Consider the following 123,465-nt stretch of genomic DNA (forward strand, 5'->3'; position numbering starts at 1 on the left):
AAGAGGCAGAGACACAGGCAGAAGAAGAGGCAGGCTCCCCGCAGAGCAGGGAGCATGACGTGGGGCTTGATTCTGGGACCCTGGGACCACGACCTGAGCTGAAGGCAGAGGCTTACGCCCCCCAGCCACCCAGGCACCCAGGACCTGACTTTCTGCAGCCCAGAGGCCGGGAAGGAAGGCATGGAAGGGGCTCTCCCCAGTGACTGCCCTCTCCCTGTGCGCATCCCCACCATCCCCTGCATGCAGAGGCAGCTTGGAGGAGAGACCACTCAGCAGCTGTGTTTGTAACCTGAGCAGGTTGCCTCAGTTTCCCTATCTGTAAAATGGACGGCCTTGCTTCAAAGACTGGCCCTGAGAATCAAATTACATGCTGCAGGGAAAGTCCCCCATAGCTGGCACCCAGCAGGGGGTGTTTTACTGGGGGAGTCTTTTCGGGGCTGTGGACAGAGATGCAGAGGAATGAGCTCAGAGTCAGGGAGGTGGATGCGGCGGCCTCCCTACCTCCCCCTCCTGCCAGGAGCAGTGAGGATGCTGCAGGTCCTGAGTGAGAGCAGAGACACCCCCCCACACACTGTGTGTGGAGATAAGACAGGGCACCCCAGGAAAGCCCCGTGTCCCAGTCCAGGTCTATTTAGGGCGACCGCCTCGCCCAGGATGTTCCTGTTGTTAAGTGCTGAAAACCTCTCGGTCCCATACATGGGCGCCAGGCAAGCCAGGCCGGCCGGTCACCCCAGCCTGGTGGCTGTCATCTCATGGGCTTCAGGGGAGAAGGACCACAGACCCCACGGCCACGAGCCAGGCTGCGCAGGTGGCAGGGAGAGGGGCGGAGGGCGAGCGCTGTGTCCCGCAGGTGGCCGGGAGCCTCAGTATCTGCTGAGACAAGTGTGTGACCCAGTGAGGGCGGCGAGGCGGACCCTTCCCCGTCGCCATGGGCACCGTGCGGGGCAGGACAGCGAGGCCCAGAAAGGTGAAGCCGCCTCCTCTTATGCCTTTCTGCGCCCAGAGCAGGAACAGTCACTCCCCACAGGAGAGGGGCGCTGGGAGAGGGGCAGAGAGCTGCTACATCCCATCTGTCTTCCTGCTTGCCTAACACGGTAGGTCGGATGCGGCCCATTTCCTGTCCCTTAGCCTAAAACCAGGTTGCTCTGCCCTTGCGCCACCCAGGCTGCTGTACCCTGCTCCAGACAGGGAGCCCGCGGCCGCCCCGGACCGCCCAGGAAAGACACCAGGGCGCTCCAAGAAGCTTGGGACTTCCCATTCAGAATCTTGGACCCGGGAATCCCGGCGCTCAAGGGTTTGGAAGCAGAGGATCAGAAGGACTGAGCATCAGGGCACCTGGGTGGCTCGGTCAGCTAAGCATCTGCCTTCAGCTCACGTCGTGATGGTGATCGGATCCGGAGTCCTGGGATCCAGTCCATGGTGGGCTTTCTGCTCAGCGGGGAGTCTGCTCCTCCCTCTGCCTCTGCCCCTCCCCTCCCCTCTGCTTGGCACTCTCTCTCCCTCTCACATAAATGAATAAAATCTTAAAAAAAAAAAAAAAAGAAAGAAGAAAGAAAGAAGAAAGAAAGAAAGAAAGAAAGAAAGAAAGAAAGAAAGAAAGAAAGAAAGAAAGAAAGAAAGACTGAGCATCTCAGGGCATGGGGTTGAGCTGTCAGCCAAGAGAAGAGGAAGCTCCAAATCAATAAGTAGGTCAAACCGAGGCCCAGGTGTACCCCAGGGCCCCAGGGCAGTTCTCGGCCCGACTGATCCAGTATCAAACCAGATCCAGGCCCAGGTCTGGCACGCACAAGCTGTGTGACCTGGGGCAGCTGAACTCCCCTCTCTGGGCCACAGATTCCTCATCTGGGATCAAAGGACAGTCATAGCCCATACACTTCGTGGGGTGGCTGTGGGTTGAAGTGAGCTGGTTCAGGTTGAGTGTTTAGCACGGTAAGTGCTCAATAATGGCCAAGTGTTATCTTTGTCATTCTGCATTCAGGGCCATATCCCTGAAAAATCCCCCACCCGGGAATAGCTTTGACACACCTCTAATCTTGACAGAGAAGGCCGGGATGGAGAGTCCTAAAAAACCATCTCCACAGCAAGCCCCGGGCCATCCCTGGTTTGCAAACCACAGGTATCAAGTGTAGACCATGTTCCAGAGACTGATGTAAGAGCTATGCATGAATCATTAGTTCAGTCAGGCCCTACCACCTCCTCTGTGACCCGCATGTGAAAGATGGGGAAACCGAGACCCTCTTGGCATCTAGAGTCACATACCCAGTAAGCGAGGGCTCAGGAACTTGAATCTGGGTGCTCTTGCTCCAGATGCACCTCACAGTCACAGCCTTCTATTTCATCCATTCTCCAGAGCTGAGAAAATAGGCACCTTCTCCAAGAAGCCGTCCTGGGTTGCTCAGGCACTACGAGTCATTCCCATTGTTTAAACCGCTTAAAGTATTGTTTACTGTCTAAAACTTCATTCCCATTGGACCCTCAGCTTCAAAAGGACGGGAACCACAGATGTCTTGCTGCTCACACCCCATGTCCAGGGCTTAGCAGACAGGCACTTAGCAGGCATTGTGACATTTGCCCAGTGGAGCGCAGGCTCTGTGGCTGCCCACTGCAAGCTTTTGCAGGGCACAGTCTCAACTGGGTCCCCAGCACCCTTGGGGGCTCATGAAAGGCCCGTTGCAGGAGGGGACCTGTGAATGGGAGACAAGCAACCAGCCCGCAAGTGCACAGGACATGCGCCTTAGAGCTTCTTGCACTGGGCCTGCCATCCTGCACATCCCGAGCTTTTCTCATCATTTCCCTGACCCCCATCAAGGAGCCCTTTCAGATTGTTTTTTGTTTTTGTTTTTGTTCTTTACCTAGTGACCACCCGTCCCCACACATTTTAATACCGCAGATACACCTGTTTACTGTTCCATAGCTCTTTGCAGGAGCACAAGCCACAGTGATGGCTAAGATTTTTTTCTGCTCCTTCCTCACCAAAATAACCCCTACCAACTTTCACCTTCTCAACCCCAAATTTCCCAGCCTGGTACAGAGGAGGCAAGATAATTTACACAAATGAATTTAAAGAGAACTACACCTGGTTTTAGTTTAACACCTGATGCTTGTCTGAAGAATTGTCTGTGTAGACAGGCAGACGGACAAGCACACAGACACACAGACGCACTGCAGCCATCCTATGTCCTTCCAGCCTGAGCCCCATGCCCCACCACCAACTTCTTGCTCAGGTTCAGCAAAGGGGACCAAGGGACCTGGGCCGGGGTCAGGCCGGGGTCACGCTGGGCCCCACGAGGGTCCTGCAGCCAGATGGGGCCGCCGTAAGTCCAAGCTCAGCCACCTCCCAGCCAGGCCACGATGGGCAGCTGCTTCTCCCCTCTGAGCCTCGATTTTCTCATCTGCGAAAAGGGGGCACAGCATTCTTGGAAGATTCCCCAGCCCCTCTGAAGGCCCTGCTCCTGCCTGGCCAGGCTTCCCAGGGGGTGCTCAGCCTGGCAGCCCGGCCCCTTCTGCCCTCTGGGTTTCAGTCTGCCCTGGCTGCTGGCCAAGTCTGATGAGGGAGGCATCTACCATCTCGGGTGTGGCCAGGCAAGCCCCGGACGAAGCCATGGAGGGGTCTGGGGCCAGGAGAATCACCTCCTGAGTTCCCTGCCCGCCGAGAGACCCAGTCTTGGGGCTGGGACTGGAAGTCAGAGATGGGAAAGGAAGAGAGTCCAGGAAGGAGGAAGAGAATTCGAGGGAACTGGAGCCCTGATCATTGTCTATGGGTGTTGATGGGTGTAGCACAAGCAGGGGGAGCGGCACGGGGAGATGGAGAAGCAGGCTCTCCACTGAGCAGGGACTCTGACTTGAGGCTCAATCCCAGGACCCCAGGATCATGACCCCAGCCAAAGGCAGCCGCTTAACCGACTGAGCCACCCAGGCACCCCTCAACTTTTTAAAAAGTGTGAAGAACGTAACTTTGGAGACAATATTGTTGTGGATCTGTAGCTACGAGGCTTCGACACATCCTGCACCTGCTCACCCTTTCCAGAATCGCCTGGACCCAACCCCAGCACCGCTCTGAGCAAATCTCTTCACCTCCCTGTGCCCCACATGAGAGGAGGGGGTAGCATGATTTCTAGAGAAATGTTCCTGATTTCTCTGATTTTTCAAATTGAGAACTCCCCCCTCCTCAGGCAGGGGCTGCAGGCAAACCTGATGGGGATGGTGGGGAGGCTGGAAGTCGAGGTAGCAGAATCCAGAAGAGATGGCAGCAGAATAAGACCACCATGTTGATCTGGAGCCCTGGGGCCCTAGTTCAGAGTTCGGGTCCTGCCCCGGCCTGCCCCATGCTGTCACGCAGGCCTGCTGGTCCCAGGACCACCACCCAGCCCCTCAGTGTGGTTTTGCAAGCCGGTACTTACCGTGCTCCATGCTCCGCAGAGCATGGGACAGCTGCCTCTGGGCCCCGGAAAAGCAGCTTCTCTGCCTTGGCGACAGGGACCAAGCCCAGATTGTCCGAGCACTGCTGTGGCACCCCGGCCGTAGTCCCCGCCAACCCTCAACGGCCTGCACCAAAGGAGGAAGCGAGAATGTGGTTACTCAGACACGACCACGTGACGGCCCACACCCCCTTGTTTGTGACAACTCAGTGACAGTGTGGATTGAAATGGAGCGGGTAGTGGGAGACAGGGACCTGCTGGGCCCAACATCACTCTTGGGTTTCGGTAATCAGGTGCACGCTGAAAACCACACGGCAGCTTTCTGCTGGGAGAGGGGTTGGGGGGCTGGGTGAAGAGGCATGACACCACAGCCATAGAGTTGAGGTGAGGGGACCCCACCCTGGAAGGAAGGGAGTGACTGCATGCAGATAAGGATGGTTCTAGGTTCTTGTCCAAGAAGGGAATCAGGGGGTGGGTGGGGGGAGAAGCCACAGAACACAGATATTCCTGAGGTCTGCAAATATGACGTGGCCATTCCTTCAAGATCCATCTCTAGGTGCACAGGTGGTCCTTTTCACCACAATCAATGACTGGAGCTACATTGCAAATTCCACTGGGGCAAGACCTGCTTTTTTTTATATATATATATATATAGATAGATAGATTATTTATTTATTCATGAGAGACACAGAGAAAGGCAGAGACATAGAGGAAGAAGAAGGCTGTCTGTAGGGAGCCCGATGCAGAACTCAATCCCAAGACCCCGGGATCACGACCTGAGCCACAGGCAGATGCTCAACCACTGAGCCACCCAGGTGCCCCAAGACCTGCTTATTTTATTTCTCTATCCTGACTCTCTGGTTGTGCCAACTCTGGTATCCCAGGCTGGATGCTCTGAGGTCCAAAAGGCAAGCAGTTCCAGGCTCTGGCCCTCCCTTCCTCTGGCGGGGAAGCCAGCAGGTGAACAAGTAAACAGATCATGATGCATCGTAATGTCACCCTGCGGTGAGCCAAGGAGGGGCCCCTGACCCACCCTGGTAGGGGAGGGGGTCGGCAAGAGAACCTTCCAAGAAGTGGGTACATGAGATGACAAGTAGGGGTGCGCTACCCAGGAGGGTGGGCAGTCCAGGAGGAAGCTAAAGCCATCCCAGGCAGATAGCACAGACCAAAGGCCAAGAGATGTGAGAAAGCACAGGGCTCTCAGGGGAGTGAAGGAAGGCGTCATCTCCCAGGGTCTGGCCTGTGGCTTCATACAAGGTGGGATGCAGGACATATGCAGAAAGGGGTTCACGCCCTGCCTTACACACAGGTTGTTCTAAAATGATAATGGGGGGACACCTGAGTGGCTCAGTGGTTGAGCGTCTGTCTGCCTCTGGCCCAGGGAGTGATCCCGGAGTCCCAGGATCAAGTTCCGCATCAGGCTCCCCGCAGGGAGCCTGCTTCTCCCTCTGTCTCATTCTCTGTGTCTCTCATGAATAAAAAAATAAAATCTTTTAAAAATATATAAGTAAAATGATAATGGGGATGGGGCGCCTGGGTGGCTCAGTCAGTTGGGCGTCTGCCTTCAGCTCAGGGTGTGATCCTGGGGTCCTGAGATCGAGTCCCACATGGGGCTCCCTGCATGGAGCCTGCTTCTCCCTCTGCCTCTGCCTGCCACTCTGCCTGCTTGTGTTCTCTCTCTCTCTCTCTCTCTGTCAAATAAATAAATACAAACTTTAAGAAAAAAATAAAGTGATAATGGGGAGACCGTGTGGGTGTACACCATGACAGAACTTCTGTTCCAGGGGTGCCTGGGGTGGGCGGGTTGGCCATGCGGGGGTGGTGGGTTCCAGAGCGAGCAGATGCAGAGCCCCACATCCTCCAGATGCATCCCTTTCTCCCTGCGTCAGATGCAGCCACAAGCTGCGTCTCAGGAGGGCCGGGCACAGCCTGCGGAAAAGGAAACTACCACAGACCCACCCCTGGTCCTGTACGCCATCTGTGAGCTCTGAAAACCATCCAGGAGCAGGGCCCTACGGGAGACAACCTGCAAGGCCAGAGGCCTGATAACTGACCTCCCACCAGCTGTGAGACTGTGGGCAGGTCGCTTCTCTGGAGCCTCGGCTTCCTCGCCTGCAAAGCTTCATAATACAGACGCGTAGCATTGCCTTGGCTCCCGCACACGCCAGGTGCTGTGCATCAGATCAGCTCATGTACCGCTCAGAGCGGTCTTTGGGGGAAGCTGAGACCCAAGGCGAGGCTGTGCCTTGCTCAAGGTCACACGGGGTAGGTGGCAGAGGCAGGTCCAGGTGGCCGGAAGATAAGCCCCCTATCTCAAGGCCTGGCCTGTGTTGGTGCCGGCTGAGCGCCCGCATGCAGGGAGTCTTCCCTGCATTCTAGCAAGTGCTCTGTGTAAGGGGAAGGGGTGACTCCGTGGCGGGGAAGCAGCTTCAAGGTAAGGCTTGCGCGGTTGGATGTGCCTCGCAGAAGAGCAAATATCGCTAAGAGGATCCGGACTCGTGTCGTCCACGAGAAGACCGTAAAACCACATCTCGTGACACCTAACACCTGTGAGACTCAAGCGTTCAAAGCGAGGGGTTTCTACTTCTACAGGCGGGAACCGCCCCCCCCGCCCCCCCCCCAATGCTCCAAAGATGCCTTCAGAGATCAAAGCGATGATACTCAATGTGAGGGAAACACTGGAAAAAACATCCAAGGGCCATCCTAATGGAAACCTGCTGCTCGGAGTGTGATACAGACGTGAAAGCCGCACGTATGTTGAATGCCCACACAGCACTCATGCCTCGTTAGCGGAAAAGCAGGTGTAAAGATGTATAAACAGGTACTTCCAGCTGTGTGTGGGTTCCCGGAGGACGCACGGACAGAAATGCTCACAGGGCTTGTCTCTGCGCGGCCCAGTTATGGGCGGCCCTTCCCTTTCTCATGCATCCTCCTCGGTATCTTTAAATAGAAAAATGCGTGTGATATGTCAGCTTTATTATCAGGAAATAGATATTTTAAGCAGCGCAAGGACTTTGTAGATACCCTAGATTTCAGGATGACTAGACTTACCTCCTCTGTCGGTCTCCACCCTTCTGGGGTGTTTGGGGGACTGCCCCTCCCAAGCCCCAACCCTGTGTTTCTCAGTGCTTCTAAGTACGGTTTCCCAAGGCCCAATGGCCACAGTGGTGGGGCCAGTCACATCACTTCCTCAAGTGCTCCTCAGCCTGGTTCTGGAGGATTCTCTGGAGGCGTTTAGGAACCTACTCAGGCATCATAGACTAACGGCCTGAGGGCACACTCCTTCCCTAGAATAGGACCAAGGAGCTTTTTCTGTAAAGGGCCAGAGATTGAATCCTTTCAGCTTTGTGGATCTGTCCCAAATACCCAACTGCGCGGTGATAACATGGGAACAGCCATAGTCTATATGCAATAAATGGGTGTGGCTGTGAGCCGATAACATTTTCATTGCAAAAAATAGGCAGTGGGTCAGATTTGACTTACCGGCTAAAGTTTACTGGCCCCTGACCTAGAAAAACGAGACACTGGCAGTAGGGAGAACCAAATTGCAATAAGAAGCGACCCACCAGGTCCCCACGAATGGGCAGAATGAAACATGGGTCCCCTTAAGACTATGCCACTGGCTTTCTCAGGGAATGACACGTGTACTGAGCCCTGAGCGCCAGGCACTGGGATGAGCCGCACACAAGACACACTCTGTCCTTGCGTCTGGGCGCCTATAGATTAGTGGCCAGGGCAAATGCCACCATCCAAGGCCACTGAACGTAGCCAGGTAGAAAAATACAGGTCTGAGAATGAGGAGAATTGGATCCTTGCCTCAGGCCTGCTGTGTTTAGGGAATTCACTTGACCTCTCTGAGATTGTCTCATCTGGAAAATGGAGGCATGAAGGCTTAGTGCAAAACAATGCAAGGAATCAGTAAAAGTCTAAGAGTAGATAGGGCTGCAGATGTAGCAGAGCCCAGTCGCAAAAACCCACTGTGGGTCTCCGGCCCAGCCCTCCATGTTTATGATCCTTGCTCCATGTGCAGGAACACTCTCCCTATGCAGGATTCAATGGCTCCCCATTGCTTTTAGAAGACTCAAATCCCTGACATGGTGGTCAATGCCTTAACCTCCCTTCCCCTCCAGCCTCATCTCACTCCCAGGCCTCCTTGTTCTCTGCTCCAGTGCCTTCTTTTAGCTCCTCTCATGTTTCCTCCTAACACAGGACCTTTGCACGTACAACTCCGGCTGCCTGGAGCATTCCTTACTGCTCATCACCTGAGTAACTCCTATTCACAATTCAGACCCAGTTCACATGCCATCTTGTCAGGAAAAGTCTTTCCTGACCCCTGACCCCATCCATGATCTTAGAACACTGTGACCCTCTCCAATGTGCGTGTGATTCCTTGATACCTACCTCTCTCCTTGGAAGTTCCAGAAGACACCCGTGTCTGTTTTGCCCACCATTGCATCTCCTGGGCCAAGCATAGTGCCTGGCATACAAGAATCAACAATGGCCAACATTTATCAGGTGCATCTTCATGGCAGGCACTGTCCTAGGCTCTTGACACATTTGTTTGTCACAATTAAACACCCTGGTAATTTGCCACAAATAATTGCCTCATGAGGAATTATTAGTATTCCTATTTTGGGATGGAAAAAGGCCAAGGCCCAGAGAGGTTAAGTAACTCACCTGAGGTCACACAGCTAATAAGTGAGAGAGCCAGGGTTTAAATCCAAGCTCTCTGTTTACTGAGCCTAAATTCAATCACAATAGATGTTTGTTGAATAAATATGCACATTATCACTGCTTCTCCAGGCAGACCCTGCCCGTTATGATTGGTCTAAGGGGATGCAATGCTCCCCACCACTCTCCAGCAGGATGAGCCACTGAGTGTGAGGTTTCTCTCTATATATGGACCCCCAGTGGTGGGGCTCTCCTTGGAACCAAGGGTCACTTGTGGGCCTTTTGGCCAACATGTGCTCCAGGGAGTTCACTAACCAATTACTGCTGGAGCAGCCCCATTTTAAAGCTCATTGGGCCCCCACTTGGACAACAGAAGACTTGCTCTCCAAGCAGTCTACTATCTCCTTATACCTGGACACTCCTAAATGGTTGTCCGTGCACTAAATGCAGTTTTGCTTATGTTAGCCTATGGGTGAAAACCCTGGTAGCTGCCACGTGATGATGTTTACACCAGCTTAGCGGGGATGAGAGGATGGGGGGCACCTGTCAGTTGCATTTCACTCCTCTGTTGTTTCTGGTGGGGAGTGGAGTGGGGAGCTGTTCACACCAGTGACCAGTACAGCTGCAATGAAAAACTGCAGAGACGCAGAAGCCAGCGAAGCTTAGCTTCGACCTGGTGTTCACCAGGTGTAAGCTGGTCGAACCATGCATTCAACAATTGAGGAACATGAGAAAAAACATTAAACACCAGTGGAATCCTGAGATTTCGTGGATGGGTAAGGACTGTGTCTGACAGGCTATGTATGGCTGAGATCTGAACATCACTTTGTGATTTGCTCGAACTCACCTTGGCCCCTCCTTGCCCCTCCCCCCCCAGATGCCCATTTACCTGAAAATGGTGAACTGTGGGGGAAATGGCGTTACATCTAGAATCATGCCTGCCTTTTTTTTTTTTTTTAAGATTTTTAGAATTTATTCATCCATGAGAGACATGCAGAGAGAAGCAGAGGCATAGGCAGAGGGAGAAGCAGGCTCCCTGCAGGGAGCCCGATATAGGACTCAATCCCAGGACCCCAGGATCACAACCTGAGCCAAAGGCAGACACTCAACCACTGAGCCAGCCGGGTGCCCCAGAATCATGTCTGCCTTCCAAGGTGGCCACTCTGCCTCCTAAGGAAGTGAGGCTCAGGGAAGGGCCCAGGTGGATTTGAGTACAGGTTGACTAGACCAGACCACAAAGCCTATAGCTTCCCTACCAAACAAGTGTCCAAATGGCTGTGCCCCGTTTCTCTGGGGCAGCACTGGAAAAGTAGCCATCACGGGTATCCTTTGTTCAAAGGAAAGCAAAGATCCTTTTATAGAGAACAGAGCTGCTTTAATGAAAGGGAGGTGGTGGGGGCGGGGTCACACCCAAGGGCCTGCCCTCCCCCCTTCCCCAACACACACATCCTCTTAGATTGAAGGGAGGGCTCACAGGCTGTGATCTGCTAGTCTGAGCCATTGAAAGGGGAAATGGCCACTTTGGGGCCCACCACAGCTGGGATGCAATTCCCCTTCTCAAATGGGAACAGAACCTTGGGGAGTCCTGGATTCTGGTTGTCACTCTGGGCAGCCCCAGAAGCAGCTTCTGGGATGAAGGCCCTCAGAGTGAAGCTGCTCCTTCAGAGTAAACAGAACAGAGGTCAAAGGCAAGGGCTGGTCCCAGACCTGGAAGGTCAGAGGGTAATCAAATATAGAAGTGTGCTCCGGGGGGGGGGGGGGGGGGCATCCGGGTGGCTCAGTGGTTGATTATCTGCCTTTGGTTCAGGGCATGGTCCTGGGATTAAGTCCTGCATTGGGCTCTCCCGGCAGGGAGCCTGCTTCTCCCTCTGCCTGTGTCTCTGCCTCTCTCTCTCTCATGAATAAATAAATAAAATCTTAAAAAAAAAAAAAGTGCTCCATTCTCAGTGATTTTTCCAACACTAACAGTTGAAGGAATCAATGCCTCTGATGGCTACCCCAAGCACTGGGCCTGGTGATACAGTGATGGAGAACTCTGGAACTCAGACCTCAAGGGGCTCTGATAAAGGAGGAATACTGGCATGAGGAAGGAGTCTTAGTTGCACACTCATCTCAAACTGGCTTAAGTGGCAATAGGATTCCTGGGGTATCTCATGGAATTTGAGGTTAGAACTGTGGCTGGATCCTATGCATGGATTCAGTGAACTAAAGGGACCCAGAAGCCTTTTCTCCACCACTGCACACCTGCTCTGCCCGCTTGCTCCCTAGAATCCCCAAGTCTCTGGCCTCTGCAAAGGGAAACTCAGATTTGGCACCATGAGAAGTGGAGCATTGGCCCAGCCAGGGGAAGGTCATATTCTGGAAGCAAAGTACTGCCATGCAGACGATCCCATCAGTGTCCCCATTCTCCGAAATGTCTCTATTTTCATTCATTTCTTTAGCAGATATTTTAAAATGTAATCTGCCAGATTCTAGGGATAATAGTGAATAAATGAGTTCTGTCTGTGGAGTTTACATTCAATTCAGGGGAAATAGTCAAAATCTCAAATGAAGTTGATAGATCTGGTGGAAACAAGGTGCTATGGGAAAGATGGCAGGAGAGGAGGAGCAAAGTGGTGAGCCTCACAGACGATGGGTGTTCTGGAGAGAGCAGTGCATGGAAAGATTAAAGGTAGGAGGCCTCCCTGAAAACAAGGGGACATGAGGAGAGGAGGTCAGGGAGACAGCAGACCCAGCCAAACATGCGGAAGTCAGCTTTAATTCTGAGTGGGAAGAAAATCCTATAGAGGGTTTTGACTCTAAATACGGGGTTTGCAAGCTTTTTCTTAATGGGCCAGATTGTACATATTTTGGAATTTGTGGTCACAGAGTCAACTCGGAATGTGTAAAAAGCAGCCATCGATGTTGCTTAAACAGGAATGGCTATGTTCCAAGAATTTTATGCTAAAACTTGAATTTTATATACTTTTTACTTGTCATTCTTTTTTAGCCCCCCCCCAACCACTTAAAAATGTAAAAAATCTATTCTTGCGCACTCTACAGAAACTTCCAGTGGGGTGGATTTGGCCTGTGGGCCTCAATTTACTCACTTGTCTTACTACCTTAAATGGTTACTCTGGCCACTGTGTTGAGAACAGACAAAAGCAGGGAGCAGGAAAGTTGGTTTGGAAGCTGTGATAGTCCATTTCACGTCAATTTTACTGGACCATGGGGTACTTAGATTATTTGGGCAAATATTCTGAGTGTGTCCATGAGGGTGTTTCCCAGATACTAACATTCTAATCCTTAGAGCGAGGAAAGCAGATCGCCCTCCACAGTGTGGGTGGGCCTCACCCCAATCAGGTGAAGGCCAGAAAAAGAACAAAAAGGGGGAGTTTAAGAGGGAACTCCTTGACTATCCTTGAGCCTTTTTTTTTTTCCCATTGTCTTTGGACTCAAATGGAAACATCAGGTCTCCTGGGTCTCCAGCTTGTTGAAAGGAGACCTTGGGACTTGTCAGCAACCGTAACTATGAGCAAGTTCCTTATAATGACTTTATATATGTACACATCCGATTGGTCCTGTCTCTCTGGAGAACCCCCCTGCAGAAGCTCAGTTCACATCAGAGATGGCAGTAGTGGTTAACAGTGGCAGTGTGAGAGGCAGCCACAGCCAACAGGAGTAGCTGAGTCTGTGGTGGGATATGAGAAAGGAGATGGGAATCAGGTGGCGTGGGAGGCAGGCGGCAAGTCCAGGGGGCAAGTCAAGGGGGCTACCCCAGAGGAGGCTGAAAACCCTGGACTTCATTCTGGGGACAAGGGGAACCTTGTGCCCCCCTCAGGGGTCTTGACAGATTCTGTTCTAGAACACATCACTCATGAAGCAAAAAAGGGAACAGGTGGTAGAGGAACCAGCTACAAGGCTGTTCAATGCTCTGTTCTCTCTACAAGGGGAAGTTTCTGGCAGGTGCCCAGAAGCCTATATGGGATTCTCCACCCTGTCATCTTTTGTGGCATTTTAATCCACAGCCCCTAGTAGAAACTGGCCAGGGTGGTAATTCATTTTACTGTTTCGGGGGCTGTAGTTGATGGAGGGTGGCTGTAAGTGGTCCTGCAGGCTTGTTAACCATGAGGTGCCTCTTCTATCTTCTACAACTCAAGTATCATCTTGGCACGGAAATGAACCTGCAACAACTTCCTGTTATTTGTGGGGCAACTTCCCAGTTCTCATACCTCTCAGTGCAGCCCAAAAGCTTGGATTTTGTTGCTAAAATACTGGTGGTTGATTTCTTGACCCTCAGGGCACACAGCTCCTGTCTGAACCCCAAACACAGCTGGACCACTTAAGTCATTTGCTCAACTACATTTTTTTCCAGGACTTTCAAACCTTCACAGGAAAAATAAGTATTTACCCAGTGAATGCCACAACAGAATCATGTCTAGTGTGTGTGTGTGGTGGTGAAAGGGGTAATGGGGGGCGGGGAGTGGAGATTAGTCATGAGAAGACAGCAGGGCTATGATAAAGGCCAAGGCCTGCTGTTGGGGACCAGAGGCACCACTCATCTGGCAACCCACCCCCTCAAGGCCCCCAGGCACCCTGTGCTTCACCCCTTTACACTGCAATCTACTTGCATCACCTGGACCAGTTGGCGGTGAAGGTACTTTATTTGTAGCTGAAGCCCAAGCACAGCACCTGGCACCTGATGAGCTCCTTGCTCCTTCCCTTTGCAATGCTGATGACTGCACATTAAAAAAAAAAAATTATTTATTCATGAGAGACAGAGGCAGAGAGAGAAGCAGGCTTTCCACAGGGAGTTTGATGTGGAACTCGATCCCAGGACCCTGGGATCATGACCTGAGCCAAAAGCAGATGCTCAACCACTGAACCACCCAGGTGCCCCTGCTTGCCTCTTTCAATCTGAAGCTTTCCAAACAACCCACCAACTGGCTGCTAGGTCTTTGTCTGATTCCTCTCTCTCCAGCACTGCCGCAAACCCAGCACTGTCATCCTGTCCAAAAATATCCGTTCAGTCTTTGAGCCAGTGTGAGAAAGCCTCTCCACTTAAAAAACGAAAAACTAAGCACCCCGTGGTTTCAGTAACAGATCTACTTGCTTTCCGGCCTCCTGAGCATCCTGGAGTGACTCACTTGTCTCCCATCCCAGACTTTCCCTGTCACCTGAGCAGCTGTGCTTCTCCCTCAAACACTACCCCCACCCCCCATTTACGAACTTGGGCCCTTAAAATCTGTTTTCCTACCTGGTTGCATTTCTGTACAATAACAGTAAAGCTATGCTGAAGTGCAGATTCTAGCAGCTTCTCTAAACTCACTCTCCTCCACTTTCCAGCCAACCTAAAAACTCAGAAGCTACTAGACCCTTGGGTACCTTTGAATCTGGAGCAGTTTCTCTCTCCCCACTTCTCCATTTCACCTTTTCCAGAAACTTGCCATTGAGAAACAAAGCTCATTCTGCCTAGTGTTGCCCAGCAATCTCCTTCCACCTCTGTGATGAACAGCTTGCCAACAGCCTGAACTCCTGGGGGCAGAAGGAATGCCGCTGGTGGCACACCCCACCAGGGAGGTGAGATCACCTCCATTTCAAACCGTGCAGGCAGCTGGAACGCAGAAGAAGCATACTAAAATGTATTACTTTGGGGGGCACCTGGGTAGCTCAGTAGTTGAGAGCCTGCCTTCCACTCAGGGCATGATCCCAGGGTCCTGGGATCGAGTCCCACATCGGGCTCCCCACAGGGAGCCTGCTTCTCTGCCTGTGTCCCTCATGAGTAAATAAAATCATATCTATATATGATATATATATCACAGATATATATAAACATCTTACTTCATATCATATTGGTTGGAAGTCTATTTCCCAGCTCCCATGACCTTTCACTTTTGACATATTAAAGTCTTATGTAATTGGGTTTTTATGGAGCCAATCTAGCTTTTCCTCTGAGATTTAAAAGGCTTTCCCCAGACTTAAGTCTAGATAGAAAAGGATTTTTTTCTTCTAAACTTGAAAATCAAGTTTACATTTAACTACTGACTCCATCTGAACACACACTGGTGTCGCTGGGCAGTTGGCTATAGAGTCCCTGCCCCCAGGGATACTTAATGTTGCTGCACCACTTTTCTCCCAGCCACTGACTTAGGATGCTTGTTTCAATGTATTACTATTTCATCATTCATACGTTGACTTTAATAACTTTTCTGGGAATAAAGACATTTATGGGAAATACACAATTGAGTAAAATCTAATTAAATACAAATTTCCCACACAGCTGGTACCTCCACAGAGCAGTAACAAAACTTGTGTTTATTCTACACGTAAATATACACTGCATATGCATATATCCTGAAAGAGGGCTTGCCAAAAGCAATCCATCCTGGGCTGGTTAATTAACCAACCCCCACCACACTGATCTTTCCTCTAATTCCTGAATGAATCTCCCACTAGTTTGCCTGGGCCAAAATTCCCAGAGGTGAAAACTCTGGGCCAGAAGGCAGAAACATTTAGGACTTCAGATATAACTTGTTGCACTGCCCCTGGGAAAGGCTGTGCCAGTGTGTGCACACTCCCTTCCAGTCTTGCAAGAAAGGACTTTAAACAAAGGGCACAGTCCCATATTGCCTGTCTACTGGAGGAAAGTGTGTCCTTGGCCATGATGCATGTTCGAGTCCACTGATGGCTTCAGGACATGCTAATATGCTAGCAGAAACAGAAGGGTCACTGAGAGTTGACAGATTTTTAAGAGCCAACAATAAGTTTTTCTGGACACCAAGAGCACCAAAGGAAGTAGCCTTTAAAAAAAACCAGAAGTCCTCCCTCCACTGGGCCTGGCTGGCCGTCTGGGGCTGACACGGTGACCTGTGGGTTTTCTGGCATGGACACAAGGCAGCGGAAGAGAGTCGGTTGTCAACACTTCACACATGCGTCTGCCCCCTGACTGTGGGCACAGAGGGGCACAGACAGTATCTGCTGCTCGACTTCCTGCAGCCACACACGGGCTGACCACAAACCCGGTTGCCTTTCTCCTCACTGACTACAGCAACTTTAGGAGACTGCATTTGAGGAGGGGGAGCTTTGTGCCAATTATTCATCATGTCTACAAACCTTTAGAAAAACCAAATGGTGGGGAATTCTTTGCTACAAATCACTGAAATGTCATGAGATGGTATTTTGGTATAAAAGGGGAAGCTAAAAGGGCCATGAAGTTCAAATGACCCTGAAAACCCTCTGTTGGAATAAAAATCACAGCTAAGCCGAGAAGGCTGTACTTGTACTGAAGAAAACAGTGCTTTCGAAGGCACAGTCAGGGACTCAGCAGTCACAATAACAATGCCAGCCATGCGGTAGTGGCAAGGGCTCTCAGTACGACCGGGCGCAGGGCCTCTCTTCCAAATGACATGGGATTCGCATCCCTCCTTCAGAGCAGGGAGAGATGCCCCAAGATTAGATCTGCCCCAGATCCCACCCCTGGTAAAGGCTAGAGGCCTAATTGGAGTCTGGCCTGTAGCCCTCACCCTGCTACACCCCACCCTACCTCCCCCTGTGCTGGAGGGCAGCGGCCTACCCACACTCACCCTGTACTCACCCTGAGAGAGGAACAGTCGCGCAGCTGGTTCCACTGAGTCAGAGAGGCTGTGGGCTGCCTCAAAGACAGCTGAGGTGTGAAATAAACACGGACACCATTTTGTAATCAATGATTTTTTTATCTTTGAAAATGGAAGCAAGTGTTTTGACAGAATACTATGGCCGCTCTATAAGAGCCGATCTAGGAGTAATTCACTGGTTTTCCTCTGGGATAGCACGGCTTTAAAAAGAAAGAAAAGAAAGAAAGACAAAACAGGAAGGATAATCCACAAACTTCAGGCTGACTTTGAGCCTGGCTGGGCACCCGTTCATTAAATAAGTCATAAGCTACGCACTAAGATCAGGATAATTTCTCCTTGCCCTCTGTCTTCTCTTTGAACCACATTCCCTATGGTGTTCCACCACCAACAATTTTGTTTACTTAATTTGATATCAGAATCTTAAAACATTTCTGAATCCTTAAAATGAAGGTTCTCAGCAGATTACGTTGATAAAGAAACATGTACAGATTTGAATATGAGTCATTGCGATTATTGTTTTCCTTATCCACTCCAATATCTCACACACACACACACACACACACACACACACACACACACACACACACCAAATACTCAGATGCCCGGAAGTTGTGGAGGCAGAGATCCCAATACTGGGAAAAAACATGGTACCTTTCCTACAAAGACATCAGCCCCAGCTTGGCCGTAGATTCCAACCCGCTGTCACCACACTCCATCTCCATCCTGATTCCCGGTTATAGACATTCCCTGCCAGTTCCCTTCCACATCAGCAGGAATAGGCGCCAAGAGCCCCCAGGGGGGCCCACTGGCACCATCTGTTCCATGTTCAACCACACTCACTCAGCTCTTCCCCGAGATTCCTTAAATCTTGCTCCTCAAGCGTGCAAAATGAAAACATGGAAATGGGAGAGAAGCTAACTTGGTAATGGAATAGGTATTGAGAGCTCAGTCCCTGGCCCCTGAGTCTGGGGAGCCTCTGTGGGAGCTGGAGGGGCAAAGCATGTTGGTTTAGTGGAGGGGGCAAAGGGACAGGTTTGTACACATTAAAGCTACAGCAGAGGCCTGTGCTCCTGGTTTTGCATCATTCTAGACCGTTCTCCTCAGTCTCAATATTCAATAGCACCCTCTGGCCTCCTCTTAGCTGAACGTGGAGAGGGCTGAGAGGCAGGAAGGACAGAAGGACTGGCTGGGGGGGCCCTGAGAGAGATGGCTGCATCTGGGAGACTGAGGGGAGGGCAGGGGCTCTGGTGGCGCAGGGAGAGCCATGCTGCAGGAAGCATGGCACAGAGATAGCATGGGATGTTCGGAAGAGCAGAGGATCACGTGGGGGCACACACTCCCCTCCAGCTTCCCTAGGTCTTAGTCTCCTACTGTACTGAAGAGCTAGGCAAGCTGCTGAAATGGGCAAGAAGGAACACTCCACAGTGGCTTCTGTGGCTTCTTGTCCTGGGCCCTTATCAAGTATTGACCGAAACCTGAAACATGATGTTTAAAGTGATCAATGCAATAGATTCTATGTGTATAACAAAACTGCAGAAACACATGCTAGTTTAGGTTAGATTATAATCATCTGAAACACAGGATAACCAAGAAGTGAAATTCCATCTGGTACAACCACCCAGTTTCTAGAAAAGAGAAAGAAAGGAAACAATACAATAGGAGCTTTTTTGATCAGAAGACTCCATGAAAGGAGAGGGTGGTGATCGAACCCACGTGATTTTTCAAGTCTTCCTTCTGTACAGTCATGAGGATGACCAGGTTTGTGCTGCAAACGAGCCAGCACCATGTGGCTACTGCTCTGATTGTTCTCAGATGAACGTGTATACAAAATAATATCTTATCTTCATTTAGTTTATAAACATACACAGTGCTGTCCCTTTCAAATTAAGAAAAAAAAAAACCACACACAAATACTGCAAAGTAGCAAAATACAAGGGGGAAAAAAAAGCTACTTTTGGTTTTGGCAACATTAAAAAAAAGAAATATAAAAAGCAATGTGGCATTGGTCCCTGTTTATAAAAAAAAAAAAAGGTACTTGGGCACGACACTGAATCAGAATTGGTTGGTTTTCTAAAATTCAGAATATCTGGGATTTTAAAAGTAGCACTTTTGTCTTTTAAAAGTTCGACAAGTCACATAACACTTAAAACATCAAAAAAGCTTTCTGATAAAAAGCTCGGCTTTTAAATCACATTATGTTTCTGCAAATTTGGGAGACGAATTCAGTTCTTACTGGAATGTGGCCTATCGCTGGTTGACAAATGTGACCCGGAATGTCTCCGAATGGCAGTGCCTCCCTTTCGCCCTCCCTGGGACCACGCCAACAACCAGCTACCAAGCACAAGTTCCTGCTCCCATTTTGGGGGTGGGGGATGGACCTTCAGGCTGCAATCTTCGCCATCTGCTGTTCTAACTTGGAAATGCGTTCGTCTTGATTGCAGATTGTGTCTTTTATAGATTTGATCTCTTTTAAAATCTCATCCAACTTGGCTTCATTTTGCTAAGGAAACCAAAAAGGAGGAGGGAGAGGAAAGAGGTTGACTAAAATGCAGTAAACGAAGCTTACCAAAGTTGAGAATTTATAAGGCATACAATCTAATTTTCTACTTTGGAAATGCAAGCCATAGCCACCAAGTTGGGCCTTCTGAGAAAGTAACTGCATGCTGCTCAGTCCACCTGCCACCCCACAGTAGAACCAGGTCCCAGTACTCCTCACTCCATGTGCCTCTGCACTTACCTGGACTGAGACTCAGAACAAGTCAAACTGTGGGATAGGACCGATCCCTTCAGGGCTGCCCCACAGCCCAGCCACCCCATGCAATACCATCAGGAGTAACTTTTATGTGACCCAGGTCAGGAGTAAACTTCCAGAGGCTACAGAGCTCCTATTATCTCGCATGGAGGGTCCTTCTTAGGCGCTAACCCCCTTGCCATGCTTGCTCACTCTTCTGAAGAGGGCTCAGCCTCTGCCACACGTGGAGCTGATTCTTTTGGAAACCTTGCAATCCACCACACCTCATGTGGCTACCTCAGTCATGGCCAAAAACACCAGCTCTTTCAGGCACCTTGCCTCTTCATTCCACCACTCACCCTCTCACTGACAACTCACTGCCTTCCCTCTCCCTGGGATCCTGTTCTACTACTGCCAACTCCCCATGCCCTCTCCTCCCTGGCTGGACTCTGCTCTCCCAGCAGCAGCACCCTCAGCGGCCATGTGGGTCTCCAACATCAGGTTTTGGTTCCCACCACTCCACTGACATGGTTCTTGCCAAAAGGCCCAAGATCATCTTTGCTGCTAAGTCCCACTCACCGCCAGATATTTGTGTCTCTGGAACATTCAGCGACACCTGAACCCTGTCACTGCTTTTTCCCTTTCCTTGGGCCCTTTCTTTCCGGGTTCATTTCTACGCCAATCAGAGATGAATGTAAACACTCCGGGTGGGGAGAGACCGCTAAGAAAACACCCAACCAGCCCTGTATACTCTCTCAAAGATGGTAGCAGACAGACTTCTATCCTGGCCATTATAAAAAATGCAGCTAAAGGAGCCAAAGTGGGAGACGAGCTCATAAATGTCATGTAACCAAGAAGGTTCCTACAAATAGTACATGTCCTCGTTTACTAAAAGCCCTGAGCCACAACCAAGCACACCCCTCCACCTCTTGCAGTCCTCACCACACTGGCCGTGTCTGGAGTTTTCTTAGGGACACTGATCAGGTCACACTTCTTATTTGCAGTGGGCTTGCTATCCAGAATGTTCTTCTTGACCACCTTGAGATCCCTGTTTTTGCCAGGGATGTATCCATGCTTTAAGGAGATGAGGACCGGGTCTGCATTTTTCCCCTCAAACCACTCCTCTGCCTCCAGCGCTGCTTCAGGCCCCGCTGTGTCAGGATACAGGTCATCTTGGAAAAGGTCGGACTATAAGAGACATTTGGGAAAACGCTTAGTTAAAGATGACAAGCCTGAAATTTTAAGAATCTTTTTAATCGTGGATTGCCCAGGAAACTGGGCACTTACCTTCCTGGGAACAGTCATGATAATAGGCTCACACTTTCTCTCATGAAGTTTGAAAAATCTTCAAGGGAGAAATAGAAATAAAAACAAAGTTGTATTAAGTGAAACAGGAGGCCAGGTTAACAGGCTTCATGACTGACGGCTAGTCTTCTACACTGCTGTCTGGGGCATGAAACGCTCTGCCTATCACCTGAGCTGATCTACTCTGGGGAGCAGGTGCAGTGTGTGCTCCCATTTTCCAGAGGAGAAATGCGAGGCAATGGGGGACTGGAAACAAGAACCAGGAGCAGAAGTCTTTGCTTCTGGGGACGGCCCAACTCTGGTCATCTGGGGGCTGACCAACCATAGGAGAAGAAACACCACTACTGACGATGATTCACTTCTGCAAAAGTGACCAAGTCAGCAGGCAGGTGAAAACAAACACCTAATATTAGACAGAATCTAGGACCTGGATGCCAGGTCTTCTGCCAACTAGAGGTGGCTGAACATTTGTCAGCATCAATGGGATTTTTAAAAGGGAAAAGAAAAGAATCCTGAGATTAAAATTTTGGCATCCAAGCAAACCACATCACATCTAACATTCAAGAAAAATTTGGATAAGACTGGGCACCTCTGCAGTCAGCAGAGCAATAATGAAGACTGGCCTGGGTTGACACCCAGCTCAAGTGCTACAGTGCCCAAGTGTGTGGCAGCACATTTAGCACAGCATCCAGCATATAACGAGTGCTCAATAAACAGTAAGTAGGAGGTATCCTGAATGGTTATGCTTGTACTCTTTTAAACTTTTAGATGACAGTAAAATTAATGCTTTTCCAAATACTGGAGGCAACCTTAAGTTAGGATTTGATCAGTTTTGAACCATGTTTTGATGAGACTACTTTAAACCATAATTTTGACTTATCTCTGACAGCTTTCCTTCACCACTCCAGGTGTAGAGAAATGTATTTTTTTTTTTACTTTTTTATTTTTATTTTTTGATAGTCACACACAGAGAGAGAGAGGCGCAGAGACACAGGGAGAGGGAGAAGCAGGCTCCATGCACCGGGAGCCCAACGTGGGATTCAATCCCGGGTCTCCAGAATCACGCCCTGGGCCAAAGGCAGGCGCCAAACCGCTGCGCCACCCAGGGATCCCTGAGAAATGTATTTTTAAGAGAAAGTTCTAATAATATAAAAAGGGGCTTCTAAAAAATTATTTTTAAAGATGTGTTCATTATTGTGTGACCAGGACAGCATAGTTAGGCAGATACGTATGTAGTGTTGTGGGGTGCCTGCGAGGCTCAGTCAGTTACTAGTGTCCGACTCTTGATTTTGGCTCAGGTCATACGTGAAGGTCAGGGTTGTGAGATCGAGCCCTGTGTCTGGTTCTGTGCTCAGCGGGGAGTCTACTTGAGATCTCTCTCTTTCCCCTCTCTCTCTGCCCCTCCCCCCGTGCATGCACAATCTAAAATAAATAAATTAAAATTTAAAAAAGAAACGTAGTACTGTACAAATGTGTGGTAGGATCACAGGCCTGATGGTGCAGTGCTAGTCATTCTGTTGTTTAAAATGGCCAGTTATCCGTGCATCTCATGGACTATCTTTTGTCGACCAGGAGGAGAAAACAGCCTACTGTTTAGGAAGACCACTAGGCATTATGCAATACAAAATTTTTTTTTTAAACCACAGTAGTATATTTTATGTATTATATAACACAGCTGAACTTCCTACATCAAGCTAACCCAACAACCCAGCTATTGGTCTTTGGCTTCTCTAGTTTAGGATCCATGAGGTCTACAATCCAGTTTGGAACCTGTTCGTCTCCCTCAGGGCAGGAAAACCATCTCTTCTGTCCATCTCAGCAGCAGGCTCTCCCTGCTTGCCTCCCAGAGGACAATGGCCACAGACTCAGCCTGAAGACAAGAGATGAAGGCTTCACTACTTAAGTGTACAAAATCCACCTTGGCTAAGCCACTGCACCACCGGTTATGTAGTCCAAAGAATGAGGAGGGGCACAATTCAATTACAGGATTTTGAAAGGCTCTTCACTACTCTAAAACTCCACGTTCCTAAGTGTGAGAAGGAAACGAGATACCAGTTCTACAGGATAACAAAGGGTAGATAGACTGGCACTATGGCATGACTGGTAGTTGTATTGCTCTTGTGTAACACATTGGCACAAACAATCTGAATACTTTATGATACCAATTCTTTACCTGGCAATCTCGCATTTGTTAACATCAAGTCCCCTCTTGGGCATGTAGCCCATCCCTCTCTGAGGCTCCTTGCTGCTGAATGTGTTGAGGTAGTGGACATACGGGGATTCATCTGTGATCTCAAAATAGCGGATACTGCTGTCACCCTACAAGAAATCAGAGACAAATTTGCATTGAATGTTACCTGAAGTATCTGGTTAAAGTGGTATCTCTCTCCCCTATAAGCCCAGAATTAACTGGGACTCTGCTTCAGTGGCCAACCTCAGCTTTCCCTTCAGAGGAAGAGGATACAATGGTTTCTCTTCTTGGCAGAGCAGGCCCTCACTTATCAAATGCTAGCATAGCCTTTAAACAGTCTCTCCTCTGCCTCCTACTGAAGGCTCAAATTTTACACTGCTGAGCTTAGACATCAAGTTGGAGTCAGAGCAAAAGCATTAACACCTCTGGCCAAGCAACTGCAATTGCAATTCAACTTCAAAAACCAAACACAAGTTTAGGAGGATCTCAGAGAAGGCAATGACTGATTTGAGTACTCTCACTGGCATGGAATAGTGTCATTCCCAAACCCAAGGGCACTAACATGGGACAATCAGATGATGATAAAAAGTAAGATTTTTATAATTAAGAAATATTAAGAATAAATAGTTCTTAATCATTCTTATTTCAAAATTAATTCGTAACTCATAATTCTTAATTAAAAAACTCACTAAAACATGAGCATCCTTTAACCTAAGAATATAGTACTATCTCATTGCAGTGTATCAAATTCTATGATAATTTTGCCTAGAATGTTCAGATGTTTTTGGAGGTCTGAAGCACATGCTAGCTTGTCCAAGTATAACTGTCACACAGTTCTACCAACCTGAAAAATGAAGGCAGGGCTGCCTGCTAGAGGGGGAAGTATGTATATAGATAACCAGGCAGTATTATGCCCTTCAAGACTCTTATTTTGCATGGTTTGCATTTGTTTCAATGATGTAAATTTCTAAAGCAATGGTAAAGAAGCTAAACACAGACTATTTGCTCCCTGCATATTCAAGAGTAATGTTCTGTGCTAATAATATATCTGGGTAACCGCTCCTGTTATTTGTTTTGATGTACTCTATGGCAATTATGAACATCTGAAGTAAAATGACTTTCAAAGAAACAAACAAGATCTCAGTTTCTAAGCAACTGACCTATGACAATATAAAGCATTCTCAGCCAAATATGAGAACTGAAACATCTCTGGCTTTACCTAGCAAGGGGCTATCTAACAGGTTTAGGGGAAATACATCAATAGCTCCAGCTGCCTTATTTCATTTATTCCAACTACAAAAATTCTAAGGAAAATTGAACCTACAAAAGAATAAGGAATATTAAGGTTACCAGTCCACTAAAATAAGTCATCATCATCATCAAGCTAGAGACATCACAGTTAGGGAGAGAGGCTCATAAAGCAGGCAAGTAGGCTCTCTGATTTTAGTGTGGGGTCTTCCTGTAACAACTGTCACCTCCTGAAACTAGTCAGACGGCCTACTTTCAAGCAGAGGGACCTAATGCTGAGCTCCTCCAAGAACACCCCGGGGAATATCTGAGGCCTTCAAAAGCTCCTATCCACAAAGCACCATTCTCTCCACAAGTCCATGGCATGTGGTGATAAGTAACGACATGTCAATAAAGGGCTACCCAGGGGATTTCAGCGTTAAATGTGGCAACCTGGTTACTCATTTGTCATACCATTACAGAGCAATCTAAAATCCTGGATGGCACTAGAGGTGAAAGGACAACAATGTGTCCTTTTTTCTCACTAAAATGCCCGAGTGAAGATATCCCTGTCAGTGTTTGCCCCAACGCCAGAGCCCCATACCTAATGCAGTCAGAAGTCCTGAACACAGTGTGTTGTTACCACACAAATGACAAGTTCAAAGGGTCCAGTCTCAAGACTTAAAACACACCAAAATCACCGGCCCTTACTTTAGCTCAAGGCATATACACAGAGATCAGATAAATTAAAATATTAAAATGATGTAATGCACGGCCCACCTACTAAATTTTTTTTCCTCTTTCAAGACTACATCTCATATGAAACATTAAAATGACCGTTTACCTTTCCACATAAGTAGATGATACTGGTGTCAGGGTCATAGAAGGGCAGCAACACCCCATTGCTAGTGTCCATTTCGTGAAGAGCGATTGGTTCCTGCATATTTTTCTGGGGAAAAAAATACAAAAATATATATATCTACATATACACACACACATTTACAAGATGAATCATTCTTTCATACATAATTATGGGAGCAATTTCCTAGAATAATGAAAGGTTGAACAATGCATATATAATACTTATACAAGTAAATACCAATTCATACATGTAAATATCAATTTTCCAACCCATTGAAAACTGTCAATTTGACAACCTCATCAATGTATACATCAGTGTGATTCCACGACAAAAATGAGACAGCTCTTCTCCTTTATGATTTTGTTTCCTTTTATTTTTTATTTAAACTTATGTATTTAAAATAGGCTCCACACCCAATGCAGGGGTTGAATTTATGAGCCTGAGATCAAGAGCCATGTACTCTACCAACTGAGCCAGGGAGAAACCTTATTTTCTTTTTTAAAAGAAATCTTTCTTATTATAAATATACACTCTTTAGTTAAAGTTACAGAAAGACTATAAAAACCATCCCATATTCCATAATCCCACAGTCCAGTGGATGGCAAAAACAATGACCGTTTTGGTCTACTTACTTCCAACACACACACGCACACACACACACACACACACATCATACCATATATTCAGTTTTATTTTTTCACTTATGCTATTCTCAACATATTCCTAAGCGTGACTATTGTGACTTTAACATTTGATCATATTCTTTATAATACAAAGTTCAGAACTTGTTTCCCAAGTACCAAACACTGGCTTCTTCGTGCAGTCTTTTAAAAATATATAGTCAACACAGAGTATTTGAGAGTATCAAGAATGCATTTTTCTAATACATTTAAAGCAGTAAGTCTCCAGTGACGACGAGAGTGTCACATCCAATTCAAGTCAAGCTGGAGTTCAGAAAACTACACTAAGAATCCTATAATCCACCTACCCACCCAAAGACCTGCTCAGAAAAGAGAGAAAGCTCAAGTGTAAGCCAGTGGAAAGGCTGGGAAGGGGCATACCGGATTCCAGAGAGCCAGCTGCCGCTCACTCATGCGGCTGAAACCAGTGGTAAAGACATTCCCATCAGCCAGAAAGATGGCTCTCATGGGTCTTGCTCCTTCGTGTGCTTTCTCCTTCTCCTGGGAGATCAAGAATAACAGGAATATTATATTCAAACTGCAAGAAAGATGGAGGGCTCATACACTGAATCTAACCCATGCCCACCCCCATGCCTTTCAGATTACCAGGTGTGCGTGTGTGTGTGTGTGTGTGTGTGTGTGTGTGTCTCCTCTGAAGATGAGAAACCAGAGACACTATGTAATTTGGCCAAGGTCCCTCAGCTAGTTAGCAAGCAGAAATGCCAGGAGTTGACTCAAAAGCCTCACTCCTTCCACTATGCCCTGCTGCCAATCCATGCCCATGCTCTGCAAAAAGAAAACATGAAAGGACTCTGCCAGATGTCTGCTTCTCAGGAAGATAACCTGAAAGTTGGATATACCCTTCAGTTTCTACCAATTTCATTGTACAGAAGGCTGTATGGTTCAGTTAACCCTTTCCTTAATCTCACTTGTCTACCGAAAGTGCACAAGCAGTGAGCCCTAGAAGGTTCTAGTGGAGAAAGCACTTTGTGAAGGGCTGGGCGAGTCCTCAGTGCTTGAGAAGCACTAGCCACAACCACTATCCAACTCTTAAGAAGTAATACTGTCCAAGAATCAGCACATCCCAGAGAAAGGTAAATGCAGGAACCACAGAGCAGGGCTGATGCAAGACATTCTGGGATCCAGCATCTGCCGTTTCAACCCCAGCTCAAGTCCCAAATGCCTGTCTTCTGTCATGCTGGGTGACCTGGCGAGGCTGAGTTTGGGTGGCAGGAACTAAGACACTGAGCTGAAGAGATAGCCGGTGGCATCTCTGTGAGGTGCTCTGATGATGGTTACAGGAAGGGACAGGGATCAATTAACCAATACTCAGCACTAAGCCAGGAATGCAATTAACTGTTTAGGTTAGCTGATCTAGGTTTGTAAATTCATGAAGACTCCAGTGAACTGATACAAACTTTGTTTCTTTATGAAAAATGGTCACCAAGTGAGAGAGAAGGCTCATGTCAATGCTGGAATGCACAACTCTGAAGGGTGGCTGGGAGGCAGAAACTTGTACAAGGCTCTGTGGATTCGTGGTCTGCTGTCTGCACACAATGAGGATTCACTGACCAGGGAGCCTGAACAAGCAAAGTTCACACTCACTGAAGTGCTACAGAGATGGAGGCACTTGTCCTAAGCATACTTACAGCAACGATCTCTTGTTTTCTAGGATCGATTACTCTCACTTTCTTGTCTTTGGAAGCTGTGCAGATCAGACTGCCATTCCGGTTCCAGCTTACATTGTAAATCATGTCTGAATGCATATCATCCAAGTTTATAAGGGCTTCCCCTGTCCCCACATTCCAGATGATGATGGCATTATCACAGCCTGTAAGCAAGCAAAGCCACACCCCTCAGAGATTAGAATCACCTGTAGAGTAACACTTGAAAGCTACAAATGCAGTGAGGAGACAAATGCACAGAAAGAATGACGCTGATTATAAGTGGCCTTACTTACTTGCTAGAAGTTAAAAACTCAAGTGACAAAGAAAAAAGAGATCTGTATAAAAGAAATGTGGTAAAGGTAAAATATGGCTTGCTAAGTTCGGGTTCATATGAAACAAACAAAAAGCAATGACCAAAGAACTCTAAGAAAATACAATTCTATGTTTTTTGAGTTAACTGGGGCTGGTGGACCCCAAGTGATCTTAAGCTTCCTTTTCCAGTAAACCAACATCAGAATGGATACAGTTTATTTCTTCTCCACAGCAGAACTAAAAATGAAGAGTTTAAATAACTGTTTAGAATACTCCACAAAAATGTGGGACAGCACGTTATTCAAATCAATAATGCTGTAAAACATGGTCTTCCATTAAAGCATGGTAAACCAAGTAACCAGAAGGTAAATGCATGTGCTCACAACAGATCTTTATCTTTTAAAGGGAGAAAAATAGGTCAAGACTGGGCTGATCTAAGAAGCCCAAACTGTAATCAAGTAGACATGTGGATTCAGAAGCTGATCCCCAGAGAGGCCACAATGCTGACATAGCCACACCCCTCTGATCATAGACTCCACTTTCCTTTAAGCATCAGCCCCAAGTTCCCTTTATTTTATTAAAGAGTTATTTATTTGAGAGAGAAAGAGGACGTGCATGGGGGGAAGAACATAGAGAATCCCAAGCAGAACCCCTGTTGAGCATGGAGCCTGATGCAGGACTCGATCCCAGGACCCTGAGATCACGACTTGATCCGAAACCAAGAGTTGGATGCTTACCTGGCTGAGCCACCCAGGCGCCCCACCCTAGATTCCTTTAAAAGGCAGGTGCCAGGGACACCTGGGTGGCTCAGAGGTAAAGCGTCTGCCTTTCTTTGGCTCAGGTCGTGATCCAGGTCCCCAGGAGTCTGCTTCTCCCTCTGCCTGTGTCTCTGCCTCTCTGTGTCTCATGAATAAATAAACAGTATCTTAAAAAAAAGAAAAAAAAGAAAGGCAGGTGCCATTTGTTGCCTTCCAGGACATTAGTTCAAGGATGAAGCCAAATAAAGGATGGATATCCTGAAGATAAATTCTTGTCAATAAGCCAATTTTGCAAGCATTTCAAAAAACTTAGCCACTGATACCCAGACACCTAAGCTGTCTAAGGGCTAGAAGCAGGAGACTGGAGAAAAAGCATGCACAACAGCAAAGCTGCAGCTGAACCCTTGGATGAGACCCGACCCTTCTGCCTTGTGCACCACAGGCAAACAGGTAACTTCAGCCACCATGGATGGATCATGTAGTCTTAAAATATGCACAACACTGCCATCAACCATTCTCCTTTGCTTGTAGAAGGCAGAGTGGGCAACAGTTGGCTGATGATGCCCTATGTTCGACCTCGATGACAAGGGGCAGCAGGAAAATTTCCATGACAGAATTCCACCTTTGGAACTGTTTTCTCTCCTTATCAGACTGAGGAGAACATCAGGAGGGTTCCCAGGTATAGTTACTTGTGATTTTAAATAAAAGAGAGAATTCTATATAGCGTCATTTTTTAAAAGCAGCCCTTGACTTCAATAGGTACCTGGTAAATTCACCATAAATGCCCTCTATTCCTACTTAAAAGCTCAACTGCTTCCTCCCTTCCTTTTTTTTACTGGTGAGAGGAAATATCTTTAAAATTCTACCACTAGCAGTTTTCATAAATCACTTTTATTAAGGTATAATTTACATACAATGCAATGTTCCTATTTTGAGCATACATTTGCTAAATGTTGACAAATGTATATATTCATGTAGCCACCAACACAATCAAGATATAGAACATTTCCACCATCCCAAAAGGCTCCCTTGTGACCTTTGTATTGTTCCTATAAAAGATAAAACCTCAACTTGTAGACCGAGGGCAAGATTTCTGTAGGATAACACTTGGAAACTACTCTAGTGGCAAAGCAAGAACACTAGGTCTTGGTTTGATACACTGTAGTGCTGTTCAACAGTGTAAAAAAATGCAGAAAACCTCAGTGTACTGAAATAGGGGTCTAATTAAATAAATGAAGGTATCCAAGTATTGGTAGCATTGTTAAAAATATCACAGGAATAACATTTAATGGCACACGGAGAGGACCACAGCGCACCACTAAATACAAAAAGCAGGTCACATGTAAAATGTCTGAACCCATTTTTGTGGGTAAAATCATTTATGTATGTTAGCATAAGTATCTTCTGGAAAGAAATATCAATGGTGATGGACTGGTAGGATTACAAATGATTTTATTTTCCCCTTTTATTTATATATTTTTTCCTATAACATACATGTATTATATGTATAAGGAGAAAAAATCAAAGTATCTTCCTTAAAGGAAGGAGGAGATTTGCCTATCAGGACCACCCCAAGACTGGCAACAACATCAGAGCCTGGCACCCAGGGCTCCCACCAGGGATCCTCCTCCTGTATCAGGAATAACTAAAACTGTGGTCCATGAAGGGCCCCAGCAGGAGCCATGAGTCTGCTGGAATTCTAGGTAAGCGTGTTCATTTCTCTAGGCAAGAAGTCTTGAGTCATTGGCCTTTTCACACAGACATGTGCGTGTCTGCAGGTGGGCTGGGGAGCCGCTGCATCTTAGCCCCTCACCATGGATTCCCAGTGAGCTGCTTCAGAACTGCACAATGCACAAACATATAGGCCACTGCACAACGCATGGTCAAACACATTGGCCCTTACCCACCACTTTGCTCCTACCTGCACTAAGAAGTACATTGCGGGCAGTTGGATGCCAGGCCACAATGCCAACTCTCTTCGAGTGGCCTTCTAAAATCACCACAGGTTCGGTCAGGGAAAGAGTGAGTCCGTTTTCTGGGATCTGCCACACCTGTCAGGAAAGGAAGCAAGAGGGTCCATATGAGGGATGACCTTTTACTGTGACCATCCAATTTGCAGACTTGCTCTGCAGAAATAGAACACACACTGGACAAAAGGCAGAATATTGTACAACGACTACATCTATGGAGGTACTTTTAAAATGGAGGATATTAAAGATCAGAACATTCATCAGGCCTATGAAATATTGCCTCTCCACTTTTATTTAATAATAGTTCAGATTTTATTTAAAATTCCCTGTTAAGTTCAAAACTCTCCAGCTAGAAGCGTGAGGAAAAAAAAAAAAAAAAGGAAAGAAGAATAGAAAACAAGTGAAGCACCTGTGAGAAGCAGCACAGTGGGACAGCACCCAGCTAGGCCCACAGTTCTGGAGGGGGGAGCAAACTCTGCCCTCTAGGGCTCCTGAGGGATGGTGCAGTTTTTAAAACAACATGTTTTCTGTGTTTTACATTTGGAAAACAAAAATATACATAATAAATTCTGTAACATTTATCATAGAAAAATCTTGTGAAGAAAAAAAGATAAACTGGGCCTTATCAAAATTAAAAACTTTGCCTTTCAAAGGACACGATCAAGACAATGAAAAAGAATATATAAAGGACTCTGAACAAATCAGTAATAAAAGGAAAATAACCCAATTTCTAAAATAGGCAAGGAATCTAAACAGAACATTTCTGCAAGAAAGATAGTTTTAAGGCACATGAAAATATGCACAATATTATTAGTCATTAGGGAAATGCAAATCTAAACCACAATAAAATATTGGCTTATACCCCCTAGGAGGCTATAATCAAAAGACCATGAGTGATCCATGAGGACGGGAGGCAATCAGAGCCCCCCCACACACACCGCTGGTGGGAATGTAAAATGGTGCAGCCACTTTGGAAAAATCTGACAAGTTTTCAAATGATTAAACATAGAATTACTATATGCCCCAGCAATATCACTCTTAGGCAACCCAAGAGAAATGAAAATCTACGTCCACACAAAAACTTGTACGTGAATGTTCATTGCAGCATTATTCATAAAGGCCAAAATGCGGTAACAACCTAAATGTCCAGCAACTGAGAGAGATAAACAAAATGTGCTATCTCTATATATTGGAATGTTATTTGCCCACACAAAGCAACTGAGTACTGATTCATGCTACAACATGGATGAAGCTTGAAAATATTACACTAAGTGATAAAAGTGAGTTCCAAAAGACCACACATATTGCAGGATTTTGTATACATGAAAGGTCCAGAATAGAAAGATATGTAGAGACAGAAAGTAGATTAGTGGTTGCTTAGTACCGGGCACTTGGGGGCAGTGATAGTTAATGGGTACAGGGTTTCTTTTTTGAGGTAATGAAATGTGCTAAAATCATCTCTGGTAATGGCTGTATATATCTGTGAAATTAGGACCACTGAATTGTACACTTTAAATGGGCGAACTGTATGTGTATTATAGCTCAATGAAGTGGTTTAAAAAATCCTGACTGGCAAAGACACACAGAAGATTCGCCATATCTTCCTGCAGACATGCCAGGGTGGCAGAGGGGACAGGGTTGCAAAAAGCATCAGACAGAAGGGACAAGAGACTATGACAGTGAAAGGAAGACCTTTTAATAGGCTAAGAAACACCCTCTGAGAAGAAAGAACGGAGTCACCACTAAGCTGAGTCGTAGAATCCTGTAGAAAACCAGATATTAAGTAACATTAAATTTGTGGAAAAGCTAAAGTTTAAAATAATGATCTTCTTATATACAGAGATTAAAACACATTAAATACTTCAATATATTTTAAACATACAGATATTAAATAATATTAAATAATATCTGTATGTTTAAAATATATTAAACAACTCAAATGTATTATTAAATAAATTTACCACCAAAAAAGATTTTAAGGAACTAGTTCATGAAAAACTTAGAACTTGCCATGAAAAACTTAGATCATGCTCAACAGTGGAACAAGTGAGAAACAAAATTTTCCTTTGTTGGGGATTTTTAAGGAACAACTGTCTGTTTTCAACTGCTTAGTGGAAGGCAGAGGTCTGGATTAGATGAGTGTTTAAGGTTCAGTTCAGTTCTGGTGTCCTGCAAAAAATTAGAAGAAAAAGTTTGCCATCCTGAAGAATGAGAAAAGTCACGAATTAAGTGATCATTCTTACAACTAAATTCTGTCCAGGCTAACTACAACCCCTTACGTCAATCACGGCAAAACAAAGGTGCCTTCTGAGGGTCTGAGTTATTAGCACATCACCTGATTTCTCCTGAACCCTCAAATTTTAAACAATGCAGGTGTGAGCAAGCATAGACAGCAAAAGAAAATCTACCTTGCCTCTCTCCCCCAGGGGTGTGGCATCTGCTTGCCACCCCCCGCAGTATAGGTTTACTTTTATCCTGATATACACTATTTTTAGTCAAGGCTTTATAAGTAGTCAAACAGCTCCAAATTGAACTTAACTATCTGAATGTAGAGCAGGCCTTATTTTTTTTATTTTTTTATTTTATTATTTATTTATTTTAACAGAAGGAACAGAAAACAACTACTGATTTGATCAAAGCATGAAGTCACAGAGAAACAATTACGAAATGGGACTTCAGTGACTCAATTGGAAATGCATTTTCCAAGTTGAATTCTGACCCAGGCTTAGAGCTGTTGGAGCAGTAACACCACCTGCCATCTCCAGATGGCACCACAACCATGGGCTGCTGGTTTTCACTCATACAAAGGACTGGAAACCTCTGCACCCTGTATCCAACTCTGACCACAATTAAACAGTGTGTTTTCTAAATCCCTAATGAGGCGTGGAGTGATAGAAGGCTTTGTTCATAGTCAGCATTTCCAATCTTAAATATGAAGGTGGAAGCAGAGCCCAGAATGGGACATTACCTTTTCCTCTCTCTAGCTGCTCCCTCAGCCACATTTTTCCTTGGACTGCAAGGAAATTTTAATGATGAAGCAAAACACTTATTATGTAATTTTTAAAATGAGGAAACTGTTCCTTTTTTATCTCACCTTGGCAGATTTTGCCACCTTAGTCGCTCATTCACACAACACCTCTCTCAAGTAGCCTCTGTAAGGGTGGAAGGCGGGGGGTGGGGGGGGGTGGCAGGGAAGGGGACTACATACAGGCTCTGCTTTCAAGGGGTTCACAGTCTGATAGAAAGCAGAGACTTCTAGAAGACCAAAAATCAAAGCAAGTGGTATGATGCAGAGGCTTAGGGCATGGGTGCCAGAGCCAAACAGACCCTGGTTCAAATCCTGCCTGGGCCACTTATAATGATGGTCCTGGGCAAACAACTCAACATCCCTGTGCACAGAGGAAACATGAGTACTTATACTTTCTAGGGCTGCTGTGAGGATTAAATGAGTTTGTAAGCCCTAGAACAGTGCCCAGCAAACAATTAGAGCCCCCCCAAATGCAGAGACACAACAGTGAAGTGGCTAAGAACAGGGGCTCCAGAACTAGACTAGACTGCTCAATTCCTGATTCTGCCGCATAGCAGCTGCATAACCTTGGAGATACTGACCTAAACTTTCAGAGACTTAAGATTTCCTCATCTGCAAAATGGGAATAATAATGATTCTGCTTTCATTACAGTTTTGAGAAGCAATGTGGTAGTAAGAATCCAAAGTATTTAGAATAATGCCTGTCATAAGACAAGCTCTTCCTAAGCATTAGCCATTGCTACTGCCTGTATTATGTGCCAGGAAACCACACAGTGTATGTAACCAAAGCTACACTGGTATAAGTCAGGTGCTGCATGAAAACTCAAGTGTCATAAGGTTACCTTCTTGCTATCCAGTCTGGTGCAGCCAGGAAGGCTCTCTGAGGATGACCTCTAACAATGAATAGGAGTTAGGTGACAGGAAGAAGAGAAAAAGAAGGAAGAAGTAACATAGGCCTGAGTATTTACAGTGGGAGGTCAGTGACTGGAAAAGTCTGTGAAACTCAATGAAAAGATGATGGAACTCTTCTTGTCTTTGGTGATAAGTAAAGGTGGTGGTGTTCTGCGTTATGGACTATGGAAAAGAGCTGGAAGATCTGTAAGCTTTTCCACATAAAGCTTGCACGTCCTCTGGCTGGTGCCCACTGGCCCTACTCACGGCCTGTGGCTCTGTCCTTTGTAGTGTTTGTCTGAGGCTTCCAGGCAATGGCCTTCCTGTTTGGACCAAAGAGATCTTGCCTCCTAAAGTGCAGGGACAACAAAGCTGAACCCCGACTTGGTATGTGTTTAGTCTTCTTGTAGTCTGGGATGTAGCCTGGTGTGGCAGAAAGGATGCTAGCCTAGATGCCAGAAGACACCGGCGCCTGACAGAGCTAGGTACTAAGTGGTTGTGTTAATATTAAGAAGGGACTTCACTTCTGGGAGCTTCAATTTCCTTGTTTGATATGGGGCCAGCATCAACTCTACTTACATGCGTTACTGGATGCATGAAAAGAGCTAAAACATTCTGTATACCCGAAGCACTTCCCTGTTGTGAGATGCTGCGAACAGGGTGACCTTTGACAAACCAGTTACTGCCTGGGCTGGTGTTTCCTAGGCTGTAAAATGAGACATCCTCTTGTCTTACTGTGCTGTTATAATAATTAAATATAATCATGCACATAAGGGCTTATAAAACATGGCTTGGCCAAAAAACCACAAATGCTTACTGCGTTCACAATTATTTTTCTTGCTGTTTGCTCTGAGTCTGCATGTATTTTCAAGCGTGAACATCAAGATTTCTTTCATGAGCCTCATCTTCAAATTAATTCAGCACTGTAACCAACTACCTAATTTACATCCAAGATATTACGTGTGAAAGCTCTAGTATATATGCCTACGCCCATCAGCACAAATGAAAACAATTCTGATGTCTATACAGAGACGTGGATAAAAAACCATGTCTAAAACCACTCTAAAACCAATAGCTTTTTCAAAAACATGTCAACGAGTAAAGAGGAAAATAGGTGCCAACCATCCTCTGCTATACCCAGACTGAGCATCCCAGCACAGCAGGGATAACAAACTCTCTCTCTCCTCCACCAGATTTTTGCTTTGTTTTTTAAAATAATAATTTGTAGTCCTGAAAATTTTCTATTTGGACAGGACATTGCTATGGCAATGTTTTGTTTTGAAAAAGAAAAACAAAAACAAAAACAAAAAACACGTAATCAGCCCCAAGGGCTTCCAGATGAAAAAGCAAATCAATTAGTAAAAACCCATCATGGTTCTGGAAAAAAATAACTTTAAGCACATGTTCAGGAACTAATGTATCATTGGAATCCTTTTCAACATGTGAAATTCTGAAAATGGAAAAAGGACAGCTCAAGAGAACAGTTTCAAGAGGAAAAAAGTGATGAATGGGGCACTTGGCTGGCTCGGTTAGAGGAGCATGAGACTCTTGACCTCAGAGTTGAGTTCAAGCCCCACACTGGGTGTAGAGGTTACTTAAAAATAAAATCTTTGAAAAAATAAAGAAGAAAGTGTGATGAAAATAAAGAAACTTGGGTTTCTCTCAAGGAGTAATTTTTATCCAATTCATTAATGGTGTTGTTTCTCAAACACAGTGCAAATTTAAAGCACACACAAGCATTTCTAGACACTGCTTCCCTATTTTAATTACCTCTCTTGAACTTGCTACTGGTCTAGCACTAGAGTTACAGTCATAAAAAGGGTATTCCCCCCCAAAGGCCATATTTTTTAAGTGCTAAGGAAACGAATTCCAAAGGGAAAGTGAAGAAAGAGATGATCTTAAGAGACAGGAAGAAGCTCACAGTCTGTAGCAGTTACAGAGCAGCAGAAACTGCCCCTACAGAAACTGCCTAAATAAACCAGGCCTCTTTAAGAACATTAGTTTCGGGCAGCCTGGGTGGCTCAGCAGTTTAGAGCCGCCTTCAGCCCAGGGCCTGATGATCCTGGAGTCCTGGGATCAAGTCCCACATCAGGCTCCGTGCATGGAGCCTGTTTCTCCCTCTGCCTGTGTCTCTTCTTCTTTCTCTGTCTCTGTGTCTCTCATGAATAAATAAATACAGTCTTAAAAAAAAAATAGTTTTGGGAAAATCAAGAACTGAGAGCTGGCTTCTAATGTGCCCAGGTTATAACACCTACTGGCAAATGGCCCAGATGCAATCCGCACAAAACGGAAATGACATGAAGCCCTACAGAATGACTGAGGAATTCACTCTCACCAACTACAAAGTCACTTCCATTTTTATTTCAAGGCAAAAGCTGTATTAGGAAAATTTGTCACAGATTTTGGGACTGGTGAGAACATCTAGCCAGAGACTAGTAAGACTCTGTTTCCAAGATCTTTCCCTCTCCCAGACTCTGGGAGAAACAATGATTGCAACCCACTGTTTGAATTGGCCATTTTTTGCATTTATGTTTGATTACTCCCTGCAGGTAAGGAACGGTGAATCAATGTCATTCACTTGGCTCCTCTTTGTATTATTTAAAATAGTAATATTTTCTTGAGCTAAACTTTTCCCAAGTAAAATACTTAGTAGCCACAATCTTTAAAACTCTCTATGAGAAGATATTGTTGGAGAAAAGTACAAAAAGTCTGAAAAAACCTAGAAGCAGAGTGTAATTTCTGGGAAAAGTTTATATATAATTTATATATAATTTATATATAATTGTTTTCTGCCAGGATAAGAGACTGCTAAAAAGGACATTCAGGGACACCTAGGTGGCTCTGGGACGCCTGGGTGGCTCAGTGGCTGAGTATCTGCCTTTGGCTCAGGTCATGATCCTGGGGTCCTGGGATTAAGTCCCCCACAGGGAGCCTGCTTCTCCCTCCCCTGTGTCTCTGCCTCTCATGAATAAATAAATATAATATTTTTCTTAAGTACATTCAAGGTAAGATACACCAATATAATTTACTTTTAGGCTGCTTAAAGAAGCCATTTATAAAAGATGAAGGAATGTACCAATAGCCTGGCATTCCTTTTCCTAAATCTACAATCAAAGATCAAAAATCACTGTTACTGAATCAATGCTTGCAAAATTAACAAAGCAATGCTTAAATGTTTAGGACTTAATAGAATTAAAACTACAAATACAAAAAGCAGTTTTAAAAATTAATTTTTAGGGACGCCTGGGTGGCAAAGTCATTGAGCATCTGACTCTTGATTTCTGCTTAGGTCATATTCTCAGGGTTGTGTGATGGAGACCCTGTGACAGGCTCTGTGCTGGGCATGGAGCCTGTTTAAGATTTTATTCCTCTGCCTCTCTGTGCTACATTCCCCACCCCGACCCCGTCAGGTGCTTTCTCTCCAAAAAAAGAAAAAAAAAATCTCAATTTAATTCTTTTATAGTTGAGATGTCTGGGTAGCTCAGTGGTTTAGAGTCTGCCTTTGGCTCAGGGCGTGATCCTGGAGTCCCGGACCAAGTCTCACATCAGGCTCCCTGCATGGAGCCTGTTTCTCCTCCCTCTGCCTGTGTCTCTGCCTCTCTCTGTGTGTCTCTCATGAATAAATAAGTAAAGTATTTTAAAATAAAAAAATAATCTCGCTCTCTCTGAATGAATAAATAAATCTTTAAAAAAGGGGGGGGGGCAGCCCCAGTGGCGCAGCGGTTTAGCGCTGCCTGCAGCCTGGGGTGTGATCCTGGAGACCCGGGATCGAGTCCCACATCGGGCTTCCTGCAAGGGGCCTGCTTCTCCCTCTGCCTGTGTCTCTGCCTCTCTCTGGCTCTCTCTGAATGAATAAATAAATAAATCTTTAAAAATAAAAAAATTAAAATTAAAATTAAAAAATAAAAAATAATTCTTTTACAGTTCACTTGACAAAGTGGTTCTATTTTATTTTTTTTAACAAATATTTGCTAAAGATATTCTTACTGCTATGAATCCACTATAGGTACAATGTAAAAAATAGTAACATGTTTTATATTTATAGCTTCCTTGTTGTTTTTATTATTTTACCTGTTGTTGTTATTATTATTTTACCTATAAGGTAAATGAGGTTGAGAGCATGTAAGTGGCCTGCACATGCTCCAAAATCCCCATCTATGGACTTTTCTTAAGACTCTTCTCTTACTAGAATGAAGTCTTGTTACACTACCTACTATTTGAGCTCCTGGGTTACTACCAACAGCCTAGGCTTGGGAAACTACTGAAAGCATTTCTGTTTTTAAAAAATAGTACTTGGGTGCCTGGCTGGCTCCATTAGTAAAGCAGGCGACTCCTGATCTCTAGGTCATGAGTTTGAGCCCCACAGTGGGTGTGGAGATTAGTTTAAAAATAATAATATAGTAAAAATAAAATTTAAAAATCGTGTTATGTCTGAAATGGTTTGGTCTACCATAGTGTTCTTTTACCTTCAGGAGAGCAAAGGGAAAAATGAGGTACTGAGAAAGTGCAGTTGGAGATAATCAACTATTTCTTTAAAATTTCATTTCAATTGCTAAGCTATAGAAGCTTCTTGTAATTGCCCTAATAATAACAAATGGGGACGCCTGGGTGGCTCAGTGGTTGAGCATCTGCCTTTGGCTCAGGGCTCAGGGCATGATCCGGGATCCGGAATGAGACTCACACTGGGCTTGCTGAGGGGAGCTTGCTTCTCTCTCTGCCTGTGTCTCTGCCTCTCTCTGTGTGTCTCTCATAAATAAGTAAATAAATCTTAAAAAAAAATTATTTGGGGGATATTAAACAATTAAAATATCAGTGCCACACTTAAGGGCTTAAAAAAGCAAACTAAGAGGAGGATTAATCGCAAAGTATTACTTAATTTACAAAATGTTCACTCTGGCAATACCAATATAAGGTCAAGGTCAGAAGATTCTGGAAGGATGGTGGTATCAGTGGCAAGCACAATTTTGGGATCTCCTCAAGTCTCTCTGTAAAAACACAGAGCAAACAAAAACCCAGAACTACGTGATAACCCCCAAATCCAAGTAGGAGGAGGAAAACTACCAACAGCCATATGACCTGTGTATTAGGGGTCTCTGTGTGGAAAAATCATGGGGTAGTGATGGGGTGCTTCACAGACCTGACAGCAGCAGGCCAATGTAGAGGCAAGCAGTGGAAACTGGGAAGGGTTTGCCTTCTCCAAGAGCAAGCAACGATAGCGACCCGAAATACAAAGGTCTAAAGGGGCTTGAGCAGTCTAGACCCCATACTCTAGAAGTGAACCATAAGCAGCTCCCTTCCAAGACAGGCTCCACAATAAGGATAAATTCCAAGGAATGGAATCAAATCAGAGGACAGAAATAACAGGGAGAAAGACCAAATAAAAAGCAGGCCAGGAAATCTCAGAAAGCAAGCCACCATGTTTCTGAACACTATCTGAAAAGGACAGAAGGGGGAGCTCTGTGAAGTTAGGTTGGCTGTGTAAACTGAGCCACCTTCAGAACAATTAAATGCATATCAAAAATAAGAAAAAAAAGCCAAAGCCCCCCAAATTACTAAAAGAAACAAAGAGAACAAGGTATAGAATAGCATCCCAATAGACAACAGAAGAATGCTAAGAAGTGTTTTTTCAAAATGAGAAAAAAACCATCACTACTTCAAAATAAAATCAGAACTTGAAAACTCAAAAGGTAGCAAAATTTTTTCGAAATTAAAGAAAAATCACTTTAGAAATGAAGACAAAAAAAAGACAAAAAAAGACAAAAAAAAGACAAAAAAAAGACAAAAAAAAATAGAAATGAAGACAAACCAAGAAAGAACACATTATCAAAAACATAATAATGCCCCCAAAGAAATAAGAAGTAAAAAGCAGAAAAAAAGATTAAAGTTCTGAAGCTAACGTAACACTATGTCAACTATACTTCAATTAAAAAATAAAATAAAATAAATGAACATGAAAAAAAGTTGGAGAGAAATTGACCGAATATTGAAGACAGGTAAAGATGACAAAGCAAATGGATTAACAAGTGTCCCTGAAAAAGAAAACCAAGGCAAGAAAACAGAACAAATTCTAAGGACTATAATTGGAGAAAATATTCCTGGGAGGGGGAAGAAAAGACCTGAAATTCTACATTGAAAGAACATACCATCAACCTAGGAATGCCAACTCAGAATAACCAACAATATTCTAGCACGATTACTGTATTCTTTTTTTTTTAATTTTTTTTAATTTTTATTTATTTATGATAGCCAGAGAGAGAAAGAGAGAGAGGCAGAGACATAGGCAGAGGGAGAAGCAGGCTCCATGCACCGGGAGCCCGACGTGGGATTCGATCCCGGGTCTCCAGGATAGCGCCCCGGGCCAAAGGCAGGCGCCATACTGCTGCGCCACCCAGGGATCCCTGATTACTGTATTCTAAGAAAAAGAAAATCTTATGAACATCTAGGCAAAAAGAACGTATGGTTTATAAAGGACAGTTAGATTATCTGATTTTTTTTTTGAAAGCAAAACTTTATGCCAAAAGAAAATGGAATAATATATTTAGATACCTGAGGAAAATCTCTGAGCCAATGGTTTTTATATTCAGAAAAACCACAAAATCTGTAAAGATCACAGACAAGGTATTATCTATATTGAAGGATTTTTTGAAGTACTGTTCCCATGAGCCTTTTCTACTTGATTCCATTCTTTTTGCAATCTCTCCTCAGGGGGCCTGTCCCAGAAGGGAGCACTCTCTGGTTGAGTTCTAGTATACTAGGGTCTCAAATCTACTAGGGAAGGAGCTTAGACTAAATGACAAGAAGTAGATATAAGGACCTATGGAGAGCACTAACTACAGTGACTTACGGAACTAAGGAGAGGTTGTTAAATGTAATGGCTACGTCATCTTGGAATAGAAATTATATATCATTTTTAAAGCGGGAGAACAGAGAGAGCGTAGATTGAAAAGCTGTGGTTCTTTTTTTTTTTAATTTTTATTTCTTTATGATAGTCACACAGAGAGAGAGAGGGGGGGGGGGGGCAGAGACACAGGCAGAGGGAGAAGCAGGCTCCATGCACCGGGAGCCCGACGTGGGATTCGATCCTGGGTCTCCAGGATCGCGCCCTGGGCCAAAGGCAGGCGCCAAACCGCTGCGCCACCCAGGGATCCCATAAGCTGTGGTTCTTTAAAACTACTTTCTGTAATCATCAACTGGTAGTCATAATAGTATTTTTGCTCTGAGTTTTGCTCTTAGTTGTATCTATAATATGATAAAGCACATGAGACAGATCAAAACAGTCTAATTCACCCTCTGAGCCCTTTAGGACCTGGATTCTCAGTGTGCAAGAAGAGAGATAAAGATGCAATGTTCAAGAGGTTAGGTTAAAACTAGACAGTCCAGAATTTAAACAAGGAATATTAGGATGAAGTCACAGGGTATTTTATCCTTAAATATGTATGTATATTCTAGTCCCATTTACTGCAAAGTCTTTAAAAAAAAAAATCATCATGGTAACAATGAACATTCGTAGCATCCAGACTGATCTAGAAATTCCATTTTCCATTAAAAGAAGCCAGAGCTTCTGAGAGAAGTGGCTGATATGAAGTGTGGGTAAAGAGATGTCCAAGACAAGCGTGGAACACCTTAACATACCAAATAGCAAGGAAACTATCAAAAACAAGTAGGGTATGTCAAAAAAACCTCAGGAAATTTGAAAAAGTTCCCATTAACAAAGACTGGATGACCTAAGCTTTGAAATAAGAATTGTAACGAATCAAAACCCATGAAATACATTTAAATCCATAGCTCAAGATGAAATGAAAGTGGGGTCAGGGGTAGAGAACCTAAACTCGTCATTTTCTGAGAAAGACAGAGAACCAATTCATTATCTTGAAAACTGGGTAAGTCAAAGGAAAAAATGAGCATCTAGACTACTTTCCTATATGAACAGTACTACTAGACAACCAAATAGTAGATAAGAGGGGGTTATCACCTTTCAATTTTTACCAGCTAAGAATGGAAAACAAAATAACAGAATTGAACATTACCATATTGTAACCCTTAAGGATTTGATGGATCTAGGTACTGAGCATTGATAACTGCACAAATCAAAAAACAACAAAGACCAGATTATCTTGGTATCATGGGCCTCTAGACTGAAGGACATAATAACACTAGCTATAGTCTTGCCAAAGGGACTGAACCTGAATCCGACCACACTTCTGGATCCAGCTGCCAATTTGTAGGGAATTCAGAGGACAGGCAAGCATGTTGAAAATGCACCACGAGCGTGCCATCACTAAAAACTAGACAGCTGAAAGATGCAGGTCAAAGGTCAGGCTTCTTCATCAGATTTATTGTTAAGGACAAGGAAACAATGGAGGAGGAAGCTACAGATTACAAAAGACGTAGAAGACATCAAGTTCTTTAAACCGGCAAGACTAAGTTACAGCGTCTAGAAATACACACTTGGGTAATTAAAACCACAAAGAACAGAAATTGAGTATTCGAAGAGTAGAAGTAGTGGTTACCACAGCGAAGGAGCGCATGGAAGAGTCTGAGAAGAAAATGTTCTATTTCCTAACCTGGGTGGTGGTTAGAGGGTATTCACTTCACTGAACTTCCTTCCCTGTTTAAGTATGTTTTATAATAAAAAAGGCGTTTTCTTAAGATGAATCAAACCTGCTTCTTCAGAAGAAGTTAAGGTTTAGTTGAAGATTTGGCATCAGTGGTCTAAATATTCCTTTCCCTTAGCAAAATGTGTCTGCAGCCACGAAAATGATCAATTTAGCAATGAACACTAAGCAGAACAATTCCTTTTAACAGCAGCATATTTCTTTATAATGTGACTTGGCTGCCAAAATTATGAGATCACAGGAGGTGTTATCCTTAGCCAAAAGTCCATGAGGAAAAATGAGTAAATGTTTAAATGACACAGTTCAGGAATTAATTTGTGTTTATGTAAAATAATTTTAATTAATAAAACCTTCCAAACAATGTTTCTAAGTCTGGCTCAGTCCACAGAAAATGAAGAGGGAAATAATAGTAGTGTGGGTCTCCAAGCCCTGTACCCGACACATATGAGATTGCCTGCAACTGACATAGGGACCACTTTCACTTATTTCTACTCTTAGCACATTATTCCCCATCCGTGCTTATGGTAGCCTTTCAACATATTTTGGGCTAGGATTAAGAATTGATCCAAACCAATAATTACATTTTAAGCCTAAGAAGAACATAATCAAGAACAAGCAGCTTTGCGTTAAAAAGTATCCCAAAGCCTGGTTTCACACTAACCTACTCCTGGAATCTAAATGAGGGAATGTAAAGAACCTACTTTAAATATCTCTCATGTTGTGTATCTGCATAAAAAGGACTTTCTTAACAGGGTCCAACTAGACAGAACACACCTTCTGATATTATCTTGGAAGTAAGCACTTTATTTATTGCAAAACTTACTATTTCTCAATATCTGTTACATATCCCATTTTTTACATATAACCTTTCACTATAATGTACCATTCATGCCAGCCGTGTTTTTTCTCCTTTAGAGGAGTGGGAGGAATGTGGATCAAGGGCATTCACAGAAGTACTGGAAAGCCATTCTGCTTTCTCCAAAATCTTTCCACAGAGGAGATGTGACAACTGTCATTAAGCATGTGGACAACCCATACAAAAGAAGAAGAAAGACAATATAGTACGTCTTTGATATAAGCCCTGGGCTTATATCACAGTTATGTTTATATCTATATCTATAGTTACACTTTGTCACTAAAATATTGTATAATCCAATGGACAATCAAAATTGCTATGACCTTCTGCTTTTCAAGCCTCTGCCCACACTTTTTGGAAGGAGTAGGTGGGTCTCACTGGCCTTTGTGCATGCCACACCCTGGGAGCTTACCATAACCGTGCAGTCCTCTGAGCCACTGGCAATGACCTGATCATTATGTGGGCACCAGTCTATGTCAAGCACCGGTCCTGTGTGGCCACATACTGTAGGGTAGGATTTGTCAATCCGACCAGTCTGAAAGAAAAGAGAAACAAATCTACTATATAACACCAACACCACAGAATCTGTATGTTTTCTCAAGCCCATTTTTTCCTTTGTTACCTCCACCCCAAATCCAGAGTCTATATATGATGACATTCACATCGGTCAGTGTCAACTAGTAGGAACTGTCAATTTGCATTTCTAGAAATAACTACTCCACCAAATCAAAAGGATCCAAACTTCTAGAACCACAGAGATTTTATTTAATCAACTGCATTATTAGGCATAGCCAACGAAAATATAAAATCTTTTCACCAAAACACAATTTGTAAATTATAGGTGTTTTTACTATTAAAAAACCCTTGGTATTATTCAAAATGTTAAATATAACTTTCAATATAATTAACTAATACCCTTGAATATAACAAATTACCAGTTCTGGAAGTGAATGGCATTGTGAGCATACAAAGTTAGGATAATAAAAAGAAAAGCTTTAGCTATTGCTCAGGGGTTGAAGGATAGACTTTATTTTAATGTCTCAGTCTCTTCACTGTCTTCAATCAACAGAAGAGCCAGCCAGACCATCTAACTGACACCAGCTTGGATCCCACCCATTATCCACTCCACATCTCATTAAGAATACTATTTTCAACATTGATTAAGTAGACATCACAATATGCTCATGTTATACATTTGAATCTAACAAGTCAATCTGGCTTATCAAGCCCATTTTTGTGTTAACTAATACAAACACTACTATAACAACAGGTATATAAAAGCTCTTTCCTTTTTTAAGCAGGTTAATACCAGTCCACACTGAGGTCCTATACGCTCTAAAAGCAGGTCTACAAAGATGAATCACTGCCAAGCAACACTGAACCTATTCTTTGTAGCTGTTGTTGTTTTCCTATTATGGCAAGTCATCACATCACTGGGGCGAGGCGTCTCAGAAATTTTTCAAGATCAAGAAATTCTGCAATTTCTCTACTTTAACTCAATTGTGGAAATCTCCAGAGCAGCAGTATGCTAAACGCAAAGACCACAGTATCAGAGTCAGACACATATGGGTTCAAAACCAGGCTCTACTGCTTCAACCGCAGGTGACCTTAAACAAGTCATATAATCTCCTTGAGCTTCATCTCATCATCTGTGAAATGAGTAACAAGAATACTTACCTTCCAAGATTACTGTAAGGATTAGATAAAGTTTTTTGGCAAACCATAACTTAGTATTACAGTTGTATAAAGTATGTAAAAAATTTAATTTCAGGTGTACCTCAGAGGTATTACAGGTTCTGGTCCATATCACTGCAACTAAAGCAAGTGAAATGAATTTCTGATTTCCCAGTGCACATAAAAGTTATATTTACACTGTACTGTAATCTATTAAGTGCACAGCCTTATGTCTAAAACAAATTGTAAACCTTAATTAAAAAGTACTTTATTAAAAAAAGTACTTTATTGCTGAAGAATGCTGTCAATGAATCATAATCACTGATCACAGATAAACCTTAACAAATATACTAGTTATGAAAAAGTCTGAGATATTCCAAGAATGACCAAAATGTGACAAAGAGACATGAAGTATAAGCAAATGCTATTGGGAAAATGGCATTGACAGACTTGCTCCATGTAGGATTGCCAAAGATCTTCAGTTTGAAGAAAAAAAAAAAAAAAGACATGGTATGTGGGAAGGGTAGTAAATGAGGTAAGCCTGTATAGTGCCTGGAATATAGTAAATAATAAAAAAAACTACTATCACTTATTATTAGTTCTATATATATGTTAGCATAATATATTAATTTACTCTGCCATTAAGAACTACAAATATGTGTCCTTTATGAACTTTTAGGGGCCAGACACCATACTAAGTACTCGGGGTACAAAAGTTTACAGGGCAGTCCACATGGAGTCCATTAAATCCCCAATTCCAGTGCAGCGTGAGACATGCTCCACCAGGACAGGTACAGGGGGGCAAGGACACAGAAGGGAGACATTCAATCAGGTCTGTGGGGGTAATAGTCTTTGGGAAGGTTTTCTGCTGAGAAAGAAGAACTCTAAACTGAGGTGTGGAGATGGCCTGTCCACAGACTTAAAGCCTGGGAGTTTCACATGCTCATTTCCCCTTGCAAATCTAATTCAACGCCGTTTGGATCTTCAGAATTGCATTACCAAAAAAAGAATACTAGAAGAAAATGCCAATGAATACCATATGATATAGAATGTGGGTGTTTATTATAAGGAGGGCCATACAGACAGGTCATTTACAGGCAGCAAAGCACAAGCAGACTGCCTGGGCTGGCGTCGTGGCTCCATCCTTTTCCAGCTCTGAGGCCCTGGCCAAATGACTTCATCTCCCAACTTCATTTCCTCATCTGTAAAATGAGAATGTTACAACTCCTTCTATAAGAGCTCATGTGAGGATTAACTGAAGACAATCAAAGTAGGGGACTTGGTACTCTCCCAGCACCTGAAGGGATCAATAAATGGTACCCTAAATTAAGCAACTGCTGGGATCCACTCTATCATATCCCTGATCACAGCTTTCTTTAAAGAGGTAACTGCTACAGAGCACCTAGCCAGTTGGTTTTCCCTATCTCCCTCCCTGCAACTACACAGAAACCATGTGAGTAACCCAGCCCTGAAGCTACTGCCTGCCACCCGGTAATATTCTACTGCTGAAGCAGGTGGTAGAGGAACTCACAGGTGTCCATTTTATAATAATATGATGATATACAGAATACAAAATTATAATATGAACATTAAATCCAGCAGTGAAAGGCATGTCTCAGATTAGATTAAAATCAGCTACAAGTCATGTTTAAGAAATAATAAAGCAACTAAATTAAAAACTAAAAAGGTCACTAAAGGAGGAAACATAAAAATATGTAACAGCCAGCTGGCAAGAACAAACCAACTTTAAGATGCAATGCATTATTAAAGGTTAATGTCACTACGTAACATTTAAACAATTCATTGGGATGCTGTGGGTTCTATGAACTCTAACTCCTCTAACTACGTAGATTAAAAATAATTATAGCGAAATCTGACAGAACTAGGAAAAGGACAGAGCCATAATCTTAAGAGATGTTAACAAAGACTCTCAAGCAAACAGACAAAAATTAGCATGAATATAGAAGACTCTAGCAAGTAACAAGCTTGATCTAATGGGCCAATCCAGCCTTGGAGCCAATATTTCAAAAATTAACCTTTTTTCCAAGCACACATTAAACATTACCTTTTTAAGATGACCAATTAGGATACCACAAAGCAAATCTCACAAAATACCAAGGAATCAATATCCTGTAGCCCATGTTCAGAGTACAATGCAATTCAATTAAAAAATTAATAGAAAAATATATAAACCCCATATTCCCAAGGCACCTGAAAATTTTTTTTACTTTACCAAATAATTCACACGAAAAATTATAATGGCCAATAGAAAAGGCTAAAACTGATAAACACATGATGTTTCAGAATTTGTGGGACAGAGCTACAACAGACCTCCAATGGAAAATCAGTAGCCTTACATGATTATACAAAAAGTCCAAAAATTAAGGAGCTGAGCACGTAATGAGAAGTTAGAACATACAGAGCACACCCACAGAATGTAAAATTACAAGAAGAAACTAACAAAAAGGGGGGTGGGGGTAAATGGGTGACGGGCACTGAGGGGGGCACTTGACGGATGAGCACTGGGTGTTATTCTGTATGTTGGCAAATTGAACACCAATAAAAGATAAATTTATTATTAAAAAAAAGAAACTAACAAAAATAAATAACAAGCCAAACTGACACAATACAATAGATTTGGAAAAGAGAGAAAGCACAAATACCAGGAATTTTAAAGGGGACATAACTTATGGTATAAACTTACATGATATGACAATACTGGGAATAACATCTGATAATAAATTTGAACATCCCAGATTGAACTGGCAATCTCCCAGGAAAAAAAGATAGCATACCAAAACTTTTTCAATAAATAAAAAACCTGGGGTACGGGCAGCTCAGATGGTTAAGCATCTGCTCTCAGCTCAGGTCATGATCCCAGAATGCTGGGACTGAGCCCCGCATCAACAGGCTCCCCACTCAGCAGGGATCCTGCTTCTCCCTCTCCCCACTGCCATTCCCCCTGCTTGTGTTCTCGTGCTATCAAATAAATAAATCTTTTTTTAAAAAAAGGTAAAAGATATAAAAAATAAATAAAAAACCTGAATAGACCCATAACCATAAAAGAACCAGTAACAAAAGTCCACATATTACCCACCTCCCTATCAGTCAATCATGTAACACCAAAAGTCACTAGGCCCAGATGGTTTTACCAGAGTTTTACCAAACACTCAAGGAAGAGATCATCTCAGATAAAACTTCCCAGAGAACAGAAAGAAGAGCACCATTGAATTCATTACATACGGAATGTACCACCCTCACACAGAGGACAATATAAGAAAGGGAAACTGAAGCCTGTTTGACATAAATATTGATGCAAACCTCCCTCAAGAACAACAAACTCAGCAGTGTGGGTTGTTCTCAAAAAAAAAAAAAAAGCAGCAGAGTGGAAAGACAAGTTGCAGACAGAAAAACACATATGCAACATCCATACTAGACAAAGTCAACAAACAACCTACACAGAATAATGACAAATGGTACGAGCACGGAACTCACAGGGAAAGAAACTCAAACACCCTAGAGATGTAAGAAAAGCTACTGGTCTCAGTGGTAATCAGGGACTACAGATTAAAATAGTGAGGTAACACTTCACAACTATTAAAACTGGCAAAAGTTTGGAAGCTGAAATACAAGTGCTGCCAAGGATGTCAGGAAAGAGGAACTCAAAAACACCAGGCATAGGAGTTTCTCCTGCTACCATACTTTTTTGAGAGCGATCCAGAAAGGTCAGGTGGGGATGCCCACCCCTGAGCAATACCGCCTCTGGGTAGTCTGTGGAAGAGCAAGGCTCCCATATTTTACACAGAAAATATATTAACTGAGGCACCACAGGGAATAGTGAAAAAAGCAGAAGCAATTTAAGTGTCCTAAGTATGGAAACAAACATCACTTAAGTAGAGGTTTAACACATAATATTATAACCTATGCATAGATAGATACACATGTGATAAAAGTACACATCCCAACTTTGAGGAAATGGTTACCTCTGGTGAAAGAGAAGAGGAGGGAAGGGTATTTCAGCTACATCTGTTATGCTTTATTGTTTTTCAAAAACGGGAGGTATGAAATAAACAGGGAAAAATATTAACATCTGTTTAATCTTGTGGGTAAGTACATGAGTGTTCTATTATTTTGCTTCCTATTTTAAAAAAATAATTAAAATATTTAAAGTTGAGAAATGCATCAACGTATGGTTATTCACACATACACAAAAGACAAATGTACTGTTACTAACTCTACATTAAAAAATTTTTACTCTAAAGGAAAAAAAGTTTTTCTATCTGAAGTGCTTTATCTCGGGAGTCTTTGCATCCTTACACTCTCCCCAGCAAACCACATCTGACAGCTTTGATGGCAAAGTACAGTCACTTAACTCTGAACTTCTAAGGACACAAAATAATTTTTTCCAATCTGGGCTAAGAAGAGCTTTTGCTCAGATACACAGTAATTTTGAGGGCAATCTGGAAGTACTAATACAAGCTGTTCTTAATTCTACTGAGAAGCTTACTAAATGACTTTTTTTTTTAAGGTTTTTTTTTTTTATTTATTTAGGATAGTCACAGAGAGAGAGAGAGAGAGGCAGAGACACAGGCAGAGGGAGAAGCAGGCTCCATGCACCGGGAGCCCGATGTGGGATTCGATCCCGGGTCTCCAGGATCGCGCCCTGGGCCAAAGGCAGGCGCCAAACCGCTGTGCCACCCAGGGATCCCATGACTTTCTTTTTAAGGTGAAAATTATACAATCCTAGCTTAAAGATACTAGCCAGTAATGTTCAGTCATGTCAGACATTTGAGAGCAGGAGTTAGCCTAGCTTCCATTCTCAGCTCAATGCTGACAAGTCCATAGCATTAATATACTAAGAAGCCTAACATTTTCATAGGTATTTATCACTTAAAGAGCAACTGCACTGCCTTCCTATCAAAAATAAGTAATAATAAAAATAGCTAACACTTGGGGTATCTGAGTGGCAGTTAAGCATCTGACTCTTGGTTTCAGCTTAGGTCACAATCTCAGGATTGTGAGATCGAGTCTCGAGTCAGGCTCCATGCTCAGTGTGGAGTGTGCTTGTTCCCCCCTCTCCCTCAGCTCCAACGCATCCCATCCCATCCCACCCGCTGCCTGCAAACTCCCTCTCTCAAACAAATAAATAAAATCTTTAAAAAATAGCCAATACTTTCAGAGTGCTTATATTACATGCTAGGAACTGTATAAAGACCTTTAGATCCTCATTCTAAGCTGCTTTTTGATATATCAACTTTATTTATCCCCATTTTCTAAATAAAGAAATGGAGTGAAGAAGCAGAGCTCTAAAACATCACTGATCATCCAGCCATACTAGATTTCCATAGGGAAAGAAAATTCCCACTAGGCCACGGGTTGTGAAAAAGGCACGAAAGTAATGTTAGAATTATTGGCAGCTGGTCATCAGAAACAGAGGTAATAAAAAATGATATCCTGCCAACAGCTGTTTCCTCTGGTTGTAACATCATCACAAATCCTTACACCAAATAAAACAGGGAAAGTAGCATCAAATTTCAGCATAACAAAAAGGGAATTGACTAAATGTCTGATAGTGATAAAGGAACAAAAAAGAAGACATGGGAAAAGAACTGGCATTTTAAATGTGTGTGGACTGTTTTACATATAGGACGCTCACCACACACAATCCAGGGTCAGCTATCTTGATTTCAAGGGCTTATACCCCTGAGTATCTTCTTATCCATAACAAAATTAATCAAAAGAAAAGCACATCTTTTACCCAGTGGGTATACGTTATTAAAGAGGTAGAGCTGGGCAATTATAAACTGCTGAGAGCTCAACTACATGGAAACTGCAGGAAACCATACAATACTGGCCTTATATGGTAAAGATGTGGACACAGTGTTTCTCAGAAACACTCTGCACTAGGATCTAATGAAAATGCATTTCTTGTTCATACCCATGACACATCCTCATTCATCATGCAGTGAATAAACCAAGGAATCCATGTCTAATCGCTGGCTTGTGAAGGACCACTCAGAAGAGACATCCACTGCAAGTCATGGTGACAGCACAGCTCACCTGCACCTCTAAGCAGCAAATATAAGTGCATGCTGAGGTCAGAAAAAAAGAGTTACAAGAACTTTTTTTAACTAAATGGTGATTTATTTTAAGTTCTACCTATAAGTTTTCCAATGTTTACATATAGAGTAATTTCATTTACTAAAAAATCAAGTTGTTGTCTCATTAAGGATGTGTCACACCTCAGCTTCATCATCTAGAATATCACTTCTTTTCTAGCATGGAATTAAAAGTTTAGCTGAGAATAGTCAGTCACCATTTAGGCTCCTTGCTTTGAATAATGTTTAAAATTTTATTGATTACTTATTAGTTCCTGCCACTTGTCACAGGAGAACTCTTATTGTACCCCTCTAGCTAAAACTCCCAAGTGGTGGGAATTGCCAGCAAGTCCTCAAGTGGCAAAATGACCAAGGTTACCAACAGAGCTGGCTCCGTACCTAGTAAACTTGTGAAATATTAGTGAAACAGGTCAGGGCACTGGCTTATGGACTGTGATTATCTAAAAGATCCAGTGGCCTGCCTGGGGCCCAGCAACATGAGCCCCAGGGAAAATTCAGCCTCCAAAGTGTATGTACAGCTGGCACAGGGGAGAGGTGTGACAGCACAATTTCCATGTGGCTGGCCCGAGCTGAGGCTGATGGCTTTGACATGTTCCAGCCAGCAACCCTTATGGTGGCAGAAAACCACCTAGACACTAGCACTATCATTTACTTTGGGTTTGAGGAAAGTTCTCAAAAATTTCAAAGCAGCCACAAAACTCAACAGAGCTCCTGGAAACTGATGCCTCAATTAAACCCAGAGTTAGGCAACACTTTCCTCCAATAGGCATTTTGGGGGAGGGGAAAGTAAAAATCAAAATTTAAACACCAGTAAATACATTATCTAGCTGTTCTCTAAGAAAGAATGTTTGTAATTTTAAATAAACCTGCAAACACATTCCTCCTGAGGCATAAAGAATTCAATGTAACTCTTATGACATATTTCTAATTATTAAAGATATTTTCCATCAATTTTGGTGGAAAACCATAACTTCTCTCACTTATATTTCACAGTGTATTTTATTTATTTCTCACATCTCATGTCAAAAAGGAATCCATACTTAGGGAGTGCACTCATCCTATATGCCCAGGGCAGTACCGTTGCAATCAAACAACTCTAAATATACACAAACAGAAGCATACAGATGTCTTCTTACAGATTTGCTTCTATAAAGGAGCTCCACACTGCAATGTTTTTAAAGGAGATGATGGTATATCACAGATGAGCCCGCAGACATTTTCACCCTCTCAAACTCTCAAAATTCAACATTGGGAAGCTTCCCATAAGACCTCTGCATTATATAGAAGATCATTCAGAATGATTGTTTTTTTAATGTAACAACCACCCCTCACAGGATAACTGTGTTCAATCCACACATTAGCTTGCTCAATATTATGCTGAAGATGCTACCAAACTGGGGCTTATGGGAGCCTCTAATGCGTCCTTCAAAATGTACCATTTTGTTAAAGCCACATAGCACTTTACTCGGCAGGCTCACTCTTTTTCACAATAACCTAGGTTTCCAACAAGTTAATAAACTTCCATGGTATAAAAAAGTGACATGTGTTTATTTTACTAGTCAAATAAAGTATTCCCCTTTAAGAGGCTCCAGGTATTCCACATAAGACGTCTTTCTAGCTGACAACCCAGAGTTCAGTCATGCACACCCAGACTGTTCCGGGGCGCGGCCTCTGACCACAGCCCACACCGTCCCCCTAATCTAGTCCTTTTTTTTTTTTTAAGATTTTTATTTATTTATTCATGAGAGACACACACAGAGAGAGAGAGGCAGAGACACAGGCAGAGGGAAGCAGGCTCCATGCAGGGAGCCTGACATGGGACCCGATCCCCGGTCTCTAGGATCGGGCTGAAGGCGGTGCTAAACCTCTGAACCACCAGGGCTGCTCCCCCCCCATCTAGTCCTGCACAGCAGCTTCCCAGAGCCTTAACCAGCTTCTGACCTGCAGTCATCTTATTCAGTTGCTTCACAATCCATCATTATAATCTGTGCTTATTATCCAGACTGACTTCACCAACCTCGGATGTAAAGGCCTGAAAAGTCCCTCCCTCTCCTGACTCAAGGAACGAGAGACCAAGATTTTCCTAACTGTCCATCCTTACTGTATATAAGCTTTTATTTTAGGAAAAAATGCTGATCAAAACCACTTTATATGCCCCAAGTTCACTAACTTTGTCATTCTGTCCATACTTTAAAAGATCTTTTGTGAGGCACTGATAATGACTCCTAACTGGCCTTGGAGCAATACACTGAAAATTCTTGAACTCTCGGCAAGGAGAATGGTAAGTCAAACGTGCTCGGAAGCAAGGGAAAAAGTTTTCATCCCAAGCATAGTGGCTCCATTCACACTGTGTAGAGTTCAAAGGAGTCCAAAAAGGATGCCTACCGAAGTTTTTTTCAACTTCCTTTTTCTTGTATCAGTGTTATTTATGTGGATATATGCTCTGTTGAAATCTCTTCGGGCCCTGTTGCGCCACATGAACAGCTCTGGTGTCTGCGATCATGGGCCGGGGCAAAGTGATGACAGGGACTTCTTCAGCAGCCTAGAAAGACTGAGGCACACACAACATGACTTGTGGACAGGCCGGCCACCGAGAGTGACCGCTCCTGACCCAGGACTAGTACATTCTGTGGAGGTTTTCCTTTAAGGGAACCAAAAATACCCACCTTGAGGGTAAGTGGAGGCACCCTGGAATAAAACACACAGGTTGGGTTACTCAGGACTGTAAAGCAAGCCAGCTCCTCGACCTGCCAGGGAGAGGCAGTGCAGCTCTGCACAGGGCTCACCTGCCTGTGAGCGGAACAGCAACAGAGAAAATGCCAAGCAAATTACTTGGCAGCGCGGGTTCTCTTTAACACCTGGGTCTAATACCATTTTAAAAGTCCATTAAGAATCTGAGGGAAGTGACTATAAAACTATGGATTTCATGATCAGAAAGCAGAACAGAGGAAGTTAACATTTCCTTGCTCAACCACGCCTAAATATGCAACAGTGCGCAGAGACACACTATGTCCTAACTTAACAATTTATAAAGTGAAAACCTCATCGTTACAGACAAATAATTCCATAGACTTCTGGTGTGAGAAAAAACAAAAGCTAGGAACACAAGGTGAGGCAGAAACTAGTCAAAATAAAATTCTGCTCGAAAGCAAAAGCTGAAAAGCAAAATAACTACTGACGTTAAGTGCAAATATAGGAAATGAAAACAAATTGTTCAACTTCAAATCAGAAAGGAGAGTAATCAGTTCCCTAACCCCTTGTACTCAGCAAATGACCGTGTGGATTTCTCCCCTAGGACCTCCTGTGAATGACAAAGAGCTCCAGAGCTACTAACCTTTTTGGTCTGAGCTTTGCACTGGTTTACACACAAGCTTCAGAAAAAAAAATCTGGGACACCTGGGTGGCTCAGTGGCTGAGTGCCTGCCTTCAGCCCAGGGTGTGATCCTGGAGTCCCGGGATTGAGCTCCACATTGGGCTCCCTGCATGGAGCCTGCTTCTCCCTCTGCCTATGTCTTTGCCTCACTCTCTCTCTGTGTCTCTCATGAATAAATAAAATCTTAAAAAAAAAAAAAAACCACCCTCCTTCAAGTTGAGATGAAAACCAGAAAAATATATAACTTTTTTTTAAAAGGTAAATGCCAAAAAATAAAAAATAATAAAAAAAAAAAAGGTAAATGCCTTGGGCTCCATGGCAGAGGCCATTCTCATCTTGCAGCAGTTATAAACAAGCAGGAGGATGGAAGTATAGACCCAGTTCAGTAGAGTGTATCATTTACTCATGACTTAAAGCTCAGCCAGAAACCCAAGTCACTGTTCCTCTAAGAAAGCCAACTCGTGCTCCATCACTCAGTCTCCCGGCTCAGCCTACCCTGGATTCAACTCAGGTCCCACCCTAACCATACAGATATTCAACTTGGCAACAGAAAATTTGCTACATATGGTTATAAAGGAGGCTTCTGGACAAATCAGGACTGCAGATATTTGCCCATCAAACCTTGGGTCTATTTCAGAGTAATCTGTGTTCGGAAAGCTTTTCTTTGATTTCCCAGACTTAGGTTATAATGTTTACAGGGTGGGGGCTTCCGCTAGCAGCACTTGCCTGTGCACACTCTACACAGGCTCACACTCCAAAAAACCAGCAAAGAGTTAAACGTTCTTTGCACTTGACTCAGTGGCTTCCCTTCACCACACACTCCCAGATCCCACCATTCTCTGAGCCGAGCAGCCAATCAAAGCAAAGGAAGGAAATTATCCTGGCCAGCTGACAGCCCCAGAGCTCTGATGGCCATATATGGTAAAAACCACTGTCAGAGCCCTGTCAGCCCTACAGGCCGGCTGCTGTGGACATATCAGTAAACTGCAGCGGCAGGAGAAGTCGGCCAAGGAAACGTACAAAGGACAGGCTGCCTGCTCATCTCCAGGGGAGGAGGGTGCAGAGGGGAGGGGGGAGCCGGCATCTGCCAGGGCACACTCTGAGTCACAGCCACTCACTGTAATCAAAAATAGCCCCAGGGTACATTGTGAGGTTCTGCCAGGACTTTGTGCTTCATTGTTAACTGGGGGTGAGCAGGGTATCCCCCTTAAAAGCCCCCATGGCAGGACTGTGGAAAACAGTCCCTGGGAGAAAATGAAAGGGCCCTTCTGTGGCACTTCATGTGGTAATGAGGCCGTGCAGTGCTCGTGCTGCTGGCAGCTCGTGACATAATTTGGAAGTCATTGTTCTGCACCTGGTGCCGTCCCCCTGCATCCCTCCCACCCCCACCCCGCTGCCTTGCAGCCTTTCACGGCCCATACAATTGACAGTTCAAGGTGCTCAGCGCATCAGACAGCGTCTATTTCAGGAGCTGGTGAATGGGCATCCCGTGACACATCAGGACACTGGCAATGAATAAAATTCCCTGCCGTAACACCAAAGCGACCGTGTGCCAAACGCCCACATCTGTACAAAGGGCTACTGGCACCGCTCCCCTTGTCCAAACTGGAGCACTGCTATTTGTGGGAAAGAAAATTGCCTGTCAGCAGAGTACAGTAAGGGGAGTAAGGGGGAGATGCAGCCAATGCAAATCCAGCAGGTGCTGGCAGTGACACGGGGGCGGGAGGGGGGGTGTCAGAGAGAAAAGCACCATCGGGAGACTGCCATTCCTTTTGAACCAGTCCATGAAAAGAAGGCACTCATCAGCACGGTGCCTGGCGCTTTAGCAGAGCCCTCCATAATGCAAAGTGCTGCAATTTCATCACTCTGGCTGTCTCCTTGAGGCAGAGTATGGACCCAGTACCTTCCAAACCTTAAGATAATTCTCTGAGCTGACAGAGCCAAAGCCCTGGCAAGCTAGTGTTTTTTGTTATTAACCCTTCTAATCCCAGAGAAAGAATGTCAAGGATTAAGTATCAGTGAGACCACAGTTTCTATATGTCCCCCCCCACCCATGAAAAAAATCTTTCACACTAGGTGGGGGAAAATGTTAATCAAAAATATACACGTACAAATCAAATAAAGACTCAGAGGCCCAGGTTCTAATGCATGAAAGACCCCACAGTCCTGAGCAATCACTCAGTCTGAGCTTCAATCCCTGCACCTGCAGAACACAGGGAGGACAGCAAGCCCATCCATGCAACACCTAAGACCATTTATGAAGGGGACCCTCCAAGCACACTCTGATGTCATTTTGGAGTCACATTTTTATGAAGATGACATGAAAGCATTGCCTTTTCCTGAAGAAGACACAGGAAAGATGCTTTGTGGATCCAGTTACAACAATAATCCTAAAATGCAGGACAGTGCTGCTTATTTTCTCGTTCTCCATAAAATGATCAAGGAAAACACTAATTTTGCACTATTTACACTGGAAGCAACAGGACTAAAAGGACAAAAGAAAAGGTTTTTCTACCAAAAAGCTATTTTCACCCCCTCTTAATCCTTCCAAACATCCCATTTGACCAGTTTCACCAAACACTCATCTCCGCACTCAAAGATCCTAGAATCTGAGGGGGAATGTAGCTCCCACCTCATTCTCCTTTCTCCTGAGAACAGAGCACCTCTTCAAACTCATCAGTTTAGCGAACTGGCTGGGCTCCTCTTCTGTTTCATCCCTAGCTCCTACATATAGGAGAAACCTGAATTCCAATAGAACCTTCTCTGTGATATCTTCCTTGACTTATGAGCCTCAGTTGGAACACATCTTTCATCAGTGTGTCAAAAGAACTTTATGTACACACATAGCGGGATCCCTGGGTGGCACAGCGGTTTGGCACCTGCCTTTGGCCCAGGGCGCGATCCTGGAGACCCGGGATCGAATCCCACGTCGGGCTCCCGGTGCATGGAGCCTGCTTCTCCCTCTGCCTGTGTCTCTGCCTCTCTCTCTCTCTGTAGGACTATCGTAAATAAAAAATTAAAAAATATATATATATATACACACACACATAGCTCCCTATCAGAGAGATCAAGGTCAACTGTTACCAAAGCTTTTTTAAGAGCAAAAACCCAACACAGGTCATGGCACAGAGCAGGTACTCAAATGTCTAAGGAAGGAGTATGTGAATGAATAAATATGACTTTTTTTAAAGTACTGTTTTAGACTTCACTAAAGTTTAAAGAACAATTAGCTCTTTATACATGCCCTGATAGCACTACTAATACTTTTTTAAAAATAACCTTTACATGTAATAAATTCATTATAAAACATTTTGAGAAAAGCACAGTAATCATAAAGTAGAAAATAAAAATCACCTTCAGAAAAAAAATCACCTTCAGTCCCACCATCAATGTTAACATGCCACACTTCTTCCCAAAAACCATTAACATAATTTGAAGTTACACATAAGACAGTGACTATGACCTTATAATACATTTTTTAGGTTATATGACTGTATCATAGAACATAGGTTAAACAAATCTTGCCATATAACTTTCTCTTGTAACTGTACAGAATCCCTCAATTATCCATTTTAGATTTTTTTTAAGATTTTATTTATTTATTCATGAGAGACAGAGAGAGAGAGAGAGAGGCAGAAACACAGGCAGAGGGGGAAGCAGGCTCCATGCAGGTAGCCTGATGTGGGACTCGATCCCGGGACTCCAGGATCACGCTCTGGGCCAAAGGCAGGTGCTAAACCACTAAGCCACTCAGGGATCCCCCATTTTAGATTTATTTAACAATGTTATTATATACCTATATATATTTATATATCTGTATAGATATTTTAAGATATATATGGAAAGAGCACCTAAAACTACCAGAGGCCTTTTAGGTCACTGTAAGTAACTAATTTATTTATGCATTGTGTGACCTAACAGTATGAGTCAAGTGCTACATTCTGAGAATACATGAATCAGTTCTCAAGTACTGCTTAATAATTACCCTAAAACTTAGCTGCTTAAAATAATCATTTATTATCTCATAGTTTGAGGGTCAGGAGTTCAAAAGTACCTTATCTGCGTGGTTCTAGCTCAGGGTTCTCACGAATCATGTGTCAGCCAGGGCTGCAAGATGCACTTTCAAGACAGCTCCGTCACAGGGTTGGTTGGTTGACACGGACTACAGCAGGAGGTCCTGTGGACCTCTTCATAAAACTGTTTGAGTGTCCTCAAAATATGGTGCTTCCCAAAGAGACAACATGGGCTACAGCGGGAAGTTCTATAGACCTCTCCACAGAACTGCTCGAGTGTCCTCAAAACATGGTACTTCTCAAAGAGACAAAGTGGCAGCCAACATGCTTTCATGACCTACTCTCAGAAGTCACACTCCAGGGACACCTGGGTGGCTCAGTGGTTAAGCATCTGCCTTCCGGCCCAGGGTGTGATCCTGGAGTCCCGGGATCAAGTCCCACATTGGGCTCCCTGCGTGGAGCCTACTTCTCCCTCTGCCTGTGTCTCTGCCTCTATCATGAATAAATAGATAAAATCTTAAAAAAAAAAAAAAAGCTGCCACACTCCATCAATTCCACCATATCCCAGTGGTTACATCGTTCAGGCCTATTAAATATGGAAGGGACCCAAACTACAGCATGAATACAAGGAGGTGGGGATCCCTGGAGGTCTACCACAGTGGAGTAAGGCCAGATTTTGGAGAACCTTTATCAAGAGCTACCATACAAGCAGCCATCTGGTTTTTCATCCTCCAACCAAGTCAATGTCTAGAGATCAATATAATTATAATCATCCTCCCCTTATCTGTTAAGTGGCTAAGAACACAATTATATTGCAATGTGATGACACATTTTGTGGTACCATGAGCATGCACAAGCAGCTAAGGGAACCCAAAAGATGATTTTCACTGACTCAGTGAATCAGAGGTAACATTTGAGTTGGATACTGAACAGTAAGAACAGGTACTTAGAATACTGACTGAAACGAATCAAGATTTCTTCTTCAATAAACATGACAGAAAAAAACTCTAAAAGTGGCTCTTATCCACCCAGGTTCTATGAGAAAATTAAGTCCTAACATTCTAAGGCAGCAAATGTATGTAATGAATTAATTTCTCTCCTATGCATCCAGAAGGCATAGCATGTCCCATCCTTGAGAGAACTAAGAAAATATTTACTGAAATGATTTTCTGTAGGATTGAATTCTTTCAGAAAACCCTAGTTGACAAAGACTACAGGATCAATTGAAAAGAGGGCAGACTGGGTGGCTCAGCACTTTGGCGCCGCCTTCAGCTCAGGGTTTGGTCCTGGAGACCCGGGATCAAGTCCCATGTCAGGCTCCCTGCATGGAGCCTGCTTCTCCCTCTCTGCCTGTGTCTCTGCCTCTCTCTCTCTCTTTCTCTCTTTCTCTCTGTCTCTGTGTTTCTCATGAATAAATAAATAAAATCTTAAAAAAAAAGAAAGAAAAGATAGTTCACAGACATAAAGGTGTGTCAGAAATATTCCCACAAACAGTTCCTAAACAAATGGGGGAAACATAACTGTGTACAAGAAGGTACTGTATGACTATACCACAGAAGCTAGAAGAAGAGATAGTGACCCAAAAGAGTAAACAGAGGCCTGGCCACACCCAGCCCACACTGGCCCAGAGCAGAGCTGTCTCACAGGCAATTACTGGGAGGATGAAATCAGCCATCACTCCAATAACCCGAAGTAAAAATAGCCCAGGGAGGAAGGGAGAAAGTAATGAGGGAAGACAGGAGCCCTCCAATGTGCATCCTCCACCCAAGTAAATGTTAAGAGATCTAGAGCACAAAATTCGAATTCCTCTCACTCTGTTTTAAGTTGGGATTTACAGGCTCACTGTGACCTGAAGCTTTACTGTGTATGTGCATGCACATACATGAACCTTCCCATAAACACTGGTGTGTATGAACCACCACGGTTCACGACAGCAATGGGAATGCCTCATCCCACATCACCAGTGCAGCTGCTCCACAGAGGGGAGGCTTGTTCGTACCCACATGGTACACTGACCACAGGGAGCTAAAATCTGTATGCTCTCCATATGCGGCAGGTTGTGTAATTGTGGGGGGAAAAATCCCTACAGCCAAAACCACAAAGCCAACTTCTGTTCTGCAAGACTGCTATTATTCATCCTCTGAAAGACCAAATAATAAGAAAATGTATTAAGCCACACCTTGAAAGTCATGACAGCATGGCATGCCACAGCTTGATGGGAGCATTACAAAAGAGATCCTGAACCACGTGTGCTAATCTAAATCACCCCACCTCAGAGCTGAGTACTTTCTGTAGTCCTCTAGCAGTGACCTCCTACAATCCCACCTTCCCTAATAAAACCTTAATGAAAACCTCACAAATCATACACTTAAAATAAATATACATTCATTCCTAAGATTGCTTCTTGCTATATATGTGTTTTAACTTATTTGTCCCTACTACTCTCCTTTTTAAGTCTATAGAGATCACAATTTTCCCCAGAATCTAACCACAGCCTCATGAAGTAGCAATAATGAGCCCAATTTACTGCTTACGCTAACGAGCTTTGAAGAGAAATTCACAGGCCATGTTTGTAAATAGAAACCTTTAACGAAGAGTCACAACGTACCTTAAGATCAATACATGCATATTCAAAATTAACATGTACAGAGAGCTCCAAAAGCATCACCAAAACTCACCTGCCCATTTGTATCCAGAAGAAAAGGGGGCAGGGGAGACATTAATAGAAGTCTCTGAGAGGTTATTAAAAACCATGGCCATCTCCTACAGTTCATGTTTAGAGGAATCCCAGACTGCTATCAACACATACTGGAGCCCAGTATACACCTAGAGTATCATTTCCTGCAATCTTAATTTCAAGCATCACTTCATATTATATGTAGGAACTTGGTTTTTCTTTGCTTTAAACCAAAGCAGCACCTCATTATAAAACTATTTCAAAGCTGTCAAGAGACTAAAGTTATAGGAAGGATATCCATGTCCCACTAGGCTCCCCAGTTCCCAGACCCATGTTCTTCTTCTATGCCACACTGACCCTAAGGGCAAAAATATAGACACTTTTAATTTTTTTTTAATTTTTATTTATTTTATGATAGTCACACAGAGAGAGAAAGAGGCAGAGACATAGGCAGAGGGAGAAGCAGGCTCCATGCACCGGGAGCCCGACGTGGGATTCGATCCGGGGTCTCCAGAATCGCGCCCCGGGCCAAAGGCAGGTGCCAAACCGCTGCGCCACCCAGGGATCCCTATAGACACTTTTAATACACAAAAATCCCACACAGTACATGTGAACGCATCACTTATAAAACTCATTAACACTAAGTACTTCTAATGGTTGGGCTTAGTTTATGCCAATGTCACCTCCTCCAAAATAAATTAATTTTTAAATACTAATATTAAATATTAATATTTTTTAAATATCTTATTGATAGATGAGAGACACACAGAGGCAGAGACACAGGCAGAAGTCTCCCTCAGAGAGGACTCCTGCGGGGAGTCCATTGCAGAACTTGATCCCAGGATCACACCTTGAGCCGAAGGCAGATGCCCAACCACCAAGCCACCCAGGCGTCCCCAAAATAAATTAATATTTAAGAAGCAAAGCCTCATAGACCATATTATAGTCTGGGGAAAAGACCCTAGAACCTCCTCCAAAAATTACCGCTCTTCCCAACATGGCAATTTTTAGAGCAACTTCTTATACCTTAATTCCTATACAACTGGCAAAAGAACAAAATACTAACACAAGTGAAAACCAAATCTTAAGATCCAGGTGGCTCAGGAACTGCATACAGGTCTCCCTTAAATGACATAAATGAAACTCAAAGCTTCTGTGGTTTTTAAAAACCAAAATGGATTCACAGAGCCTTCTGTGGATGTGGAACTTGAAGAGAATTATCTGAACTCAGAGGTAGATTAGCCATTCAAAAGTTTATTTGGGGCTTTACTGGCTTTGAAGCAAAATAAATAAATTAGTAAGTCATTCTTAAATGTATCCCTCAGTATATAGAATTAAAACTCAAACTCCCAAAACACATCATGGTGCTCCAGTGCCTGATCTCAGTTGACAAGCTGAGGTGCCCTCTCAAATGGCCACCGTAAAACCCACCACATGCAATTGACATTAAATTCAAACTCCCACTGTAGAATCAGGTAAGCAGTTACAAAACTGTAATGTATTATTGCCCCTGCATTTTTCTCCACAGAAATAAAAGTATCCGAGTAGGTGGGCGCCTGAGGGGCTCAGTTGGTTAAACATCTGCCTTTGGCTCAGGTCATGATCTCGGGGTCCTGGGATCAAGACCCACATGAGGCTCCTTGCTTGGTGGGGAGTTTGCCTCTCACTCTCCCTCTGCCTGCCACTTCTCCTGCTTGTGCTCTCTCTCACTCTCTTAAATTAATAAAATCTTTAAAAAAAAAAAAAAAGCATCCAAGTAGAAAATTAAATTTTGACTTCATGAAAAGATTATCCTTTAAAATATAACCAACAACTCTGCCAGTAAAAAGGTATGTTTGGGAACACTTATCAAATTTGTTCCCTAAAGGCATCCATCTACTATTTCTGTAGTAAGATGGTCCTATTGTATAATATCACATCAATCTGGCCACTGAAGTAAAAATCAGATGTTAAAATAAGTCAGTCATGAGCATCCGAGAGGAAGTAAAATATAGGGGAACTGGGAGTTTTCCCAAGGGAAAAAAGTCAAAATATAATGGGAAACAACATTTTGACAGAAACTCACTTTACTGTAACCACTTTCAGAATCACACGGTCCATTATGACAAGATGTACCCCTAATATACATGGCTCAGACACATGGAGACCCAATGTTCTCGGCAGAGTGGAAACAGCTGTAATGTGACCCAACACCTGCATCTTCACTAGTACTGAGTCCTTATCATTAGAGCTCAGGACCTACCAAACTTATTTTCCTCCTAGAAGCCAACTAGAAAATGATTCTTTCCAGGCTCACTCTCTCTTCACACCCTCCATCCCACCCTCCACTTATCTACCATCCTGGGATTTCCTGTTAAAGCAAATACTAAGCTTTGTCTACAATATTCAAGAACAGTCAGAAATTCACAGATCTATGTTCTCCCCCATATTGGAGAGGGCTCTCTGGAAGAATAAAGTCAGGAGACTGGGAAGACCAGTAAGGCTGAAGATCACATATAACAATTTTCAGTAAAGATCCTTTATTTCTACCACTTATTTGCATTGCTTAGATTCTATGCTGAAATTTAGTCTAGTCCATACTTGAAACCGCCATTGTTTGGGGACATCTTCTTCAGGTCTCATCCCACTTACCACTCAAAAAACCAAAAAGTCTCAGTCTTTATGAGAGGAGAAGGAGAAGAAAAGATGAAAAGAAGAGGAAGAAGATTAAACTTAAAAATCTCTGCTCAGGTGCCTGGATGGCTCAGTCAGTTGAATGTCCAACTCTTGATTTTAGCTCAGGTTATGATCTCAGGGTCATGAGATCAAACCCTCGTGAAGGGCTTTGAGCTAGGCGTGGAGTCTACTTGAGACTCCTTTTTCCCCTCCCTCTCCCCTAACCCCCTCACAAGTGCACGTGCTCTCTAATAAAATACTAAAAAAAAAAATCTTGTTTACTTTAACAATTGCACTTTTGGGAAAAACTTTTGTGAAAAGTGGATGATTACTAAGCAAATCATAAAATGCCTGTGCCTGCCCATGCTCATAGATAGCATCGCTATAATAATCTCTTCATCCAGGGAAGGCACACCCAGAACAGAGTTCACCATTTTGTTTAATGATTCGGTTAGAGAAAAACTGATGATTAGTGAAGAATGTGGAACTAAACCTCAGTAACATCAGTCTAATGGTCTCCATAATCACACAATTCTTAGTAAACTGTCAATTCCCAAAGTCAATAAAATAAATCAAGATTACCAAGAGAATAGTAAGTCAGTTTACTTACCTTGTGCAAAGGGAGCACAAGAAACGCTCCTCCCCCACTTGCTTCTATGATTATGGCAACAAATCTGGGATTGACAGCGCAAAAGGAACTATCCCAGGTCACTCGAGAAACCCGGATGTCATCATAACACTGGTCATTTTTCACTGCTTGTCCAAATACATGCCGAAACTTGCTCTGTCGTACCACTCGCCTCATTGTGTCTGTGGAAGAGCAAAAAGTAGTACATTAATCCAAGAAGGGGGAAAAAAATCAGAATGATATGGCATTTTGTCTACTCTCCTAAAAAGTAGCCAAATGGCAAATCCAAATTTCCTTTAGCAGCACATACCCAGAGAAAACTGCAAAATGCGTCAGGGAAAGAATTACAAAGAAATGAAAAATTCCTAATTCAAGATCCAGAAACTGCTCATCAGTTTTAATTTCAGGAGAAAGATCAAGGCAAAGAATGAAAGAAAATTAGCCTTTCAGGGTTGGGTGGGGGAGCTGAAAGACAATTCACTCCAACCTTCTTCTTTCATAGATAAGGAAACTCCAAAGTGAAGTTATCTGGTGAATTTGAAGCTAAAGCAAATCCCCCACAAAAATTATGATACTATGGCTTTTTCCTCAGTCTGCCAAGGTACTTTTTTCAGTATTTAAGCATTTTCCCCAGATACTGGTACTCTGCTGAGGACTGTGCCTGCTTACAAGTGTTTCCATAAGACCGGCTACGTGTAGTGGCAAATTCAAGAGACACAAGCAACAATCTTTGTCTTCAAGAGCCTTCCGGAATAGGAATAATATCAGAGCAACGTAAAACAAGACTTCTGGTGCTAAGTGCTAACAGCAATCTAAGGCAACAGAAAGGTCAAAAGCCAGATCTTAGAAGAGTAGCAAAGATTTAAATAAAAATAGTGTGATAAAAGTGCTACTATTTAGGATGACAAGAGGTCTAACTAGCATATTGGGCATATATTTCTTAAAGATTTTATTTATTATGAGAGACACACAGAGAGAGAGAAGCAGAGACACAGTCAGAGGGAGAAGCAGGCTCCATGCAGGGAGCCCGACTCAGGACTCAATCCTGGGACTCCAGGATCACGCCCTGGGCCAGAAGGCAGATGCTCAACCACTGAGCCACCCAGGAGTCCCTCATATTGGGCATATTAGATAGAAGAAGCTAGAAGCAAGGTGCTGGCTGAACTATGGGAGTAAACCAGTCTGAGAAAGTTCCAGAATGATTACAGCAGTATTAGTCAGAGGAAAGGAAAAACTCAGGGAGGGGAAACAAAATCAGGATGGGTTTTCATGTCAGAGCTGATCATTCACCACAGCCACTTCCCAAGTAAATAGGGGACTGGGGAAAGGGGAAGTGACACCAAGCTGCTGTTCCTGGGCGTCCTCATGGGTCACTTCAGACTCCAAATTCCACTAGGTATCCCAGAGACATGCATGAAAGCTTCATGGTTTGAGATCACCAGACCTCACCTAATCCAAGTTTCCTAGACTGCAGCCAATATAATTTTCCTGTCTGCTAATATGCAGGACATTCTGTTCATATTGGCTAGGATAGAAGGAGCCTAGAGAAGACAGAAGAGAAAACGGAACATGGTCAAACCTGCCAATTCAGCTGAAAACCAGTACTCCTGATCATCATGCACAGAGGAAAGCTAACACCTGTCTACTTGTGCCAAATAGGACACATGGTGGGCTGTTGCTAATTCCTTCCCTCTGATTGTCTTCTTCATGGCTCTGGGCCCACTGGTAAATGCAGAGGGAGATCATTTATATTTGCCAGAGCCTCCTTCTACCCTTCCAAGGCATGTGCAAAAGTGGCCTCTTTCCAAGCCTGGGGCATGTGGCTGGGCTGAGGCAACAAACGCTTGGCAGGCAGCTGAGCACCCGTGTTCCTCAGCCCAGCTGTTGCCAGACCTTTCCAGCTGACTACCAGGACCATATATTTAGAGTATCTGGTAGAAGAAGATGGCAAATGATTTGCTTCCACTTGGCCAGAGTCTGTTCATTTGTGAAACAGTATGAATATTTCTCAAACATGAATGGATAAGACAGCTTCCATGAGGTGGTGAAAACCAAAAGAAAATCACATCCATACAAAAGTCAATGTACAACCAGCTGGTCTCAGGATCCACTTCCCTATACAACCATCTGTACAAGTTTGTAAAAACTGGAATCCCCACTGATATCTTCCAGTGAGTGTTTCAAAAGTTAACAGAGAAGAAAGGAAGGATTGCACCGTATGTTAAAAAGACTTGTTATTGTTATTTCATATACAAAGTTTCTACAGATTCAAAACATGAAAATCCCAATAGAAAATTATACAAAGGACATGAAGAGGTAATCTACAAAAGAAATACAAATGAGGGATGCCTGGGTGGCTCAGAGGTTATAAGCACCTGCCTTCAGCTCAGGGTGTGATCCTACCTAGAGTCCTGGGACTCAACCCGCATTGGACTCCCTGCATAGAACCTGCTTCTCCCTCTGCATATGTCTCTGCCTCTCTCTCTCTCTCTGTCTCTCATGAATAAATAAAATCTTTTTTAAAAATTACAAATGATATTTATCTCCACTCTTTTCTGAAATCCTAATAAAATGCCAGTAAAGGAATAAAAGTAGGTAATATGAAAGGACAAGAGAAAGAACGCTGGAAAGAAGCCTACAAATGAGCAAATGTGGGGGTGCCTGGCTGGCTCAGTGGTGGAGAGTGTGGCCCTTAACCCAGGGTTGTAAAAGTTCGAGCACTTTGGGTGTACAGATTACTTAAATATATATATATATATATTTTTTTTTTTAAAAAAAAGGAGTAAATGTGACAAGAAAATCTGGGAATACAGAATGCAATGTGACTGACTGAAGTGTGAATGTTCTGCACTCAGTTGAGTGCCCCAGGAGGAGAGGCTCACAAAAGGATGCCTGCCAAGGCCCACTGCGAATCCCCAGAGCACTCAGAAGAAAAGCTGTATGTCTCTAGACAGGGATGTGGAAAACAGGCTGCAGAGAAAATTGACTAAAAGCCCACATTAAGAGCAGCTAGACATTCAGATACCTTCCTTCCAGTGCTGCACGATCACGCAATTGCCCCAAGCCAGCCTCAGCAGAAGCCAGGCTGCTGGCCCTGGATAAAACAACACCTAGCAGAGGTGAGCACAGGTATGAGCAGGTACCACTGACAATCTGGGTCTGTACAGTGAAGCCTTGGGCCCTTGCTCCTGGGGCTCCCAAAACTAGCTGCCAAGCCTGGATACCACTCACCCACTCTACAGGAAATGAGACCTCACCTGCCTCTGTGAGCTCTACCACTCAATGGGCCCTTCCACCCACACAAGGCATCAGGTCAGCTTTTTGTGCCTCCCCTGAATTGTGAATGGACATTTGAAGAGGACTATTTTTTTTTTTTTTAGATTTTATTTATTTATTCATGAGAGACACAGACAGAGGGAGAAGCAGGCTCCACGCAGGGAGCCGGATGTGGGACTCGATCCCAGGTCTCCAGGATCACACCCTGGGCCGAAGGCTGAGCCACCCAGGATGCCCCTGAAGAGGACCTTTAAGTAAAAAATGAAGACAATTTTTCCTCTTTACGCAAATAGGCTAGATACCATCTAATCTCACCAACAATATGAATATTAATATAAACATGAAAAGTGCTTTGAATGTCCTCATTGAAAGACATTATGTAAATCTGCTGGCTGACGTCCACATTAAAATACCTTTAAAAGTCATTTCTATATTACTCACAGTGACAACTTACTTTTATCCTGACCACATGGAGTCAAAATGATATACAGGTTCTTTTGCTACAACCAAAGAGAAGAGTGTCAGTTACATAGCACAGTGAGAAAAGGCAGTAGTACTTATACAGCACTATGCTGAATGAGCCAGGTATGTCCAAGTGGAACTTGAAGGGCAGTGTGAGCCCATTCACATCCAAGGTCGAACCTGACCTGGGCTCAGCCACCCACATGTGGCACAGTTGCTTTTACTGCACACAATAGAGAAAAGCAATTAAGAGGGCAGGTTCCAGAGTCAGACAGCCTGGTGAGTGAGAAGCAGAGCTGTATCATTTGTTTCCTGGCCAAGATTCAGTATGGCAAGTTAGTGTCAGATTTTTTTTTTTTTAAGTGTCAGATTCTCTATCCAAAAATGGATACAATACATATGAAGCTATTATTAAATAAACACTTAATGTGGGGATTAATACGTCAGAGCACCTTGTTTGGTTAGAGACACATAACTACGAGGTAAATGTCAGGTATTTACGTGGTAAATGTCAGCTATTGTTACCATCCTAGAACTTGACATAAAGCCATTCGGATTAAGATCCCTGTTTTGCCATTTATTAGTGAATTATTTAACCTTTCTGAGCTTCAGTTTCCTCTTCTATAAAATGAAGAGAATGACACCTATAAGAAGAATTAAAAACATCTGACTAAGCCCAGGTCCAGATGGTTTCACCACTGAAGCCTATCAAACATTTAAAGAATACCAATTCTTCACAAATGCTTCCAAAGAACAGAAGATGAGGGGACACTTCCAAACTAATTTTATGAGGTTATTATTACTCTAATACCAAAAATCAAAGAAATATATCCCAAGAAAACAACACCAATATGTCTTATGAATACAGATGCAAAAATCCTCAACAGAATACTAGATCAAACCTAGCAACCTATGAAAAGGATTATACACCATGACCAAATGGGATTGTTCTAGAAATGCAAGGCAGTCAACATATGAAAATCAAATAATGTAACATCGATTGAATAAAAACAAAATCAATCCTCTCACACAGATAAAGCATTTGACAAAATCCAACACTTTCATGATAAAAACCCTCAACAAAGTAGGAATACAAGAAAACTTCCTCAAAACAAAAACAAAACTTCCAAACAAGACAAAATTCCCACAGCTAACACAATTTTCAATGATGAAAGATGCTTTCCCTCCAAGATGGAGATGTAGACAACAATGTTTAATCTTACCATTACTATTCAGCAATGTGCTACAAGTTCTAGCCAAAGCAATTAGACAAGAAAAATAAAAGGCATTCAGATTGTAAAGAAAGAAGTGAAACTATCTCTGTACACAGATGACATGATCTTACATATAGAAAATCCTAAGGAAGCCACCAAAAAACTATTAGGATAAGTTCAGCAAGGTTGCAGGATAAGAGATCAAAACACAAGAATCGACTATTTCTATACACTCCTAACAATCTGGAAATGAGGGACGCCTGGGTGGCTCAGCAGTTGAGCATCTGCCTTTGGCTCAGGGCATGATCCCAGAGTCCCAGGATCAAGTCCCACATTGGGCTCCCTGTGGGGAGTCTGCTGTCTGCCTATGTTTCTGCCCCCTCCCCCTTTCTCATGAATAAAAAAATCTTTTTTAAAAAATCTGAAAATGAAATTAAGAAAACAATTCCATTTACAGCAGTATCAGAATAAAATACTTAGGAATAAACCTAACCAAAAAGGTAAAAAACTTGTACACTGAGAACTACAAGACACTGCTAAAAGAAATTAAAGAAGATCACAATTAAATGAAAAGACATCCAGTGTTGATGGATCAGAAGACTTAACATTAAGATAGCAATACTCCGGGGAGCCTGGCTGGCTCAGTTGGTAGAACGTGAGACACCTGATCTCAGGGTTGTGAGGTCAAGCCCCACAGTGTGCATGGAGCCTACTTAAAAAAAAAAAAAAGTACAATACTCCTCAAACTGGAAATTAAGAGATTCTAAAATTCATATGGAATTGCAAGGGACCTCAAATAACCAAAACAACCTTGAAAAAGAACAAATTAGGAATATCCATACTTTCTGACTGCAAAACTTACTACAATGCAATGAAAATCAAGACAGTGAGGTAGAAGAACAAAGATAGACATATAGATCAATGGAACAAAATTCAAAGTCCAGAAATAAATTCATACATCTTTGGTCAAGTGATTTATTTTCTTCCTTCCTTCCTTCTTCCCTCCCTCCTTCCAAGATTTTTATTTATTTGAGAGAGAGACAGAGTACGAGCATGAGCAATGGGGAGGAGGCAGAGGGAGAAGCATACCGTGGGATCATGACCTGAGCTAAAGGTAGATGCTTAACCAACTGAGCCACCCAAGTGCCCCTGTCAAGTGATTTTCAACAAGGGTGCCAAAACCATTCAATGGGGAAAGAATGGTCTTTTCAACAAAAAGTGCTGGGACCATTGGATAGCCACATATAAAAGAAGTTGGACCCTGACCCACACCATATAAAATGATTAATTCAAAATGGATCAGGGGATCCCTGGATGGCTCAGTGCTTTTGGCAACTGCCTTCGGCCCAGGGCGTGATCCTGGAGTCCCAGGATCGAGTCCCACATCAGGCTCCCTGCATGGAGCCTGCTTCTCCCTCTGCCTATGTCTTTCTCTGTGTCTCTCATTAATAAATAAATAAATTTTTTTTAAAAAATGGATCAAAGACATAATCATAAAAGAATTAAAACTATGAAAGTCTTAGAAGAAAACAGAAGTAAATCTCCATGATCTTGAATCTGACAAAGGATTCTTAGATATGACACAACCAAAAGCACAAGCAACAAAATAAAAAGTAGATAAACTGGATTTTCTCAAAGTTAAAAACCTTTGTGCTTCAAAAGATACCATCAAGAAAGTGAAAAGACAATCCACCAGAATGCAAGAGATTTTTTGCAAATCATGTATCTGATAAGGCACCTGTATCTAGGATACATAAGAATTCCTACAATTCAATTAGAGAAACTTAGTATACGTATTAATACGTGAAACTTTCACCACAGATTTTAGAACATTTTCATACTTTAGAAACTCTGTACTTGTTAGCTGTAACGTTTTATTCCCCTGTGTCATCTCCCCTCCCCCAACCCCTACTAAGCAACCAAAACTGAATTCAATCTAAAAGGGAACAAAGAAATTGAATAGGTTTTTTCAAAGAAAATATACAAATGTCCAATAAGCACATGAAAAGATACTAGACATCATTAGTATTAAGGAAATGTAAATCACTACCACAAAGAAATACGACTTCATGCCCCACTAAGATGGCTAAAATCAAAAGAGAATAACAAGTGTTGATGAGGATGCAGAGAAATGAGAACCTTCATACACTGCCAGTGAAAAATATAAAATGGTAGAGCTGTTCTGGAAAGCATTGGTGGCAGTTTTTGAAATGATTAAACAGTTACCATAGATCCCAGAAATTCACTCCTAGAAATATACCCCAAAGAACTGAAAACAGGTATTCAAGTATTTGTACCTGAATGTTCTTAGCAGCATATTCACAATTGCCAAAGGGTAGAAACAACCAATAGGCTGGATACCCTTTAGATGAATGGGAAAACAAAATGTGGTATACAATTAAGTATTATTTAGCAATAAAAAGGAATGAAGTAGTAATATATGCTACAACTTGGATGAACCTTAAAATTATGCTGATATAATCACAAAATCTCAATCCCCAAAGTCTACATAGTATGATTCCATTCACATTGAAGTCCAGAATAGGTAAATTGACAGATATAGAAAGTAAATTAGTGGTTGCTTGGTGGGGGGGGTAGGGGAAGGGAGATGACAACAGGGGAATAAAATGTTACAGCTAACAAGTACGGAGTTTCTTTCTGAAGTATGAAAATATTCTAAAATTGACTGTGGTGATAGTTTCACATATTTGTGAATATGTATACTAAAAACCGTTGAACTGTATGCCTTAAATGGGTGAATTGTATGGTATGTGAATTACAGTCGACCCTTGAACAACATGTGTTTCAACTGCATGGGTACACTTGACTTTTTTTTCCAATACATACAGTACAGGACTGTAAATGTATTTTCTCTTCCTTATAATTTTCTTAGTAACACTTTCTTTTCTCTAGTTTACTGTAAAAATGCAGAATATAACATATAACATGCAAAATACGTGTTAATTGACTCTATTCTCGGTAAGGATTCTGGTCAACGGTAGGGTGTTAATAAAGTCTTTGGGGAGTCAAAAGTTATATACAGATTTTTGACTGTGCAGGGTGTCACTGCCCCTAACCTCCATGTTGTTCAAAAATCAACCCTATATCTCAACAAGATGTTTTTAAAAATATCTGTCAAGTGGGATGCCAGGGTGGCTCAGCGGTTGAGCATCTGCTTTTGGCTCAGGACATGATCAAGAGTCCCACATCAGGCTCCCTGGAAGGAGTCTGCTTCTCCCTCTGCCTGTATCTCTGCCTCTGTGTGTGTCTCATGAATAAATAAATCTTTTTTTTTAAATTATGTTCTCATAAATACCTCAGCATGGTACTTACCTTACTTCAATTTCCCCTCAAAGGAAAAAAAAAGACCTATCTCAACTTCTCAACTCCCCTGCATTTTTTTAAAAGATTTTATTTATTTATTCATGAGAGAATAAACAGCACATCTTATCAATTCATCTGTTGAAGGACACTTAGGTTGTTTCCAATTCTTGGCTATTATAAATAATGCTATAATGAACATGAGGATAAACACCCAGAAGTGGAATTGTTGGATCATAAGGTAATTTTACTTTTAATTTTCTGAGGAACTTCCATAGTGGCTGCATAAATTTACACTTCCACAAAGATTTCTAATGAGTTGATAATATACTCCTGTTTTTGCTTCAAATAAAGAAAATCTAAAAGCTGACTACTGACATTCCCAATGCTTAACAGTTTATCTAAGGAAGCAAAAAAAAAAAAAAAAAAACACAAAATTTTCTTTACATGTTGGGTCATCATCTTAACCAAGAACAAGCTGTTAAAAATAAGGTCTATCTCTATAGATTAGGGACTTATTTTAGTTTTTAAAGATTTTACAAGTAATCTCTAGACCCAACATGAGGCTTGAACTCAAAACCCTGAGATCAAGAGTTACATGCTCTACCGACTGAGCCACCCATGTGCCCCAAACTTATTTTATAAGTGTTAGAGGAAAGTTTGCTAAAAATCATACTTAGAATAAAATTTGCATCTTACAGCCAGTTAATAATCTTCAACCTCTACGAGAGTGTAGTCTTCTGGTCCTGCCAAGCTACACCTAGAAAATTTATTCCATAGGCCATACAAGAAATGTGTTGGGTGTTAGGATGAAAAAATGTAGACAAGACAGGGTGTTTATACTGTAATGGTACCAAATAAAATACACTCAACACACCTGAGTAAATGTTACTACATTTTCTCTATTCTCTACTTCCATCAATCTCATAAAAAAAATGACCACAATTTTGACATTTTCCTGTTTATTGAGAAGTTATCTGTTTAAAGATTCCAGCAGATGTATTTCTATGGTTCATATGAAAGGAAACACATCCTGCTAGGAACACATACAGGAAAACCCCTACTAGTAGTAAAATCCTGCCCAGCACATTTGCTGAGACTACTCCAGAGCATCAATTACTCCAGTGCTCACAGAGTGTTCCCTAGCCAGCAACAACTGCAGGAAGACTCCAGAATATCCCAACAGGGAAAGAGCATGTTCCCTCTAAGTTGTTGCTTTAATGGCAGGCACTTTTCAACATGGGAGAGATTGGATGCATTATTTAAGAGAAACTGACAAGTAAGATCGCAGATGAGGCTATGTCCTAAAATCAGCTTTTAAATGGCAATACAAAAAGTTAAAACTGCTTTTAAGAATGTCAGAGTTCATTCTAGAATATGTACGCCTACAGAGAATACATCCAGAGTTCATTCTGGAATATGTAAGCCTATGTAGAATACACATTCACAAGAGAGCACACACCCAAAGCAAATATGGGAGGTGCTCCAATTAAATACAAAAATTCAACATTCATCATTTCTGGATATGAGATGGCTGAGCTGTTTTGAATTTTCTTTTTTTTTTATTATTTAAGATTTTATTCATCCATTCCTGTGAGACACAGAGAGAGAGGCAGAGACATAGGCAGAGGAAGAAGCAGACTTCCTGCAGGGAGCCCAATGCAGGACTAGATCCCAGGACCCCGAGATCACGACCTGAGCCAAAGGCAGATGCTGAGCCACTGAGTCACCCAGGCGCCCTGTTTTAATTTTTCTTAAACAACAATCTACCAGTGACACTCGAATTCATCTAACAAATCATTTTCACTGCATCCAATTCCCTAATTAACAGATTCATATGTGACACGTTCCAAGAAAAAAATATGCCTAATTTACCTACTTTAATAGAAGTTGTCTTAAAAAAGAAGAAAAAAGGGGCACCTGGGTGGCTCAGTGGTTGAGCGTCTGCCTTTGGCTCAGGTTGTGGTCCTGGGATCTAGTCCCAATTCAGGCTCCCTGAAGGGAGCCTGCTTCTCCCTCTGCCTGTACCTCTCTATGTCTCTCATGAATAAATAAAACCTTTAAAAATAAATAAGAATTTTAAAAAGGAAGAAAAAAGGCCACATGCAACATTTCTTCAAAAGTACAACAGAAAGTCAGATACACAACAGACCTCATTACACAGCAGCTAGGGCTCAAAGAGATGTGAACTCCCCTAATGACACTGAGGTGCTGGGGAAAAAAATGGTTTTTCTCTAGAAAAATAGCTGACCACTTAAGACAACTGACTACAAGTATGGAACAACCTTGATGTTGGTTCAATTTATTATGACATCAAGAATGGTAAGAACAAAGGGGGAAAGTTCATCCTTATTCCTGCCTTCCAAGTAGTTTCCTTCCATTACCATTATTCATCCAGGTAATAGGCAGAATGCCAAGAAGGAGGCATTAATTATAAATGTGCTTTGTTTCAATTCAATGATCCATTATCATTTTAGTTTTTAAATCTTTCCAGGAATAAGAGAAAGAAAGAAGAAAGAAAGAAATAAAGAAAAGAAAGAAAGAAAGAAAGAAAGAAAGAAAGAAAGAAAGAAAGAAAGAAGAAAAGAAAGAAAGAAGAAAAGAAAAAGAAAAGAAAGAAAGAGAGAAAGAGAAGGAGGGGGAGGGAGGGAGGGAGGGGAAGGGCAGGGCAGACACACAAGCACAAATAAGATCCACCAAGAAGCATCCAGGCTCACTCCTCACAGCAGCCTGGAGTGGAAAAGGTTTCAAAGCTCATCAATTCCAGGCCCTTCATTTTCGGCACAGAAACATTATGTGACTTGACCAAAGATAAAAGACTTTTCTGGAGAGACACAATGACCTTGAACCACAAAGTACAGGCCAGTTCAACCTTCTACCCCCATGAACTTTCATACTTTTTCAATGATAAACTCCCCCTCACACATACAATTTGGCTTTCCCACATCAGCCAATAATGCCACTCAGAGATCTTTGTGGGGGTGCTGCTTCGACAGTTCAAGGTTCCACATAGCCTGCTTGTGTAATTTAAGTATGAAACTGCATTTGCTCACATTTTATAAAATATAGAAACTGGCTGTAAACATTCAAAGACAGAGAGACAAACAGCATTAAATATGCCAAAAGAAGCAAATCTTTACTTCTGATTGAAAACCCTTAGGCTTAATGCCAGAGGACTATGCACTCTATTGTCTAAGAGAACAGCACAAAAAGACATGGGTAAAAAGCTAGAAATCTATATCAAGGACTATTTCTCAAAGGTGAGGTAAAATGAACAGGTTTGTACTTTTTAAAGCTTTCTAAGCAAAGAACTCTTTCATCTTTTGCAATTTTGTATTCATTTTACCAACTTGCTACAGAGAGAAACTGAGGACTACTGACATCTACATAAACAGTCACTGATGACCTGAAGTAGAAGGGGAAGCTATGAAAATGACTGTTAAAAATGAAGTCTGACAAGAAATGAAATGAGCTATAGAATATAAATCAAGGGTATCCCTGGGTGGCTCAGTGGTTTGGTGCCTGCCTTTGGCCCAGGGCGCAATCCTGGAGTTCTAGGATCAGGTCCCGCATCAGGCTCCTGGCATGGAGGAGCCTGCTTCTCCGCCCCTCTCTCTATGTCTATCATGAATGAATGAATGAATGAATGAATGAATGAATGAATGAATGAATAAATAAACCTTTAAAAAAAAAAGAATATAAATCACATCACCACAAGGTGCACTTCAAACATCTTACAATTTCATGTCAACTATACCTCAATAAAGCCAAAATTTAAAAAAAGAAATGAATCAGCACATGAGGGACACCTGGGTGGCTCAGTGGTTGAGCGTCTGCCTTCGGCTCAGGGCCTGATCCCAAGATCCGGGATCAAGTCCCACATCGGGTTCCCTATGAGGAGCTGGTTTCTCCCTCTGCCTGTGTCTCTGCTTCTCTCTGTGTCTCTCATGAATAAATAAATAAATCTTAAAAAAAAAAAAGAAGTAATCAGGGATCCCTGGGTGGCGCAGTGGTTTGGCGCCTGCCTTTGGCCCGGGGCGCGATCCTGGAGACCCGGGATCGAATCCCACGTCGGGCTCCCGTGCATGGAGCCTGCTTCTCCCTCTGCCTGTGTCTCTGCCTCTCTCTCTCTCTGTGACTATCGTAAATAAAATTTTTTTTAAATTAAAAAAAAAGTAATCAGCATATGAACACCAAAATACCAACATATAAAGGTCCCAAATTAAAAAACTAAAAATTTTCAAATTAACTCTCTCTTGCACTAGAGAAACTCATTACTAACTAAAAGATGCACTCACTAATAGGACCTGTAACTCACTTAAGACATAATAAATAATGACATTACAGAAATATTACAGTTGCCAAATCACGAGATTATAATATAAGGTTTTAGAGATCATCTGTGGCTCTTCAATGACAGAAATATATTTTTGTTATTGCACCATCAAAATAAGCAGATTCTTTTCCTACAATCATAATATGCAAAGATAATCTGTTTACTATCCCTCATACTCTTCCAATTTGCTGCTTATCACCAGCGTCTTCTTAAATACAACCACCTCTCCCCATCCTGGAGCTTTGAAAAAGAATTGCGTGAGAAACCTCCATCACAGAGACAGAGAGGCAGGCCCCCTACCTGCCAGAAGAACACTATGGATCAGATTCGAGGCTGCACCATCTCCCTCAAGTGCACCACAGGAGACTAATCTCAGAAGCTGAACCTCTTCTCATCAAAGAGCCAAATTAATCCCAAGAGTTCTCATATCAACAGCAGAACTTTTACAAACATGACTGACCCAGCAATCTCACTTAAAAAATTAATGATGAATGTGTTTTGAAATACTCTTTCTATACCAATGACCTACTTCTCTTATCAACAACTGGTAAAAAGCACACCATGTATGACTGTTCAAACTTGTTAAGTCTGTTTCTACCGCTTAGTCAGATGGAGTTACTCTTGGTATAAAATTCTAACAATTCTTTGCCATTATACTTGTACTAGGAAATGAAATTACTGGACTCCCAGATCTTTTGGGGGTCTTTAAAAGACATTTTTGGGACGCCTGGGTGCCTCAGCAGTTAAGCATCTGCCTTTGGTTCAGGGCGTGATCCCACGGTCCCAGGATCAAGTCCCACATTAGGCTCCCTGCATGGAGCCTGCTTCTCCCTCTGCCCATGTCTCTACCTGCCTCTCTCTCGTTGTCTCTCATGAATAAATAAATAAAATCTTAAAAAAAAAAAAGACATTTTTATGAACATTCTCATAGGGCTGGTCGGTCATAGGCAAAACTAGCAATGTCAAAAGACAAAGTAATCACCTTTCACTGAATAATCTGTCTTCCCTTTTTAATACCCTATACCCTGGGCAGTAAGTAAACATATACTCCTGACAATGTTTCAAGGGAACAGAGAGACAAGGAAAACTCTGGCTTAGATATAAGACACAAGTTTATCCTGACATAGTCCCTTAACCACTAAATTATTTTTGTACTATGGTTGTTGGTTTCTTCATCTATAAAATGGACAACTAACAAAAGATGTTATTCTAGGGATCCTATTATAATCTAAAGCCTACAAGTGGGTATGAAATGCTTCTTTCACCGGGATCCAGTCCACAACCCATAAAAGACACACAATTCACTGAGAATTCAGTTACTAGCACTCACAGGGTTATACACACAACACATACACTCAACTGTGAATGCTGAGTAGGTCTTTAATCCTTGTCATTCATCATGCATTTATTCAAATATTTATTAATCTTTGATCACATGCTTGGCATCATGATAGACATGGCAGACAATAGTGAGCAAGGAGACTGGCCCTAGCTCTCATGCAGCTTACAATCTGCTGGAAGAGATGCATCATAATCAAATAGTCCCACTACTATTAATGTGCTGCTGTGACAAATGTTGGACACAGAAAGTGCGCCCAGAGGGAGTCAAAAACCAGGGCAAAGAATTACCTCTTAGTAGTAGCTCCAAAGAGCCTTCTCTCTGCAAGTAGTGTTTGAAAGGAAAAAAAAAAATTAGGGGAAAAATTCAAATTACTTATTGTACCTTTTCATATTAATAACTAGACTCATGGGGGATCAAGACCTCCATTCTTGAGGAAAAAACATCATACATCCCATCTCACCAATAAAATGAAAATACCTCCATGGAAGTGAGACAAACAAATAAAGCACTCTTTGAGGAGGAAACAGTTGGGTTAAGTATTTTGGGAGTGAATATTCCATTACAAGAAGCTTTTAGTAGCCTTAGCTGGCAAAACTGTAACACAATCCCCCCCCCAGTTCTATTTTCATTCCAAACTGTATGAAAATTTGAAAAGAAAATCATAGTCAATTCTTTATGTTAAATTAATTGGACTATATAATAGTAACTAAAAGAGAAATTGTATATGCCTCAAAAGAAAGTAGAAAGAATCCTCTTTAAAGTATTTTGAGTAGAAGACTAGCAGAAAGATAGGGGGCTTTCCATCCCTCATATTCTTTTAAAAGACAGCATTTATAATAGACAAGCAAGAAAACTACATTTACAGCAGTAATCTCTAAAAACTGCCAGAAATACATACACACACAAATGCAATTACAAAACAATTTTTTTTTTCTTAAAGGTAGGCTCTATCCCAGCATGGGGCTTGAACTCATGACTATGAGAGCAAGGACTTCTCTGGACGCCTGGGTGGGTGGCTCAATCAGTTAAGTGTCTGACTCTTGATTTCTGTTCAGGTCAGGGTTGTGAGACAGAGCTACGGCAGGCTGCACACTGGGCATGGAGCATGCTTAAGATTCTTTCCCTCCCCACCTCTCTGTGCGTGTGTGCGTATTGCTCCCTTGCTCTCTCCTTCGCCCTCTTTAAAAAAGAAAAAAAAAAAAGTTGCATGCTCTACCAACTGAGCCAGCCAGGAGCCCCTACAAAGCAATTCTTATGATCGTTTATCATAACTACAAAACAATTCTTTCTTTGTAATCACATATCACAATTACAAAACAATTTTTGTGATCATGCATCACTAATATACTTAGAGTTTTCAAATTTTAATCCTGCACCAATGAACCCCCAAATGATCCAACAGTTGAAATGGTACACAATATGGCCTATCTTTCTATACCCAGTTCTTGTCAATTTTCTCAAGTCAAATGAATGCAAACACATTAAGACCTTGGAGCCCAGGAGCTCCTGAAAAGGGCTGAGAGCTGTCCGTGATTACCCTGGGGCTGGCCTGGAGTCCCCTCAGGGTCCACTAGGGACACTTAGCAGTCAGTCAGTGCATTAAAGGACAAGAAACTTAAGACCAGAAAGGGAAGCTCAATTTTTTCCATGACTACCTTAACTTCAAATCCTCATTTTGATACAAATTATGGTTCTTCTTGTATCTATTGTAACAAAAACTCACAAGATAAATGCATGCTTCCAGGGGATGTTACTTTAATTGTTTCTAAAGTCCAAGTTGCAGGCACCTATGTGGCTCAGTCAAGTGTCTGCCTTTGGCTCAGGTCTTATCTCAGGGTTCTGGATTGAATCCCACATGGGGCTCCCTACTCAGCAGGGAGGCTGCTCCTTCCTCTCCCTCTGCCCCTCCCCTGGCTTGTGCTCTCTCTTGCTCACTCTCTCAAATAAATAAATGCATGACATCACAGTTATGTGTGATTATGGGCTGATTAAAAAAAAAAAAAGTCAAAGTTGCTAGCCAAACTACAAAACAAAGACCTAAAAACCCCAAGCTACCAATATTTTCAACTTATTCAAGTCAGTTAAGTACATTTGCAATGAAGTACCAGTATGTTAGGTCACCCTGTTTTTCATCAGAATTCATGCTTTAAATAACCAGAGCTCCAAAATGTTCTTTACAAATAAAGCCTGTTTCAATAAATAAATGTGTACATATACACACACACTTTGCTTACAGTATTTATAATGAAAATTATGGGGTTAGAGTACTATAAAATTATTTAATAAGCAAATGTTTACAATTAGCAATCCTTCTACACCACAGAAAACGTCCCCTTCACTACTTTTGTCTTCTAATAAAATGGGAAGACCGACCATCTCTATCACAAGTGTATCACGTAAAACTGAAATTCAATTATTTAACTAAAATTTACTGAGCACCTTGTGCCAGGCAGCATGTTGGGGAATGGAGGCACAGAAAATGTAGGATATTCCCTGCCTTCAGAGAACATGGAAGATAGCAGTATTAGTGTTCACTTTCACAAACTGAAAAATAATTCCCTACAGATATTTACTTTTAAATTTCTACTCATTTAATCCAAAATATCATATTAGTAGAGAAATCATTAACACTAGTGACACCCACAAACTACATGTTCACCTACCTTTGTAACTCCTATCTAAGCTATGTTTATATTTTATATCCATAGAACATATATTCTGTTATCATGACTTCTCACAACCTGGGCCATATCTTATGTCCATCTGACATTCGTCCTCTTCTATTACACCTATTCCAAATCAGCCAAGTGCTATTTTGTACACCTTAGGGCCTCAGCCCATAGATACTGACTCTCCAACACCTTATCCTCCCAACACCCATGGAGCTCAGTCCCCACAGAGAATTCAGTATCAAGAATTACACTTGAGGAGCACCTGGCTAGCTCTGTCAGTAGAGCTAGGACTCTTGATCTCGAGTTTGTAAGTTCGAGCCCCATATTAGGTGTAGATATTACTTTAAAAAGGGGGGGGGTATGCTAGAGGAAGGTTATAACATATTTTTTAAACTATTACACATTTTAAAAGCAAATAAAATACTTAATACATAAAAATGTTTGAATGATGGGATGCCTGGGTGGCTCAGCAGTTGAGTGTCTGCCTTCGGCCCAGGCCATGATCCTGGAATCCTGGGATCGAGTCCCACGTCAGGCTCTCTGTGCAGAGCCTGCTTCTCCCTCTGCCTGTGTCTCTGCCTCTCTCTCTCTCTGTTCTCTCATGAATAAGTAAGTAAAATCTTTAAAAAAAATAATGTTTGAATGAGTTCTTAGAAACCAGACAATCCAAACCCTTCAAAAAGGTAATGACAAAAGAGAGAGGTCAATTATTTCTCATTGTTTGAGAAAAAAAAAGGGCTTTCTGGTAAGAGTTTATAAGGGAATAGAAATAGAAAGATCAGTGCCTAGCTCTAGCCAGTACAAGCTGACCCAATTTATAGCCATTACCCTGCCCTGATCCACTGCTCAAAGGTCACAGAAACCAAGTCATTGGCTAAAACCTAACATCCTTTCATAAGTGGTTTCCAAAAGGCAAGAGAAAAAAAAAAGGGATCATGAATGTTGGGGGGAAGGGGAGAAAGAAAGAAAACTTAGCAAATTAAGTATCTCAGAGGTAACAGAAAGAAACTTTCAAAAGCAGGCAAGGCCTCTTCCCGATCCCAGATATGAGAACTAGCCTCTCTGTATGTGCTCCCCCGATCCCACATGCCTTATTTAACTTTCCCCTTGAAACCTTGTTATGCAGACTGAATGCCAAAATTTCAGAGAGATGATCTATTCACAGGAATCTCCTTTTAAAAAGTATTAATATTGAGGCACCTGGGTGGTTCAGTTGTTTAAATGTCTGACTCTTGATTTCAGCTCAAGTCATGATCTCAGGGTCGTGAGATCAAGCCCAGAGTCCAGCTCCTGGGCTCAGTGTGGAGCCTGCTTAAGATTCTCTCCCTCTCCTCCCTCCACGCTCACGTCCCCTCTCTAAAACAATAATAATATTGTTAATACTGTACCTCTGAAAGGGTAAAGGGAATTGAGGAAAATAACATAATTAAAGCCTATAGTCATCCTAGCACTGATTAACAGTGGTAGTCCCGTAGTGACTATGGCCATCCAGGAACACATTAGTAGAAATGAATTTGAACCATTTACTTTACTATTTAAAGGAGATCAGTTTAACCAGGGGAACAGAAGTGTCAAATTAAGAAAGGAGAATGAAGCACATGGAGGGCTGCCAGAGCAAGAGGCCACAAGATGCCAGCACAGGCTGGTAGGGGTAGAACGTGGTACCTTCCCTCTGTTTCACAGGACTCCACTATCACCATTAAGAGGCAAAAAAACCTGTGCTGCGAATTAAACAGATTTCTTCAGTCTAGCCTGGGAACTTACCCACCACTTATAATACTGAATCTATACCACAAATGCCACTTAAGTTCCAAATAACTGAGTTCAACTTTGGAATACAACCCAGTTCTGGATTGAGGACTAAATGTACACAGTGCCTACAAAATGGAAACTGTATCTGGGCTCTCAACCATTCAGTCTTTAAAAATTGCATGGTTCACCACCATTCTTTACAGGTAATATGCATTATTTTGTTCCACTTGACAATGTAATTCAGCCCAGTGTATGTAAGGTATCTACACTGTACAAGAACAAAATGAAAGCCTCAGTGTTAAAAAAAAAAAAAAACCACACCCAAAACTTCTAACTTATATTTTCTTATAACAGCACTCCAAAGCAGCAATGGCTTGAATAAGAAAGAAAGCCTAAGATTACTCTATTTCTAAAACAGACAACATGCATCTTATTAAATACCACCCCAAAGAGCTATGGCCAGCACTCCTTGGCTGAGGCCCCTCTCTTACTTGCCAAGAAAAACTAGGATGACAATGTTAAGCTAAATACACTACTAGCCACAAAATTAATTCACCACCTAGCTTGTAAAGTGATGAGTCTCCCAATAGATCCTTCTGCTTAAGGGAGAAGACAGCTCAAGTTTACACGTGTTTCTTGGTCACCACCACATAGCATTTGAGTTTTTATATTCGTAAAATAGCCTCAATTCTTTAAGTTCCTAGGAATGAAAGGAATTAGAATCTTTAACTAGAAAAGAATGCTTGACCATTATGAAAAGGAATTTAAGTAACTTTCATATGAAGTAAGCAAATAATGGTGATTAAACATTTGTCCTAAGGAGGGGGTGCTTATGAATTCTGTCAAGAACCCCTACAATATCAAAAGTGGACAATACCCCCTCAAAGGCTGCACTCTCCCAAAACTTCCTTTCCCACATGTGTTCATGGCCTTTTAAAAACTGAAAAACTACAACTCTGTTGATTCAGGATGAAGACCTCAGCAGTTCTCAGAATATGGAGACACACATCTGGCTCCACAATGGGGCAAAACAGGCTCATGCACCAAACTGCCATGTGCCCAGATTCCCAGTCTTAGTTCTGTGGAGACAGAATGACCACACTGTGAAAGCTGTGATCAACCTCTGCTAATCCTAAAGGGTTTTCACTATGCCTGTTACTATCAGTGTAGTTCCAGTACCTGGTATGTATTGCTCCTGTCAAAATTAACGTCTCCATATGCATATGGCATAATGGTGCTGATTATTCTGGCAAGATGCAATGTAAAGGTCTTTGGAGTATTAATTGGTCTTTGAAACTTTCGAGATAAATTCCCACAACCACTGCTTACTAATGGTCAGATTAGAAGACTGAGGAAATAAAAAAAGGGATTTATTTTTATTTTATTTTATTTTATTTTTTTTACATTAAAACTAAGAAACCAGGGCTCCAGGATGGCTCAGCCAGTTAAGTGTCTGCCTTCAGCTCAGGTCATGAACTCAGGGTCCTGGAATGGTGCCCCACATCAGGCTCCCTGCTCAGCAGACACCTGCTTCTTCTCTCCCTCTGCCACTTCCCCTGTTTGCGCACACTCTCTCTCTGTGTCAAATAAATAAAATCTTAAAAAATAAGAAAAAAAAGAAATCAAATCTATAAAAGGCTTATCCAAGAGGTTCAGTATTTTTGAGTTTCTGAAAAATACATTGAAAAAACCCTGAAAATCTGGACCAAGCTTCATAGTATAAAATACACATACAATCTAAAGATGTGAGAAAACACACAACCATTGGTACAAACTACTGATAGTGGTGATAAACAGAAGAGGCAAACTCTGTAAGCAGATCTGGCAAAAGACCGTGCTGGAAGGTTAAGAGGGAACTAGTGCATTCGGTCAAGGACTAAAAAGAGAAAGCACATCAGGTTCACACTGTTTAAAAAAAAAAAAAAATTCACAAGACACTATAAAGACACAACCAATGCTAAAAATGAATTTCACACAACACATGGAAGGAGGTGGAAAGCAGTTGGGGGAGGAGGGATGGAACAGTTAAGTTCCTGATCTTGGGCAAGTCTCTCATGCTTCTATGACAATAGTCCCCTCACCCGTAAGATGAGGAATAGACCAACGAGGTACTTTCCACTCTGGCTGTGATTCAGAGTCACCGGGAAGCACAAACCCAGGCAGCTGTATTTATAAAGGTCTACAGCTGATCCCCACTGGGCAGTCAAAAATGAGGTCCTCTGGACTTGAGAAAAATAATACCCCCAACACCCTAAAATGACATAGTCTTAAAAAGGTGATAAGATGACTGGTGCTGTGTACAATCCATTTTAATAATTAAAAAAAAAATAAATGTAGACAATTTCATAACCAAAGGGGGAGGATATGTATTGTGAAATTATTGCCTTCAGTGGTACAAAATATAAGCCTCTCTACACCCATTTGTATTCCAGTTTCTCTCACTCCGACCTTTGCATTAATTTAATTTCTCTTTACTGTGGAAAACAGTTCGAGGAACCGTTTTTGTTATTAATGTGAAATCCAAATGACAGGCCCAATCTAATATCTCATGAAGCTACTGAGGCTCTTGCCCACACAGAATGTTCGTTTTATCACAATACTGCCATTCACATTGTAACCCCGATGAGGGTCTCAGACACTGTAGCACAATCTTCCCAACCCTAAAAAGATCAATTTTCTCCAGGAACTAAATATTTTTTCTTAAAATAGATTGAATACAAAGGAGGCCTAAATAAGAAAAGCTTGTCCCAATAGACATTTCCAATTCAGATAGAAGGCAAACAAAACAAAACAAAACAGAAAACCCTGCCTCATCTTTAATATTACCTTCCTAACCTACATTTCTTCCCCCTTCGGTAATTCAACTTTGATTCGAAGTCTAAAACGCTGAGGTAGGAGTGGAAATCCATACGTTAATAGCTTAGTTTCAGAAATAAAATATATTAAACTTGGTCTGTTTGATTCTCCCTAGTTCCATTCATTAAGAGTGAAGACAGAGGGAATACAAACTTAGTCACAGTCTACCCTGATAGCCGAGCAAGGCATCATTAGCATCCCTATACCACAGAAGAGAAAACAGGCTCAGGGAGGTGAGATAACTGGCAGTCACAGATAATTAAGAAGTGGAGCCAAGAGTGAAACCCAGCTCAGTCTAGCTCTAAAGGCCTGCATCTTCCACTGCCTCAGTTTCTCTAAATATAAAACTCTCTTAGAGCAAAAAACTACAAAGGTAGGGACGGCTCACTGAGCCTAAAGAGACAAATTTGAAATTATTTTTTTTTCTTTACTACCTTACCATAATCCAACCACTTCAATGAACACACATAAAAAAGAAATGTTCCCTAAATGGCCAACCGGTTTCTCCTAATTCTCAAGATACTAAGGGAGCCTGAGTGGCTCAGTCAGTTGAGCATCCAATTCTTGATTTCAGTTCAGACTGAACGCCACATCAGGATCCTCACTCAGCAGAGAATCTGCTTGAGGTTCTCTCTCCCTCTTCCCCCTCACCCAGGCACTTGTTCTCCCTCTGTCTAAAATAAATAAATAAATCTTTAAAAAGAGTATTTTCTTTTTCTTTTTTTAAGATTTTATTTATTTATTCATGAGAGACACAGAGAGAGAGGCAAATACAGGCAGAGGGAGAAGCAGGCTCCATGATGTGGGACTCGATCCCGGGACTCCAGGATCACACCCTGGGCCGAAGGCAGGTGCTAAACCGCTGAGCCACCCGGGCTGCCCAACAGTAGAGTTTTTTTTTTTTTTCAGTAGAGTATTTTCAATGAAACTATAAAAAGTGAACATAGGAGCACAAAGCATAACTAAAGACTAGTAGAGTCAGATGCTCTGAGAGAAGCAAGAGAGCATGAACAAAAGAATGAAAGACAAGAATGCGTGTGCCCTGAAAACCCAGTTTACACCCATCATCGGGTGTACACAGGAGTGGTTCCAGTACCGATCGACTCCATATCATCAGAGCTGGCCTGCTGCATTTGATGTGGCGAAATCATATCAAACCTAAAAATGTACCCTGCCCATCTGTCCTACTGAGAAGGCTGTGCACCAGTCATCACTGTTCATTAGGGGGAAAGAACGTGGACAAGAGGATTCTGCTCTCAGGAAAATATTTCACATGCTCGGTTTTACATCTGAGCAATTTTTTGGCAAGAGCTGGACCTGGGTGTCAGAAAGGCAGAGGAGGAATCACCCCAGTACTTCAGGTTACTTCAACACACACAATAAAGATGTAATTAATCAGAGAAACCCACTGAACTCAAAGTCTTTCCAATTAACTTTGATAATCCTTCATTCAGCAAATAACCCAAGAGGCACTCGAGACAAAGCTGTGAGCAAGGCAATCTCAGCCTGCCTTCCATGTGAACTTCTCTCTCATTCTGCCTTCTGTGGAAGGTGCCTTTCTGACACGAAGCTCAAGTTCAGGTCCAGTTCCTGTAGCAGACAGCAGGATGACAGGGACAATGTCTGCCTGCAGGGATGAGGAGGTTTCATGGAGGATCCCAAAGGACAAGTGGGATTCAGCAGATTAGGGGGTAGGTGCGTAGTAGTAAGCTCATTATAAGGTCTGAAGGCTGGGAAGTTTCAGGAAGTGAAAACAGGAGGGAGTGTAGTGAGAGAGGAGGCTGCTGAAATCAGAGACACCTTGATCTACAACCACATGAAGAAGTCTGGAGTTTAACCAGAGAGGAGTCAGGAAGCCGCCAGAGAATTAAACAGCGGAATGATATGTTCCTGACAAACCCTTTATCATCTACTTTTAAATCTTTCCCTAACCCTTTACATTTGGTTTCTAATCTGTAGAACCACATTATTGATGAGGATGTGATTTAAGGTCCAAGTAACTCCTAACTCCATTATCAGTTGACTCCATTATGCATAAATTGGACTTCAACAATATTAAAAACTTTTGTGCTTCAAGGGATGCCATCAAAAAAGTGAAAAGGCTGGGAAGCCCGGGTGGCTCAGCGGTTTGGCGCTTGCCTTCGGCCCAGGGCATGATCCTGGAGACCCGGGATCAGTGGGTTCCCATGTCGGGCTCCCTGCATGGAGCCTGCTTCTCCCTCTGCCTCTCTCTCTGTCTCTCTCATGAATAAATAAAATCTTTAAAAAATAAAAAAAAATTTAAAAAGTGAAAAGGCAACTCACAGAATTAGAAAAACATTTTGCAAATCATACATCTGATAAGGTACTGTAAATCTAGAATATATAAATAACTCATAACTCAATAAAAAGATAATACAATTTAAAATTTTAAAAAACATCTGAATAGAGATTTCTCCAGAGAAAATATAGTTGTCTGCGAATTACTTTAGAAGATGCTGGATATCATGAGCCATCAGGGAAATGCAAATCAAAACCACAATGAGATACTGCTTCACACCCACTAGGATGGCTAGTCAAAAAGTAAGAGAATAACTGTGTTGACAAGGAGATGGAGAAATTGAAACCTTTATACACTGCTGGTGGAATTGTAAAATGATGCAGCTGCTTTGGAAAACAGTCTGGCAGTTCCTCTAACAGTTAAACACAGAGTAACCAATATGACCCAGCAAGTCCCAAGAGAAATGAAAACATGTCCACACAGAAACTTTGTACAGGAATGTTCACAGCAGCATTATGCATAGCAGCCAAGGGGGAAACACCCAAATGTCTATCAACTGATGAATGGACAAACAAAATACTGTATATCCATGCAATGGAATATTATTCAACCATTAAAAAAAGAATAAAGCAGGGACGCCTGGGTGGCTCAGCGGCTGAGTGCCTGCCTTTGGCTCAGGGTGTGATCCCATCCTAGGATGGAGTCCCAGATCAGGCTACCTGCAGGGGAGTCTGCTTCTCCCTCTGCCTATGTCTCTGCCTCTCTCTCTGCGTCTCTCATGAATAAATAAAATCTTATTTAAAAAAAAAGAATAAAGCACAGATACGTGCTACAACATAAATAAACCTTGAAAACCCTTATACTTAATAAGACAGACACAAAAGACCACATACTGAATGATCCCACTTATATGAAATGTCTCAAATAGGCAAATCCACAGAGACAGAAAATACATTAACGGCTGCCTGAGGACAGTGAATAGGGGGGTGGAAGGACAGCTATCGGGTATGGGATTTCTTTTTGGACTGATGGAAACGCTCTAAAACTATGGTGATGACTGCACAACTCTGTGAATATAACAAAAACCACTGAGCTGTACACGTTTAAGTAGTGAATTACATGGTATGTGAATTAAATCTCAAAAAGCAGTTATAAAACAAAAAGGATTCCATTATGCATTACTGAAGTACAAATAAGGTCTCAAAAAGGAGTAGAGAATCGTGCTCACTCATTTTATTTTAAAGGATCCAAACTAGGGCAAAGAAAACCCAGAGAGATTCTATTACTTAAGATTCTAGGTACTAGGTCATACTGAAATATTCATGAGGATTTCCATGTTTTAATACAGAAAAGGCATCTTAAGCTGAAAAAGATGTAGAAGTGTCAGAAAAAGAGTTCTTATAACTCAGAAACAGGATAACACAGGGAAGTCATCAAATGGAAAACAAACATGGATTTGTACTCTGCCTAAGAAAAAGGCACCCAAGTTTATTACTGTTCTACCTCTGAAACAGTCGAAGTTGAAACAGCCCAAATAATGTTTCTAAAGCACCAATTTGTGACAAATCAAAGTATTAAGAAATAATTTGCCATTCCCGGTTACATAACCGAAAACTGATAACCTTTTGAACATTCCATTTCACAGACATTGGAGTGACTCTTCTCCTCATGGCTGAAGTGGATCCCAAAAGTGACAGGTGCCTATTTTAGACATTTTATTAAAAATAAAATAAAAATCAAAAAACCCAACAGTGTTTTAAAAAGTACTATGTGTCACCTACTAACACAATCTAATCCTGAACTATGTAAAGTAATAGACATAAATGCTAATTAACCCAATCTGCAGGCAAAGTAACAAACATGAAAAATTCAATACTGCCTGCAGTGTGATAGTTCACTGGTATGTATCTATTAAAAGTCATCAGGCTTCAATGTACCTTTCACAATAATCAAAGACAAATATGGGGGCAAGGCACATTCTGCCTTTGTCAAAACGGTGTGTGTACCTGACCTTTATACCAATCCTAGTTCAGTCCTCCGTACCCATGACTATCACCTACCACACAACATTGCACGTCTTGGAGGCCTAACATACAATGGAATTCCCAGTTTTATTTTGCTTCTGCCCCAAAGTATTTATGCAACCTCTCAGAGCCCAGGGTTACTAACTAGACTTCACATCCAAACACTGTGTCTGAAATGTACCTCCACTCTAAAACAACAACAACAACAACAATAATAATAATAAATAATTACTTTCCTTAAGTTAGTTCTCTGAAATGTACGGGATCAAGTCCAAAACAGATTTTTCCCATTTCTTCAGATTTACAGGGAACCCAGAAAGTGAAGTTATATAAACAGATAATCTATTTGCCTTCACAAATGAACAGCCGGTACAAAGCAACTGCTTATACTTAATCATGTTTTTGTCTATGCTTCCAGGCCCTGGTGTCAGGAGAGAGTTCTGCCGGGTAAGGACAATGAAATGCATTATTATACAGAGTGACTAAGAGCCCTACAAGAACTGTTTTAGGATGCAACCCCAGGCAGGAAGGCTGCAGTAAAAGGGCCTAATATTCTGTGATGACTCTTACCAAAAGTAAAGACCTTCGCCACCCAGTACCAGTTTAAAAACACGCACTATATTCGTTTTCTGTTTAACTGTCTTAAAGGAAGGGAAGGCCTTTGTATCTGTCTTCCCATCCTGGGGGAGATGAACAACTTGCAATTTGCTCCGCACGCTGAATCCCACGTTTGCGACATGTAGAGCAAGGACTTGAGACACCACAAAACAAGGGCAGCCTACATCAAGGCCAAATATAGGATGCGATTCTAAACCACCATGCAGTAAAGCCTACGCTTCCTTTTCCAGCCATCAAAACCCTTTGAACACTCCCAAAAAAGGACGGCAGGGCCAGCGCCTCCCTCCAAGAGGAAGCCCCTTTCTTCTCGGCTTTCCCTTGCAGCCTGCCACTTCCCCCGACACACTCAAAGCATCGGAGAGACGCGGAGCTGGTGCGTGCGCGCCTCTGAGCACAGGCGGGAGCGCCGGGTTCCTGCATCTCCACCCTCCACATCTGACCTCATCCCCCGGCATCTGGGCGCCGCCGAGCCCCACCTGCACCTCGCTCCCGCTGCCCGCGCCCCGCCGGCTGCTCCGCTCCCCCCGGCTCACTCGGGCGCTCCAGGGCCCCGACCCCGCGGCGTCCCCGCTCCGTTCTTCCCCCGCCCGGCTCATCCCGCTCCCACCGGCGCCCCCGCCCACGTTACTCCGGCTCCGGCCGCGCCCCGCCCTTCCCGGCCCGGGGCTGCCCTCGCACCCGCAGCCAGCCACCCTGCGGCCGGCCGTCGCCCCCCGCCCTCCCACGCTGAGCCCCAGCTCGCCCTCGCCCCACGTGAGCCCGGCCCCCCACCCACTCGCCCCCCGGGGCCGCTCCAGCCCCGCCCCCCGGACCCCGGCCCCCGGCCCCCACCCCGCCGGGCGGGTCCCCGACCCCCGAAGCCCTTCCTCGGCAGCCCCGCGGCTCCTCACGCCGCCGGGAGCCCGCCCTGGGCAGCCGCCCCCCCACGGGGACCGCGGGCCACCCTCCCCAGGCCAAGCGGGTCCGTCCCGAGCCTCCGGCACCAGCTCCGGCTCCGGCCCCTGCACCTCGGCCGGGGCGGGGGGGGCCTAGGGTCCGCGCCCCGCGCGCCCACCGCAGCCCACTCCCCTGCACCGGGCCCTGCTCCACGCCCCGCCGGCTCCTGTCACCGGCGCCGGCACCGCCGAGACGACCAGCCGGCCCGCCGGCTCGCTCCCGAGCGGCCCCGCCAGGCGCGCGCCGCTCACCAGGGCCGAGGTGCCTGAGGCGCCGCCGCCGCCGAAGTCCCCGCTGCACAGCCCCGCGAAGCCTCCAACCGCTGCCGCCTCCCGCCTGGCACTGAGCGCCGCGCGGGGGAGGGGCGCGGGCAGCCGCCGCCGCCGCCGCCGCCGCCGCCGCCGCCGCACGTAGGCCCCGCCCCCGCGCCGCGCCGCGCCCAACCCAGGGCCTCGGGCTGCGGCGCACCACGCCCACTTCCGGGAGGGGAGGCCCGCCTCCCCCTCGCTCCCCGCCCCGCTCTCCTTAGCGCCCCCTCTGGTGGCGCCGGGGGGTGCGAGTGGGCTGCGGAGGAAGGCGGTAGCCGAGCCCACGCACCGCCCACCACGAGTCAACCCCCCGGGCCACGCCTCCGGGCGCCCCCGGGCCACGCCCGCCGCTCCTCAGAACCGGGAGGGGCGTTCTCAGAGCTCCGCCCCGCGGCCCGCCTGGCTCTGCGGGGCCGCGTCCCCCGGTCCTCAGAGATTCTCGCAGAGCCCCTCAAAGCCGGAACCGCGGCGCCTCCGAGCCCCGCCCGCTGCCCCCGCGGCCCGCGGCCCGCCGCCCCGCCCACTGCTTCCGAACCGACCCGAAGGCGCCGCCAAGCCCCGCCCGCCGCCGGAAGCCCCACCCACGGGCCTGACCCGGCTCTCGGCCTCACAGGCCCCGCCCACTGCCCGGGTCGCCCGCGCACCGCCAGGCCCCGCCCCGATTCTCCGACTCCCGCCTCCGGCTGCCGAGGCCCCGCCCCCGCCCGGGTGCAGCCGCCCGCCCGGCTCGCGAGGCCGCCTGCCTCCCCGCCCACCTCCCTGCGCCGTCCCGCGCGGCGTGCGGGGCTCCCGGGGGCCGCCCCTGCGCCGGCCGCACCGCTCGGCAGGGAGCGCCCCCCTCCACCCGGTTCCCAGGTGGGGAGCGGGGTCCCTCCCTTCCTTCTGCGGGCCGGAGTCACCCGTTCGCGTCACAGCTGGGCGGCCCCGGCCACAGAGCTGGGATTCGAGCCCCAGCTGTGACGCTGTCAGACCGGGTGTCTTGGGCCAGTTCCCGTCACCCCCTGATGGTTAGCGTGAGGTCGTCCTCTTCGGAAATACCGCGCTCTGAAGTGCCAAGATTTGGGGGAACGACCTGAAGAACTGCGTGAGCAGAGCAACGCCTGCCTGCCGAGGGGTGGTCCCTTCCCCCAACGAGGCGCCTTGCAGTTCCCAGGGGGAGGGGAGGATTTTTCATTTTTTCATTTGCGCTTTAGCCTTAGGAATATGTGTTATGTAGGGATCCCCGGGTGGCGCAGCGCTTTAGCACCTGCCTTCGGCCCAGGCCGTGATCCTGGAGTCCTGGAATCAAGTCCCACCTCAAGCTCCCGGCGTGGAGCCTGCTTCTCCCTCTGCCTGCCTGCGTTGTGTCTCTGTCTCTAGTGAATAAATAAAATCTTTTAAAAATGCATATGTATTCTGTAAATCATGGTCCACCTGAACCAAAAGAGCCATGACAGCAACCTACGTATCCTCTCTAGGGCTCAGTTTCTTTATCAATAAAATGGGAACAGTAGCAGCTACTCCTGGAAGGATTCCTCGAGCTTAGTAATGCACTTGGCGGGGTGACTAACTTGTGATAAGCACCCCCCCCCCAAATGGTACCTGTTGCTGCTAATTTCTGGGCCTCAACAAAGGGCAGGGGCGACCTTCGTTCTGCCTTCAAGCAGCCACCATCAGGAGGGACTGAGCACTACTTCCACAGCAAGGCTTGGCTTGGCTACTCCGTTTAAATGAAGTGAAGGTGAAGCACCTGATGCAGAGCCAGGCTTTTGGTGATGCACAAAAAAAACCATTGGCTAGTGTCACGATTTTTAGCGAAGCAAGGGCATTGTTAGCAGTGGAGCTCTGAGTGGATTTGGGGAATTGAAGGTTGATGCAAACGCTTTGAAAAGGAACGGGGGCTGTGCGGTCATGTCTGTGCTGATGCCGCAGCTGCTGAGGGGCCTAACAGGCCTCACCCGGCGGCTCCCAGTGCAGCGTGCCCAGATCCATTCCAAGCCGCCACGGGAGCAGCTGGGGACCATGGATGTTGCCATTGGGCTCACCTCCTGCTTCCTGTGTTTCCTACTGCCATCGGGCTGGGTCCTGTCACATCTGGAGAGCTACAAGAAGCAGGAGTGAAGGGGGCTGTCCTGTCCCTCACCCTGTGACCTGACCACCCCTGGCCTGTCCTGATCATGTCTGCTGCATTCCTGGCCGCCCTTCCATGGATCATGTCCTTCAATTACAGTGACCTCTTCTACAATCCATGGTGACATCCTGGGACCAAACATATTGGTTTATAAGGCCCCACTCAGTAGGGCCCTCCTTGTCACAATAAAGTCTATTTAAACCTTAAAAAAGAAAAAAAAAAAAACGGGGGTGAACGGGGAACCAAACTGGCTTATTCTTTGGGAACGGATTATTGCCAACATTTAACATCACTTATATATGCCAGGCACTACCTGAGTGCTTTTTGAACACAAAATCTCCTGAAATTCCGCCAACAACCCAATGTCTACAAAAACAATTCTTTTTCTTAAGATTTTAATTTATTTATTAGAGAGAGAGAAAGAGCACGAGTAGTGGGGAGAGACAGAGGGAGAAACAGACTCCCCACTGAGCGGGGCTCCATCCCAAGACCCCCAAATCCTGACCTGAGCCTAAGGCAGATACTTTGTGGACTGAGCCACTCGGGTGCCCCTAAAAAAATGATTCTTAATCCTCATCTATACAGGTGAAGAAAATAAGTTAATTGCCCGAGGCCATTCAACTTGAGTTAGTCGGAGCTAATAAGATAGGACCCACATCCCCCTAATGGCAGAATTTGCACCTCTGCCAGTTAGTCATTTCATTAAACTGCCTCTATGGCAGCAAGAAAGAATAGAAAAAGCAGGGACTTTGGATCTGGTGGACTTGGCCTTACCTTCAAGCTCCTCTACTTATCCACTGTGTGACCTTGGGCAAGTCATTTTCCCTCTTTGGCCTTACTCTCTTTATCTATACAGTGGGATTCATCAAATGCTTACTTGGGGGTGGGGTTTTAAAGATTCCAGGGTTTATGGGTAGCCTGGGTGGCTCAGCAGTTTGGCTCCGCCTTCAGGCCAGGGTGTAATCCTGGAGACCCGGGATCGAATCCCACGTCGGGCTCCCTGCGTGGAGCCTGCTTCTCCCTTTGCCTGTGTCTCTGCTTCTGTGTGTGTGTGTGTGTGTGTGTGTGTGTGTGTGTCATGAATAAATAAATAAAATCGTAAAAAAAAAAGATTCCAGGGTTTAAAGTCCATGAATTAAGGCCTGGCAAAGCAACCCGCACAGTGCCTGTCACACAGCAGATGCTTAAAACTTGTTAATTCGCTTATCTCATTTTTTAAATGATGATATTAGGGGTAAAATTTTCCATGACACCAATTTTCCCCCAGGTGACACCACCATAGAGCAACCATGGACTATAATGAGAAAGAGAGATCCCAAGGCCTTTGCCTTCCAAGTTCCTGCTTCGATTCCTAGTTTTATTCCTGGTTTGGGAGTGGTGATTCTTGCACAAGAAACAAGGCCACCTCACCACTCCACCCCACCCCACACCTGCCTTGAATGTGGTCAGCTGAGAGCTACTGACTCCCAGAAACAGCAGGAAAATTGCATAACCCTTGACTGGAAGAAAACCCTGTATCTCCCTGTTCTTGAATCCACAGCAATGCCTTTGTGAACCTGAAGGAAATCTTGGCTCTGCCAAGCTGGCCCTTAAATGATAGGACTCTGGTCTAGGTGAGACGCTGGATTTTAGTCTTTTACCAGTGATTTCTGAAGTGACCTACAACACACGCTAGGTGAAGAGGAATTTTTTTTTTTTTTAGGAATTTTTTTTTAAAGATTTATTTATTCATGAGAGACACAGAGAGAAAGGCAGAGGGAGAAGCAGGCTCCCTGTGGGGAGCCTGATGTGGGACTCGATCCCGGATCCTGGGATCACGCCCTGAGCCGAAGGCAGATGCTCAACCGCTGAGCCACCCAGGTGTCCCGGTGAAGAGGAATTTAATGATCAGGAAAAATAAGAGTGATTTCAAATCCTACCCACTGCAGGTGCCAGCTCATGTATGAAGAAGAAAGGATTATGAAACCTGCATTTGGAGCTCCTCGGCACATCATTTTTCTGGTTTCTCTTTGTACCAAATGGGGACATTAGTCTTGGGTTGCCAGGGCAACCTGGAAGTTGAGTGAATTAGCCCTGTGGAAGCATTAACAAATAACAATAATATTAAATAAATGAGAGACTGGAAACCCCTAAAGTAATCTCAGCAGGCAAGACCCCTAATTGAGTGACAGAAAAGGACAAAGCTCAGAGAATATTAGAATTCACGCTACAATGATACATCTTGATTCTCACTGCTTTGAGTGCTTCTTCCTACAAACCAGGAACTAAAAATGATTGGCTACAGATGGACTGTCTTTTTTAAATTAAAATTTTTATTTTGAGACAATTGTAGATTCTCATGCAAGTGTAAGAAATAATAGAAATAGATCATATGTACCCTTTACCCAGTTTCCCCCAGTGATAATGTCTTATAAAATGATAGTACAATATAACAATCCAGATGTTGACATTGATACAGTCAAGATACAGAGTATTTCCAAAACCACAAAAATCACTTCCCCTTTTCATAGCCACACCCACTTCTTTCCTGCCCTGCCTTAACTCCTGGCAGCCATTCATCTGTTCTCAGTTTCTCTAATTCAGTCATTTCAAGAATGACATGAAATTATGTAGTATGCAAGCTTTGGGGATTGGCTTTTATCATTCAGTATAAATTTCTGGAGATGTACCTAGGTCGTTGCATATATGAGTAGTTTATTCTTTATTACTACTAAGTGGTATTCCATGGTTGGTATGGCTACATCACAGTTTAACCATTTGTCCCCTGTTTGGAGCAAATTATTACCAAAAAAAAAAAAAAAAAAAACCCAAAAAATAAAACGCTGCTATAAACATTATAAATATTCATGTTCAGGTTTTTGTGTAAATATAAATTTTTATTTCTCTATGGAAAAAAATTTGCCCCATTTTACAATGGCTAGGTCATATGGTAAGTGTATGTTTAGTATTTTAAAAAACTGCCAGACTATTCTCCAGAGTGATGATACCATTTTATACCCTTATCAACCAGAAATCTACACATGATCCAGTTTTTCTGCATCTTCACCAGCATTTGGTGTTGTCATTATTATTTATTTTAGCCATTCTGATAGGCATGTAGTGGTATCTCATTGTGGTTTTAATTTACATTTCTCTGATGGCTAGTGATTTTGAAATCTTCTTTTTTAAATTTTATATATTTATTTTGAGAGAAAGAACAAGTGCAGGGGAGAAGGACGAGGAGCAGAGGGAGAGAAGCATACTCCCCACTGAGCACAGCACCAGATGTGGGGCTCAGTCTCATGACCCTGAGATCATGACCTGAGCCAACAAAATCAAGAGTTGGATGCTTAACTGACTGAGCTACCCAGGTGTCCCTGAAATCTTTTCATTTGCTTACTTACCATCTCTTTGTCTCTTCCTACCTTTTGCCCATTTTTTAAATTGAACTTTTTATGTTTTTGACTGTTGGGTTTGAGAGTTCTTTGTATGTTCTACATACTAGTCCTCTTTTGGATATGTGGTTCAAAATTTTCTCCCAGTATATAGTATTTTTTCATCCCCTTAATGTAGTCTTTCACACACACCCCCAAAAAGAAAAGTTTTAATTTTGATTATATTCAATTTGTCAATTTTCCTTTTTGGATCACTTTTGGTGTTAAATCTAAGAAGTACATGATCCATATTGAATTATTATTTCTTTAGGTTTATTTATTTATTTATGCGCCCAAAGCAGGGCTCAAACTCACCACCCAGAAACCAAGAGTCACACCAGCCAAGTGTACCTTTGTTAAATTATTTTTTAAAAATATTTCATTTATGGGATCCCTGGGTGGCGCAGCGGTTTGGCGCCTGCCTTTGGCTCAGGGCGCGATCCTGGAGACCCGGGATCGAATCCCACATCGGGCTCCCGGTGCATGGAGCCTGCTTCTCCTTCTGCCTGTGTCACTGCCTCTCTCTCTCTCATTCTATGTGACTATCATAAATAAATAAAAAATTTAAAAAAAAATATTTCATTTATTTATTCATGAGAGACACAAAGACAGAGAGAGGCAAAGACACAGGCAGAGGGAGAAGCAGGCTCCATGCAGGGAGCCCGACGTGAGACTCGATCCTGGAACTCCAGGATCACACTCTGAGCTGAAGGCAGATGCTCAACCACTGAGCTACCCAGGCGTCCCATTAAATTAATTTTTTGTATAAAATTTGAGACATAGGTTGAGGTTGTTTTGTTTTTGTTTTTGTTTTTGCCAACAGCTGTACAATCACTCCAGTGTCATTTATTGGAAATGCTATCTTCCTCTGTTGAGTTTTAATTTTGCATCTTTGTCAAAAATCAGTTGGGCATATTTATGTGGGTCTATTTATGCTTTCCTACTTTGTTGATTTATCTATCTTCTGCCATTAACACACAGTCATGATCACTGTGGGTCTATAATAAATCCTGGAATTGGGTATACTGTTTTCTGCCCACTTTATTCTTCTTCTTTTTTTAAGATTTATTTATTCATGAGAGGGTCAGAGACATAGGCAGAGGAAGAAGCAGGCTCCCCACAGAGAGCCTAGTGTGGGACTCCATGCCAGGATCCAGGATCATGCCCTGAGCCAAAGGCAGATGCTCAACCGCTGAGCCACCCAGGCATCCCTTTATTCTTCATTTTAAAAAATGTTTTAGTTATTCTATTTTTTAAGATTTGAGAGAGAGCCAGAGAGAGCAAGCAGAGGGAGGGCAAGATAAGCAGACACCCACTGAGCAGGGAGCCTGACATGGGGCTCAATCCCAGGACCCTGTGATCATGACCCAAGCAGAAGTCAAGAGCCAGATGCTCAACTGACTGAGCCACCCAGGCATCCCTGTTTTAGTTACTCTAACTTCACTACTTTTACATATAAATTTTAGAATAATCTTGTTTATATCTCAAAAAAAATCTCTCTGAGATTTTATAGGAACTATTAAACCTGTATATCATTTTGGGGAGAAGTGACAGCAGCTTTACTTTGTTGTTTTCCAATCCATAACATCATATTTATTTCTGCTTAGATCTTTGATTTCTTTCATCATGTTGTGTAGTTTTTATTATATACAGTCCTGTGAGATTTACCCCCAAGTTATTTTTTTTACAATTATAAATAGCATTGTATTTTTGAAACTTTATTTATTTATTAGAGAGAGAGAGAGAAAGAATGAGCAGTAAGGAGGGGTAGAGGGAGAGGGAGAAGGAGACTTCCTGCTGAGCAGGGAGTCCGATGCAGGACTTGATCCCAGGACCCCAAGATCATGATCTGAGCCAAAGGCAGACACTTAATTGACTGAGCCACCCAAGAACCCAGTATTGTATTTTTAAATTTCAGTGTCTATGAGTTCCTTATTGAAACATATTGTGTATTGAAACATAATTGATTTTTTTTGTATGTTTAACTTGTATCCTGCAATTTTCTTGAACTCACTTATTAGTTCCAGAAAGTGTTCTGTAGATTCCTTGGGATTTTCTATGCAGACAATCATGTCCTCTAAAATAGGGATAGTTTGGGATCCCTGGGTGGTGCAGCGGTTTAGCGCCTGCCTTTGGCCCAGGGCGCGATCCTGGAGACCCGGGATCGAATCCCATGTCGGGCTCCTGGTACATGGAGCCTGCTTCTCCCTCTGCCTATGTCTCTGCCTCTCTCTCTCTCTCTCTCTCTGTGTGTGACTATCATAAATAAATAAAAATTAAAAAAATAAATGCATTAAAAATAAATAAAATAAAATAGGGATAGTTTTATTTCTTCCTTTCTGATCTGTATGCCATTATTTCCTTTTCTTGCCTTATTGCACTGGCTAGAATCTTCAGTACTATGTTGAATAAATAGAGCAAACATCTTTGTCTTTTTCTGACTTCGGGGGGAAGCATTCTGTCTTTCATCATTAACTATATTGTTAACTATAGATTTTCTTTGTAGATATTCTTTATTGAGTTGTGAAAGTTCCCCTTTATTTTAATATTTAGAAGAGTTTTTATTATGAATAGGTGTTGAATGTTGTCAAATATTTTCTTTATATCAAATGACATGATCATATAATTTTTCTGCTCTAGCCTATTAATATGGTGGGCTACGCTGATTGATTTTTGAATATTGAGCTAGCCTTGTATCTCTAGAATAAATTCCACTTGGTCATGGTATATCATTCTTTTTACATGTTGCTGAATTCTATTTGCTAATGTATTTTTAAGAATGTTTGTTTCTAAACTAATGAGGGATATTGGTCTATAGTTTCCCTTTTTTGCATTCTTTGACTGGTTTTGATAAGGCAGAGTAACACTGCCTTAATAAAATAAGGTGGGACACATTTTCTTCTCTATTTTCTGGAGAGATTTTGTAGATAACTGTTAATACTTTAAATGTTTGGTAGGCTTTTCCAGTGAAACCAAATGGATCTAGACTTTTTTTTTTGAGGAGGAGATGTTAAATTACAAATTCAAGGGGTGCTTGTCTGGCTTAGTTAAGTGTCTGCCTTCAGCTTAGGTCATGATCCTAGGGTCCTGGGATCAAGCCCTATGTCAGGCTCCCTGCTCAGCTTCTCCTTCTCCACTTCCCCTGCTTGTGCGCTCTCTCTCTCTGTCAAATAAATAATAAAATATATTTTTAGAAATTAAAAATTCAATGTCCTTAATAGTTACATTGCTTTTCAAATTATCTGTTCTATATTTGGTGACTTATGGTAGTTTGTGTTTTTCAAAGTATTGGCCCATTTCACTTAAGTTGTTAAATTTATGTGTGTAGAGTTGATTGTAGAGTGTTCTTATTATCTTTTGATGCCTGTAGGGTCTGTAGTAATAATTCCTGTTTCATTCCTGATATTTGTAAGTTGTGTCTTCTTTTTTTTGTTTTCTTGGTCAGTCTTAGAGAGTTGTGAATTTCACTGATCCTTCTGACGAACTACTCTTCATTTCATTGATTTTCTTTATTGTTTTCCTATTTTCCATTTCATTGATTTGTGCTCTTTATTATTGCCTTCCTTCTGCTTGATTTGTGTTTATTTTGCTCTTCTTTTTCTAGGTGTTTGAAGTAGGAGCTTAGATTATTGACATGAGACTTTATCTAGTATATGTATTTGGTACTTCATTTGTAATATATGCATTTAGTACTACAGAATTCCTTCCCAGTACTACTTTAACTATGTGCCACACATTTTGATATTTGTTTTGTCATTCAGTTCAGTATATTTTCAAATTTCCCTGAAGACTTCCTCTTTGACTCATGAATTATTTATAACAGTGTTGTTTAGTGTTGAAGTGTTTGGAGATTATCCTGTTATCTTTCTGTTATTGATTTCTAATTTGATTTCATCATGATCAGAGAACACAATGTATGGTTAAATTTGTTGACGTTTCTTTTTTTTTTTAATTTTTCATTTTGATTAAGTAGGCTTTCATTTTGATTAAGTAGGCTTAATGTGGGGCTTGAATTCATGACCCTGACATCAAGAGTCATATGCTCTTACTGACTGAGCCAGTCAGGTGCCCTGATGTTTTGTTTTGTTTTGCATTTTTATAAAACTTGACCAAAGAAAAAACTAGTATTTCAGGGGAATCTGGGTGGCTTAGTCAGATAAACGTCTGCCTTTGGCTCAGGTTATGATTCCAGGGTCCTAGGATCAAGCCCTGCATTGGGCCCTCTGCTCAGGGGGGAACCTGCTTCTCCCTCTCCCTCCTCTGTGACTTCCCCTGCTTGTGCTCTCTCTCTCTCTGTTAAATAAATAAATAATTTTTAATAAATAAAATTAAAAGAAATAGTATTTCAGGGGCACATGAGTCACTAGGTCATGGTCCCAGGGTCCTGAGATCGAGCCCTGCATCAGGCTCTGCTTGTGCTCTCTCTCAAATAAATAAATAAATAAATAAATAAATAAATAAATAAACTTTTAAAAAATAGCATTTCAAATTGTACAATCACCAGAAGTACGTAGTCAAAAAGTACACACTTCACTTGGCATCTTCTGAAATTTATTTCTAATAGTCCAGGATATAGTTTGTGTTGGTATGTGTTCTATGAGTACTTGAAAAGAATGTGGATTCTGTTATGGTTCAATAGAGTGTTCTAAAAATGGCAGACAGATCCTGTCAGTTGATAGTGTCCCTATTGATTTTTTTTTGTCAAGTTATTCTTTTGATTGAGAGAGGAACATTGAAAACTTAAACTTGAACAAATATGGATGGATTTATTTCTCCTTTCAGTTTTATCAGTTTTTGCTTCACATATTCTGCAGTTCTGTTGTTTGGTATATAAACATTTAGGATGGTTAGGTCTTCCTGGTGGATCGAGCTTTTATTATTATAGAGTGTCTCTCTCCACCTGGTCATTTTCTTTGCTCTGAAATATATTCTAATATTAACATGGCTATTCCTGAATTATTTTGATTAATATTTCCATAGTATATCTTTTTCCATCCTTTTTAAAAAAGATTTTATTTATTTATTCATGAGAGACACACAGAGAGAGGCAGAGATGTAGGCAGAAGGAAAAGCAAGCTCTCTGTAGGGAATCTGATGTGGGACTCGATTCTGGGACCCTGGGATCACGACCTGAGGTGAAGGCAGATAATCAACGTGAGCCACCCAGGCATCCCTTTTTTCCATCCTTTTACTTTCAACCAGCCTATATGGATATATTGAAGTGAGTTTCTTATAGAGTATATTAGTTCATGTTTTTTAATGCCAATCTCTGTCTTTTAATTAGTGTGTTTAGACCATTTACATTTAAGGTAATTGTTGATACATTAAAGCATAATCTGACATTTTGTTTTGTGCTTGTTTTTCTTTTCATTTGTCTTATTTTCTTTTTCCTGCTTTCTTGTGGGTTACTTGAACATTCTTTTTTATAATTCCATTTTGATTTATCCTCGTGTGTTTTTTTAGGAGTTTTTTTGTTGTTGGTTTTTTTTTTAAGATTTTAATTGTTTATTCATGAGAGACACACAGAGAGAGAGAGAGGCAGAGACACAGGCAGAGGGAGAAGCAGGCTCCATGTGGGGAGCCTGATGTGGAACTCAATCCCAGGACTCCAGGATCATGCTCTGAGCTGAAGGGAGATGCTCAACCATTGAACCACTCAGACATCCCTATCCCTAGTGTTTTTGAGTATATCTCTGTGTATAGCTTTTATAATGGTTGCTCTAAGTATTACATAATAAATAGGATAAATCTATACCTCTGTATCTATATCTATATATCTACAGATATGTTCACAGTCCACTGGTGTCATTTTACCAGTTCAAGTAAAGTACAGAGAACTTAATTTTCTTTATGTCCCCTTTGTTTGCAGTATAATTGTCTTAAAGATTTTCTTTACATACATTTTGGACTATATCAGATGGTGGTGAAAGTCCTGACTCTCTACTATGCCTCCTCTTATGCCACCCTAGAGGAGAGAGACAAGTATATTTCATCATGTGGGGGTAGAAATCCTGGCTCCTCCTGTGGTCTCTACTGATACCAGTGGGGTGAAGGCTGCATGACCACTCGTGGACATGAAAGTCTCACTCCCTACTCAGCCTCCTCTAACATCACTTCATTATATAGGGACATCCATGAAAAAGTGCAGCTTGCATACCTGGCTCACAGCCCAGCACATGGTGATGGCTCATCCATGCATGATAGCCATGATGGATTGAACTGATGGCAGAAGCCCTGGTGTAATGACTGGCCCTGCTACTGGTCCTCCTAGCCCTGTGATCTTGGATAAATCACATCACCTCTCAGAGTCTCAATTTCCTTATCTCTTCACTGGGAAAAAAGTGATACTAACCTGACATTATGTTTGTGAGAGCACCTACCACAGATCTTTAATACAAATAAATACTATCATGGAACTGGTACTTATTAAGCACTTACTGCTTAATAAACACCACAGCCAGTGTTACCAACTTGTCAGGCACCAGCTCAAGAAATATTCCTCCTAAGCTGACAAAAACTAATATAGTTTTTCTAGATCTCCATTATACAGAGGAAATAGGTTTGCTGCACAGTAAGAGCTAACTTATACAAACTCAGAAGACTTCAGTAGGGCAATTCTACTTAAGCTCAGTAACTCCATTCTCAGAAATTTATCCTAAGGCAATAATTATGATTCCATGCAAAGATGCAGTCAATTCTCATGACTCACTATTTTTATACTCTATAATAAAGTCACCATACTTTATTAGTGAATACTGAATCATCGCACCTAGGGGAAATACAGAGCTAGGTTCCTGCAGGCCTCTTGTGATGACATTTTCATCAATCAATCAAAATACAGCCTTGTTTCATGTGTGTTTCTGTTTGATGGCACCTTACTTAATATATATATTGTTCATTAATGTATATTTGTATCTTGATTCATTAACATCAAACTCACAGCCAATAGCCCAATTACTCAGGTCTGAACAAAGCTTATCTCTTTTTTTTTAAGGTTTTACTTATTTATTAATGAGATACACAGAGGGAGAGAGATTGGCAGAGACACAGGCAGAGGGAGAAGCAGGCTCCATGCAGGGAGTCCGATGCGGGACCCAATCCAGGACTCTGGGATCACGCCCTGAGCCGAAGGCAGATGCTCAACTGCTGAACTACCCAGGCGTCCCTTATCTCTTTCTTTCTTTCTTTCTTTCTTTCTTTCTTTCTTTCTTTCTTTCTTTCTTTCTTTCTTTCTTTCTTCTTTCTTTCTTCTTCTTTCTTTCTTTCTTTCTTTTTCTTTCTTTCTTTCTTTTTAAGATTTTATTTATTTATTCATGAGAAACACAGAGAGAGAGAGGCAGAGACATAGGCAGAGGGAGAAGCAGGCTCCCTGTGAGGAGCCTGATGCAAGACTAGATCCCAGGACCCAGCATCATGACCTCAGCCAAAGTCAGATGCTCAACCACTGAGCCACCCAGGTGCCCTTGAACAAAGCTTATCTAACACAAGTATTTTCTCCGTAAGGCACATCACAGCCTCCTTGCCACTTAGGAAGTCCAGACTGCACTTGAGCACTACACCTGGGGGCCATTTGAAATAGCAGATCATGCCCTAAATGCACATAAATGCTAAAATTGTGCACAAATGCTAACTATACCATGAAAGGACGCTTGCTTACATTATGAGAGCTGAAACAAGAAGGCAGAGTGTTGCCTAGTTTGACCTCAGCTGGCAATGTGTGTGCTAGATGACTAACACTTTCTCCACTCTGATCATGCACATGCCTGTGAATAACTACAAAAGCACTACAAATGTGACTTTGGGGTTGCAAATAAATTTTAACAAGATGTTGAATTTACGAATATGGAGTCCACAGATAATGAAGATTGACCACATACGTGTAAGGATGTTTGTCCATGTTTGCTATGGAAACAATCCTTGACAGAAACAAGAGCGGATAGGTAAATACATTCCAGAGTAATAATTGGACAGAATGTGATAAAGGAGGGGTATGACCAGAAAGACAGACTGAGGCCAGGCTCTGGAAAGAATGAACAGCAGCCAAAAATGTCTGTACCTCACCCTAGACTTGGATCTTGACTTCCTAGAATCCAATCTCTGCCCGGACTTCAGAGCCTGCGTTCTCCCCTCTCCTGCATGAGGTCTGTGGTCCCTGGCCCCCACATGCCCAGGTAACATCTGTAAGGGACTGGTCTGTAACAAACCATGGGATATGGCCTCGGCCTTTCCCCTCGTGAAGCCTGCCTATTCCCAGTCCACTGGGAACCACAGGTTTTTAAGCAGGAAATATAAAAGAATTTTGTGGAAGACAATTATTGCTTAATGATATGTAAAGATGTCCCAGGTATACAGTTAAGTGAAAAAGGCAAGTCAAGAAAGCTGTTATGTCCCATTTCTACACACACACACACACACACACACAGTAATAGAAATTATCTCCGGGATTCCTGGGTGGCGCAGAGGTTTAGTGTCTGCCTTTGGCCCAGGGCACGATCCTGGAGACCCGGGATCGAATCCCACGTCGGGCTTCCGGTGCATGGAGCCTGCTTCTCCCTCTGCCTGTGTCTCTGCCTCTCTCTCTCTCTCTCTGTGTGTGACTATCATAAATAAGTAAAAATTAAAAAAAAGAAAAGAAATTATCTCCAAGTGACGGATTTCAAGTTATAAGCAAGTTTCCTTTTTCTATTGCCTGTTCACTACTTTCTCATATTTCTGTGAAAGGCATTCAATGGTTTGAAATTTTAAAATGTTACCTTTTTGAAGAGGGTGAAGGAATTCTGTACATTCTAGGTGTGCTGTCAAGACCCCCGAGATCCTTAAAGACTTTTCAAAATTCAAATAGGGATCTTGGTACAAGGAGCACTCTCACCCATGTAAATCTTGTCCTTGAGGCAATAAACCTTGCAACTGCCTGTATCATCTACAGCAACATGAGCTACAGCTTTCAAGGTCTTACCTTGACAAATCAGGTCACAAATCAGATGCCTCCACCTCACATGACAAGGGATTACTGTTAATTAATAACAATGATAAAGGTTGTTTATCATTTAGACCAACAGTTGTCAACTGGGGCCAATTACACTCCCCACCTCTTCCCCCAGGGCACATCAGACAAGGTCTAGAGACATTTTTGGTTGCCACAGCTATGAGAGTGCTACTGGCATCTAGTGTGTAGAGGCCAGGAATGCTGCTAAATATAATGCAATGTACAGAAAAGCCTCCATCCCACCCCACACCAGAGAAGTATTAGACCCCTATTAGATGCCAACTGGAGCACTGGAGCGAGGTTGGGGAACCCTGGCTCAGACACAGGGAGACTTTACTGAGTCTTACTGGGCTCAGGGTTTTTTTTTTGTTTTTGTTTTTGTTTTTTAAGATTTTATTTATCCATGAGAGACACAGAGAGAGAGAGAGGCAGAGACACAGGCAGAGGGAGAAGCAGGCTCCACCCAGGGAGCCCGACGTGGGACTTGATCCTGGGTCTCCAGGATCACGCCCTGGGCTGAAGGCGGCACTAAACCACTGAGCCATCCGGGCTGCCCTGGGCTCAGGGTTTTACAGGAAAGATCTCATTTGATCCTCACAGCAATCCTGGAGATAGGGCCTATTACGATGCCCATTTTGCAGAAGAGGAAACTGAGTCTTCAGGAGGAGAGGGGAGTTGAGATTATACAGCTGTATCTCCCGGGTTTCGGAGGGACTTCAGAGCACTGCGATCTCCCCTCTCCCCCGTAGCCTCTGCTTCCAAATTATTGAGTTATTGCTATTCCCGTTTTTTTGAATCATGGAAACTTTCAGGTATAAACAAAAGCAAAGCAACCAGTTGAGCGAGCCCATAGGTTCCCACGCTCTAGCTTCAGGGCTGCCTTTGGCACCTCCAGGACATGATGCTCCCCTGCAGTGTCAAGAATCCCTGAACACGCCAGGGTAAATCACACCAGGCTTGGGCCCACGGGGGCACATGAGCTCCTCTCTCAGGTGGTTTGGAATATGTTCCCTTTTCCTTTACAGGTTTTTTTTTGTTTTGTTTTAAGATTTTATTTATTTATTCATGAGACAGAGAGAGAGGCAGAGACATAGGCTGAGGGAGAAGCAGGCTCCTTGCGGGGAGCCCGATGTGGGACTCGATCCCGAGACCCCAGATCACGCCCTGAGCAGATGCTCAGCTGCAGAGTCACCCAGGCATCCCCTTTTACAGGTTTTGACCATAGCCCCGTCAGCTGTTGCCTTTTCCAGCAGAAGAGCTAGGTAGGAGATCGTCTGTTCTTCTGTCCCCTCCCCAAGGGAGTGCCACGTCCTTTTCTGAGACGTGAAAAAATGGATTTTTCCCAAAGGAAAGCTGCAATGGGGGAAAACTCTCTGAAAGACACTCTTGCCACCGGGACTGTCAGTAGCAGGAAGGCATTGTTTGCTACGTGGGAGCCAAAGCGGCTCTCTCTGCATCTGCATGCAAACACAAGTTCTTAGGGGAAGAGGAGGCCATATCCTTTATGCAGACAAATGCTCTCTGGCTTCCACTTTCTGCCAGGCTCAACTCACTCTAGTTCTGAACCACAGACAGCAAGCATTAGCAGCTGGCTTCTTTCATATGAAGCCAGACCTTCATGGTAAGACAGGAGAAGCCAGGTTTATAACCCAGAGCGAGGCTTCTTGGGATTCCTATTAATGTCTGGACTGAATTACCTGTCCTGGGAAAATGGCAGCAGGGATGGCTATGAACATGAGAGCTTTGGGTTCTGAGTCCACTTGTTTCAAGGATTAGTTGCATGACCCTAGTTAAATGATCAACTTCTGTGAACAAAGAGTTCCCTCACCTGGAAGGTGAGGATTATTCATGCAACACATTTTGAGTCCCTGCTATGTGCTAATAAGTAATTTCTATTGCTACCGCTGAGAACCATATCATGTTTCATTTGTTTTTGTCAATATCCCTGCCAGGGACACTGAGGTAAGATTGCTCAAATGGGTACAAATTTTTCTTTCCTAGGGGTACCTGGGGGGCTCAGTGGTTGAGCATCTGCCTTTGGCTCAGATTGTGATCCTGGGGTCCTGGGTTTGAGACCCACATCAGGCTCCCCACAAGGAGCCTGTTTCTCCCTCTGCCTGTGTCTCTGCTCTCTCTGTCTCTCCTGAATGAATAAATAAATAAATAAATAAATAAATAAATAAATAAATCTTTAAAAAAAATTATTTTCTATCTAGTCACACCTAAGCAGTTGCTCTCTACTCTGACTCAGGTCTTGACCACGGGACTGGCTTTGGCCAATGGGACATGAGCAAACATGACACATGCAAAGACTTGTGAACTTGCTGTACTTGGATCCAGCCACAATGTGAAAAAGCCCAGGATGAAGAAGCTAGCCTGCTGGATGTGACAGTCCCATGACCCAGATACATCCTGTCATCCCAGCCGGCAGCCACCAATCATCAGACATTTGAGTGAGGGCATCCCCTAGACCATTCAGCCATGATCAACCTTCTAATTGACCACAGATGCAAAAGCAAACCCACACCCAAGCTAAATAATATATTGCTTTAAGCTGCTAATACTTTGGGGTTGTTTGTTACACAGCAGTAGGTAACTGCTACATAGCCTTTATCCTACCACTTTACAGACAAGGAAATAAATGGAAGCTGGGAGAAACTTGCCCAAGGCTATGGAGCCAAGGCTCAGCTTCTTTCTGCTACATCATGCAGTGAGGCCCCCTCTGTCATGTCTAGCCCCTAAAGCAGGACCAATTATTAATAAGACACCCGATGAGGGCTGCATTCACAGCCTCTGCTCAGTGGCCTGCTGGGAGACCCTGGCCTTGCCCTTGGCGTTGTTAACCTGGTGGACATATAATTGGCTGCTTGGAAGCTCTGTGGAGATATGTCCAGCCTGGAGCATGGCAGGGGACTCACACAGCAAGCTAGAGGTTGCAGGCTCTCTGAGAACTTACCATTCACTGGGTGGGGGCGTTCCTCAAGTGTTCACCCATCCCCTCTGTGTCCTGCTCTATGTAATGGCCAGCAAAGGAAAGAGGTATTATGACCCTTCTAAAATATGTAACAATGAACAAAACACCTTCCTTGAACAAGACAGCCTCGCAAAAAAACAAAACAAAAACAGAAAACAACAAACACACAAACAAAAGCAGTAAAAAATGCCAGGAGCTCCCTTTCCAGGGCATACCACATATAGATTGTGGGCTCTGGGTTTAGCACTTTACATGTGTGTCATCTGATTTCATCCTCCCCCAAACCACATCATATGGCTATAAAGCAGCAGAGCTAAAAAGTTCAGAGCACTGGCTGAGGATCTTGCCTTCCTGGATTTAAAACCTGTTTTAGCCACTCACTAGCAAGTGACCTAACTTCCCTGGGCCACACCTTGCCCATCTATAAAATGGGAATATGATAATAACACCTACTTCAGGGGACTGTCACCAAGATTCAGTGAATTAATGAACATAAAGTACTTAAAACAAGGTTCAACACAGTGGGCACTCTGCGTACCAGCTGTCATCACTGACAGTATTTTATAGTTGAAGATGCTGAGGCTCAAATGGGTTAATGGCATTGATCAGTTCCTCTTGGCTAAGTCAAAGGTGGAGTTGAATTTTGGACCTTGGTCGGACAGACTTTTTTTTTTTTTTTGGTTTTGTTTTATTTGTTAGAGAGAGAGAAAGAACAACTGGGGAGGGGAGGGCAGAGGCAGAAGGAGAAACAGACTCTCCTGCTGAGCAGGGCACCCAATGTGGGGCTCGATCCCAGGACCCCGAGGTTATGGCCTGAGCCAAAGGCAGATGCTTAACCAACTAAGGTACCCAGTCACCTCAGCTTGACAGACTCTTAATAACAACCCCATTGCTCCTGGAAGTTCCAGGATCACCAGCTCACCACACAAGGTTCTGCCCCTGTAGCCGAGGATTCTGTTCCAAAGTCAAACAAGGACTGAGGACTCGTTCTTTAAGGTCCTATTACACAAATGGATTGCAAGCTGGTTCCTCAGAAATCCACACCCAGCCTCAAAACCCATGTAAAGACCTTTTCTACAGCATTTATCACACTGTATTGCAATGGTTTGCTTTTCTGATCACCTTCCCTGCTAGTAGAAATAGCTGCCCATATTTTGGGTCTCCTGCAGGCTGAGCACCTAGAGGCACACATTGCCTCATTTAATCTGCACAACCATCCAGCAAGGTACATTGATTAGACCTTTTTTTACAGATCAAGAAGCCAAGGTTCAGAGTGGTGAAGGCATTTGATCCATGGCACACACACGAGATTCAAATATGGAGCTGTTTGTCTTATTTTTTTTAACATTTATTTATTTGAAAGAAAGAAAATGTGAGCCAGAGTGTGTGAGGGGAGGGGCAGCGGGAGAGGGAGAGAGAGAATCTCAAGCAGACTTCCACTGAGTGTGGAGCCTGATGCAGGGCTCGATCTCACAACCCTGAGATCACGACCTGAGCCAAAATCAAGAGTCAGACACTTAACCAACTGAGTCGCCCAAGCACCCCAGAGTCTGTCTTATTTGTGATATGGGTTCATCTCAGGCACCGTAGGACCTTTCACTATTAACAATAATACACTCTGCAGTGGTTAAACCCATGCAGAGCTCTAAGACCAGTTCTAATCGTCCCACGTCTATTTCTCCTTCAATCTTTAAAACATTACAAATACTGCTATTATCTTTCCCTTCTACTTTTTAAAGATTTTATTTATTTATTCATGAGAGACTCAGAGAGAGAGGCAGAAACACAGGTAGAGGGAAAAGCAGGCTCCCCACTAAGCTGGGAGCCCGATGCGGGACTCAATCCTAGGACCCCGGGATCACAACCTGAGCCAAAGGCAGACGTTCAGGGATGCCTGGGTGGCTCAGCAGTTGAGCGTCTGCCTTCATCCCAGGGCGTTATCCCATGGTCCCGGGATGGAGTCCTGCATCGGGCTCCCTGCAGGGAGCCTGCTTCTCCTTCTGCCTGAGAGTCTCTGCCTCTCTCTCTGTGTCTCTCGTGAATAAATAAATAAAATCTTTAAAAAAAAAAAACCCAAAAAACAAAGGCAGACGCTCAACCACTAAGCCATCCATGCATCCCTATCTTCCCCTTTTAGGAGAGGAAAACTGAGGCTCAGAGAGGTATAGAAACCTGTCCAGGGTCACACAGCTTGTAGGTGGTATAGCTGGGACTTAACGCCTAGTATAAACAACCACATCTATGGATGTTTTACTCTGTTTGCTGCATCTGTGAACAATCTCACACACAAAGATGGTGGTTTACACTCCTCTGAATGTTCTCAACAGGGTCTGGGATGCTAAATCAATATTTACCAAATATACTAGTGATTAAGTGAATGGAACCCTCAGTGCTACTCCAAGTACTCATGCAGGTTCCTGGGGTCTGTGCATTATGTGGGAGAGCTTTTGAGCATGTGAGCCAGAGAAATGGGAGCTGACTCCCTCACCATAACCCTCATCCTGGTTGCATGACCTCTAATGAAATATTCTTTCGTGAGCCAAGTGTTTTTGCTTACACTCCTTAAAAAGTTTCTGAGAATCCAGAGAAAGAAAGGGGCAGTTAACTTACAACAGGCCAGGCTTGGGACACTTGGGTGGCTCAGCGGTTGAGTGTCTGGCTTTGGCTCAGGGCGTGATCCTGGGGTCCTGGGATCGAGTCCCACATCGAGGTCTCTGCACGGAGCCTGCTTCTCTTTCTGCCTGTGTCTCTGCCTCTGTGTGTGTGTGTGTGTGTGTGTGTGTCATGAATAAATAAATAAAATCTTTAAAACAACAACAACAACAGGCCAGGCTTTCTCTGTTTCCTGGCTTGCACTATTAGATGGAAAAACTGGGCAGAGAAAAAAACCTGTGAACATCTCTCCCTGGTAGTGCTCACAGCCACAAATCAGAAATCAATCTTCAAGTGGGAACAGCATGGAGAGGCCTATTGGTCACATATATTCAAAATATACTCCACATCCCCAGAGCGGAGAGGAACTCGCATCGGGAGGTCACTTTAGATCATCAGACCAGTTCCATGTCAAAGTGAGAAATGATAATCCGGCAGAATTAAAAGGAAAGAAGAAATGGCATTCTCTGTCATGAGTCCTAAAAGTGCTCTGGTCTTCGGTGCTGTCTACTAGGTACCTATGGCTGCAAAACAAATTGCCCAAAACGTATTGGCTTAAAGCAAAATCATTCAACATCTCTTGCAAGTTGGAAATTTGGGAACCACCTAGTTGTGCGGTTCTGGGTCAGGGCTTCGTAGAAGGTTGCAGGCAGGGGCACCGGTGTGGCTCAGTGGGTTAAGCATCCGACTTGGGGGGTTTGGCACAGGTCCTGATCTCAGGATCTTGAGATCAAGCCCTGTGTCAGGCTCCACACTCAATGGGGAGTCTGCTTGAAGATTCTCTTCCTCTGCCCTCCCCCACACTCACTCGCTCTTTCTCAAATAAACAAACCTTAAAAAATAAAAAAGAAGGATTGCAGTCAGGTAAAAATGGGGCTGCAGTCTGTGGAAGGCTTGATTGAGACCCCACTCCCCTTCCCAGTTGGTTCGCCCACAGCTAGCAAGCTGGCGTGGCCCTTGGTGGGAGACCTCCGTTCCCCATCACATGGGCATCCCTTCTGGCTGTCGGAGTGTCCTCAGGACACGGCAGTTGGCCTCCCCAGACGGTGAGACTCCAGAGCCCAAGGTAGAGGCTGGAGTGCCATCTATGATTTAGCTCTGAAAGTCACATGCAGGCCAGCGCCGGTTCCATCTGGCAGGTAACTTCCTAAAGCCGTGAGTATGAGGAAGCACAGATTGCTGGGGCCCCCCTGGAGGTAAGGCTATCATTTCTGAGAACCCGGTCTAAGGAAGGCTGGCAGGGGCTACAGATGCGTTAGGCAAAAGGGTGGTCCCTGCAGCGTGGTTTACAATAGTAAGAGATTGGAAACAACCTATGTATGCCTCCTGCTACGGGAGAAGCCACACGACGGAATGACGATTATCTGCACGCATATGCCCAGAGAAAGAACCAGAAGACGTCATCAAGGCATCATCACACTTTGAGTCCTGGTTATTGAGTCACAGGGGGCCTGTGAGTGGGTAGCATCGGTAGCAAACTGAGGCTCAGGGCACCCAAATATGGGACCAATGAGGGAAGGACGCTGGCCCTTCGTTTCTAAATCCATCCTGCTGGGCTGCTCTCTCCTCGAGCCTCCCAGAAAATTGAAGCTGAGCATTTTGGTTTCTGAGTGCCTGCCTGGCTGAAATACCCCTTTAACCAGGCTGGCTTCCAACCAGAGGTTTAGCAGCCACTTACAGGATTTGATTCCAAGTAGTAGATGGTCCAGCTCGGTGGCAGTGATTGCTTCTCATTCACCTTCCCAATCCTGCCGCCTACACCAATGAGGACACGGGGAGAGTCTTCTGGAGCACCCAAGACAAGGAAGGGCCACACAGGTATTACCTTGTCCTGTAAATTAGAAACAGACATTTGTTCCCCGGCCCCTTCCACTCCACCAGTTCAGTGAGAAATGTCCTTTTTTTTTCTTGACCTTCAAGACATTAATTATCCAGGGATTGCAAAGAAAATGAGACCATTTCTGGAAGAAATCTATGGCCCCATCTGTCCCTATTTCCCTGAGGCTCTCAGGACTCAAAAAGCTTTTAAAGGAGGCACATACAGTTCCCTGGTAGCCAGCTTGCCACCAAAGCCTTTTCCAGGGCCTGGGAAGTGATATCCCTCAGGGAGAAGCTGATGGTGTGAGAGGACTGGATGCTAACTCTTCCCCCGCCTTGGCTGGCAAGGCAGAAGTGATGGAGAAAAAGAGCAAGACGTTCTGCTGTCATTTGAGCACCACTGGAGCACTTTGGCCGTTGAGCAGAGCCTTGGGCAATGAGCAGCCCCCCTTTTGATTGCCATCTCTGCCAAAGACAGGCAGTGTGGCCTTGGGCAAGTCACTATGCTTCTCTGTGCCTCCATTTCCTCACCTTTAAAAGGAGAGATGGAGCAGCCCGGGTGGTGGCTCAGTGGTTTAGCACCTGCCTTCGGCCCAGGGCGTGATCCTGGACCCTAGGATCGAGTCCCACGTCGGGCTCCCGGCGTGGAGCCTGCTTCTCCCTCTGTCTGTGTCTCTGCCTCTCTCTCTCTCTCTCTCTCTCTCTCTCTCTCTGTGTGTGTGTGTGTGTGTGTCTCATGAATAAATAAAATCTTTAAAAAAGAAAGGAGAGACTAAGGGGGCTTACCTCTCCTGGTTGCCGTGAGGTTTCACAAGGTCGCATTTAAACGCTTAGCAAAGTGTAGGGCGCGCAATGGTGGTGTCAGGATCACGCTACCGCAGATTCCCCAGACTGGCTGCAAGAGCAGGGCTGCTGGCCTAGATGGAGCCTTTGTGAAATTAGGAGAAGCTGGATCAGTAAGACCTCAGATTTCCCGTCTCTTGAGTGGGGATACACAAGGCATACCCATGCCGCCGGGATGTTGAGATCAGCTGGTGGATCTAGTGTAGATGGTGGTGCAGCTGTCAAAGGCTGCCTGTTGGACCTGACTGCATTAAGTGCACCTGCTCTTTGCCTTGGCCTTCAGCCACGCCCTGCCCCCATCCTGCAGGAGCTGGAGGCTGGTGGGCACGCAGGCCTGCGCTGGGACCCTTGCACTGGAGGCCCTGCCCGCTCTCCTCCAGACTGTGTCCCGCAGGCTCAGGAGGCAGGGGGTGGTCCCTGGGGTCCCTGGGAGGAGGCCAGCAGTGCTGGGAGGAGGAGGAGGAGCATCCTGTGGGAGGGCAGGTAGAAGACAGTGCTGCCCAGAGCCCACCCATCTGGCCTGGAGCGACCCTCCGTGCCCCCAGGGCTGCAGAAGCATCCTGACACCCTTTGGCCACCCCTGAGATGCTTCTGGACCCACAGGAGGAGGGGGCATGGGTGACAGGGCCCTTTCTTACCTGCACTTTGGAAGCTTCTAATCACACCCCAAGCTGACCTTGTGTTTCCTCTCACTTCCCTTTCCTGGGGAACGGGAGGCAGATTGAACTCCTGAAGCCACAGGACTCACTGTGTGTCCCTGTATTGTCCACACTCACTTCCTTCTTCCAGAAAACAGACTTGGGGCTGGGGTCAAGGGCCTCCTGGGGCTGGGGATATGAACTTCCCTTCTCCACTGTATGCTTTGGTAAGTGACAGTCACCTTTCTGAGCCCATGGTCCCTCAGCTGTTAAATGGGGACAATAGCATTTCCTTGGAGTTCTTAGGATTTAATGAGAAAACAAGGCCCAGGATAAAGGCCTAAAACTATTGCTCTTCTCCACCCCTCCCTAGGGCCTCCTCAGGCCTAGGAGACCCCTGCTTGGTCTCCCCAGAAGCCCAGCCCTGCTGATTGTTTGGGGGCAGAGCAGCGAGGATAGCTAAGGCTATCCAGCAAGGTGGATCCTTAAAGGATTTAAGGTGGATCCAGCAAGATCCATGCTGTGAGAATTTGGACATGTCACTGGCCTCTCTGAGGCTGAGCTTCTGCATCTGTGAAAGTAGGAGCTTCACTCCTAAAACAGACCACAGTGTCTGTCCATTCGTCCAGCGCTCACTGTATGATCCAGCCTGCATTGCCTTGTCAACCATTTCATGGGCACTAGTGCTATAGACAGCCCCTGGTCCAGGAACCATTGCTCAGAGAGGTGGAGTGACGTGTCCACAGGCACCAAGTTAGGCATAGTGATGCTATCCTGAGCCTCACTCTCCTCTCTGTGTATCTTCCTTCCACTGGGTAACAGTCCTCACACTGGAGGCACTTCCACTCCCACTCAAATTTCCCTACTTCCTTTGTAGGCTCTGTGGAGAGATGATCCCTGGAAGAGCACTTACTAACCCAGCTCCTCAAGAATCAGCACGGAGGCTGTGACAGGGTCATGGCTCCATGTGCACCTAGTCGGGAAGTGGAATGGAGAAACACCCCAGAGCCGGCCCAGGTGTAGGAATAGAGTTCTGGGAGGTGCTTTGGCTCCCTAGACCTAGAGCCAAACAGAAATGGATTTGATGCCTTCAAAAATGTGAGCACCTACTTCCTCCTGGCACAGAGCAACGCACTGGTGTCGGGTAGAAGAAATGGGAGAACTCACCCCAAATCATAGAGGCCCATGTTTATGGTGGACTTACTATGTGGACTCTCATTTGATCCTCACCACACCAAGTGATCAGTGATATAATTATCCCTAAGTGGCAGATAGGGAAAATGAGGCCCAGAGAAGGAAAGTGATTTTGCACATCTAGTCGGTGTTGGAGCTCAGATTAGGAACCCCCACAGCCTGACTTCGGGCCTGAATTCTCTCTTTACAGTGCTATTTGCTATTTACTGAACACCTACTACGTACAGTCATTGCAAGTCATCTCCACCCCTCCCTATAGACCGTAACCCTATTTTACAGACCGTTAGGTTACTGGGCCAAGGTCACACAGCCAGGAAGTGGCACAGGAAAGCTTCAATCAGGACTGCCTGACTGCCGCAAACCTCTCAAGGCCCAAGATGAGAAGAGATCAGTTCCACCATTCATCATTTTATTTATCCATTCATTGAATAAATATTTGTTGAGTGTCTATTATGTCAGGCACAGAGTGGGCCACAATAAAGCTGACCCAGCCCCCAACCTAAGGGGTTCACAGTCTTGTACATGCCCATGGGGTGCTCAGACTAAATAGCCCTCTCTCCCAGGCTTGAGGGCACGCTATTAGGGGTGGCTTTCTGGAAGAGCTGGCTCTGGAATTCTATTTTCTGGCTGGGCAACCTGGGTAAGTCATTTCAACTTCTGAGTCTCTTCATCTGAACAATGGTGGAAACAAAGCCACCTTGTCTAGGGTGGCTCAAGAGGTGTCACCTGTTACAAGTAACATTATGATCCCAACCAAGCCTGCACTGCAGGGCAGGGAAAGTGGGCAGAGGGCAAAGGTGTGATGTCACTGAGGTCTAGGCCCTGGGAGGGGACGGGTAGAGTGCGGAAACCCTTGGAAGGCAAGAACACAGACGAACGGGTAAGGAGAGCCCAAAGGCCCCAGACAGGGTGTGGCCTCCATGAGTTAGGGCCAGAACTGTGACCTCAGTTGGACCCCTGGGGCTTCCAGCGGGAATGAGGTCAGGGCTGGGGGAGCGTGGCCTGGAGAGAGGAGGGGACCTGGCAACGTGTTCAAGGACTATGTGAAGCAGCAAAGGGGGTTGGTGGTGATGGAAGATTCTGGGCTTAAAGCTGTATAGTGTTGGTGTCACCTGGATTCACATCCAGATCAGAGACTCCTTAGTGACCTTAGGCGGGTGTGATGTCACTTCTCTGAGCCTCTGTTTCTTCCTTGCACTGCCAGTTTGACAGATGGAATCACATATTAACAATGATCTTATTTGACAAATGCAGGTATAGCACGTACCTGGGCCCGGTGCTACACTAAGCCCTTTATGCACGCATATTTTTCACGAGAGGTATGTGGCCCAGCGGCTGGCTTGTACACCACGAGCGCGAGCAGCTCCTGTCGCTACAGACATCATGTGATTTTGATACAATGACTGTGTTTTACTTTCTAATCAGGAAAAACAACAATAACAACCAGGAAAGCAAATTCCATTTTGGGAGCAGGACGGGGCCACGTAGGGCAGCTCTGGGAGCCTGGCTGGGAGCTAGACCAGGATGAGAATTCGGGGTCGGCGGGGAGGGGGGAGCAGTCCTGCGAGGGCTGTGCACTTGGGATCTTCTCCCAGGGCCTCGGGGAAGAACATCGGGAATTGGGAACTCTTCCCTATGGGAAACGGGCCGGTCCGGAAGCTGTCCAGACACAGCGAGCGGGTGCGTGCCTGCGATCGTCTGGGGGAGGAGGGGGCGGTTTCGAGGAGGCTTCCCGGGTCACTGTCCAGCGCAGGTCTTGCTGGGTCTTGCGTCCTCTCCACCCCAGCCTCCGGTGCCCGTCCACGGCCTCGCTGCCAGCCGCCAGCCGCAGCCGTCTGTTGTGGCAGATGTTTGGCTGTGCCATGGCAACGCCAGAACAGGATGTGCCTCTGGATCGCAGCAGGGACAAGCCCACGCTCACAGGCCGCCCACGCCGTTCCCTTCCCCAAAGGCGTATTGCGAAGAACCACTCGGGTCCAGGTTGGGATGGATGGTGTTTGTATCCGGAGAAAGGCTGAGCCAGCATCCTCCAAGGGTTCGGTGGCAGGGGATGGGGAGGGCGTGTGTGCATATCCCAGCTGAGATCTCCCCCTCCTTGCTCCAGTTTGCTTCCCTCTGCCCTTCAGAGTGACGCTAAGGAAGCAGGGTGGAGAGGAGAGCTGCCCATCCGCAGGGTCTGATCTGTGGGTGTCCAACCACTGGCTTCCCCTGTTGCAGCAACTAGTCATTGACGGATTGCTTTTTTGCCGGGACCTGTGCTAGGTACTTTAACAAATAACACTAAAATCCGGGGGTATGTACTGAGTGCTGACTACCCAGTGTTAATCTTTAGTACATCGTTATGAGGTTATTTTTGTTCTTCAACTTAGGAAACTGAGTCACAGGGAGGTCAAGCCACTTGTTCCAGGTCACAGAGTACGTAAGTCAGGGAGCGGGGATTGGGACCCAGGCCCCGTCTTGCTCCAAAGCCCTTGACTGGAAGGGTGACACTGCCAGCGCCGGCTACATAATTTGCAGGGCCCAATTGCAAAATGAAAAGGCCTGGTTTTTGTTAAAAAGTTATTAGGGATATCAAAGGAGCGACAAGCAGAGCATTAGACCAGTTGCAAAGCCCCTGCAAGCAGCACAGAGCCCCTGCAGCTGCCCATGGAGCCTACCCTGGATGCTACACCGCCACCCCCAGATGCTCAGAGGATAGGCCTGAGCAGGCTGGAGAAGCTCACGGACCAGGCTAGCAAACCACTGCAATCTGGGAGCAGATTGCAATCTCTGTCTATTCCAGACGCCTGTGCTAACTCATCAGAAGGGAGGAGGGACCTTCTCCCGCAAAATGCTCTGCTGCGTCCCCCAGAGCCATGAGCCTGGGAGCTTACAGTGCAAATTTTAGCTCAATACAAAAGCATTCCTTTATTAAATCTTTACATTTCTCTTTTTTGTTATAAAAATAACATAATCCTGTTGCAGAGATGCTGGAAAATAAGTTAAAAGGAGGAAAAAACAGGGATGCCTGGCTCAAGGTGTGATCCCAGGGCCCGGGATCGAGTCCCACATCGGGCTCCCTGCATGGAGGCTGCTTCTCCCTCTGCCTGTGTCTCTGCCTCTCTCTCTGTGTCTCTGATGAATAAATAAATAAAATCTATTTTTTAAAAAAAGGAGGAAAAGACATAAAGCTTGAATCCTACCTGTCCGACTCCATTTCTGTTAGCAGGTGGTGCATTTTCTTCCTGTCTTTTACAGAAGGGTTTTCTGTCAGGACCCCCAGGGATGAAACAGATGGCCTTTCTTTGTCCCCAGCGTCTGGCACATGGCAGGGGAGCCACGGATGGGGGGAGGATGTTGGAATGGATGCTATAGAGGAACCTGGCTTGAGTGACCTTTCACATGCTTCTGGACTCTTTAAAGACTAAGGATTACTAGATTCATATCTAATGCCCGGTGCTGACCTAAGGTTCAGTCCAATGTGCCAAGCCCTTTTTGGGGTCCAGAAGGTGACAGGCACCATCCTTATTTCAGAGAGACTTGGTTTAGGCAATCATGGGTGTCCCCAAATTTTTCAGGCCTTGGTGAATGAAACTAGGACTCGCTTTCAGAGCCTATTTCATTCATTTGCTCACTTGCTCACAATCATCAGATATTTATTGAGCACCTACTATGTGCTCAGCATTACACTGTGTACACTATGGGCTATTTTCCATGGGGGAATGGATGGTGGGGTAGAAAGTCTATAAATTTGGAGTCAGGCACCCTGGACCTTTGTCCCTTTCTGGCTGTGCAGCTCTGACCCACCTTTCCTAAGCTCTCTGCGTTTCTACCTTTTCGTTTGTAAAAGGGGGTCTTTTCAGTTGTGAGGACCAACATATATCGGTAACATATGTGCAACACTTGCAAGCTCAGCTAGGCTACTTCCTGCTTGCCTCCCTCCCCCCATCCCTCCCACCCTTACCAACAACGGCCACCATGATACAGCATGGATGGTGTGCCAGGCAAAGGGGGTTGTGTACATTTATCAGCTAATTCTCAAATTCTTGGCTCCATGAGGTAGGGTAGCATTGTTCTTAACCCATTTTGATATCAAACTTCCAAACCAGAGAGAGCTCACCCCCAACAAACCACTTGCAGGAGAATGTCTCTTAGCATCTGCAGGGCCCCATGCATCCTTTTCTGTGCTGGGAGGCTGCTCATGCCAGCACCATTTTATTTGCTGGAACAGTTTACACCGAGAGGACTTTTGAGCTGAAATGGGACCCTTTATAAATATACTTCAGGATGCACGAGCAATTTCCCCTTAAAGGCAAAAAAGTGGTGGATATGACTCGGGAGAGAGAGGTACATTTTGTATCATCCAAATAGCCTTTGGAGCATGACGTGGGTCAGATTTCCCGGGGGCTGGAGGTTTCATTTCTGACTCCTGTGTTTTCTTGCTGATATCTATAGGGCGATCAACACGCATCTATCTTCAGGTTGCTTTTTCTACTTCTGGGGTGGGGACGGCTCTGGGAAAAGTTTCAGGTGGGGAAGAAGCAGTACCTATGGGCCTCACCACTTTCCAGATGCAACCGTGGGCAAACCACTTAGACTCTGCAGGCCTGTTTCTTCAGGTCTGAACTGTGGTTAACATCAACAGGGCTGCTTGGAGGGCTCTGGGATTCCTTATATAAAGTGCTGGGTACAGAGAAGGGTCAGTATGATCTGCTCCTTCGTGCTAGGGCACAGGACGTGTGGCTGGTATTTCCCGGCAGGGCTCACTTTGCATGCTATTGATGGACATCTTTAGAAAGGGCTTATCTGGGGGCACCCGGGCGACTCAGTGGTTGAAGGTCGGCCTGTGGGTCAGGGCCTGATCCTGGGGGTCCTGGGATGGAGTCCCCTGCAGGGAGCCTGCTTCTCCCTCTGCCTGTGTCTCTGCCTTTCTCTGTCTCTCATGAATAAATAAAATCTTAAAAAAGGAGGGGAGCTTACCCAACTATAAAGTGAATCCTTCTGAAATGCCAGTCATTCTCCAAGTCCTGCCTTCTGGAGTATCCTCCAAGCACCTCACGGAGGGGCTTCTCCAGGCGTAAACACAAACAAGCAGGAGGGTCCTCCTCTATAAAACTACCCCCGCTGGAGGCGTGACCTGGAATCACACTCAACCTCAGCATCGTTACTCTGAGGATGAAATCAGGGTAAAACCAGCCAATTAGAGGAACGTTCTCCAAAGTGCCCTCGGTAAGCGGAGTATCTGACTGAGTTTTGGAACACCATATTCCGTTAGGGGGATGTGGGTGTTGTCTCTAGGAAGCATGTGTGGAATGCGATTGTAGCTAGCAAAGTGGAAGCCCGCCCCATCGCATCACATTCTTATTTTGATGTTTTTTGTGCTCAGCCATTAGAATTCCCAGGGACTCCATCGGGAACATACAGCGTGCTGAGCCCCATCCTCAGGCTCTGATTCATGGCTGGAGCTTGAAGAGAATTTAGGAGGGGTCTCCAGACTTGCCAACAAAGACTGTCCTGAACCATGACCCTCAGTGGTTTGGTTTCAGAACCATCTTACAGAAAGGACTGCCCTGCAGCGTGCTGGCATTAACCACTGGAATCACTGTCCCCCCTTCGGCTTTGATTTCATACTCCATCAACAATTCCTAACCATAATTTGGCTTCAAATGTAGATTTGTCTAGAGGACTCAATGTGCTAATTGGCAAGTGAGAGTAATCGGACCTGCCTGACCGCTATAATTTTGGCTCTAAAGTCATCAACTTGCATTCTGGTTTATCCATCAGTCCCCTGTGAATCCAGGCGACAGACACAGCATGCCGAGGTGAGCTAAGCTGTTTCTTGGATACACAGGCACTGGAATTTAGTGGTCATGCCAAGGTACTTGTGGCAGACAGCAGTGCTCACTGAGTGTGCGTGCACATCTCCCAGCAATCTGGGCGGTCAGGGTGGAGCCATGTGACTGGGTCTCGCCCATGATGACATAAAGAGATGCGATGTGGCACATCTAAAGGCAGTGAAGGAGCACCTGGGTGGCTCAGCGGTTGAGCGTTTGCTTCTGGGTCAGGTCATGATCCCGGGGTCCTGAGATTGAATCCCACATGGCGCTCTGTGTGGGGTGCCTGCTTCTCCCTCTGCCTAGATCTCTTCCTCTGTCTCTCATGAATAAAATTTTAAAAATTTTAAAAAAAAAAGTGAAGAGTGAACGTGAGTCCCCGTGCTTTCACCCTGACTGCACAGCCAGAGCAAAGAACTTGAAATAGCAGGGTTTAAAGTAGCTCAGCTTCATGAGTCAACAGGGGAGGAGAGCCACCAAAAGGTCCTGACCTGCAGTGGGTTGTGACCTTGGCATGAGTTAAGCCTTCGTTGTGTGCAGCAACTCTGGTTCCCTAGGACTCCTGCCTTGGCCACCAGCAATCATTAGCCTCCATGGTCTCCTCTCCTGTGACAGGTTGCTGGACTAACTTAGGTGGTAGTGTCCAAGTCCTTATATATATAATATATATATATTATATATATATATATATATATATATATATATATATATATAGTGTCAAACACACTCTGGCT

General features: G+C 43.9%; 4 protein-coding genes across 5 annotated transcripts in view; 2 read left to right on the forward strand and 2 right to left on the reverse strand.

The window, feature by feature from the left end:
- The window catches only part of SELPLG (selectin P ligand), a 9,864-nt gene extending 5,145 nt beyond the window's left edge, over positions 1-4,719 (reverse strand). Inside the window, exon 1 of the mRNA XM_055322792.1 lies at positions 4,401-4,719. Within this exon, the coding sequence (XP_055178767.1) occupies positions 4,401-4,410 (10 nt within the window). The 5' untranslated portion in view covers positions 4,411-4,719. The remainder of the gene's footprint in view (positions 1-4,400) is intronic.
- A 13,507-nt stretch (positions 4,720-18,226) lies between these two features.
- CORO1C (coronin 1C) lies at positions 18,227-92,355 on the reverse strand. Of its 2 annotated transcripts, none has more exons than XM_055322763.1 (11): positions 92,234-92,355; positions 64,896-65,095; positions 44,187-44,309; positions 30,336-30,465; positions 27,327-27,508; positions 26,059-26,178; positions 24,980-25,084; positions 22,891-23,036; positions 20,700-20,757; positions 20,355-20,600; positions 18,227-19,181 (listed from the first exon to the last, which is right to left on the reverse strand). In XM_055322763.1, exons 2-11 carry the CDS (start codon positions 65,088-65,090, stop codon positions 19,062-19,064), a joined length of 1,425 nt encoding a protein of 474 aa, XP_055178738.1. In that variant the 5' UTR covers positions 65,091-65,095; positions 92,234-92,355; the 3' UTR covers positions 18,227-19,061. The 2 variants fall into 2 exon arrangements, with proteins under 2 accessions (XP_055178738.1, XP_055178739.1); XM_055322764.1 differs by lacking the exon at positions 92,234-92,355 and adding an exon at positions 68,644-68,689.
- On the forward strand, positions 76,402-93,302 carry LOC129508315 (basic proline-rich protein-like). The gene is made up of 4 exons (XM_055323270.1): positions 76,402-76,446; positions 91,371-92,003; positions 92,106-92,346; positions 92,512-93,302. Exons 1-4 carry the CDS (start codon positions 76,402-76,404, stop codon positions 93,300-93,302), a joined length of 1,710 nt encoding a protein of 569 aa, XP_055179245.1.
- An 878-nt stretch (positions 93,303-94,180) lies between these two features.
- On the forward strand, positions 94,181-94,510 carry LOC129507470 (cytochrome c oxidase subunit 8A, mitochondrial-like). The gene has a single exon (XM_055321830.1). The coding sequence runs from the start codon at positions 94,181-94,183 to the stop codon at positions 94,388-94,390; it is 210 nt and encodes a 69-aa protein (XP_055177805.1). The 3' UTR covers positions 94,391-94,510.
- Positions 94,511-123,465: the final 28,955 nt, after the last annotated feature.

Source organism: Nyctereutes procyonoides, unplaced genomic scaffold (assembly GCF_905146905.1).
Source record: "Nyctereutes procyonoides isolate TBG_1078 unplaced genomic scaffold, NYPRO_anot_genome, whole genome shotgun sequence".
NCBI lineage: Eukaryota > Metazoa > Chordata > Mammalia > Carnivora > Canidae > Nyctereutes > Nyctereutes procyonoides.

Coding starts and splice junctions, on each gene's coding strand:
- CORO1C (XM_055322763.1), bottom strand. CDS start 65,090: ATGAGGCGAGTGGTACGACAGAGCAAGTTTCGGCATGTATTTGGACAA. Junction 27,509..30,335: donor CAATGTACTTCTTAGTGCAG/GTAGGAGCAAAG, acceptor GCTTGCTTACAG/GCTGTGATAATGCCATCATC. Junction 26,179..27,326: donor GAAAACAAGAGATCGTTGCT/GTAAGTATGCTT, acceptor TTGATCTCCCAG/GAGAAGGAGAAAGCACACGA.
- LOC129508315 (XM_055323270.1), top strand. CDS start 76,402: ATGGGTAAAAAGCTAGAAATCTATATCAAGGACTATTTCTCAAAG. Junction 76,447..91,370: donor TCAAGGACTATTTCTCAAAG/GTGAGGTAAAAT, acceptor TTTCCCTTGCAG/CCTGCCACTTCCCCCGACAC. Junction 92,004..92,105: donor GGCCACCCTCCCCAGGCCAA/GCGGGTCCGTCC, acceptor CGCCCACCGCAG/CCCACTCCCCTGCACCGGGC.
- LOC129507470 (XM_055321830.1), top strand. CDS start 94,181: ATGTCTGTGCTGATGCCGCAGCTGCTGAGGGGCCTAACAGGCCTCACC.